This window comes from Hippopotamus amphibius, chromosome 13, assembly GCF_030028045.1.
Source record: "Hippopotamus amphibius kiboko isolate mHipAmp2 chromosome 13, mHipAmp2.hap2, whole genome shotgun sequence".
NCBI classification, from domain to species: Eukaryota; Metazoa; Chordata; class Mammalia; order Artiodactyla; family Hippopotamidae; genus Hippopotamus; species Hippopotamus amphibius.
Window position 1 is genome coordinate 92,863,748 of NC_080198.1, and position 138,312 is coordinate 93,002,059.

A 138,312-nucleotide genomic window follows, 5' to 3' on the forward strand; every position below is an offset into this window, starting at 1 on the left:
GAAGTCTTCTGTCACAACCTCAGAAAGTGCAAGTGAACTGTCCAAGAGTAGCAAGGGCCCTAGGTGCTTGGATCCCTTGCCTAGCACCCTGGAGGGGGACCAAGGACACACATTTCTAAGGAACTGAACCACCCTCTAACTTGCATTATGAGGGCCTCTTTGGAGAAAGGGGAGGTGAGTGAAAATGAAAATATTCTCTCTCGAGACAGAATTACCTCTGCATTTCTTCCTTTAGGGCAGTGACAACCCAAGGGGTTATGAAGGTTCTGCTTCCAAAAATGTCAGCTTCAAAACTTCCCTCTTCTCTTGATTCTACAACACTTGTAGGACCTCAGATCTGACTCAAGAATTCTTGATGGGAGAAGGCATTTCAAAAGTCCATTTTCCAGCTTCTTTGTGTAAACAATAATTCACCATTTCCGACACCTCCATGGATATGTTTTTCAAATTCTCAACCTTGTTCTTCAGAGGGCCAAAATCTCAAGGGATTACAATTGTAGGAGGATATGGCCTTAGAGTCTTCCTAATGTGGTCCTAGCATTCTTTCTTTCTATACCATCTGAGTGAAGATTGAAAGTAAGTTTCATGCAGCCTTTTAAAAAAATCATTTTAGGATTAACTATTGTATTGGTATTTTACAGTGATGCAAATGTGAAGTGTTTTTTCTCTTGGTGTTGAATATTTATACTCCTCATTTTTCACACCTGGTTCTCGGGCTGTCTTGACACAGGTGTGTCCTCCTGGTGGAAACAGCCCTGACTTTCCCTGTTGATGGAGGGTGAGTTGGTTCAGGTGAATTGATGGACTTGACCAATTAGGAAAACTCCTTCCTTGATGCTTTCCTCTGATGCAGGGACAATGTCTGTCCTGCTCTCTGGCCCTTAGACACATCATGTGGCAGGTACCTTCCTTCATCAGGGATCATAGGACCCTCCTCATCGTTGAGACTGGGTGTTTTCCCCTTTTACTTCCTTCTCTAAAAATGAATGGGTTCCCTCCGTAAACCCAGTCCTGTGGCTCTTCTGCACTAATGGCTTTGGAAGAAAAGAGCTATTTCTCAGGTTTCCATAAATTCTGTGTGTGATCCTCCATGCTCCAAGATGGGCTCCAGCATGAATTCAACCCTGGATAGTCAAAGTCTCCTTTTTAGTTTTTAGAAATGCTAATATTTTAGCATGGTTTTGTTCCACACTTTGTCCTGACTTTTCAATACCATCTAGATCTAAATATGCATTCCCGTGAATAAGGATGACATTTCATGATGATAGAGATATATTTTCTAAATATACGATATAGAGAACTGTCCATTCCTACTGCTGCTCCTAAGGAAGTTTGCTCTGACTCCATCAGATGAGCTGTCTGAGCACAGCAGGAGATCTAGGAGCAGTAACCACGGTGTATAGCCATGGATGGGATCCTGAACACAAATGCATGAGTGCTCTGTCCCATCCTTTTTAAAAAAAATTTTTTAATTTATATTTATTTGGTTGCATTGGGTCTTCATTACTGCGTGCAGGGGCTATTCTTCGTTGTGGCGTGCAGGCTTCTTATTGCGGAACACGGGCTCTAGGTGCGTGGGCTTCAGTAGTTGCAGCACTTGGGCTCAGTAGTTGTGGCTCACAGGCTCTAGAGCTCAGCCTCAGTAGTTGTGGCACACAGGCTTAGTTACTCCACGGCATGTGGGACCTTCCCGGACCTGGGCTCGAACCCATGTCCCCTGCATTGGCAGATGAATTCTTAACAACTGTACCACCAGGGAAGTCCCTCTCTCCCGTTCTTTACCCTGCACTCTGGTGGCCCCTGGAGAGAGGGTGTTTGAGTGAGTGATATGAAAACATTTTCTCCCTTTGTCTTCCACACTTCAGCTGTTGTTTTTCCTGATGCCTTTTCCAAGTTCCTTCATTTGATGGTCAACCACATACATCCTACTATTGACCCCATATACCTTTACACAGTACTATATTTATGCTGAATGTTTCCATCTATATTTTGTCTATATACTCTTTGGCTAATATCCATCCCTGTGTCTTTGAGGATACTGACTCTATATCAATGTTTTGATCTATTAACCTTTTTAATAGAATATAGGTTCAGTTCTTTAGAATATGGTGCCCTTTAGGTACTTTCTTGGATCTTTGAGTTCTTGTAGTGACTTTCTCCTGAGCACTTGTTTTCTGACTTATGTATGTTCACCTGGGTTGAATGCTATTTTGTACTGTACCTAGTTGTCCTCTGAAGCTGTGATGTCTCAAGTGCCACTCCTTGAGATTTCCCCAGAGGAAGCAAAAACCTAAATGCCAGCAGGTTGGAGTTAGATGCCCTCTAGCTTTTTTTTCTGAAAGCTTTTGGCACCAACAGCAATGAGAATGTCCCAGAGAGATGGGAGACAGTGCCCATCAAGGACAACACTACATCTTCTGTTGTGCGCAGCTAAGGCTCATCTGGGAGACATGGGCAGGATTTTGAAACCATCACAGTCCCACATTCTCACACTGCTGGGAATAGTTAACCTTTGTCCCCAAACCATAAGCCAGAGACATTTTTTGGGGTGGGAGAAGCAGCTGTTGGTCATACCTTCCGGGCATTTGCCCCTTTCTGGTTTATCTTGGTGATGCTTTTCTGAGTTCCTGAGTAATCGCTGTGATAAAAGGAAAATGAACAATGCTGAGATTTTTCATGAAGAGCACGCTGTCTGTCAATAGACAGGGTGAAGGGTTTGCCTCTCCTGGAAGCTCTGCTCATCAACAAGCCTGTGTTATGAAAGAACCTCACTGGCCCTCTGAAATACAAAGAATCCTGCATCTTAGTTCTTCTCACACTAAAGCTGCTGAGAAATAAACCAGTGAACTGAAAGTCTACTTGATCTTCTGGGATGAGACCACTGTGAACCTGGAGGGCTGTGTCAGGACTCCCCTTACACAAGGGGCCAGATTAATTCAGCCTAGAAGTTTCGCTGAATGGGAGTTCTAGTTAATGATTCCATGGGAACAGATTTGAGTTTGTAATGGACTCTTGGTGTGTACTCTGAAATTTTTCTCATGTCTTAGAAGGCAGAGTTATAAGCCTGCTTGAGAAATCTTCAGGGTTGGGTTTTGTGACATAGTCTGGGCATGTGATATCTCTGTTCAATGGACATCAGATTGGCTCCTAGTAAGATGCTTCAGTGAGGTTATATTGGCCTCTGCTGGCAGTATATCATTACTTGATACGAATGGGACATGCTTAGATTTTCACTCTAGCATCACGCTTTCTATTTAGCTTTTGTCACCATTTGTCTGCTGTTCCTGGATCCTACTGCAGGTGACTGGTCACCTTGATGTTGTGTCACATTCAGGATGGAAAGTTAGTCCTCTCTTGTGTAAGGAGAAGGCAGCCTTAGAGTCAAGATGAACTGAAAGTTGTAACACCCACACTTGCCCTCTGAAACTTGTCAGTGGAAGACAAAAGCTCCTGAGTCTGTGACCAAAGCTGAGGTGAAAGGCTGTTAGTCCTTCATTGGGAAGATGGGAGAGCAGAAGTCTGATTCCCAGCTTCTGTATTTCATCACAAACTCACATCCCTACGAGGGTCTCTGGAAACACTCATATCTGGGTGACTGACTTGTCAGCAAAATCTTCTTTTGCTGAAGAAAGATAGTCTGTCAATTATAGTGGCAAAAACCCAGGTTTAGAAAATAGTCACAGATTATGTGACATTGCCGTGGTATAATCAGACTACCCAGAGATTCACGTCCTTAGTATATGTGGGTGTATTTGGAGCAGTGAGGTAACAGCTGCTTTCCTAGAGAATCCCATGGTACAAAAGGTGGCCCCTCAATGTGCACACTGCACGCTTTCCAGCGCCTGCCATTGGATGTTGATTACGAAGCCCTTGGTTGAATCTCCCAAGGTATGATTATTTCCCAGCACATCACAAAGCATTAATCTGTCATGTGACTTAGTTTCTTTTTCTCTCAAGCCCTCTTAGATTGTTGAAGGAGGTCCTCACTGGGATCTCAACCACCACTCAAACTTAGCACCAGTGATAACATACTTTTTGTCTGGCTGTGTGGCATGCGGGATCTTAGTTCCCTGACCAGGCATCAAACCCGTGCCCCCTGCAGTGGAAGCGTGGACAGCAGAGAGATCTCCATACACTTTTTTCTTGCTGTTTGATGTAGCTGCTTTGCCTTTTCTACTATCTTCATTTGAGGTATTTTTGTGACTTTTCTCCTTTCTCATTATGACCCTGCACTAATAGGATATAAAAAATTTAGGTCTGATAATGTCCATGAGGCAGTGTTTGGTGTTAAGGTATTATAGTGCCATGAAGATGTTTCTTCTGAGAATTCTTCTTTGATCAGAGATATAAACACCACCGTCCTTCCCCTGAGCTTGCAAGAGTATGACGTAGGGGAGCTAAGAATGACTTGTCTCTTTATAAAAGGCTGTTTCTCTGAGGTAACCAAATTCCTCTCTTATAAAAGACACATCATTCTCTGATGTGGACATGAGGGTATGGTCCTTCCCTAAATCTGACAGATACATGAAGTCTTTTATCAGTTGAATTTCTGTTTTGGTCACTTTTATTTTTTTTAATTAATTAATTAATTTATGGCTGCTTTGGGTCTTTGCTGTGTGGGCTTTCTCTAGTTGCGGTGAGCGGGGGCTACTCTCCATTGTGGTGCTTGGGCTCCTCCTTGCGGTGGCTTCTCTTGTTGCGGAGCACAGGCTCTAGATGCGGGCTTCAGTAGTTGTGGCACACAGGCTCAATAGTTGTGGCACATGGGCTTAGTTGCTCTGTGGCATGTTGGATCTTCCCAGAGCAGGGATTGAACCCATGTCCCCTGTACTGGCAGGCGGATTCTCAACCACTGAGCCACCTAGGAAGTCCCTGGCCACTTTTATTAACCTGGCCTATGTTGCCTGATCTAGGAGAAGACTGGAGAGAAGTGGCCTGTGGAGCGGATCTAAGGGGAGTCCACACCCCACAGCTCATCTTGCAGTATCATGTTTGTTCCTCTGGGCTCAACCCAAGTGACTGTGCTTTCCCAGCTGTGCCTCATTAGCTGGGATCTGGTAATTATCCACGCCACATGACCAGGACTTAGGTCTGACCTTCAACATCCTGCCTTTTAAAATGTGGTGGTCCCACCTCCCTCTCTAATGTCCTCAATACTGAGGCCTGAGTGACCATTACTAGAATTAGCAGAGAAAAATGAGAGGGGTCTGCCTGGAGTGTTCTTCCTGCTGTATTTTCTAAGAGGTATCAATGTGCAGGGACATCTCAGCAAAGATGACTTTTGCATTTGTGGTCCTAAGCTGCATTTGAAGGGGGATGAGGTTCTTAGAAGTCAAAGACTGAAATGTCCAGATCAAGGGCCAGACAGTGGGTACATCTGTTGGTCCCTCCAGTGTATGCAATTCCCATTTGCCCTGAGTTCTATAGGCTTCAAACACCAGTCCCACAGATGGAGTAGAAAGGGGCTCAGAGCTAAGAGTGATAACATCAGGTCTGGTTGAGAGATGGTTCCAGGTAGTTTCAGACAGGGAGGGGAGGTTAAAGTTAGTCTTGTTCTTTCCTGTGATTCCAAGTTCATGTGATGTCTCCTTTCATCACTTTCCTTGAACTTTATTTCTGTTATGTTTCTTCCTCCTGACCCTCTTTCCGCATCATTCGTGTTGTTGAAAGAATAGGTAACAGTCCTCATTTTTGAAAAAGAAAGTCTGAATGTCTTGTTTGGATCTCTTAATTCTGAATAGACATAGACTTGGCCCAGATTCTTTATTTGGTTTTCCCAGGTAGCACACAGATCAGAAAAGTGAATGTGAGACAGGGTGAGGAGATCAGCCACTAATGCGAGCGGCATTGAGCTGTCACCTCCCCCTGTGTCATTCCCAATGGGGGCCCTCTGCAGAACAACATAAAACGCATCACAGGATGTCCTCCCTGGAAGGACAGGAGTCCAAGGAGTCCCTCACCAACTCCATCCACCCCATTGGTTGAGGTAATTCCCTCCCTGCACATCTGACAAGGACCTTGTGCCTACGCTGAGGTCTCTCGGAAGACTGTGGGGAAAGCTTTAGGACAGAACCATCACAGCAAGGTCTCCTGGCAGAATATGGGCAATAGGTGTGGTGCTGTCCTCCACAGGAATTCTAAAGACAAGGTCTAGGGGATGTGTCACGGACCACCCCAGTCTCTTTCACGACGCTCACCCATTCCTGCAGAATGCCAGGAGAAGATAGGAGTTCTGTCCCTCTGTGCAGAGCTCTCAGTGATGTGGGGGCTGTGGGTGTCTAGAGCAGGAAGGTAAAGGAGCAGAGGGCTCATTTTCAGCCCCCCAAGTCACCATGAACCCACATCCCCAGGAGTGCTCTCCTGAAACGCCTGTGCTGCGTGACTGAGGCTCTCACTTGACCCAAATGAGACTGTCAAATACCATGGGAAACACCCTGAAACACAGGAAAAATGGCTACATCATTTAAAGATGGAAAAAAAAAATTTAAAGAGTTCTGAGGCATTTCTCAAATACAGAATCCTGATCAGCACAATCGGGGAGCAGTGCAGTGTAGGGGAGCCTCTTCCTGTGAGCTGTTGGGATGACCACACTGTCTTTGCTTCTCCAGACACCGAGCATCCGGGGACCACATGGCCAGGAGGAGTGGGTCTATTGGAGCAGTAAGATGACACCACTTGTGCTGGAGGAACCCCTGGGCCAACCCAGGATTTTAACCCTTTACACTTCCTGGGATGTGCCATCAGGTGGAGGTCTCCCCCTACTGTAGAATGACAAGGATGTCTTTGTGTCTTCTATACCATCATCACCGATGGTATCTTTCAGGGAGTAAGAATTTCCGCTTCCATTCATTCTGTAGTTCAGCAAGTACCATCTCCACCTCAATTGCACACAGAAGGAGCAGTTTGCGCTAGTGCTCAATCATATCCTTGTTTAGATTTGGTGCTCTCTTCACCTTACCCTTCTTTGTGTTTTTCTATCCTTCCTGCTCTTTATTAAGGAAGGGACTTTGATGATGTTCCTTCTGTCCTGATAGGAAGCTTCACTGAATAGGAGCTGGAAATTTTAAGCCTTTAGATTTTCATTGTTTGCTGAAAGTTGTTTAGAATCCTCTCTTGGTCACATATTTTTTGACACCCCCCAACCAACAACCCACCAACTAACATTCATGAAAATATGTTAGTTAAGGAAGAAGAAACTGGCTTCAGGGGAGGGGCAGTATTGGTGAAGAGACCAGGTTTCCTCTTCCCTCAAGCACTATTTTCCTCTACTGAAGAGGGCATGGGGCTTACTTTCCTTCCCCCAAACTACAGGAGACTACTTTTGAGTGAAACCTTTAAAAATGGGGCGTGTCTGGAAGGTGGGATGGGCAGAGTTTATTGCCAGTTGGATTTCAACTTTGGATGCCTCTTTTGCTAATCTGCTCTGTGCTGTCTGATCCAGGAGAAGATGTTACAGGTCGTTATTTCAAGGAGAGACCACCGAGAAAAAGCTGGTATTCCTGAAGCTTATCTTACATGGGCACATGTGTTCCTCATGGTTAAAGATGATTTACCTGGTTTATTTCAATTAACTAGAGTCACATAACTACATGCTGACAATGAGCATAGGACCACACACACACAAAAACAAAAACAAAACCAAAAACTACATACTGACCATTGGGTGAGAAGGCAAGTGATGCTTGACCTTTGGGATCATGCCCTTTATAAGGACATGGCTTCCTCTACTCCATTATCCTTGCTGCTGACTAAGGCCGAGAGTGAATCCTCTAGGAATAGCAAAGCAAAGGCAGAGGAGGGTCCCCTGAATGTTCTTCCCGGTGCATTTTTCTAAGTGATTCCTGGGTTAGAATGTCCCAGCAAAGAGCTGCTTCCTTTTCATGGCCGTGACCTACACTTGATGGAAGATGTTTCAGGAGGTGGAGTAGGGTGCCTGTGATATGCAGATCAGGAAAACACACAATGTCCATGTTGGTCCCTCCAAACACCCACTGACATTATATTTCCTGAGATGCATGGTTTTCCGATACCAGCAGCAAAGTAATATTGAAGGTGACTCAGCATTAATTGAAAAATAGCCACATCTGGGAGAAAGGCTTTTGTCTGCCTACATAGGAAATAGAGTTGGTATTGCCTTGTTTTCTTGCTGACACTAAGTAATTGGGATCTGAACAACTTATGCTAGTTTGAAAGGAAGGAATGTAATTTGTCCTATGACATTGTTGCAGGAATTGATCCCACGAGAAACCAAGCACCACTCTCGGAGGGTTGGAGAACTCAGATTTATTGAGCTGGCAGACCCAGACAAGCTAACGCTCCAAAATTCTGGGCCCCGTTCCAGGTGAATGCTCTCCTTATATAGGTTAAGACACATAGCTACAGTTGGCATTAATTGATTGGCCACAGTTGGCATTAATTGACTGGCTACTCAGTTTCCATAGGTTATAGGTGATTACAGGGCGCGGGAGTTGCTAGGGGTTACATGCAAAGGGTTTTCAAACAAAGGCGAGCAGGGGCAGGAACAGAATATTCCATACTTATCTGATCATCTTTTAGGTTCCAGCTGATTTTTAAAGTATTTTGTCCTCACTCTAGTGCAGCAAGCAGAACAGGCATACGGCTATGAACTCCAAATTTTCCCTCATCAACATGCCACCTTCTCCCATGGCTCCCATTATGTCTAATGAGGATGTAGGATCTTCCCATTTGAAGCTTCTATGGTTCAGGCGGAAGGGAGACCATGATTCGGGGCCTGGCCTGAACCTGTGCTGACATGCTATGGGGAATTCTTATAGCTGTTATTGCTTTGACTTCTGTACCAAGGTCAGTCTGAGGAGGAGGGGTGAGGGAAACTTCCTTTTTCCTTAGGGCAAAAGGGTCATCCTTGAGCTCTGGTCTGCTTTTTCTCAAGTCTACCCATTTAAGATGTTTGGAAGTGTCATTCTGTTAAGGATGAACATAGCTAGATCAGAAGCTAAACTCAAGATTGGTACCAGATCCTATCAGATGGGACACTGGAGGAGAGAGGTTACCTAGGATGCTGGGACCATCTTTCCCGGGGAAGGTGTAAGTTGACTTGTGCAACCCTGTGTCTCAGGAAATGGACCCCTATCAAGCTACAGAGAGCCCCGGACATGTCTACTGGGTATCCCATGATGAATTCCATGTAGAGGCACCATTCCCTCTGGGTACGAGTATAATCAGATGTATCAAGGTCCTAGGCACCGGGAATTCCAGGACACATGGGGCAGATGTTGGCAGCCTTTTGGGCAAGGGAATCTTTCCTCCCATACTGAAATAGTGTGATGCTCCAGATGCCGGCCATCACTGAATGTTGTGCTGTCGCGGGCTCCATTTGGTGCGGCCGTGCTTGAGCACTTGCTCATCAAGGTTGAATTGAAGCGGTTTCTTCAGGTAAACCATCTGGGTGTGTGGGCTTGCTGCATACAGCTTTCAGCACTCTTCAGCTGTGAAGACTGTATAGCCCGGATGGGCACACTTTGGCTTTGCTGACAGGATTCGTTTGGGAGCGCAATAGTTAATTTGGCTGGGTCACTTTTAAGTTTCTACCTGCCTCAATCTTCTGTCCTGTGGACTAAGTCACCACATTTTTATACCCATATCCTGTGCCTTTTTTTTCCCCTTGGGTAGCGGAAAATGTGATTTTCGCCACTGTCATTGACTAACTAAAGATGGTCTTAGCAGGGAACATGACCATAATTAGATTTCCTCGTATGGCGTGGTTGATGGAATTTTGCAGACATAACTGGGATCTAAAATTGGTAATATTTGTCCAAAGGGAGATTATACTGAGTGAGCCTGACGTAATTAAGTTTTTTAAAGAAATCCTAGGTCTTCCCTGTGAGTAGAGGTTCCAGTATGAGCAGAGACTCTCCCCTTTGTGGCTTTGATCAATGTACCAGTCATGAGAAAATGATTCTGCCAATAACTGAGGGAACTGGAAGTGGATTTTTGCCTAGTCAAGCCTTCAGATGGGGATGCAGCCCAGCTATAACCTTTGTTTGCCACTTTGAAGACCCTGAGGAAATCCCTGTGAAGCTGTGCTCAGATGTCTGAGCTCCAGAAACAGTGATACAATGAACGAACATTGGTTTTAGCCACGAAGTAGGTGGTACGTTGCTATAGAGCGATAGAACCTCGCACCCTTCCCTAAAGCCTTGCTCCGTCCAACCTACTCCAGGGGCCCAGAGCTGTTGATGCGCGGAGTGAGCTGGGTGGTGCTGCCCTCATGTGTGGGACTATAACTGCACAAGGAGCCCTTCGTTGAGACTCAACCCCTCATATAATGACAAGTTAGTACTAGTGATTTTTCCTTGTCATGTTGATATAGCTGCTTCTCCTCATCTGTCTTCACTCTTTAATGTTGAAAGTACCTTGGAGACATCAACATCATTTCATTAGCGTCCTCCATGAATTAAATGGAATTTTTTTGCTTTTAGTTCCTGGTTGGTTGGTCTTAGAATTCCTTTGTCAAAGAGCTTATGATGACCACGCCACCTCCTATCTTGCATGAATGTAAGGTAGATGAAGAGAAAGGTAAATATCTCTCTGGTCTCCTTACAAATACCATCTTCTGCAATTCCTGCTCTAGATAGTGTAATAACCACACAGTGAAAAAAGGGCTATATGCTCCCCTGTACATCTGATGGCCTCTATGTGGTTTTTTTTTGTTCCCAGGGTGGACTTCTGCTCAGGCCTCCTTTTTAACTAATCTGCCCTGTACTGCCTGACCCAAGTGAAGGATCTGTAGGTGGTTGATGTGAGGAGGGGGGTGCAGAGAGGATCCTGTGTTCCCATGACTTATCTTGAAGGGGCCCATGGGTTCCCAGAATCAACCTGCAAAAGCTAACTTCCTGCTGTCTCTCAGGCAGCTGAGTCCATAGCTACCTTCAGTTTACTCTGATGTGATGACTTCTGGCCTTTATGACCTTGTTCCTTAATTCTGCATGTTCAGACAGAAGACTGATCAACTTTATATTCCGAAACACTACAGAAAGTTAATTTTGCCTTGGCTTAGATAAGCAAGATGACATCAACTCATGCTGGATAATCTCATGGGCTTACATGTGGAATTCCAGAACTTAGACCCTGTTCTCTTCTTTGGTATATGTCATCCGTTAGAGGTAATCCTCTATTTTGAAAAATAACTCATAGATGTGGTTCATTTCCATTACAACCCTTTCAGAACATTAATCTCCAATCGGACCCGAGTTTTTTCATGTTTCTCCCCCATCATCTAGAATAAGGAGGACATCATGCTGACTTCAATCATTCACGAAGCAAGAGTTTAGCACCAGTGATAAACCAGACATTTTCCTTCCATTTTGATGTGGCCGTTCCGTTATAGATATGACCTTGACGTTGTCCCCTCTGTCCCACAAGGATCCCCATAATAGAATATGGATAATTTTGTGTGCATGGTCTAGGTTGATAACCATGAAGAGCTGAATATTTCTTGTATTCTTTCCTGAATAAGATACCTTTGGATGATCACGCCCGCCCGCCCCCCCCAACATTGAGTGAAAGTAATGTAGATTAGGAGAGTAAATGGTATCTTTAGAAGACAGTATTGAAGAGGTTTATGTCTCCAGAGCAATCCTCCACCAAACTGGAAGTTAATTAGAGATAAATTCCTTCCCCCCCCAATCCTAGCAGACTAGCTTAGAATGAAACTTTTTAAATAGGCATGTTTCAATGGCAGGATGACGGTGGCGTGGTGGTTTATCCTCAGTGGATTTGCGCTGAGCCTCTCTTCTCTAAGCTTCCCTATGCCACCTAATTGAGAAGCCAGCTGTACATCCAGCTGTCCTAGACAGTGGACCACTGTAAAGCAGGACTATTTCTGTATCTTAGAGACTCATGTAGGTTCCTCATGAGTCACCTTGTGTGAAGTTTAAGTCCCTGTTGTCCTCAGTTAGCTGGGGCCATGTAAATAGTGTCTGGCCATGGGATTAAGCAAACTCTGATCTTCAAGATTCTTTTAAAAGGATGTTGTATTTCCTCCTTCTTCTGGTGGGTTTTCTAAGAGGTGTCCATTTAACTAAGACATCCCAGCAAAGATCTACTCTCCCATTCATAGCCCTGAGCTACATTTGAAGGTAGAAGATGATGCCAGAGGTTGAAGATGATGTCCATAATGCCCAGATCAGGGACCTATCACTGTGTGTGTTGGTCCCCACAGAACGCTTTTTCTCATGTGACCCAAGATGTATTGCCTTCAGTCACTGGTCACACACATGGAATAAATGGTGGCCCAGAATTGGTCTGAGAAGAGCCACATTCAGGAGAGAGAGAGCCCTTGGCTTTCTAAGAAAGGTAGGAGAGCTTTTTGTTTGTGTCTCTCAAAAATGTGTCTCCTTGCACCTAAAATATCATCTCACTGCTGTGCTGTGTTCAAAGAAGGGGTCTAGAGTGTGTCACCAGTCTCTGCCACACTTGCCACTCAAGAAGAATGCCGAACCTCAGTCCACATGAAGCAAGGCTATTCTGATTCCATAGCGCATGTCTCTGACATTCATATTCTTGTGATGGTGTCTTTTTCCCTCTCCTGAGAAGAGATTCTTTATAGACCTGCAATCTCATTTATGCCTTGTCCTATCATTACCTCTCAGTTATGTCTGCCAGAATCAAATACCTCAGAATTATGATTACTGGAGATGAATTTACTTTCACTGGATTCTGTAAGTGGTTTTGTTTGTCTTTATAAATTTTCTTTTCCATCGATGACATACATTGTGTTCTTATTTTATCTAAAATTCAATCTGGCTTGGATATAATTAGTTTCCTAAGAAACATTCCATGGCAAGCATCTGCAATATCTCTTTCCTGTATCACAATGAAGTGGATTCTGAGATTTTAGGTTTCCATTCCTGTGTGAATATTTTAATATGTCAATTACTGCATTTCTAATGATACACAATTTGTTATATTCCTAACACTTAGGGGACAGTATGATCTTACTGTTATGTAACCCTTAAGTTTGGTAAATGACACCTTTCAGAACTTGAGCTTCTTAAGAAGTGTCTACTTCTCATTTAAATATGATCAATTTGTTTTTTTGTTTGTTTTGGTTTTGTTTTTTGGTGGCAGGAAGTACTTAGACTCCAACCTCTGGCAAGTATATTTAATACCATGAACTCTAGTGAAGCCTGGCCTGAGAAGCACTGCCTTTTCTTTTGAAACTCCAGGACTGAATCAGAAACAAGAGTGAGGTGTGTTTGAAACCCTTGTCCTGCTGCCTTCACCACAGTGTCTTACCCCAGGTCACAGTGGTCTACACACTGTGCTGATGGACCAAGGTGAAGCCTGCCGAGATTATTTGGCTTTGACTTTCTCACAGGCATCTGTGAAGGTTTTGTTTGACTCTCATCCTGCCAGTCTCCCCTGTCACAACCTAGGAAATCTTCAACTTGTCTGCCTGATTCTCTTCTTCTTTATGTCTCAGAAGTAGGGTTCTTACCTTCCAGAGTACTTGAGATTGACCAGGCTAGGGTGTTACTTTCTGGATGCTGAGAAAGAGAGTTTAGTTCCAGTTTCTTCCCAGACAATCCGTGGGATGCTAATTACATTGGCGGTGTGTACTGGGAGCCTGGGCTGATCCAGCCTGGCCCCCAAGTTTGGTGCACCTGGACTGTTAGAGCTCTAGTATTCATTGCACTGCTGTGGGGTCCTCCTTCTAACGTTTATCATCTTGGTACTAAGTTCAGCATCTTAAAGTGGCGGAACCCTCAGGTAATGGATTCTTTCATTTGTGCATTTCCTTTCCATCAGTCATAGCGACTCTGACAGAGAATGCAGGTTCATAGGTGTTCGAATCACATATCAAGACCATAGAGGAAACCCCTTTAAACCCCAAAGCCTGAAAATCTGTGCATCTCTACCCTGTGTGTGGGGGTCCCTGTGAAGGGAGAGGGGTTTTTTTTTGTTTGTTTTTTCATTTCAGTCCACTTAGGTTTTATTTGGTGATGTTGCTTTGAGATAACCAGAGGGCCTCAGGATGGCTGTCTAAAGGGAAAGTAGAGAAGGTACAAAACTGGTTCTCAGAAATAACTTGCTGGAGAACTGAGAACGGGACCAGCATCTTCATCAATCCACTTGGCTATCAGAGCAATGAGCTGTTTGCATAAATTGACTTTTTTCTTCTACTTGGTGTAATTTTCATGTGATTGGTACATTTCTGTCTGATCTCATGGAGAACACAGGAAGGGAGTGATCTGCGCCCGGAGAATACTTTGTGGGAAGGGTTTAAATATACACTGAATTTTTTCACAGGAGACCTGGATATTCCATATTTACTTTTTCTTGGGTAAGCTTTAATAATCGAAGTCTTCAAAGGCATTTATGCTTCTACATTAGGAATTTAAATGAACATTGTTCATAATCGTTTCAATACCACAGGCAGAAATAAGGTGCTATTTTTATAACTATTGTCAGCTTCATGAGTGCTGCCAAGGAAAGAATAGTTATAAATCCTATTATTTGAAATACAAAGTAAGTCCCAGTGAGTTAGCACTGCACTGCCCTGAATATAAAACCTGAAGTAAGAGCTTTGAACAGTACTATATTTTCTAATGGCTGCTGTAACAAATGACCAAGTTTTAGTAAATCAAAACCAGTTTTATATATCAGTTTTACAGATCAAAAGTCTGAAATGGGTGTCACCTGGATAAAATTAGGTGCTTGCAGGGTTGCCTTTTTTGGTTGTGCACAGGGACCGTGGTGAGGTTTCTCCTGTGTTCTTGGGAGTTTCCACGGGATAGGATCTGGGGAATAATATGCTGTTTAGATCTTTGCTGCAAGTTCTGGAATTCTCCCTTGTCCATAGATATCTTGCCTCCCACCAAACTAACTTGCATGAAAATGTCATATTTAGAAGAAGGAAACTGGCTTTAGGGAAGAGGCAGGATTGTTGAGGACACCTGTTCTCTTCTTCCCTCAAGCACTCTTCTCCCCCAGTGAGGAAGGCATGGGGCTTACATCCCTTCCCCTAAATCTTTGAGTACCTTTGAATGAAACCTTTACAAATCGGGCAGGACTGGAAGATGGATGGCCACTGTGTGGTCTGTTGCCAGTTGAGTTTGTTACTTGGGAGCCTTTTCTGAGAACCTGCCCTGTGTTACCTGATCCAGGAGCAGACCTTGCAGGCTGCTGTCCTGAGGAGGGGCCACAGAGAAGGAGCTTATCTTACATAGGCACATGTGTTCCTTGCAGTCAACTTAAATAAGATGGCTTACCTGGTTTATTTCATTTAACTGTCACATAACTCCACACTGACTAGTGGGTGAGAAGGGAAGTGATGTCTGACCCCTGCATAATGCCCTTTTAAAGAAATGGCTTCCTCTCCTCTTTGCATTATCCTTGTTACTGACTGAGGCTAAGATTGAACCCCTTAGCAGCAGTGGAGCAAAGCAGGAGGGGTGTCCCTTGAGCATTCTCACTGGTTCACTTCCTTGAACGTTCTTGGTGGTACATTTTCTCAGAGGTGTCCTCTGGGCTAGAGCACCCCAGCAAGGACATGCTTCCTATTCATGGCCCTGAGCTACATCTGATGGAAGAGGATGGGGTCTGAAGGGTGTGGTAGGGTTGCTTGCCACATGCAGATCAGGGAAACATAGTTGTTGATGTTGGTTCCTCCAAATGTCCATTCGTTACTAAGATGCAGCTGGTGTCTGAAAACCATACAAGATGTTATTGAAGGCAGCTCAATGTTGAAAACAAAAACAAAAACAAAAAAAACAGCTACAGCTTGGGGAGAGGCCTTCCGCTGCCCACACAGGGAGTTGAGATTGTATTGCCTTGTTTTCTTGCTGGAACTAATGTGAGTTTGAACAATGAACTGTTTCTAAAGCAAAGGTTTTGGGTTTTTGTTTTTTTTTAACTTATATTCTTTTCCATTCTGGTTTATCACAGGATATTGAATATAGTTCCCTGTGCTCTACAGTAGGACCTTGTTGTTTATCCATTCTATGTGTAATAGTTTGTATCTCCTAACCCCAAACTCCCAGTCTTTCCCTCCCCCACATCCTCCCCCTCGGAAATATTTTTACCTGTCCTGACCTTCCACCTTCTCCTTCAGCTCCCGTTATTTTTTCAATTAATTAATTAATTGGCTGCATTGGGTCTTTGTTGCTGCACATGGGCTTTCTCTAGTTGAGGCGAGCAGCAGCTACTCTTCGTTGTGGTGTGCAGGCTTCTCATTACAGTGGCTTCTCTTGTAGGGCACGGGCTCTAGGCGTGGGCTTCAGTAGTTGTGGCATGTGGGCTCAATAGTTGTGGCTTGCAGGCTCTAGAGCACAGGCTCAGTAGTTGTGGCACACAGGCTTAGTTGCTCTGTGGCATGTGGGATCTTCCTGGACCAGGGCTTGAACCCGTGTCCCCTGCATTGGCAGGCGGATTCTTAACCACTGCACCACCAGGGAAGTCCTCCCATTATTTTTAATGAGGCCATCGTGTCCTCCTATTTGACACTGCATGGTTGAGTCAGAGGGGGACTGAGACTTCTTTTATGGGCATCTTGGCAGAGCCTAACCTGGGGCATGGCCTGATGTGACCCTGTGCTGATGCTCTCAAGGGGGCCTTTCCAAAGTGTTACTTTGACATCTGTACAGAGGTCTGTGTACCAAGGAAAGGGTAAGGTGGGAAATTCTTTTTTTTATACTGAAATAATTTCTCAAGCTCTGTTCTGTTTAGACTCAGAAGTACACATTAAAGGTTTTGGAAATGTCATTCTATCGATCAGTCCTTTGTCAGGATTTGCGCAGCTGAATCATAAGCGGTACTGAAGGTTGGTGGCACCTCCTGTCAGGTGGGACAATGGAAAGAGCTATTATCTAGGATGCTGGGGTCATCTTCCCTGGGAGGGTAGGGTTGCGCTAATTGATGTATCTCAGAAAATGGAGAACCAACAAGGTCCTGTGATCCCCCTGACACGCCGCTGGTCATCCTGAGGTAGAGAATCCCATGGTGAATTCCAAATAGAGGCATTGGGTCATCCAGGTGCCAGAGGTATGGACATATCAGGGTCGTAAGCATCAGAAATTCCAGGACTCACAGGGTATATACGTGCCGCTGTGTCAGGAAACCTCTTCTTTCTGCTCTGAAACAGTTCGGTTAGTACTTTCAATGATGGTTGCTCCATTTTGTGATACTGCTTTCTCCGTTTGATGCAACTGTGCTGGAACGAGCAGCCCATCAAGGTTGAGCGTTGGTAGCCAATCTGGGTGAAGACATCCTTCCATACTGTCAGTAAAGCCAAAGTGAGTGCAGAGGGGCTTCATGGTCTTTACAGCTGGGAAGACTGCTTGGGGTGTACAGTAGTTCAATCAGTGGGGTCGCTTCTAAGTTTCTCAGTCTACCTCAATCTCCTTTGTCATGTGGCCTCTGAAGTCACTACCTTCCTATACTTCACATCTTGCCTCAACTGGTCTCCCTTGGAGAGCAGAAACTGTGGTTTTCACTGCTGTCGGTGGCTTAAGTAAAATGGTTCTCGCAGGGAACACTTGCTGTTGTGGGCAGAATTCTCAGATGGCCCCGGCATCTCTGCCCCCTGGTGTTAGGACCACAATTAGATTACTTTGCATGGCAAGGGTGCTGGATTTTTCAGATGTAATTGGGGTCCCAAATCAGTTGACTTTAAGCTGTCAGAGGGTGATTATTCTGGGGGGGGGTCCTGATTTAGTTAGAAGTCCTTTTGTTTGTTGTTAATTTTTATTGGTGTATAATTACAGTGTTGTGTTCATTTCTGCTATACAGCAAAGTCAATCAGTTATACGTATACATATATCCCCTCTTTTTTTGATTTCCTTCCTTTTTAGGTCACCACAGAGCATTGAGTAGAGTTCCCTGTGCTATACAGCAGGTTCTCATTAGTTGTCTATTTTATACATATTAGTGTATCTATGTCAATCCCAATCTCCCAATTCATCCCACAGTTGGGTGGAGACTTCATTATCTACCAAGACTCTCCTCCTCTCTGGCAGTCTCTTTAGTACACAGATTCCTTTTTCCATTAGTAGTGATTAATCCGAGAATGTGGGTTCATAGGTGTGTAAATAGTAGTCAAGACTATGGAGGAAACCCTGAACCTAAAAGCCTGAAAGTCTGTACCTCCTCCACCCTATACTGGGGGGGCCCCTTAACTAGGGTGTTTGAGTGATTGAAATGAAAACCTTCTATTCCTTTGCCTTACCACACTCTAATTTTTCCACCAGTAACCACAGAGTGGACATGTAAGAAGCTATGAAAACAGTGTCCTTAATAATCCAGAGTACAGGCATTCTTCTCTTCTGATGCTCAAGGGGTGAGGTCCTCATTTCAGGCTCAGTGTTCCTCCCAGGTTGACTCAGAGTCAAGCGCCTCGAGGAGCCTGGCACACTGGGCTTCCCCCATCCCAGAGGATGTGTGTAGCCAGGTCTATGTTTCTCCCACGCATGCTACATTCAGGGCGTAATGTGATGTCCCAGACAGGGACACTTCCAGCTGTGATTCTGGTTCCTACGGTGATTCCTCTGCTTAAGGTGAGCACTGAGACTCAACGGACAATAGCCCTCTGGTAATGTCTGTGGTCCATGACTATCCAGCTGGGCTGAGGGCTTTATTGTCCAGGCCATGAATACTATAAATTGGATCTGATATACTAAGGAATTTCTAACAGAATCATATACATCATTGTAGATATAAAAGGTGCTTCAGTAATACAAGCCAAAATATACTGTTTTGGCAACTGTTGGTAACACAGGCTTCATTTCACGGGGCCAGGAGAAGGCTTGCCCCTGAGAGGTGGGTGGAGCATCCTGTGGGGTCCTGATACAATTGCTTCCCGGCTTCCGCAGAGCATCTCTGTCCTGAGAGGTGCTTCAAGTTTCACCTTCACTTGATCACTGCTTCAGGTTGTTCCACTGTGCAGGGTCATTCCCCAGCCTGGAGCCAGGAGAGTTCTCAGTCCAGTGGCAGAGGCCGAGTCCCTTGTAAACTGAAGTCCCCTCCTTACAGGCAGAGTCACCCTGTCCCCTGTCCCACCCTCAGCCTTTCCTTCCATCAGGACTTGGATGTGGCTATATATGGAGACCTGAAACCCAACCCTCCTTTTATCACTATGCAAGGAACAGCTGCCTTGTCAGGGTTAGCAGGGCTGGTGCACGACCCCACTCTTCACGTGACCCCTGCACATGCAGCAAAGGGAGCACTAGGAAGTGTGTTTCCTATTTCTACCCTGTAGACTCCAGAGAGGAGGAGACACTGCTCCCTGATGCCTGGGAGCTGATGTGTCGTCAGTGTCGGTTAGACCACCTGCAAAGGCGTTGGGGCTCTGTCTCTGCTGCTTAATTCCCCCCAGACTGATGAGCAGAATAGACTCCCCAGAGTCACAGCTCCCCTTGGTAGCAGCAGGTGTTCCTTGATGTGCCAGATTTCAATCTGCTCTGGTTGTTTCTCGGAACAGTCACTCGTAGGTGCTGCATCTTGAAAATCACCCAGAGGAAACAAAGGCTTGAATGCACGCAGTTCACAGGGGAAGCCCCTGCCTTTCTCTTTCGATGCCTTTGGGACCAACTGATTCATGTCCCAGAAAGTCTGTGCACGGTGCTGATCACTCAGCACCAGCACCTTCCCCCGTGGGCTGGGGCAGCTCATGTTCTCCATTCCAGGGGGCAGGATTCTGAGTCAACCCCCTCACCTTGGTGTCGGGATCCTGAGCTTGCCAGGCCAGCGGAGCAAAGTGTGAGCCAGCTCTGCCTTGTGTGATGCGCCAACAGCAGCTGGCCTTGCTTCCCAAGAGCTCAGCACCTTCAGGTGTGTGTTTGGTGATGCTCCTTTGGCCAGATGATCCAGAGGACCTTTAGGATGGCTGTCCTAGGGGAGGTTAGAGATGGTACAGAGCTGTGTGTCAGAAAGAACTTTTGGGAGAACGTGAGAATAACCAGCATCTTAGTCCCCTTGTTGTCAGGGAAAAGTGCCCTTTTGAAAATTCTTCAGGCTTTTCCCCTTCAAAGGAATAATTTGCATATGATTAGTATATTTCTTCAACCTATGACAGAATCCAAGAAGGTAGTTTAGCAGACCAAAAGAACACTTTGTGTGAAGGTTTCTAATATTTAGTTCCTTTCATAGGAAGCCTGGATAATATCTATTTTTTCATGGGTAAATTTTAGTGATTTAATTCTTTGAATTTAAACTTCAAGTGCTGTAGAAGCAAGAATGCCTTCAGTGACCACTAATAGCCTCTCAGTACTGTAGGTTGGGATGATAAGGTATGTTGCTCTTTTCATGACTTTTCTTCTTGATCAGTGCTGCCAGGGAAACAATATTTATGAATCCTATTTTTTGAAATGTAAAATAATCCTCAGTGAGTTAGTGTGGATTCCCCTGAACGTAGAATCCGAAATTAGATACTTGTAGGTACTGTATTTCCTATTGCCTCTGTAACAAATGACCAAGTGTCCACCTAAATCAAAATATTTTCATCTTTCAGTTTGGGAGATCAGAGTTTGAAATGGGTGTCACTCAGATAGTCAGGTTTTTCTGGGTTGTGTTCCTCTTTGGTTTTCTAGAAGATGTTTTGTTTCCTTTTCCATCTTCTGAGGCTCCCTGCTTTTCAAGCTTTGGGTCCTATCTTTGAAGAAAAAGAAGTCCTGACTCTGAAGATCAAAGTTAACCTTGCATCTTGAAACAGCTCTCACTTCTATTTCCAAGTCCCGCTTCTACTTTATCCTCTTAATCACCCTCTGATTATTGCAGTGCCCACGGGCTTACTCCATGATAATCTCCTTAATGTAAGGTCAGCTGATTAGCAGCCTTCATTACATCTGTGCCTTAATTCTCCCTTGTCATGTAGCATCTTCAAGAGTCCAAGGACTTGGAGGTGAACTTCAGCAGTCTACTTAACTGTCTATTTTGTTTGGTACTTGAAGTGATCCCAGGAAGCCCAGGGAAGGGAGGAGTGAGCCAGAGATGGGATGGTAGGGGCAGCCACTGGATTGGGTATTATTGAGCTGGTCACCCACAGTAGTGACTGGGTTCAATCCAGGGGACCCTCTGAGGGACCATTATAGTGCATCTCAGAATTGACTCAGCTGGGGGACAGGCGTCTGGTCATTTACGCACCCTCTGTCTGCCACTGTGTTTGTGGTTACCTCCTAAGGTATTTATCACCTGGGCAACCAAGATCTGATGGTATGAACACAAGGGCCTGAGAAGATGGGGTGTTGTGAGAGGCAGCCCATCTCTCCAGGAGCATGACCTCCTGGGTTTCCCTTTTAGCAGAAAGAGGACAGGCTCAGCGCCTACAGAAGCAAGGGTTTCCCTCTCCATCCTCCTAGGAGAAGGGAGAAGCTTCCATCACAGGAAGAGTTTTACAGAGTCCCCAGATCCCATCCAGACATACCCCCACCTCTGTCCTCTGCAAAGCCTGCCTGTATGCCTTTGGTTGCCAAAAATTAACCATAATTAACCTCATTGTATACAGAGGATAACCTCTGGTTTTAAAACTCATTCTCTTCTACTCTCCCCAAACTAATAAATGAGAATGGATTGTTTCAGGATGTAAAATTAGATGTAACTCATGTGGCATACTTTCTTTACTGCGACCTGGGTCCCTCAGGGCTTCCCCCAAGGCCCACACCTTGATCTCAGCTCTCTGGCACTTCCCACAGCCGTGAGATCATCTTCTAATGGGTTCATATCTTAATGTGGTGGCACCTTCAGGTGACAGCCTTCCTTAATCTGCAGGCTCCTTTTTCCACGGGTTTTGGTTACTCTGTCCAAAAATATATTTGGGGACAACAGATCATCCCAGAACGTGTATCAGATCTCTGTCCTATTGAAGGGTGGTCCACCGGAGCTGATGTAAATCTATCCGCTAAGCTGATGGATGCTTCTAGACCACAAGGTATGGAGTATTCCTGCTGGGACGTGCACACAGGACGTGCAGATTGAATACAGGAAGGCTGCAGCTAGAGTAACCGTAACTTGCTTTTGGCACCGCCAGCAACATGATGGACCCAGACGGGCTGAGGGCACAGTGCTCGTGATGGTCTGTAGCAGCGCTTTCTGCTCTAGCCAACCAGGGCCCAGTCTGGAAACGTGGAGCAGAATTCTGTACCTGTTCCAGTCACCACAAGGGCACCTTGCTTGAGCTTCAGTGCATCTTTTGAGGTAAAAATGTGAGTCGAGTGTATTTTCTGGCTTGGGCTTTGTGCTATGCTTGTCTTCCCAGACTTCACCCTTGTCTGGTTGTGCCTGGTGATATGTTTCTGGGGACTGTGTTTCTGAGGTCCTGGAGGATGTAGCCATGGGAGAAAATAACTCTCAGAATGTATGCCAGATAGACCTGCACTGCTGGTGCGTGATGACAAGGGTTGCATTTCTCTGGGCCTGCCCTGCTGACCCAGGGGCTACTCTGAAGCGGGGACCTCACAGGCCAGCTCTGAGCAGAAGCACTTCCAGCTTTCTTGACTTCCCTGGCAGTATTTGAGGAGACCCTAGTGGATTTGAGTCTACTTGCTCTTCAGTGGTGAGTCCAGGGTACTCTGTGTCCAGACTACACCCAGATAGGGTTTTTCTTCTTAGCCTGGAGTCTCTTTTGGGAGAGTGTGATTAGTATCAGCAGAATAAATGTATGGATTTGAAATTGGGTCCTCGTGTCTGATCAGATTTTCTCTTCCTTCCTGAGAGTGTAGACTTAATAGGATAATGTCTCATCTGGCTAGTGCTGTCAACTGGTTCCAAGTGATATTTTTTTTGCCACTTATTTTGCTGACCTTAACTTCTTACATCTCAAAATTAAATGTTCAAGGGTGGAGGCTGTGAAGTCTACGTTTACTCAGGCTATTTCATCTTCATTATTACTGGTTCTTGGATTATATTGTTGGTAACTAGTCACCATGATTTTTAATCCAATGCACTGTTAGAATGAAAACTGAATTCTTCCTTAGCATAGGCTGAAAGATGTCTTCAAATAAAAACACCTGCCTATATTGCTTTCTGAAATCTCCGGCAGTAGAGCACAGAAGCCCTGTGCCTCTGTGCGAAGCTGGCAATAGCATGCCGTGGGCAGCTGTCTTTAGCAAGAAAATAAGAGAGCAGGGGCTAATTTCCAGTCCCTGAAGTCATGAACCCATGTCCCTAGAAGTGGTCTCCTGAAATGTTTGTTCTCTTTCCTGACACACACAAATCTGTCAATTACCATGAGAAACACCTAGAAAATTTTTTTAAATGACTATCTCTTATTGATGAAAAATTACTAATAAGAGCACTTCTGAGGCATCTATCCAAAACATACAATCCTTTTTTTAATATATTTAACCCAAAACATAAACACTATTATTTCAGCATATAATCAATATTTTAAATAATGAGATCTGAATAGAGATAGTTTTGTTTCTTTCTTTCCAATCTGGAAGCTTTTTTCTTTTCCTTATTACACTGGCTAGAGACCCTAGAATGGACCTCCTTACTTTTTTTTCCTGATCTTAAGAGGAAAGTATTTATACTACTAAGTATAATGTTAGCTGTGTGTTTTTCATTGATGCCCTTTATCAGGTTGGAAAAGTTCTGTTCCCTTCTAAGTTTGCTGACAGTTTGAAAAATCAGGAATGGATGTTGAATTTTGTTGAATGTTTTTTCTGCATCTACTGAAATGATCTTGTAGTTCTTCTTCTTTAGTAGTATAATGAACTACACTGATTTTTTAATCACAACACACAATTCTGACCATCACAATCAAGGAGGAGTTCCGTGTGGGGAGCCTCTTCCTGTTAGACGATGCCAGCACAGTCTTTCCTGTTTTTTCCAAATGCTGAGTATCACAGGACCACGTGCCCAGGAGGAATGCTTCTGTTGGAACAATAAGATGGGATCCTGGACCATCTGTTTTACGTTAGGATTTTAACCCTTTACATTTCCTGGGATGTGCCATCAGATGGAGGTCTCCTCTCGTGATGAATATGACATGTCCTGTCTCTGGGTGTTTCCCAGATCAGTACCAACTCAAAGCAATACCTTTCAGGAGGTAAGACTGTCCTCTCTCCCACTCATCAGGTAGTTGTAGAAAGACCCTTCTCCACCTCAATTACTCCTTCAAGGAGCAGTTTGCACCAGTGCTCAACCATGTTATCCTTGTTTAGATTTAGCTGCCCTTCTTCACCTCTGCCAGTTCTTTATTTTTAGATCCGTATTGTTCTTTATTACAGAAGGGACCATAGGGATGTTCCTCCTGTCTCAATAGGGACCTCTACGGAATAGGATCTGGGGAATTTTATGCCTTTAAATCTTGGTGGTTTGCTGAAAGTTGTTGTGTGTCTAGAATTCTCCCTTGGCCATAGATATTTTTGATAATCCCTCTCCCACCACACCACCTAACTTTCATGAAAATATCATAGTTTAGGAAGAGAAAACTGGCTCTGGTGGAGACAAAGTGTTGGTGAAGAGACCTGCTTTCTTATTCCCATAAGCACTACTCTCTTCCACTGATGAGGGCTTGGGGGGGGGCAGTTATACCCCTTCTCTGAAATCTTAGACTATCAATGAGTTATTTGAAAATTGGGCATGTCTATCTAGAAGATGGGAATTGGTGTATCGTTTGTGGTCAGTTTCATTTGTGCTTCGGATGACTTTTTTTTGCTAATCTCTGCACTGCCTGATCCAGGAGAAGCTCTCAGAGGCAGCTATCCTGAGGAAGGGGCCACAGAGAAGGAGCTTGTATGCCTGTAACTTACACAGGCACACGTGTTCCTCGTGAGTCAACTTGAATAAAGATGATATACCTGTTTTATTTCTATTAGCTGTTATCATATAACTATGTACTGGCCACTGAATGTAAGCCAAAGAGATGACTGACCTTCAGAATCATGCCCTTGTGGAGGAGGTGACCTCCCCTCATCCTCCGCTATCCTTGTTATTGACCGAGGCTAAGACTGAACCCCTCTAGGGATGGAAGAGCTAAAGCTGAAGAGTGTCCCCTGAGCATTCTTGATGGTACGCTTTCTCAGAGGTGTCCACCAGGCTAGTCCATCCCAGCAAAGAGCTACTTCCTATACATGAACCTGAGTTACATTTGATGGGAGAAGGTGGTCCTGGCAGTGGGTAGGGTGCTTATATCCTACAGAGCAAAGAAACATACCATACTGTGTATGTTTTGTTTCCTCCAAAGCACCTACCCTTTATCACACATCCCCAAATGTCTGTTTCTCAGACATCATTTGCCAGCTGAATTGAAGGCATCACAGTGTAAGGAAGAGAGTCACATCCAGGGGAGAGATTTCGTCTTAGCTATACATGGAAAGGAGGTTGTGTTGCCTTGCTTGTTTGCTGAGAAAAATTGTATTTGAACAACTTCCAAGCTTTCCTTTCAAAATAGCATAATCTGTCCTCTGACATTTCACCTTCTTCAGCTTTTGTTATTTCAAATGAAGCCATTCCGTCTTCCCAATTTGAAACTCCCATGGTTGCCTCCAAAGGGAAACTGAGGTGTTTTTTCCATCACTTATTTGCAAATCTTGGCAGAGCCTAACCCCAGAGTGTGGCCTGACTAGACCCTGCACTGATGTTCAAAGGGGAAACCTTCCAAAGATATGTTGCTTTGACTTCTGTGCAGAAGTCTGTGAGTGGCGAAGGAGGTAGGCAGTGCCCACCACCCGAGCCCTTGCTGGATAAAACCTTGATCTTTTACCTTTGTCTACCCAATATTCTTGTTTCTACATCTTAAAGGGGAACGTCCTTCCCTGCATACTTGGGATGTCCAGGTGGGTTGTCATGCTATACAGCTTCCCTGGAAGAGATGAGTGATCCAGCTTACACACGGATACTTCTCAGTGAATGTTAATAAATGGGCAGTATTTTTGTGGGCCTGAGTCAATTAGATCTTCTCCCTCAGACATGCGTACCCATGGCTCTTGAGTCACAGTTGTTGAGACGTCTTTGCACGTGTTCCCTTTGTTGCGGGGGGAGGGGAGTGGGGGGGGGAGACGGCACCAGAAACTCCAAAACTCATGGGGCAAATGTTCGCAGCAGTTCTGTAAAACGGGACCACCTGCTCCACCACTGAAACAGCCTGCTTGGAGCTTCTAATGATGGCTGTTGCTGGATTTTGTGCCGCTGCTGTCTCCATTTGATGTAACTACGCTTGAACTATTTGCTCATTAAAGTTGACGTGAGGTAGTTTCTTCAGGTAACCCAGTCCGGGGGTGTGGGCTTGCTAGACATAGCTTTCAACCCTCTTCAGCTGTAAAGAATGTGCAGCTAAGGTGGACACGCTTTGTTGACGGGATTGTTTTGCAAGTACAATAATTCAGTCCACTGGGTCACTTCTAAGTTTCTGTCTGCCTTAATTTACTGTTTCAGGTGGACTTTTGAATTCACCATCTTCTTGTAGCCCACGTCTCACCCCACTTTTTTCTACATCTGACCCCTCTTTTTTCCTCTTGGGTAGCAGAAAGTGTGGTTTTTCGCCATCGCTGGCTGAGTAAAGATGGTCTTAGAATTCTGCATACCAACAGCGTGTGTCCCCTCTAAGATGGCCCCAGGATCTCAGCCCACTGGTGTTGTGACCATAATTAGGTGACCTTGTATGGCAAGGGTGAGTTTTTCAGATGTATTGAGGGTCTGATATCAGGTGACTTTAACTCAGTAGGGAGATGACCCTGGTTGGGCCAGACCTAGATAGTTACAAGTCTTTTGAAGAGACTTAGGTCTTTCCTGAGGGCAGAGACGCCACGATCTGCAGAAGCTCTCCCTCACGCTGGCTTTGATTAATGCACCAGTCACAAAGGATTGAGCTCCATCAACCACGAGTGAGCTCAGAAGAGGATTCTGCCTTAGTCAAATCCAGATGGGAATGTAGCCCAGCTATCACTTTTGGGTTTCTCTTATGAGACCTGGAGGAAATCCCACTTAAGTTGTGCCCAAACTTCTGATCTATAGACAGCATGAGAATAAGTGGGCATTGTTTTTAGCCACTAAGCAAGTAGTAATGCATGAAAGAGCTACAGAATTTTGTAACCTTTGCTAAAACTTACCCCAGCCTCACCCATGCACCACAACTACTGAGCCTGTGTGCCACAATTACTGAAGTCTGCGCACCTAAAGCCCGTGCTCCGCAACAAGAGAAGCCACTGCAATGAGAAGCCCTTGCACGGCAATGAAGACCCGATGCAGCCAAAAATAAACAAATTTATGAAAACAAACAAACAACAAAAAAACCCCACCAAGTTTCCACTTAAAACGAATTTTATCTTTCAGTTTTCTGGGGGACAAGTTGGAAATGGGCATCACAGGGTAAAATCAGGTTTGCAGGGTTGTGTTCCTTTCTTGTTTTCTAGAAGACGAGCTGTTTCCTTGCCCTGGCCGCCTCCTGGAGGCCTTTGGTATCCCTTGTCTTGGGCCCCTCTGTTAGATCTTCAGAGTCAGGGTTTCCTTTATCTTCATCTCTCGCCACATAACAAAACAAGGTCACAGTTTCTGAGGACTGAAATATGAAAATCTTCGGGAGTCCTTTAAAGTCTTTCTTTGGAAGTGATCCCAGGAAACCCAGGGGAGGGGTAGTGGGTCAGAAATGGGGTGGTGGGAACAGTCACTGGTGTGTATCGTATTCAGCTGGTGGCCTGGAGTGGTGTGACTGGGGCCGAATGCCCACAGCAGGATCTGAGAATCGTCCCCCCTCTGCATCAACTCTACCTGCCAAGTCCTTCGTGGTCACCTTAACAGCCTGATGTCAACTTCCCAGGGCACTGGAGATGTAGATCTCTACAAAAACAAGTGGACAGAGGTTGAGGGTGTGTGCACAGCAGCCCGATCTTTCCAGAAGCATACCCCACCTCCTGGATGTCCCTTTTAGCAGAAGAGCAGATTCAGTGAAACAAGGAGCCCACTATCCATCTTTCTGTGGAGAAGCCTTTTTCCCTGTCCCGGGAAGAGATTCTCCACATACCCTCCAGATCCCATTCAGTCTTACCCCACTGTGCCCCCTGCAGGGCATGCCTGAATTACATAACAGAGAGGGCCAGATTTAATAATTGACTTTTTTTTTTTTAATTTTGCTATTTCTATTTATTTAATTGGCTGTGCTGGGTCCTTTTTGCTGCACAGGGGCTTTCTCTAGTTGCGGTGAATGGGGGCTACTCTTTGTTGTGGTGCACAGGCTCCTCATTGTGGTGGCCTCTCTTGTTGTAGAGCATGGACTCTAGGCAAGTGGGCTTCAGTAGTTGTGGCACATGGGCTCAATAGTTGTGGCTCATGGGCTTAGTTGCTCCGCGGCATGTGGGATCTTCCTGGGGCAGAGATTGAACCTGTGTACCCTGCATTGGCAGGCGGATTCTTACCTACTGAGCCACCTAGGAAGTCCTGACTTTTATTATGTTCAAAGGATGATGTCTTTCTTAAAAAACTTTATTGGAGTATAGTTGATTTACAATGTTGTTAGTTTCAGGTGTACAGCAAAGTGATTCAGTTACATATAGACATGTGCATTCTCTTTCAGATTCTGTTGTCATATAGATGATCACAGAATGTGTGCTATACGGTAGGTCCTTGCCGGTTATGTCTTATATACAGTAGTCTGTGTAAGTTAACCCCATGCTCCTGATTTATCCCTCCCCACCACATTTCCCCTTTGGTAATCATAAGTTTGTTTTCGATACCTGGAGATTATCATACTAAGTGAAGGAAGTTAGAGAAATACAAATATCATATGATATCACTTATACGTGGAATATAATTTTTTTAAATGATACAAATGAACTTATTTACAAAATAGAAACAGACTTACAGATATCAAAAGGATGCTGTCTTTTTTTTTTATAATTTATTTATTGGCTGTGTTGGGTCTTGGTTGCTGTGCTCGGGCTTTCTCTAGTTGCGGCAAGTAGGGGCTACTCTTTGTTGCAGTGCTGGGGCTTCTCATTGTGGTGGCTTTTCTTGTTGCGGAGCATGGGCTTTAGGTGCATGGGCTTCAGTAGCGGTGGCACGTGGGCTCGATAGTTGTGGCTCACGGGCTTAGTTGCTCCTCGGCATGTGGGGTCTTCCTGGGCCAGGGCGTGAACCCGTGTTCCCTGCATTGGCAGGTGGATTCTCAACCACTGCACCACCAGGGAAGCCCCAAAAGGATGCTGTCTTTTAAAAATTTATTCTCTATCAACCACAAAAAACACACAAGAATGTAACGTTTAAGGATGAAAAATTTGATCCTCCTATATATCAAATCTCTCTTACATGCCATGAATTGGTCTCAGATATTACAGGGGAAAGCACTTCCCCCTCTGCCCTGATCACCTGGTCGCCTGGCTGTCTTGACACAGGCATGTCCCCTTAATGGAACCAGCCCTGACTTTTTTGTTGGGGTGAGTTGTTTGAAGGCCAGTTGAAGGACTTAAACCCTTAGAAAAACTCCAGCCTGCTGCTTTGCTGTGATGCAGGCACAAGGTCTGTAGCTGCCTGCTCTCCAGGCAAATTATGTGGCAGGTGCCTGCCTTTGCCAGGGGCCAGAGAACCCTCCTCATCTTCCGTGATTGGGTGTTTTCCCCTTGGACCACCTTCTCTAAAAATGAGTGACTTCCATCTGTAAACCCATTCCTGTGGTTCTTCAGCATTGATGGTTTTAGGGGGGACAGGGAGTGATTTCTCAAGGTTTCATGACCTTCTCTGCCATCCTACCTGCTACATCAGGAATCAAACCCTGAATATTCCAGGTCGTCTTTTTAGATCTCAGAAATGCCAATGTTTAAGTGTAGTTTGATTCCACCTGCAGTCCTGACTTCTCAATAGAATCTGGATCTAAACCTGCATTCTCACTAATAAGGACAACATCGTATACTGATGGAAATAGTTCTCTATATTTTATTTTTAGAAAATCTGTTACCTTTTGTACTCCTAATGAGGTCTGCTATAACTCAGTCAGATCAGCTCTCTGAGCCCAACAGGGGTCATAGTGACTTAACCACAGTCCTTGGCCACAGATGGGACCCTGAACCCAAAGGCACGAATGTCTTCTATTCCCCTCTCTCTTGCATAGGGGGTCCCCGAGGAAGGGGGTGTTTGAGTGAGTGAGATGAAAGCATTCCATCCCTTTGTCTTCCACACTTTAGCCTTTGTCTTTTCCTGATGCTTTTTGAGAGTTCTTCATCTGATCTTCATCGGTGTTCATTCTACTGTACTACTGATCCCCCATAGTTTTACACAATGCTCTAGTCATGCTGAATGTTTCCTTTTATATTTCATGTCTGTATTATTTGGGCTAATATCCACCTCTGTGTTTCTCAGAGTATTGACTATCTTAACTTCTTGATCTATTAATCTCCTTATAGAGTATCGGTTCTTTTCTTTAGAATATGATGCCCTTTAGGTAGTTTCTTGGAACTTTATGTTCTTGTGACTCTACTTCCTCTGGGGAAATTTCAAGGAGCAGAACTTGAGGCCTCCCAGCTTTGGAGGACATCCAGGTTCAGTACAGAAGGTCTTCAACCCAGGTGGACATCATGTCAGTCAGTTAGAAAATCAAAATAGTTTAAATCTAGCATGTGGGTGAGTATATACGCTCAGGAAGAAAAGACCTGAGCGCTATAAGGTAGGGGTGGGTGCTCTTTTCTTCTGAAAGCCTTTGGCACCAATAGTAACGAGAATGTCCCAGGCAGATGGGACATCATGTGCTTATGGTGGAAAACATTGCACCTTCTGTTGTGTGCAGCTAAGGCTTGTCGGGAAGACATGGGCAGGACGCTGAAACCATCACAGTCCCACATCTCAGGCGGCTGAGAATAATTATATTGGTCCCCAAACCATGATCCAGGGATACTTTCTGGGTAAAAGAAGCAGTTGTTGGCCGTACCTTCTAGGCATTAGCCCCTTTCTGGTTTATTCTTGGTGATGATTTTCTGGGGAGAATGGCCCAGAGGACCCGAGGGAATGGCTGTTGTAAGAGGAAAATGAACAATGCGAGGACTGTTTATAAAGAGCATGCTGTCACCATCAGGAGGTAGGGGGATGGGTTGCCTCTCCTGGGCGGTCTGTACTTCAGAAGGCCAGTGAGGTTCCTGCTTCACACAGGGTTGTCGGTCAGCAAAAAATCATACCTAGGCCATGTGTCTGGCAGGTCAGCGGATCGGTCCCTTCAACTCTGATTGGATGGGACAGTACCAGGGACACCCCTTGTTCTAGCCTATGACCCTCCCTCCAACCTCTTTTCCAGCCACAAACTTGAAAACCATCCTCTCTGCTGTCTTCTGCCTTAGGACCAGCCAACACCAATTTTTGAGATTTGTTCCTCATTGCCAATCAACCATGAGCTCCCAGATTCGGCAGAATTATTCCACGGAGATGGAGGCTGGTGTCCACCCCCTGGTCCTACCTCTGCAAGCTTGCTGCACCTGCTCCTCTCTGGGCTTCTATTCTGACTGCAATGATGAGGCACTAGAGGAATTGGGCCACTTCTTCCAGGAGGTAGCCGAGAAGTGCAAGGGAGCCAAGTGGTCTCATCAAGATGCAAAACTAGCTCTTAAAGTGGCAAAACCCAGTTTAGAAAAACTTAACAGATTGTGATACTTAAACGTGGCAAACATCAGACACACAGGAGCCCGTGTGGGCCATCCCCCCAAAACACACAGTCCTCGTCTTCCCAGTAGGAAAAGTCTTTGGTGTGGGAGCTGCTCCCTGTTAATTCCTGAGAGAACTGGGCTGGTCCTTCCTGTGTTTCTCCAGCCACCGAGCATCCGGGGTTTTGTGTGCTCTGTAGCTGTGGGTCTGTCTGGAGCAGTGAGATGATAGCTGCGTTCCTGGTTAATCCCACGGGGTCATGGGGGGACCTAGGATGTAAACTCTCCATTTCTGGGCACGAGTCATTGGCTGTGGTCACCAGGTGGTTAGGTGAGTCACCGAAAGTGTGATTATCTCCCACTCAGCTCTTTACAAAGCAGTAACTTCTCATGTGACTTCAAAGGTTTCTCTTCATTTCCTACTGCCACCTTGGATGGGATCTCAGGCACTTCTGCAAAGTATTCTTAGAATTCTTTCTTGGTCAGAGATGGTTTATGAGCACCGCTGCCTCTCCTCCAACATGCATGTAATAAAGATGAACTGAGTGCGAACTGTCTCTTTGGCTAAATGCAGTTTTGATGAGGTGATTTGATTCCTTCTTTAAAAGCACGGCAGTCTCACACTGAAGTGGGATGTCCCTCCCGCTTAATCTGAAGACTGGTATGTGGTGTCCTTTCCCAGTTGGATTTCTGCTTTGGCCGCCCTTAGGTAATTAATCTGCCTTGTACTACCTGGTCCTGGAGAGGACTGTAGAGGCTAGAGGAGGGGACCTCAGAGAGGAGCATATATCCCTGGAGCTTGTCGTGCCCAATGACATTAGTACCTCGTGGGTCAAGAAGAATAACAGCTGATTCCCCTCCTGTCTCATTGGCTGAGGTTAGGTAGTTATTTCTGGCCATGGAGTACGAGCTAGGTTTGACTTTCTGGACATAGCCCTGTAAAGGAAGGGTCTCCTCTCCCTCTTTCAATGTCTTTCTTCCATTGAGGCCAAGAGGAACCGCTGTGGGAATGGGAGAGGAAGAAGAGGAGTGTGCCTCTCTTGATGCATTTCCTAAGAGGTGTCTGGTGGGCTGGGTCATTCCAGCAAAGGGCTATTTTATTTTCATGTGCTCCAGCTCCTGTTGAGGGGAAAAGATGGTCCTAGAAGTCAAAGAGGATGTTTAAATTTTTATTTTATATTGGAATATAGTTGATTTATAATGTTGTTAGTTTCAGATGTACAGCAAAGTGATTCAGTTATATGTATGTATTCTTTTCCAGATTCTTCTCCCTTATAGATTCTTACAAGATATTGAGTGTAGTTCCCTGTTCTATATAGTAGGTCCTTGTTGGTTATCTATTTTATTTTATTTACTTATTTTTAAAAAATATTTATTCATTTATTGGCTGTGTTGGATCTTTGTTGCTGCGAGTAGGCTTTCTGTAGTTGTAGTGCATGGGCTTCTCATTGTGGTGGCTTCTCGTTGTGGAGCACCTTGTCGTGTAGGTGCACGGGCTTCAGTAGTTGTGGCATACACGCTCAATAGTTGTGGCTCACAGGCTAAGTTGCTCCGCGGGATGTAGGATCTTCCCAGCCCAGAGGTTGAACCCATCTCCCCCGCATTGGCAGGCGGATTCTTAACCACTGCACCACCAGGAAAGTCCTCTATTTTATATATAGTAGTGTGTATATGTTAACCCCAATCTTCCGATTTATCCCTCCCCCGCTTTCCCCTTTGGTAACCATAATTTGTCTTCTATGTTTGTGAGTCTATTTCAGTTTTGTAAATAAATGCATTTGTACCATTTTTTTAGATTCCCCACACATAAGCGATATATAATATTAAGACAGTTGTTTTAAAATCTTTGGTAGGCCTGCCATCAGATCTTTCTCCAGGGTAGTTTCTGTTGGCTTAATTTTCCTGCCTTTGGGCCATATTTGTCTTTTTTTTTCTTGGCATGCTTTATGATTCTTGGTTGTTAAACTAAGCATTTCAAACTAATAATGTGACTCTGTAAATCAGATTATCCCTCTTCCACAGAGTTTGCTGTTTTTGTTATTCTTGTGTGTTCATTTTTCAAAAATCATTATAGACTGTCTCTGTGCCAAGGAGCCACTTGAGGTTTAAATTAAGGTCTTTTCTGAGCCTGTGGCCTTCCCTAGGCATGCATGGTCACTTTCTAATTTTCCTCAAATCTGTAATTGTTTCTGAATGTCCTCGTCTTTGATGTCTGGTTCCCAAAACAGAAAAAGGAAAAATGAAGGTTCTCTGCATGCAGGGCTATCAATTGCCACAAGAGGGCGAAGATGTACTCCAAAGTCTATACTGGGTCCAACATTGAGTCTGGTTTCTGGTTAGAGCCGTAGGAAGGGAAGCTGTGGGATTACCCATTAGTTAGTGAATAGCCTTGGATACCATTCCTGCTGTAAGTCAAGCCACCTTGTCCTCTCATAGCTAATACCTAAACCATTATATTTTATATAACATTAATTCATGCAGCCGTAATTAAGGCAAGTTTGTTAGACATGAGTTGATGTAATTATTTGTATATATTAGGATTTATGATCAAAAATAGAGCCACTGCACATACCATAGGAATACTATAGGAACTAAAATTTACATGAGTATAGGAGGAACTAGAAGAATGAATGTCTGGAAGGCTGTAGCTGGAGGATCAGGGGGAAAATTCACTAAAGACGTTAGCCAGAAGTGGTGGTAAGAGTGGAGACATTGGAACTAAGAATTCTTGAAGTGCTGCTACATCTGGCCGCCATCATGACAGACAGAAGCTTACGAAGAGATCTTAGAAGCTGGAGCTGATGGAGAAGCTTGCAAAATAGCGGGATGTGGTACCACACCTCTTACATTCCGTATCTTGGGTGGGTTCTCTTTGTTGGCAAACTTCAACTCCAAACCATGTGTAGCCATCACCTCTTGCTGTGTAACAAACTATCATAGTAGAAGCAGCTTGAAACAGCACACTATCTCACAGTTTCTGTGAATTAGGAATACAAGTCCTCTGCTTTGGAATTTCACAAAGTTGCAATTGAGGGACTGGCAGGGGCTGCATTCCTATCTCAAGTTTTGGCTGGGGAAGGATCCATTTCTAAGTTCATGTGCTTGTTGGTGAAGTTCAGTTCCCTGTGGTCTGTTGGACTGAGGGCCTCAGTTTCTTGCTCACTGTTGGCCAGAAGTTCCCTAGTTGTTTGTCCTTTGGGCTTCTCTGTAGAGTAGCTCACAACCTAGCTGCTTGCTTCATCAAAGCCTTTTTGATGGGAGAGGTTGTTCTAGCAAAAAGGTTGTTACCACCCTAAGTAAAACCTCTCACCTTTGCTGTGTTCTATTAGAAGCAAGTGACAGGTCCCACTCACATTCACGGGGATTGGAGTTTACAAGGGTGTAAATACCAGAAGGAAGAGATGCTTGGGGGTGATCTTAGAGTCTGCCTGCCATATACGGAGATTTGAGGAAATGTCATTCCAAGAATATCTTTGCTGCCCACATGGCTTCTATGCTGCAGTGCAGAGTTGACAGCTTACATCCAGCAAGTAAGGTCCAGCACGATGTCTCGTGGAATGTCGGGCAATCAAGGTTTCTGCAGGATTATGTTGTGATCAAGGTCAGAAGTGTTAACAGAAATCTGGGCAAGATATGTTTGTTTTTTAGCTTTTCTACTGATAAGGATTGGGAAAAAAAATCACGTTTACAGTGTTAAGAGTCAAATATCAAATGCCAGAAGCTGTTAAGACTACACCTTTTTTAGACTTATGGTAATCCACCACCATTCACTGTAATTATGCAGTTGTTTTCAAGGGACATGTAAGTGAACTGAAAGGGGTATATGATGGGGACTATAACCTCTGAATCATTTAATAGTTGGTGGGCACTAATCTTTGCACATACTCTTGGGATGCAATATTGTTTCTGAATCATCATCTTGGCTTGGGGGATGGAGGAAGTGTCAAAGGCTTCCACTTGGCCTTTACTGCAATGATGGCTCTTATTCTATAACAAAGAGTTATACAACCTAATTAGGAATATCCATCTTAATTATCCATTTGAGACTGTACAAATAATGGCATGGTGGCTTTGCAATCCAGTTGAAATCACCATGAGAAAGACCATTGCCCTGACTCATTTTTTGCTGGTCTCCAGAAACCTATTCTAACCTGAGAACCATAATGGTACTTAGGATCCCTGGATATCATTGCCAATTCAGAACCTTTACCCAATAGTCCTCAAAGGTCTGCATACTCCCTTTCTTTAGTGTTGGGTTATTCTGGAAAAGAGCCTAACAAAGGAGGATGCTACCACTCAATATTTGAAACAAAATGCTGAATTTATTGCTTGCTAAACAAGGGAGAGCTAGATTTCTAAGGCATAGTGTCTCCATAAATAAGCAGAAACAGAAACTTACATAGATGTTGAAAAGAGTTGAATTATTGACAGACTTTCAGAAGGAGGTTCAGAGACTTACTTTTGGGGGACTTTTTTTCAGGTAGCTGGCTGGTGGGTGTGTAGTTCTTGATGCAAAACTGTCATTGATCAATTTTTGGATTAGATTTAAAAATGTTCTGGTAGTTACTGTTGCTATGACCAATAAAAAAATAAATCCTTTCCTAGGAAGATAGGAAATATTTCATTAGGTCTGTTTGGGGAAGGATTTGGAGACTTCATTGGATATATTTGCTGTGGCTTTGCAGAGCCCTGTTTTCTACAGGACTGACCCTCTTTAGCTGGAGATTGGATGAGGAATCATAATTATCCATGCAGTGGCTGACATTAGGCTTCCTCTCACCAGCTCTTGAGTTAACATATTTATACAAGTCAAATGTCACCTGAGTCAGATGCCTGTCTATTTCACACTTGGATTTACTATGGAATAGAAGCTATTGCTTCAGATTTGTGTGGGTCAAGGATCTCTCATTTTTTCCCCCATTATGGTGATTTACATCTGTGTTGCTTTTAATGGTTACATGCCGTTACCCGCTTCTACCAATGTCTGCGTGCTGTCATCTTCATAGATGCTCAGGAACCCAATTCCATTGTGCCATGTCCTTCGGAGGACAGTCCCCACGAGCTGCTCAGTGGTGTCACTTTCCCCATCACGGTGTATTTCTTATTTAGTGAGGGGAGTGTTCTCTAGTCCCTTCTGGAAACATATCTGCTAGACCTTCTCCTTTCATATGAAAAGCCTATTCAAAAATTTATACACAGTCAAGGTGTTTGATCCCTTCCTCCATCTTCCACCACAGCAGTTTTGGCATCTCAAGCTTACGTGACCTCAGGCAACTATGATGGACACAGAGATGCACTGGCCTAAATCCAACCTCAGGGAAAGATTTGTCCCAAATGCTAGGAGCACTGCCCGCAGGTATCCTTTACCTGTCAGCCCTTCAGGGCTCTCCTTAACTGTGGATGATGTTGGCGCCGTTTCCACCATCCCTTCAGTCTTGCCCTGGGATGCAATGTTACGTTTCATATGCTAAGATCTGAAGGATGCTGGTGTGGTGGTGGTCCTTGTCATGTTCTCATATAACTTATTCTGGCTCCTGCAAAAAACAAAAACAAAAGCAAAACAAAGCTTGGATCTAGAGGATGGCAGTAAACCACCACAAGCACAATCAAATAAATCTCAACAGCAACCACCATTGCAGATGTGTCCTCTTTACTAGAGGAGATTAGCATGGCCTCTGATTTGGCAAATTCATATTTTTCCCCATCAGAAAAATATAGTTTTATTCCCACACAATGGACAACATTAGGGGTCTGGCAAACTCTGTGTAAAGGTCCAGATAGTGCACGTTAGGTTTTTCTAGCCATACAGTCTGTCACAACTACTTAACGACATTGTAGTGCAAAAGCAGGCACAGATAATAACATTTTTAAAAATGAGTATGGCCAAGTCTCTAAAACTTTATAAAAACACACACCAAGCCAGATGTGGCCTGTGGGCTCTAATTTACCAACACTTGGACAACAGTGTATGTTTCCAGTTTCATCTCAAGGGCGTGTAAACTCTCCAGTCCCCTGTCATAATCTGAAGAGATCTTGAGTGTCCAGATGTCCTTCAGGGCATCACACTGCCCTCCTATGAGCTAGAAGTGGCCAGCGCCTTGGTGGCCTCGATGGTACACTTCTATCTCAGAAGATAGAAGATAATATCTGCAAAGATTCTCCACATCTATCAGAGACCCCTAAAAAAGGGGGTGTAGTGGTAGTCAGGGACATGCCAGAATCTTTGAATTGTGCCAATTTGTGTCCTCTGAGAAGCAGATACCAAAATGGGTTTATACATGCAAGACACGTATTGGGAGAAATGGCTGTGAGAGATGGAGGAGGAGGAAGCGAGGAGCATCTTCAGTCCTCAATACAGGTGTGGTACCAATTAAAAGAGAGAGGGGAGGAGGGAGGATGGGGTGGGAAGAGCCTAAGACTGTAGGCGAGGCCCGTGAGGGAATCTCCAAGCAGGTGTGTTCCAACAGGGGACTCTCCTATTGGGCAGGAATGGGGTGGCACTTATATCTCACTGAGCTCTGTTGCTGGCTGCAAGCAGCTGGTGGAAAGCATGGCCTCAGCTGAACTTGGTACTTGGGGGCCCATATAGACAGTGTGTGGGGCTTTTGGTCATGTTTCCTGCAGTGGGTCCTCTTCCATGGCCACCACGCCATCTCAAATAAGAAATTGTTGCAGCTTTCTCATCCCATCACAAAGAAGGAAGTATAAAGACTCATTGATCTCTTTGGGCTCTGGAGAGAGCTTATTACACACCCGGGAGTACTGTCCCAATACAGATATTGGGCGACATGAGAGGTTGCCGGTTTTGAGTGGAGCCCAGAGCAGGAATGAGCTCTGTAGCAGATCCAGGCGAGGGTCCAAGCAGCTCTACCTCTTGGGCTATATACGTTGGTTTGCTTAGTTATTCACTTTGTGAAGAAGTGGTCTGAAGTTAGAATATATACGGACTCCTGAGCCATGGCATATGGCTTGGTCATCCATCGGGGCAGAGGCTTAAAAAGAGTAAGATTGGAAGACCAGGGACAAGCGTGTCTGGGTTTGGGTGTGTGGGTGGACATAAAGGAGTTTTAACTCCATCTTAAATCTCCAGAAAATATCCATCATTTAACAGTGAATCAGGAAAAATGATTCAGGTCCCCTGTAGTATTGGCCACTCTGGGGCAGGCAAGATGAGCACGTAAACAAAGTGGCCTCAGTGACAGAGGTAGAACCTATGGATAGATTCAACAGCATGGGCTTCCACTTCCCAAGGCTGGTCACTGCCAGTGACTGTCCAACCTGCCAACAATGGAGACTGACACTGATACCCCCCCCCACCCCCAATACGGCACTGCTTCTCAAGGAAACCAACCATCTAGGTGATGGTAAACTTGTTACATTGGGCCCTCCCAATCCTAGAAGATCTGGTGCTATGTACTCACAAATGATACCTATTCCAGGTGTGGCTTTGCTTTCCATTTTTTTTTTTTAACTGTGAGAACCCCAGGGAGCATCTCTAGCTTGTGGTATGCTGCTCTGGGGGCTTACCGCATGCTGGATCCATTGGGACCAGATTCCACAAAGCCTCATGCATGGCATGGGACCAACCTACAGTAAGTGAGATGCAGGAGAGGAATCACCATCATGGGATCTACTGACCAAATCAGTAGCTTTGGTTTCGCACCGCTTTTCTAAACTGTCAGTTTAGATCCCTGAGCTTTTAGAGTCTGGGTTTTTGCAAATCCTTGTGACAAAAGAGAAAAGTTCTTAGATAATCTGGCCATATTCTGAGGCCTCCCTGGACCCTTGTTAGGACACGGTGGGGAGCACCTTCTCTTCTTGCCTCCTTAGCATGCATCGTCCTCTTTTGGGTACCAGCATCCTGCTTTTTCTCATTCCATGTGGTAAGTTGAGCTGAATCTGTTCAAGTCAACAATCTAGTCCTGATCAATCAACTCATGGTAGCCCGTGGTCATACCAATGGGCTCAGTTACATGTTCGTGGGAAGGACGTGGTTATAAGAGGGTTTGTAAAGCCTTCTCTTTATTTCATGGGGAAACATCTCTGGGAAAAAAAAGGTAGTGATCTGGTCATATCTTTGTAACCCTCCTAATGACAGACCTCCTGGCAAAACACTGATTTTTTTTTTTTTCCTAGGAGATTCCTTATCCATGGAATATTTTTATCTGGACACCCAATCTAGCTAGAATTGCTTATTCTAAAACTGGCAATCTGTGAGTCCTTGGGGCATAAACATGTCATGGAGGCTGTGTAAATACTGGAATATAAAATAGACACTTCACGATCCCCCTTTCTGTGTAAGCTGTGTGAGTGCGGGCATCCTTTAGAGATGTTGCCTGCTGAATCTTGGTCAGAGAGGAAGGGACATGGGTGGGACACCGATGCTCCTGAATCTCTCCCTGCTTTGCTCGTGCCCCATGGTTATGCTTAGCCTTGAAATTGTTAACGCAGCTTGATCTTGGATAAGAGCTTGTGAGGCTGTTTTGATCGTCCCATCCTAGGAGGCACGAATTACTGCAAGCAACAAAACTCCGTTCCTGCTAGACTTCTGGGAAGAGTGACACCCAATCGGCTGGGAGCCAAGGGAGAATAAGATGTAAGCCTGATGATGTGGAAAGTCCCCCCCTCCCCGCCCCGAATGCCATGATTCTGGTTGACAATGCAGCCTCAGGAAGAGGAAACATAATACGGGGCCGGTACAAATTACTTCTGACACGTTTGAGATCTTAGATCCAACTGCATTTGAGACTTCATCTTGGACCCTCCAGTGACGTGAAGGACTTAATGATCCTCCTCTGTTTAAGCCAGTTTAGCTTAGATTTTTCCTTCCCAGTCATCTGGAAGAACCTGAAAGAACGCACTCACTTTTCCAGCTTTGTTGTTGGAAAACAGATTTTTCCCACACAAGTGCTCCACGTTCGTATGGATTATAAAATAGACATAAAAACCTACACCCTATTGATGCCAAAAGTTCGGCCTCTGTGCACCAGTGCCGAATTGAATCTCAAAGACAGAGTTTTGGGTGAAGTAGAAAAGGATAGCTTTATTACTTTACCAGGCAGAGGGGCCCATAAAGGGCTCATGCCCTCAAACTGTGTGTCCCAACCAGCGGGAACTGGGTGGGGAGTTTTATAGCAGTGGCTCAAGGGTGGGGCTGCTCATAAGAACCAGGCCCCCGCAGTCGTGTAATCTGGCCTCGGGTGGTGTCCTGAACTTCTCTGAAGAGAGCTTCCTCCAGCAGTTAGCATTTCCCATTTGTTGGGGGTTTTAGTTCCTCAGAAGAGCTCAAAGATACTGTTCTGTGTATCCGCTAACCTATGAATAAGAAACGGGGGACATAGAAAGGCTTCCGTTCCCAGGAGCTCCACAGGGTCCTGCTCGGTTTCATTATTATATTAAGTGAAACCACACTCTCAAACTCTTTGTTAAACCAACTTATCTCACAATATAATGAAATCGGCTTCTGGCAGAAATATTTAATAGTACCGGAGCTGTGCCTTCAGTTTTTGTAAGATAAACAGATATAAGATGCCCTATGATTTGGTGCAGGAGGGAAGCATGTCGCACTGTCTTCTACATAGCCTTACCAAAGATAGGACCTGATCTGGATCAAGGCTCTAGATTTAAGTACCGTTTACAGGAAGATAGAGATACATTGGTGCAAATGCTTTTGGTGCCTTTCCCAGATCCTATAAACCTGCTGGGAGCCTTGACTGATAAAAGTTCACTGCAGTCCCTCCCTCTGGAGAATTGCCTTTGGGCAAAAGCGAGTCCTTGCCTTAAAAGGTTACCATGCCCACCCATGCTGGGAACCTGTAGCAGGTGATATTTATTTATTTACTTATTCATTCATTGACTGCATTGGGCCTTAGCTGCTGTGCACAGGCTTTCTCTAGTTGCAGTGAGCGGGAGCTACTCTTCATTGTGGTGCATGGGCTTCTCACTGCAGTGGCTTCTCTTGTTGCCGAGCACGGGCTCTAGGCAGGCGGGCTTCAGTAGTTGTGGCACACGGACTCAGTAGTTGTGGTTCTCGGGCTCTAGAGTGCAGGCTCAGTAGTTGTGGCGCACAGGCTTAGTTGCTCCGAAGGGTGTGGGATCTTCCTGGCCCAGGGCTCGAACCCGTTTTCCCTGCATTGGCAGGTGGATTCTTAACCACTGCGCCACCAGGGAAGTCCCAGTGATTTTTTTTTTTTTAACTGAAATATAGCTGATTTACAATACTGCATTATCTTTAGGTGTACAGCAAAGTGATTCAGTTTTGTTTATTATAGCCCATTACAGGTTAATGTAAGATGTTGAATATAATTTCCTATGCTATACGGTACATCCTTGTTGCTTATCTATTTTATGTATAGTAGTTTGTATCTGTTAATCCCATACTCCTAATTTGTCCCTCCCTCCCTCTCCTGTTTGGTAACCATAAGTTTGTTTTCTGTGTCTATGAATCTGTTTCTGTTTTGTATCTAGATTTATTTGTTTTTAGATTCCACGTATAAGTGATATCACACAGTATTTGTCTTTCTCTGTCTGACTTACTTCACTAAGTACAATAATCTCTAGGTCCATCCGTGATGCTGCAAATGGCATATTCCATCCTTTTTTATGGCTGTAATATTCCGTTGTGTATGTACGTGTGTGTATACCACATCTCAAGCCAGTTGTCTCTTGATGGGCACTAGGGTTGCTTCTGTGTCTCGGCTATTGTAAATAATGCTGCTATAAACATTGGGGTCATGTATCTCTTTGAATTAGTGTTTTTGTTTTTTCTGGATGGATATCCAGGAATGGAATTGTTGAATCATATGGTAGCTCTCTTTTTAGTTTTTTTGAGGAACCTCCATTCTGTTTTCCACAGTGGCTGTACCAATTTACATTTCCCACCAACACTGTACAAGGGTTCCCTTTTCTCCACATTCTCTCCAACATTTGTTATTTGTAGACTTTTTGGAGATAGTCATCCTGACCACTGTGAGGTGGTACCTCATTGTAGTTCTGCTTTGCATTTCTCTAATAATTAGCAATGTTGAGCATCTTTTCTTGTGCCTGTTGGACATCTGTATGTCTTCATTGGAAAAATATCTATTTAGGTCTCCTGCTCACTTTTCGATTTGGTTGGTTGTTTTTTTGATATTAAGTTATATAAGCCGTTTGTATATTTTGGATATTAACCTCTTGTTGGTTACATTATTTTCTCCCTTTCCATAGGTTGTCTTTTTATTTTGTTGCTGGTTTCCTTTGCTGGACAAAAGCTTTTAAATTTGATGCAGCTCTCTGGGGAAAAAGAGTTGTGATTTGTAGTGTTTGCCAGTTTGTATGGTAGAAACATTCCCACACTGGCTGATGTAAAGCTCCCAGTGTGGCAGCACTGAGTGTTGAGTTAGAGAGGGATGCACACAGTTGGCCACGAGCAACCACAGCCAGCTACATCCCAGCCTTTGTTAGAATAATGTTATTTAAAACTTTCTCCCCCACACCAGCATCCCAGAGTATATTTTGCTTGGGGTCTTATAATCATATTTTGGGTGTTTGCTACGTGCTCCTTTAGCAAATCAGGCAAGTAGTATCCTACCATCGTTTTTTCCCTATGATTCTATGGCCTATACCTCTCCCTCCAACCAATTCTACCAGGTCCTTTGATGTTTTTGTCACACAATTGTGTGTATTAATTCTGCCTCTAACCATTCCAGGCCTTGGGGAGCATCTATTTCCACCACACTTTCCCAGGAGGGGTGGTATATGTGCCTAAAGCCTCCTTCTCAACCCCTCCTGTACTCCTTTCAGGAATGGTGCACTCGAGTGTGTTACCAGCTTAACTAAATTCCTTTCCTCCTTCAATGTGTGTGAGCCTAGCACTGCCTGCTGAATCCAAGTGCCTTTGTTCCTTTTGGTACCTCTTAGATTTCTTATTTCATTATATTGGGCCCCAAAAGAAAAAAATCAGGTGTAGGTGAGAGAAAAACACAATGCCCAAGGCATCCACTGTTTAAACCAATTGTAAATTCCAGGGAAAGTATATTTATCCAGCTTAATATCTTTTCTCTGATTTACCCACATAATTATTTTTTTTCTTAGTTAAATTTATTAAGTGTGCCTTGATATGGATGTAAATACACATACATGCAGACACAGAGTCCCAAGTCAGTGTTTATAGCACACAAATTTTCCTCATCTTGAGTACGGTGAAGAACGGCTACGTTTCTATGTGGATAAGAGGGCACCAAAACACACATGGAAAGAGTGTGATGGCTATGAACATTATTCCCTCTTACTTGGAATTATTTCTTTAGAAAACTCCAGAAAACAAATTTAACTGATAATTCCAGTACTGTAGTAGTCCGAGTTGCCAAAGTCAAGTAGGAATTTTAGAAAATAAATGGAATTTAAAGAACAGTGTAATCTCTGATGTTAAGAATTTGTCAGAAGTATAATACACTCTCCTGGTTAAGTCTTAAGGTAAACAGAACAATTCTTAGAGCTGTATAATTTGCGATATAGGATGAGTTTCCAAGAGGTTTTCATTTCATGAAGATAGTAGTTTTAATTACACTCAGTTTAAACACCTGTTTACATACATATACTCTTAAAGGTTAATGTAAGTAATAATAGTTACCTGACCTGTGAGGCAACTGTTAAGAATGAATGTGGCATTATTTTTCTTTGTTAAAAAACAAAACAACACAACAACAAAAGAAAACGGAAGTCTTGCATGAAATACAATCTAAAACTGTTTCCATTTCCACTTCACACAGGGATAGAATCAAGGAGAAAACATTTAACTATGTTTTAAACCCAAATTCAGAGAGCAATTTGAATGATCAAATGCTTTAATTGGCTTCTATGTTATTATGTGAAGTTGAATTAAAATGTTGTTATTTTATTGTATGCTAACTCACATATACGGAATCTAAAAATGGTACTGATGAACTCAGTGACAAGAACAAGGACGCAGATACAGAGAATGGACTGGAGAACTCGAGGTATGGGAGGGGGCGGGGGGTGAAGGGGAAGCTGAGACGAAGTGAGAGAGTAGCACAGACATATATATACTACCAACTGTAAAATAGATAGTCAGTGGGAAGTTGTTGTATAACAAAGGGAGTCCAACTCGAGGATGGAAGATGCCTTAGAGGACTGGGGCGGGGAGGGTGGGGGGGACTCGAGGGGGGGGGAGTCAAGGAAGGGAGGGAATACGGGGATATGTGTATAAAAACAGATGATTGAACCTGGTGTACCCCCCCAAAAAAAAAAATAAAAAAAAATAAAGCCCGTGAGCCACTACTATTGAGTCCATGTGCCGCAGCTACTAAAGCCCACGTGCCTAGAGCCTGTGCTCTACAAGAGAAGCCACCACATTGAGAAGCCAGTGCACTGCAATGAAGAGTAGCCCCCACTCTCCGCAACTAGAAAAAGCCTGTGTGCAGCAACAAAGACTCAACACAGCCAATAAAATAAATAGATAAATACATTTATTAAAAAAAAAGAAGAAAAAAAAACAGATGATTGAACTTGGTGTACCCCCCCCAAAAAAAAAAAAAGATAAAAAAAAAAAAAGTCGTTATTTTGATGGCTTTCACCTAGAAATCTTAAAGCCTGCTAAATCATGGGTAGGAGAGTTCCTTACAAGCCTTTCAGGGCCATGGATGCTGGGTCTAGTGGTCACTTCCATGTCTGTGTGCTTTATCCAGTAGCTGAGCAGGGTGCTAAGGGGTGTAAGCTAAGCCTCTCCCTTTTCTCTTGCAGAAACTTGAGAAAGAGAGTTAGGGAGTTTCAAAGCAATACAATTAACTTGCACCAAGAGGGGAAAAAAGAGATATTTGAAATAATATTATTACCTAGTGGAACACAAGTCATGTAAATCTTATACTTAAAATGACCTTGAGAGGGGGTTTAATGCTGGCTGGGATGGGACAGACAGGTGAGGGAAGGGAACATCTTACAGATATAAATTATTTTATATTGTCAATATTCCAATAAAGATAGCAAAATACTTGTTAAATATGAATGTGGTAGTCCATTATATTAATTTCTTCTACTTTCCTGTGTTTTGAAACAATAATTTAAAAAAATGTTGGGTTTGTAAGCACCATGCTTTTCCCACAGGTGGATGGACCCCTACGCTTCTGGAAGGCTTTTTTAGAAGCTGAAAAGAGAAACGGTTATCACAGCCCCTCAGGTACCCAGAGTACCTCTGTTCCCCAAGCACCTTCCGCACAGAGTTGCAAATGTGGCCCCCTCCTGGCCTTCAGTGCTAATGTAGTGAAGCCTTCCGCATCTAGAGGCAGATGGAATTCCTTTCTAAAAGTCTTGGACTCTAATTAAGGCAGAGCAAGCACCCATGTTGGAGAAGAACCATCTCCAGTGCCTCGTGGGTGAAGAAAACCACACTTTCTGGGACTTCCCTGGTGGCGCAGTGGTTAAGAACCTGCCTGCCAATGCAGGGACACGGGTTTGGGTTCGGTCTGGGAAGATCCCACATGCCGAGGAGCAACTAAGCCCGTGAGCCACAACTATTGAGCCCGTATGCTGCAACTACTGAAGCCCACGCACCTAGAGCCCGTGCTCTGCAACAAGAGAAGCCACCTTAATGTGAGGAGCCCACACACCACAATGAAGAGGAGCCCCCGTGCACCCCAACTAGAGAAAGCCCATGTGCAGCAACGAGGACCCAACACTGCCATAAATAAATAAATAAATAAATTTATTTTTAAAAATTGAAAAAAAAAAAGAACCACACATTCTGATCGCTAATCTGGGCTCCTGACATATCACCTCTGCCTGGGCTGTTGCAGTTCCTGGTATAGCAGGGCTATTTCTGCCCTTTGACCTAGTCTTTGACTAGGAACTCTCCAGAAGCCACGGCAGTGTCCTTTCCTTGAGGCCTTGCCAGGCCTGTCACTCCTACCACACAGAGGACCCCGGATCTGACTGTTGTGGCAACCAAGTGCCTGGCTGTTCCCTTGTGCCTCGCCATGGCCCCCCCCCCCCCCGCCCCGCCCTGCTCCTCACCAGTCAAAGTACACATAGAAAGTACCGTGGACTGGATTCCCTCCCCTCGACTCTAATAATCTTAGCTGAACTGGAGATTTTACTCCATTTGTATTTGTTGTGAGTAATGATACATTTATACTTATCTCAATTATTTTTAGTTTTCCCTCCTCTTGCCATCGTCTTGAATTTTTTTCCCTTCAGTCTATTGTTTTCTCTCTGCCAGAAGCATGAGAGTCTGTTTCAATTTGGGTGGGGAGGGGGCGGGGGGGGGGGGGGGCGCGGGCAGGTTAGCCTAGAAATGCTTTTTAACTGAATACGCCTAAAATCAGCCATTATCCTTATCTTCCTCTGGGACATAGAAGGTATGGAGAGCATTTTTAACTCCAGTCACTCCCTCCTGATTTATGTGATAGTGTGTCCTATTTTAGTTATCTCACTTTCTTAAACACCACAGATGAAATTTTATTACTATTTTACATAGTCAGTGTTTAGATTTATCAGTACCGTTGCCATTTTCCTTGTTTGTATTGTAACTGATTCTTTTGTCACTTTCCTTCTGAGTTGCATCCTTCAGAATTTGTGTCAGTGAGGTTAGGTCTGTGGTAAATTTTTATCTGAACATGTCTTTTCAGATGTTCTAGTAAGCGTTTATTTTAAATTGACAGTTATTTTCCCTCATCACTTTACAGGTATAATTCACTGTTTTCTAGCTTTCAATATTGCTGCTTAAAAATAGCAATTTGTATTTCTTCAGGAAGTAATAATGGTTTACTCTCCGGCTGCTTCTTAAGATCATTCCTTTGTCTTCAGTTTCATTAGAATGTATCTAGGTGATAAATTTCTATTTCTTTATCTGTTTGGGATTGGTTGAGCTTCCCAAACCTATGGATAAGTGTTTTTCTTTTTTTTTTCCCCTTTTTTATAAATTTATTTATTTATTGGCTGTGTTGGGTCTTTGTTGCTGCATGAGGGCTTTCTCTAGTTGTGAGTGGGGGCTACTCTTCATTGCAGTGTGCAGGCTTCTCATTGCGGTGGCTTCTCTTGTTGCAGAACAAGAGCTCTAGGCATGTGGGCTTCAGTAGTTGAGACATGTGGGCTCAATAGTTGTGGCTCGTGGGCTCTGGAGCGCAGGCTCAGTAGTTGGGGCACAGGGGCTTAGTTGCTCCGAAGGGTGTGGGATCTTCCTGGCCCAGGGCTCGAACCCATGTTCCCTACATTGGCAGGTGGATTCTTAACCACTGCACCACCAGGGAAGTCTCTGGTGTTTTTCGTTAGCTGTGAAAATTCTTGGTCATAATCTCTTCGGTATCAAGTAGTATTTCCTTTGTCCTGTGTTTTAAATTGTCTCTTCAGAGTTATAGAAAGATACATTTTAAAACTTTCTTACTTAGTCATCCAAGTCTCCTGATGGCTCTGTCATATTTCCACTTCTCTGTGTCTTTATACTGCGATCTCTTCAGCTTCATCTTCTAGCTCACTGTTTCTCTCAGCCTTATCTAATCTAACACCACCCCTGAGATCCAACTTCTGTAATTCTGTGAACTAGAAACATTTTAGCCACTTCAGATCCCCTCTACCTCACCTGTATTTTGTTCCAGCTGTTGCTGTGGAGAGTTTCCTTAGAATTCACACAGGTGCAAACCCATTGTACCTGGCCCCCATCCTCAGTGCTTTCCTGTTATGACAAAGAGTGAGAGGCTCCGGGCTCATGCCCTGAGAGCAACTGAGCAGGGTGCATGGCCCCATGGGACACGAGGTGACTGGAACCTGCCACGTCCGCCAGAGGGTCTTGATGAACTCTACTAAATGTGCAGACTCACACACTTTTATTGACTCAGAAAGACACGGGACAGAAACTACAGCTTGCCAGGATGGCAGCACAGGTGTTCCTTTTCCAATGCAGTTCCTTCTAATATTCTGCAGGGTGGTCCATGTAGCCGCCAGGACAACTCAGGTTCAAGTTGCCGTGATCTACATTGAACAAGAACAGGAACTGATCCCACTCAAAAGCTTCATTCTACACAGGAGCCCAGATCTTTTGTAATCAAACCACTGATTTGACTTCCAGGTTCTCATGTGCTGGTTACAAGAGTCCCTGCGTGCAGGGAAACCCAAAATATGGTATCCCCATCAAGAATTGATAGCTCCTCAAAGTCCAGATTTGGTCCAGCAATCAGGGTCATTTTTACCATAAGCAATGTTGCCTACTAATATCATTGATATACCACCTTATCATGTTATCGGAGTTAGAAATTTAACCAAAATCTCATGAAGGGTAACAGTCTTGTGAATCCCAATCACATGGTCAGAATTGCCCGTGATGGGCACTGGCAGACTCACTGAGTCATAAGTTTGGGCGGGCCTAGTAGAAACCAGCAACAAAGAAAATGATACGTGGGATTGGGATGAGCAGGTCCAGAGAGCATGAATGAGCTCTCTCAGCTCACATCTTTGACCTGATTTGGGGGAGTGCTCCCAGGCTTGCTAATACAGGAAGAAAAGCTCAGGTTTGATTACCCTGGCATGGAATGTGGGTGCAAGTGGAAAATAAACTGCTGGGCACCCCAGTTTCACTCAGAGGTGGCCCTTGAAAGTGGACAGAGTAGGCTGTGCTGCTGGTCAATGACTTGATGTAGAGAGAAGTGGCCTGAAGTAAGGCTATTATACATGGACTCATGAGCAGTGGGGAATGACTGGCCTGGGTTGATCAGGGACCTGCAAGGCCCACGATTGGAAGTGACTCACTTCTGTGAGTTCTACAGAGGCTATAAACCCTAGAAGAAGCACCTCATGCAGCCAACTCCAAGATGACCGTGAATGATGGCTGGACAGAGGCAGCAAATTGATGACCTTAGCAGCTCGTACTCATGGAAAGAGCATTTTCTATGGTGGGGCACCGAAGCACTCTGAGGAGAAGCAGGCTGATCGAGGCTTGATATGAAATGGTTGTTCCTAGTAAGAGGGGCCTTCAGTGAAAGGAGAATTCCTAGAACCACACATTCTAGCATCAAGTCCACCAAAAGTCCAGACAGGACCGGTGCAATGGTTAATATTTGTGTCAGTGTGACTGGGCTAAGCAATGCCCACATATATGGTGAAATGTTGTTTCTGGGTGTGTCTCTGAGGGTGTTTCTTGATGAGATTAGCATTTGGATCAGTAGACTGAGTTTAAAAAATCACCCTCCCCAGTGCAGGTGGATATCATCCAATCCATTGAGGGCCTAAACTGAACAAAAAGGTAAAGGAAGGGCAATTTTGCTTTTTGCTTGTACTGGCATTCATCTATTCCTGCCCTTGGACATCGGTACACCTGGTTCTGAGGCCTCTGGACTGACTGGCACTTACACTATCAGCTCCCCTGTTCTCAGGCCTTCAGACTCAGACCGAATTACACCACTGGCTTTCTTTGTTCTGCAGCTTGCAGGTGGCAGGCTGTGGGACTTCTTGGCCTCCATAATCATGAGCTAATTCCTATAATAAATCTCCTGCACGTATCCATATATACTGTATTGGTTCTTTCTCTGGGAACCCTGACCAATACGACCAGTCATTCCTCTGAGGTCATCAGTCCAGACAGCAGCCCAGATCCATCACTCTGATGTTAAGAGAGAACACAGAGGCTACCATGAAGAGTACAGAGAATGTATATCTCCTACCTCCATCACCAGGACTTCATGGAAGTTATATTCTACCCTTTGTCGACTGAAAAAAGAAATATACAACCTAGAACTTCCCTGGTGGTGCAATTGTTAAGAATCTACCTGCCAATGCAGGGGACACAGGTTCGATCCCTGGTCTGGGAAGATCTCACATGCCACAGACAACTAAGCCTGGGCGCCACAAGTACTGAGACTGTGCTTTTTAGCCCTCAAGCCACAACTACTGAAGCCCATGTGCACGTGCCTGGAGTGTGTGATCTGCAGCAAGAGAAGCCACTGCAACGAGAAGCCCATGCACTGCAATGAAGAGGAGACCCCATTTGCCACAACTAGAGAAAGCCCACACACAGCAACGAAGACCCCATGCAACCAATAAATAAATAAATAAATAAATAAATAAATAAAATTTTTTAAAAATGTACAACCTAAAAGTTGGGAATTATGTTTTATTTGGTGAACTTGCTGAGGACTTAAGCCCAGAAGGCAGCCTCTCAGATGTCTTTTAGGGACTGCTCCAATGAGGGAAGGGAGAAGCCAGGATATATAGAAGTTTTTGCTATAAAAAACAGCTAGTCAGAACATCAAAAGATTACTGTTAAAGGAAAACAGTTATCAAGTTATTGAATTTGGCACTGTTTTATGTTTGGGAAGATGCAAGAGTCTGGGCTCAATGAAATCATTCCTTTGATATGCACCTTAACTATCTAGGGCCAGTATCCTGCTTTTCTTTATCCTGAATCCCTTCAAGGTGCACAGTCAGGGCAGCTGCAATGGCTGTAACAGCCTTTGTTTACTGATACTGCGGTGACATGCTTTGTCCACATTTAATTCTCTTTTGAAGAGTTTCAGGAAGAGGACAAACTGTAAGATTTCACTTGGGTTATCAAAGCAGAAACTGGTTTAGTTAAGGAGACAATTTAAAGTAAGAGAAGGTGAGTATGCTAGATGTCTTTTTAAATCCAAATTTCTCCCTTAACTACCCAGTGGAGAGGGAACACTTGAGAGGATCGGTAACTTGGAAACTGCTACCATCACCATTGAGGTCTCCTTGAGAACGAATGTGTAGTTGATCTGTAAGTTTGTGAATAGCTCTTGGCAGGTATTGATTTTGTTTTGGTTGGCTTAGTTTGGTTTTCTTCTGAGATTAGTCACTGAGGTCTGTGGAAATGGCTATTGTCAGCAGAACAATGAGCTGGGGTCAAGGGGGCAAGGTTTTTTTCTTTGAACCAAATCCATTGTAAAGCCTCCAGAGAAAAGAGAACTCCGTAAAAGCAACTAGAGGGCATAACTTAGATTCTAAGAAAGGGCATTAGAAGTTATACAACTTGAAAAATATTGACAATCCTCAGGAACTTGTGGGACAATATCAAAAGAGCAGTTACATACAGGTAATTGTAATCCTAGAAGCAGAGAAGAGAGAGAAGTGGATGAATAGTTGAAGGAATGATGGCCAGACTTTTCCAATTTGGGGACAGACATAAATGTCAGATCTCAGAAGCTCAGCAAATCCTAAAGAGAGTCAACACAAGAAAACCTGGGCTAGGTACTTCTTAGATTACTGATCTCCGAAGGTAAAAAGAATTTTGTAAGCATACAGAGAAAAATGTATACTACACGTAGGGAACAGTGATTCAAATGATCAATGACTTATCAGAAACTCTAGAAACCAAAAGACAAGAGAACAACATCTGAAAGTACTGAAAGCAACAGCTATCGACCCAGAATTCCATAGAGAGCAAAAGTGTCCCTCAAGGATGAAAATGAAATCAAAGTCATTTAAATGAAAGAAAATTCAGAGAATTTGTCACGAGCACGTCCACACTCCCACCCTACAGGAAATGCTAAAGTGAATTCTTTGGGCCGAAGAGAAAAAACACAAAGGAGAACTTGACTCTTCAGGAAGGAATCAAGCACATCATTGCAAATGGTCCATGTTTAGTGTCAGGCTGCACCCTGCTGGCCTTCAAGCCCTGTGCTTGCCCGGCTTCAAGACCGAAGAAAGAGCCCGGACTCAGCAACAGAGACATTGTCAACTACAAATTGGCACCTGCCATGGGCACGTGCCATCTGCCTCTGCGAGGATTAAATCACACTGCTGCTGCAGCTTCTGACCTTCCACATCCCTTGAAGGGAATTCAGAATTCAGGGTGGAGATCAGGAATGAGGCACTCTGTGTTTTGGAAAAGCAGACCGAACAGGTCTACAGATAGTTAGATGTTTGCAGGAGCTGATTCTGCGAGCCAATCCTTGCATCTCCTCATATCCAGAAAAGCACTAAATCCCTTCGTGGTGATGTCTGCTCCTCGTGACGAGCAGAAACCCTGAACAAAAATATGTCTGATACATGTACTCCTCCTTCACCAAGATGACATATATACTGACCCCCCCCCCCCCCCCCACCTCTTTGGAACAGTTTCTCAGAGCTATCTGGGATGCTGTCTTCCGGGCTGCCGTCCTCATTTTGTCCCAAATAAAACGTAACTTGCGGCTCTCATGTTGTGCTTTTTTTTTTTTTTAAGGTCAACAACATCAGTAGTTTAGTGGATAGGAGAGCTTACATGTCTGAAGAAAGGTCTTGGAGCGACACACCACAATGTATGGCAGAAGGTGGGCAGGATATGGTAGAAGTCTTCACTGAGGACCGGGGTGGGGGGCGGGGGAGGGAATTACCGGTTATAGGGGAACTGACATCAGGTGGGCTCATTAGTTACCAAGGAAACCAGCAGATGGGCATGCGCCTCCCCGCCCCTTTGATAAGAACTGTCACTAGCTGGGGCCTGGGGTAAGGACTTAGGAAGATCAGTCGTGACTAGCGTGTAGGGGAAGCAGGCACTGGTCGGGCAGGGGATGTACAGAGAGCAAGAGAACAGCCATCTTGAGTGGCCTGAGCCTACATTTAGATAAATATTTAAGGTTATTTTTCCTCTTAATTTTTGCTTTAAACAGTTCTATGCATTTTAAGCGATTTCACTTTCTCACAAGGCTGCCTGTTTCTGTGATACATACGATTAGTATAGAAAAAAAGGATGGTGGGGAATGAATGGACCTATATTTACAAGATTTTTACATATTTTGTGAAGTGGTACGATAGCAACTCTGAGTGTGAAAAGTCAAGGATGGATATCATAACTCCCAGATGAACAATTTAAAATGAAAAAAAAAAAAAAACACACCAATAGATAGTCCATTTCATAAAGGGAGCCATCAGACTTTCAAAAATAACTCTTGAAATTAGCTACTATGACAGGACTGGACTTCTCCCTGGCTTTGCTGGGTTTCTTCTGTTTATGTCCACCCACTGTCATCAGACTGCCTTCAGAACAGGTGTTTTGAGATACTTTGACCACACAGAACACACAGGTTTTTTTTTTTTGTTTGTTTTCCCCTACCTCTACTATCTTTAATATTCCTTCAGTTTGTGAGCAGATAGGGTAGGTGGCCTCCCAGAGGAAAAGAACCGGTTATAGCTTTTTGACATGAGAAGCCATTTTTGGCTTAAGCCATTTTGTGACCTAAGCCGGGCCACAATGCCTGTCCTTGAACAGGTCTCAGTAATAAAGATCTTAAGGGAACAAAAGAACAAATAACTGTTAACAGGCAAGAGAAGTAACAATAGCAAAGATAATGAATCAGTTGTAAAGACCCCCACTTCCGCTTTGCTGGTTAAAATTAGTCTGAAGCACTTTCTTGAGTTGTTTTCCAGAAATTAACCTACCCCACCCCCATCCCACCCCCCAACCACCAGACCAACTGGAACCTCAGAGGTGATGATGTTGACCTTTTCTGACCTTCGTGACTTCAACTAAAGCTTGGACTCTGTCGATGTTTGCCCCAATGTTATGCTGAATTCTTCTCTGCTCAAGCCCTTTCATGAACACACATGTGCCCTTAGCTTAAAACTTTCCCAGTTTTGCTGTTGGGGAGACACTGCTTTGGGAAAGATTCCCGGTGTTCTCCTTACTTGCTGGGGTATTCCTCCCCCCCAATATTTGGCTTGGTTGTGTCTTTTGGCTCAACCCCCACCAAGAGGCGAACCCACTTTTCAGGTAACAAATTTATATAAGTGAACATGAAACTGTGAGCCAGAAGACCTGGGTTCTGATCCTCTGCCAGCAGCTTTTGGATCGTGACTTTCCCATTGAACTTGTCCTGGGTGAGTTTCCTCGTCACTTCTGTGAAGCTAATCCACGTTTCCGTCAGCTCTCAGGATTGCTGTCAGAATATAGTGGCACTACTTACAATTGTTGATAGTTTACAAAGTACCTCTAAGAAGCTCTGAGGGGTCTGAGAGAATTTAGAACTGATTAGATTCCTTTTTTCTATATGCTGTATCCAGAGCCTAGGATTTTCTTTTGACTAATTGAGCACTGCCATCTTGTGTGTAATTGCAGGAAATAGCAGGGATTGTATTCCCAAAAAGAAGGTCCTTTAAAAACATTGTCAAAACCATTGTCTTTTCGTTCTTATCTCCTTAACCTCATTTTCCAAAGGAAGAGACTCGGGTTATCAAAGAGGAAGTCAAAAATAGCCTTTCACAGGCCACTAAGACTGACTTGAAAGCGTGGCACTAAACTTTAAAGGTCAAATAGCATTTGAATAGTCCTCCCTTTCACGGAGGGATGACCTGATGGAGCAGGGGTGGAAGGAGGGAGACCAATGGAGTCCTGGAAGGCAAGGTGGTAGTTCGGAGCTCAGTCTCAGTGACTGGGCTGGGGCATTCCTGAGCTTGGCCACTTCCCAGCTGGGCGCTGATGTTGGGTCCCCTCCTGTATAAAAGTGGGATAATAATGGTACCAGCCTCTAATCCTCCCAGAAACCCATGTACTGTTTGTAGTGCAACAGCTGTCACAGTAAGTATGTGATGAGTACTGGCTGTTATCATGATTTTGCCCTTTAGACTAGGGAGAAGTAAAGGAAGTTAACTAAATTCACCAGCACCTTTGGAATCAACTCCATGTTTGCCCCATTCTCCTAAAGAGATTTGTGGCAAAGAAGTGAAGGAAGTGACAGGATTCCTCCAGAAAAGGCAGGGTGTAAACAGAGAGCACAATACCAATAGCTACCCGTTACTGAGAATTTACTACGCACTCGTAAATTCTGCATAGCGTTGATCCATGTGTGTTACACGTATTCACTCATTTAGTCTTTTTTAAAATTAATTAATTTACTGGCTGCGTTGGGTCTTCGATACTGCACAGGGACTTTCTCTAGTTGCAGTGAGCGGGGGCTGCTCTTCGTTGCGGTGCACAGGCTTCTCAGTGTGGTTACTTCTCTTGTTGTGGAGCACAGGCTCTAGGCGCATGGGCTTCAGTAGTTGTGGTACGTGGGCTCAATAGTCGTGGCTCAGGGGCTCTAGAGCACAGGCTCAGTAGTTGTGGCGCATAGGCTTAGTTGCTCCATGGCGAACCCTTGTCTCCTGCATTGGCAGGTGGATTCTTAACCACCGCGCCATCAGGGAAGTCCCTCATTTAATCTTTTAAATTTTTTTCCCAGCTTTATTGAGGTATGATTAACAAATAAATATTATATGTACTTAGGTTGCATAATGTAATATTTTTAAGGTGTACCGCATGTTTAATATATATACATTGGGAAATGATTACTGCAATCAAGTTTACATCCATCATCTCATATACCTCTTTTTCTGTGTGGTGAGGACTCTTGAGATTTACTTTCGTAGCAAATCTTAAGTATACGGTATTTTTATACAGTATTCTGTCTTATTTCAGTTATAATAATATTCTCCAGGTTTACCCATGTTATTGTAAACAGAAGGATATCCTTCTTATGGCTGAATAGTATTCTATTATATATGTGTATGTATATATACATGTGTGTGTGTGTGTGTATCACACACTCACATACTGCATTTTCTTTATCCATTCATGTGTCGAAGGACACTTGGGTGGTTTCTATATCTTGGCTGTTGACCAAAAACTTATTCACAACCTAAAAGTTGAGAGTTATGTTTTATTTGGCAGGAATTTTTAGGATTTCCAGCCCAGGAGGCAGCATCTCAAGTAACCCTGAGAGAACTGCCCTGAGGAGGGGAGGTAGGGGAGCCAGGTTATATACAAGTTTGGCAACAAAGGGCAGGTAGTCTGAATGTCAAAAGATTATTGTAAATTAAAGACAACCAGATATCCCAAGTTAAGGAATTTAGCACTTTTCTATGTATGGGAAGATGCAAGATTCTGGGCTCACTGAAACCATTCCTTTGATATGCACCTCAGCTACTGGGGCCAGTATCCTGTTTTCACGTCCTGAGTTTCCTCAGGGCTCACCATGGGGAGTGGCTGCAGTCTGCTGGCTGCTAGATGGTAGGTATTCTTTGTTTTCTTCCTGAGTTCCCTCAGGGCTCACCAGCCCACCATCCACTGTGGCCGCAATCACTGATGATCTGACATCCTTTGTTTACTGATATGGCAGGCAATATTCCATTTATCAGCCATCTGTATATTTTCTTTGAAAAAGAGAAAAATGCGTTCAGGTCTTCTGCCCATTTTTAACTGGATTTAGTTTTTTTTGTTGTTGTTGAGCCATATAAGTTTCTTATATATTTTGGATATTAGCCCCTTAGATATTTGGCTGTGTTCAGTAGGAAAAGCATGGAGTAACCTTTAGTGATGTACCTACTAGAGTTCCCAGATAAAATATAGGATATTCAATTAAATTTGAATTTCAGATAAAATGCTACTTTTTCATTGCACGTTCCAGATAGTGTATAGAATATACGTATACTAAAAAAACTAACTGGGCATCTGTATTTTTACTTAGTAAATCTAGAAATCCTAAGGAGTTCATTCCAGGAGCACAGTTTTGATGCAAAGAAGCCAAAGACCTCAAATCACTGTGTATTGATAGATTTCCTCCAAATCTGCATAGAGTTTAACATGGAGAGAACTCCAGTAGTCATAGTAATGGCTTCCCCTCCGCAGGAGGTGTGTTTAGTTTCCAGTAGTTCATATGGCACTTGAAATCTGGGGCAAGGTCCCATGGATTTATAGCCTAGTCTTGTCATTCTTTAGCCGCACAACCTTGAATATCTGTGGCCTCTGTGCTCATTTTCTCATATATAAAACGGGAATGCTAATAGTTCCCACCTCATGGAATTTCTATAAAGATCAAATGAAAATCTCTAGTGAATGCACAAAAGATAGAGAGAAAGGAATGGAAGCATGGGGGGAGGGGGAAGATCACCAGATCACAAAGGAAGGCAAAGAGAGGAAGAAAGGAACAAAGGAACTACAAACAAAGTGATTAGAAAAGAGTTAACAAAACAGCAGTAGTAAGTCCTGATTTCAGACGCAGGCAGCAGTAAGTGGCAGCTTGCAGAAGGCAGCAGCCGGCAGTAGCTGGAAGCAAGATCTTAATTCTTAGTTCCCAGACCGGGAGTCCTAACCATTGGACCGCAGGGGCCAGTGGCCAGGGCCTGGGTCCCTAGTTCTTGCCTGCCTTCTCAAGCGTGCATTCAGGCGAGGAGGCAGAAGGTAAAGAGAAAAGTGAACAGGTTTATTGGAAAAGCAAAGTACACGCGGAAAGCCGCACGGGCAAGCTGAGGGTGAGAGCCCCCAGAGTCGCGCCTTTGGGGAGTTTAAATTCTTTATAAAGGGAGGGTCCTCTGGGTCTTTGTCTTCTTCTTGGCCAATCATATCGTTTTGACCCCAGGGTTAATTTGCCTCTGGACCCTCCCCTGGGTGCGCACGCACCCCTCAATTAAGGTGGATCATATCGCAAAGGCCTCTGGGAGGGAGATAGCAAGACTTATTATGGTCTGGCATCCCCTGCCTTTTTGACCCCATGAAGGATTTTATGCATGCGTAGTGCCTCCCTTGTCCCAAAGATGGGGAGGGTATGACCTCTTGATCTCTTCACAGGATTTAGGCCCTCTCTGTCCCTGCCATAAAAGTGTCCAAATGTCCAGTTATTTACCCTATTTCTGTTGCTGTTGTCTTATATCGAGGTGCAGATCTCAAAATATAGGTAGGAGTCTGGGCGTAAATATGTAATCCAGAGTCCAGTTGTCTCTTGCCTTAGGAAATGTAAACAGGGGGCTGGTAATGGATGTCCAGCTGGAGCTCATCTTCTTCTCACCCCAGGGGTGTGAACAGGCCAGCTGTAAATGCCTAGCCTGAGGCCCATCTCTCTCCTACCTCAGTCCTTATATAGCAATAGTTACTGGAAATGTAAATTGAAAGACACAGAGTGGCTGAATGAACAAAAAGCAAGATCCAAATATACGCTGTCTACAAGAGGCTCACTTTAAGGACACACATTGGCTGACAGTGAAGGGATAGAGAAAGGTATTTTCATACAAATAGTAACCAAAAGAGAGCAGGGGTGGCTATTGTAGATAAGAGATAAAGAAGGTCATTATATAATGATAAAGGGGTCGGTTCACCAAGCGGATGTAACAATTGTGAATATTTATGTATTATGCAGTGGACTTTCTGAGGACTTAAGCAAGGGAGGTGGCCTCTCAGATAGCTCTGAAGGACTACTCCTTAAAGGTAAGCGAGAGGCCAGGTAAGGGATATATGGAAGTTTTTGCTATAAAAATAGGTAGTCTGGGACTTCCTAGGTGGCGCAGTGGTTAAGAATCCACCTGCCAGTGCAGGGGATAGGGGTTCAATCCCTGCTCCAGGAAGATCCCACATGCCGCGGAGCAACTAAGCCCGTTTGCCACAACTATTGAGCCTGCTTCTAGAGTCCGTGAACCACAACTATTGAGCCCATGTGCTGCAACTGCTGAAGCCCGCATGCCTAGAGCCCATGCTTCGCAACAAGAGAAGCCACCTCGAGCCCACGCACCACAATGAAGAGTATCCCCTGCTCGCCGCAACTTGAGAAAGCCCGTGAGCTGCAATGAAGACCCAATGCAGCCAGTAAGTAAGTAAATAAATAAATGTATAAAAAAACAAAATAGGTAGTCTGAACATCAAAGCCAGATGTTAAAGAAAGCCAGATCTCTCGTGAAGTTAGCACTTTTCTATGTATGGGAAGATGCAAGAGTCTGGGCTCCTTGAAATCATTCCTTGATGCGTGTTTAGCTATCTAGGGCCAGTATCCTGGGCTCTCCCATCCTGAGTCCCCATTGGGGGCAGGAGGGTGGGTGGCGGCTGCAGTGGGGGATAGCTTGGTGGCAGGCAGCCCGTTTGTCTCCATCCTGAGTTCCCTCTGGCTCACCCTAGGGGCCGGAGGTTGTGGCTGCTTGCTGTAGCATTCTCTGTTTGCTGACGTGGGCAGGTAGCATTTTCACCCACAGGGTCAACAGGTAAATTCACATTAGATCTGCTCCTGGAACATGGTAAACGCGCAGTAAGTGGTTGCTGTTACATTATCAGATCAGCAGTAGAATCGCTAGGAATACAGTTCATGACACTCCGGGGTTCCCCTGTGGATCAGACCAGCCACCCTCCGGAAGGCCCCGCCTGGCATCACACCTCGCCGGAGTCTTCCTCTCCATGGCCTGCTTCCCAAACCCCTTTTTCAGTTTCTTTTGGGAGTACGTCTTCAATAAATGACTGACACACAAATCCTCATCGCAGGGTCTGATTCTGGGGAATCGGAAGTGTCTTAGTGGGTCGGCTATGTTAAAATACCATAGACTGGGTGACTTATAAACAACAGACATTTATTTTTCACAGCTCTGCAGGCAGGAAGTCTGAGATCAGGGTGCCACCGTGGTCAGGTGATGTCCCTCTTCTTGGTTGCAGACTTCTTTTTGTGTCTTCACTTAGAAGAAGGGGGCTAGGGAGTTCTGTGGGGTCTCTTTCTTATGGAAATAATCCCAATAATGAGGGCTCTGCCACCATGACCTGAGCACCACCCCAAAGCCCCACCTCTTCATATCATCACCTGGGGGATTAGTATGTCAACACATGACTTTGGAGGGAGGAGACACAAATATTCAGACCACAGCATGAACCAAGGCACTTCCTATGCTCCTTCTCTACGTGGTTTCCCATGTCGAAGCCAACACCCACCCACCCCCTTTCTTCTTCTCCTCCTTCTACTCCTCCTCTTCCTCCTCCTCCTCGTCTTTCTCCTCCTCCACGGCAAGGGGTAGGAGCTGGAAAGGCAATAGAGCCCTGCCTTTCTGTGCAGTTCCCATTCCTGAAGTGGTCAAGTCCACACCTCACATTCCCTGTGCGTATGCATGGCAGTTTCATAAAAAGAAATCTTAGTTTTCAAGGACTGACTCTTTCCGAGAGGATCCCTTGCTGGCCATAAGATCTACGGGTGACTTCATAAACCTTTCTTGCAGACACTTATAGAATTCTTACAAGTGGAAGTTTCTTAAAGGTGTCATGCTTTGGGAATCAAGAAACCTAAGGTCTAGACCTGATTTATCGAGGGCTCATGGTATGACTTTGAGGCCCACAGAGGTGTAAGTGACTTGACCAATTTTTATATCTGCAAAGTTAGGGCTTTGGGGCTCATATACTCCTTTGAGAATCCAAGGAAAGTTATGAAACCTCTTCCCAGAAGAGAAGCCCATCGCGCACAAATGTAATTTTGTATTAAATTCCAAGGGTTTCTAGATCCCACTGAAATCCACCACTAGATCCCTTACAAGATGATTTCTAATAATCTTTTTTTTTTTTTTTTAATGTATTTGGCTGTGCCAGGTCTTAGTTGCAGCATGTGGGATCTAGTTCCCTGATCAGGGATCGGATCCAGGACTCCCTACATTGGGAGCATGGAATCTTAACCACAGGACCACCAGGGAAGTCCCTCTAATGATCTTATCAGCTCTCATACACTATATTTCTTGGTTTTCTCAACTTTGTAACAAAACCACTTAATCAAGGACAGATAGCAAATATTTGAGTAAGTATAAATTCTTTTGAGGCAAGAGTGGTTGAAACTGGTTTTAATTTGATTTTTTTTAATGGAGTAAAGACATGACTTACTGCCAAGAAGAAAGTGTGCATTTAAAAGTGAAACCCTCCCAGTTTCCAAGGAGAAAACATCTGGAAACCGTGTACATCTTTGGACCTCTGGGCCTCGGTAGGGAATCTGTACTCTTTTGAGTGGAATGGATTTGGGAGCCTCATAACTGCATATTCCAATTCCCAACTCCACAACTGGTCAGATTTGTGTCTGGCCACAGACAAAACAAATAGCTCAGATTTACATTCTTCCTTCTCTTTCAGAAGGCCTTCCAACACCCCTGGGCTGGGAGGTGGGGCTGCTTCTGAATTACCTGGGACCATGGGCTATATCATCAGACTCACTCTCGCATCTGAGCTCCTTGAGGGCTGAGAAGGTGTCTCTATTTTTGCATCTCCAGTCCCTAACAATTTTCGAATTGAGTTGAATAGAAATGTTAGTTATTTTCTTCCTCAGCCTGTGACAGGGAGCATTAGAACCCAGCAACAACCACATTCATTTCCTTGGATCCTTTGTTTGCTACGTATCAGTTATTTTTCCAATACACATAATTTAGAGCTATTATGCCTGTCTGCTTCTATCCTGTTAGGCTCGACAGGTGACATATGGGGAGAGACAGGGCTTGTGAATATGGAGGAACAGAATTAACTCTACAGACATTCCCTTTCCTTCCAACAAAAGCAGCTCTTTTCTCATTGCTCATGACCTTGGAATGATGGCTTGTGAGCAGGGAATCAACATCTTTTATTACACCATATTTACCACGCCCAGCCAAAGAGTCTAAAGCTTTCTGCAAACACGCGCATCTAGGGGAATGTTCACAACAGGCTCCTGCCAGCCTCTCTGCCTTGCAGCCCCTCTCTAACCCTCAGCAAACGGAGGGTCAAACCACAGTTTCTAGGTGAGAACAACGTATCGAATTACTGACTTGGAACTAGAATGCCCAGGGAAGAAGGCTTGCGAGCTCAGTTTGTTTCATGAATCAAACCTCTGAAATCCGCTTGGCTTTTGTAAAGAGGAAAGCAGCAAGTTTGGAAATGAGTTTGAATGTCTGTCTATCTCCTTTATAAATGAATAAACCAGGACTCGGGCAGGTTAAATAACCTTCCCAGGGTCACCCACCTAATACGTGTTAATATTTATTTCCCGTAAGGGCTGTTGGGAGGAGAAAAATACACAAGGCGTATACAACGTCTAACAGAGTGCTGGCTCGCAGAAGCACCTAGCACCTTTTTGAACACCTAGGAACTGGAAAGATCAGTCCTACAATGTCCCTGATAGTTCCCTCTTCCCCTAAGACGGATGTCCGGCCACTCTTACCCCCATTTCTCACATTATCACACCTAGAAGGGAGTTTCTGCTCTATTTCCCCGAAGTGTATGAGGGACACCTCCAGCTCTTCCACTTGACTTTCATCCTTGCCCAGAGGAGGAAGAGAGGCAGCCCTGTCGTGTTTAGGGTAAGAACTAAGCGTGCTTGGTCAGCATCTTAACATGCTTGCTTTCCTGACTCACCTTGCCCACGGGACGCATGCCTTCTGCTTCCTCTTGCTGGGCCCTTATAAGGACAGAGTGATGCATATAAGGACAAGAAGACCGTATGCATTCAGGAGGGTCGGGGGCTGGGGCTCAGGTCCCTGTATCAGGTTAAACATCAGGAGGCCCGTTGTGACCACACATATGAACTACGGTCTCCCATCTAGTGATGTCAGTGGTGAAGCTGGTGTGTTTCACACCATCTGGCTGACTTTTGTGTTGTCTTTCAGTTTGTTTCAAATTTGGGAGTGGATAAAAGAGTTTTAGGAAGGCCAATTAATAACACTAAAATCTTGACTCAAAATCCCCTCAAAGCCAGGGACTTTGAGAAGCAAATCCTGGTGGCTGGGAATGTAATGAGTAAGACGCTTTGGGCTTAGCCAGGGTGTAAGACCTTAGATTTTAATACAATAGCAGCTGGTGGGACAGAGAGTTTATTTCTCCACTGCTCACAAGTGAGCAGCTGTTTTTATTGGATCAACTCATTGCCCAGGGTTTTGATCCGGGACTGGCATTTGAGTCAATAGTGAGCTTCCCTGTGTGTGGTCGCAACTCATTCCTGGAGGCAATAAGCATGCCCTGCGTGACTCCACTGTGAGCAGCAGACTCTTGGGAGCTTCCGTTTGGTGTTCTCTGGAATTTGCCCCACATGCCTGATCCTTTTGCTGATTTTGTTTTGTATCTCTTTGCTGCAATACATCTTTTTTTAAAATTAACTTATTTTTATTTATTGGCTGCATTGGGTCTTCGTTGCTGCACACAAGCTTTCTCTAGTTGCAGTGAGCGGGGGCTACTCTTCACTGCAGTGTGCTGGCTCCTCATTGCGGTGGCTTCTCTTGTTGTGCAGCACGGGCTCTAGGCATGTGGGCTCCAGTAGTTGTGGCACATGGGCTCAACAGTTGTGGCGCATGGGCTTAGCTGCTCCTCTGCATGTGGGATCTTCCTGGAGCAGGGAGCGAACCCATATGCTCTGCATTGGTAGGTGGATTCTTAACCACTGTGCCACCAGGGAAGTCCTTCAATACATCTTGACCATGTTACAACTATTTGTCAAACTGCATGTATATATATCTACATATATAGATATAGAAATAGAGATATATAATTTTATAGATAGAGAATTATATATATATATGTATGTATATTTAGAGAGAGAGAGGTACAACTGTATGTCAGTGAACCTGTGGTCTTGGACAAACCTGACATGGGTGGAGACTTGAAGGAGAACTTGGAAGGGAAAAGGAAAAGCAGGAAAAAAACTGATTTGGAGAAGCTAGGGAAAAGGAGGGTTTTAAGAAAATTGAAATGATTAATTTTCAAATGCTGCTCAGCAACACTAAACTTAAAATGCAGCTCTTACTGTCGTTTATCCAGAGCTGAATCAGACAACCTGGCCAGAAGGCGGGGTGGTGAACATCCCCAAACCGAGGCACGGGAGTACATACTGTCTGTTTATTTAAAGTCCAGATTTGGGGCTTCCTAGTGGCGCAGTGGTTAAGAATCCGCCTGCCAATGCAGGGGACACGGGTTCCATCTCCACTCCAAGAAGATCCCATGTGCCACGGAGCAACGAAGCCCGTGCGCCACAACTATTGAGCCTGTGTTCTAGAGCCACTGAGCCCATGTGCTGCAACTACTGAAACCCACGCACCTAGAGCCCGTGCTCCACAACAAGAGGAGCCTGCGCACCGCAATGAAGAGTAGCGCCCGCTCACCACAACTAGAGAAACCCCACGCAGAGCAACGAAGACCCAACAGAGCCAACAAATAAATAAATAAATAAAAAAGATGTATTGATAGAAGATTCAATAAAATTTCATGTTAATTAAAAAAAAATAAAGTCCAGATTTGTAGACTGAAAGTTTCAAGGATACCAGAGAAACTGCACACATGCTGTGCACAGATGCACTGTCAACTGAATTGTGTTCCCAGCCCCTTGCTGGGTTAGGGTGGGCCCTAAATCCGTCACAAGGGATGTCCTTAGGAGAAGAAGGAAATTTGGACACAGAGACACAGACACAGTGGCTGTGCGAAGACTGAAGCATAGATTGTAGCCATGAATCTACAAGCCAAGGAACCCCAGGGTTTCCTGGCCACCACCAGAAGCTGGAAGAGACAGGAAGGATTCTTCTCTGGGGCTCTTCCAAAACAGACTGGTTTTGGATTTTTAGCTTCCAGCACTGTGAGAGAATGTATTTCTGTTGTTCTAAGCCATTCAGTTTGTGGCACTATGTTATGGCAGCCCTGGGAAACTAACATATACACAAGTACACACTCACATGGAATCACCGTATGAAGTACCTGATAGGAATTTTATCTTTAAGGTTTTAAGTGCCTGATTATTTTTATTTTGGTTTGCCATCTATGAAAGAGCTGTAAGTCAAAAAGACGCAGAAACACTCAAAGAGGGGTTGCAGTTCAAGCAAATGAAACATTAGGCAAAGAACTTGACCATTGAGTGAATGAGATATAGATTGATCTCTCACTATAGCCCAAGGAGGCTCCAGGTCAGCTTGGGGGAAACCGGCCTGCCCCAGTTTTAGCCAGTCCCCATACAAAAGCCAAATAGGGGTTCAGATACACATGTGCAAATGTTTAAAAGTTATTTACTTAATAATTTGTTAGCTCGATGGATGTGTTCTATCCTCCTACTTTGACAAGTATACCTTCATAACAAGAAAATTTAAAAATATGTGAAAAGTTCTGGCTTTATATGACTGCCAGCAAAATAACAAAGAGAGCCAAGTTTAATTATGCTCGTACGTCTATATTTCTGCTGATAAGCTGGCCGTGTTTAGATGTGTGATAAACATAAACATGACATACGTGATTAAGTAGTGTTCCATACTATTTGTCTTGCCTTCAACTCAATTAAATTGCTAGTTATGCTTTCATAATCATGATTCTCACATACTTCGTATTCTGTTGACTGAAATGACCTACTCATATTAAAACAAATGTAAAAAAAAAGAATTTTCCCAATTTTCAAATAAAGTTTAAAAATATTAATCATCGGAAATAGAAATGACAGCAAAAATATACAAATTGGACCTAATCAAACTTACAACTTTTGTACAGCAAAGGAAAATGTAAACAAAATGAAAAGGCAACCTACGGAAAAGGAGAAAATATTTGCAAACGATGCGACCAACAGGGCTTAATTTCCAAAATATAAAAACAGTTCATACAACTCAATAACAGAAAAACAAACAATCCAATCAAAAAAAGGGCACAAGACCTAGGTAGACATTTCTCCAGAGAAGGCATACGGATGGCCAGCAGGCACATGGTAACCTGCTCATCATTGCTAATAATTAGAGAAACGCAAATCACAACCACAATAAGGTACCACCTCACACTGGTCAGGATGGCCATCACTTAAAAGTCTACAACTAATAAATGCTGGAGAGGGTGTGGAGAAAAGGGAACACTCTTACACTGCTGATGGGAATGAAAATTTGTGCAACCACTTTGGAGAACAGTATGGAGGCTCTCTAAAAAACTAAAACTAGAGCTACCATATGATCCAGTAATCCCACTCCTGGGCATATATCTGGAGAAAACTATAATTTGAAAAGATACATGCACCTCAGTGTTCATTGCAGCACTATTTGCAATAGCCAGGACATGGAAGCAACCTAAGTGTCCATCGACAGAGGACTGGATAAAGAAGATGTGGTACATACATCACAGTAGAATATTACTCAGCCATAAAAAAGAATGAAATAATGCCATTTGCAGCAAATGGATGGACCTGGAGATTATCATACTAAGTGAAGTAAATCAAGAGAAAGACAAATACCATATGATATCACTTACATGTGGAATGTAAAATATGGCACAAACGAACTTATCTACAAAACAGAAACAGACTCACAGACATAGAGAACAGACTTGTGGTTGCTGGGGTGGGGGGAGGGAAGCGAAGGATTGGGAGTTTGGGATTAGCAGATGTAAGCTATTATATAGGATGGATAAACAAGGTCCTACTGTAGAGCACAGGGAGCTATATTCAATATCCTGTGATAAACCATCATGGAAATGTGTATGTATAACTGAGCACTTTGCGGTACAGCAGAAATTAACACAAACTTGTAAATCAACTGTACTTCAATAAAATTTTAAAAAATAAAAATATTATAAAAGTAAATGGAATAGAAAAATATTTATAAATATAAAATTGTAAGTTATTTAAATGCAGAAAAATATTTAATTTAAAATTATAATTGATACACAATTTTTTTTTTAAGAAAATAAAACTACCCGCCAATCTAATATTCAACACCCATTTAGTCACCAAAGCATAGCATATGTACTGTGCTTCACACATGTCTCGTTTAGATCCATATATACAAAAGTACAGGAGCAAAATGGATTGTTTAATGTTGGGAAATATTTCTCAGGCACTGTGTGTAACTCTAAATGCCATGGTAATTTGTGAATACCTCTGGGACCACATGCCTAATGAGAGGCAGTAAAATGGATGTTCTACAATCCTATAAACTGGCTGGTTGTTATGAAAGAAGTTACAACATTTCTGCTTTCTGAGCAGAAGGGTTAGCTAAGTCATCTAAGCACATCCACAGCGCAGAGCATCCACATCCTCTCCAGCAGTCTCTGAAGCGGCGCAGCCCACAGACCTGGCATTCAGACCTGCCAGCCTCCATTCTTGGAACATAAGCAGGAGATGAGGAGACTTCCCGGCCGCCTGAGCGGTGCTGCTCAGAATGGATGTCGAGAGTTAACGGGTTACCTTGTGCCAGCTCAGGTCCCAAGTGACTGAGGTTCCCACATGTTCTCTGAGTCAATTCACGCACATTGTGTGTTTGGTATTTGAGGCTCCCCAAAGTCCAGGTCCTAGGGAAGGGGCCCTCATGTGTGGTTCTGAAGGTGGTCCTGGTGGGGTTGGAAGGATTTGCGGGCCCGCAGGAGAGGAACCAGGTGGGTGGGTGCTGGCTTGCCATTGCCCAGATGTCCTGGCCTGGGGTAGGAAGGAAGGGATGGAGAAAAGGTCTTCACTGTTGTTCACTTCAGGCTCCAGGTGTGAGTGAGAGGTCGTTTCATCTGAATGCATGCCTCTCCAGAACCACAGGCAGCCTGGTCAACACATCTTACCCGGGTTTGAGACCTCTTGTGTGAGGGTTCCAGGGTGATTCTGTATCCCGAGACCAGCTGGTAATTTAGTCCACACCAGGAGCCATGCCGGGACAGTAAAAAATAATTCCTTGTCCTTACAAGAAGACTTTTTTGGCCTTACTGTTTCTTTAAAGCAAAACTCAGTGCTTCAGGGCTTCCCTGATGGCGCAGTGGTAAAGAATCCGCCTGCCAATGCAGGGGACACGGGTTTGAGCCCAGAGCTGGGAAGATCCCACATGCCGCGGAGCAACTAAGCCCACATAACTACTGAGCCCGAGTGCCACAAATACTGAAGCCTGCATGCCTGGAGCGGGCTGTAACAAGAGAAGCCACCACAATGGGAAGCCTGAGCGCCGCAACGAAGAGTAGTCCCTGCTCACCACAGCTAGAGAAAGCCCGTGCACAGCATCGAAGGCCCGATGCAGCCAATTAATTAATTCATTAATTAACAAAACAAAACAAAACTCAGTGCTTCAGTGCCTGACAAGGACCCCCTCAACTCCAGGCTGCTTGAGTAAGAATTGATATTTCACCGACATTTTTGTGGTAAAGAGGGAAAAAGTTTACAGTCTAAGTAACATGACAAACTTCATGCAAACACGCTTTTAAGTCTTTCTATTCTTTCTCCCCAAATTCACTTCCAAATCAGCCATCCTACCCCTTCCTTCACAGGAAGCCCTCCTCCCCTCCCCTCCTCCAATCCTCTTCCCTTCTCCTGGTCTCACCATAACCCCTTCAATGTAAAGCAGTTCGTATCCTCTTAGCTCAGGTTTGCATCTCCCCAGCCATCACCCTGCCTGGCACACACAGGAATGTCCCTGAGGTTCACTGTCTTTAGAAGATAGGGATTGGGGTAAATAAAGAAGGGGCTCTCGGACAGGCTCCCAGGACGTGCATGTTCTAGTTGAGGTGAATTCTCAATCCTTCCACCTTTCACCTAATACAGACTATGAAGCACAAAGCCGGAGCAGGAGATAACGGGGCTCCAGGTTGGGAGTAGGCTCTCACCCAGAGAAGAATGAAGTTAAAATAGTGGCATCCGTATTCCCAGCCCATTTTTTCAAACTCATCTTTCTCCTCATGCTCACATGTGTTCTGGAGTCCGTGGCTCACAGGGGTACCTGAGAAATGATGCTTGGATCACCCTAAGAGGTTAGACCACACTAACTGATCTCTATCACCCAACAACTTTCTCCAAGAGCTTACTACTTGGTTTGGTTTTCGAGCTAATTCTCCCCCAGTCTGCATTTCTTTATAGAGAAGAACAGGCGAGGAAAAGTGTTTTGAGGGCTAGAGGTGAGGAAAGGAGGTTTATCCATGGAATGTTAGCATCTCTCCAGCCACACTGCAGTGGAAGCTCCATCTAGAGCTGGATGACTCTGGAGAAGGTTCTAATTCCTTCCTGGCAGCTGAGATGGCCTCCAGTGTGAAATATGCTTCAATATCAATGTTTTTATTGCATCAGGTATTTTTATCTCAAATGATCGGACATTAAGATCTGGAAATAAACGTGCTTTAAGACAATGTTGATTCACAGAAAATCATTATCAAAAAAATAAATCCACCCGCTAGCAGCCGAGTAGAATACTGTCTGTTTTTCAAACATGTAATCCCTTTTCCAGCACTGGGCATTTTTCATTTTCATGCTGTTTCTGCTGTCTAGAATGTTCCTCACAAACTCTACCCTTTGTTACAATTCATTTCAGCCCTTTGAAATATCTTCTCAGCCCTTCCTTCTCATTCCTGGGGAAAACTGTTTCCACATTCCTCCACTCATCCGGAGATAAGAAGAGAGTAGTTTCTCTCTCTTTTTTTTGGTCATGCCACACACCTTGTGGGAACTTAATTCCTTCAGCAGGGATAGAACTCGGGCCCAGAGTAGTGAAAACATGAAGTCCCAACCACTGGACCTGCAGGGAATTCCCGAGGGTGGGTTCTCTCTCTGCGCGTCCTTCGGTCAGTCCCGTTTCTGCAGCTGACCTACATGTTGGCGACCCGCTCTCGAATTGCCTTCCATTGAAGCTTGCACAAGGTGTGCACATCAGTATCTGCCCCTAAGGACTCTCAAAAATTGGTAAAAAAATAACATGATGGCAAAGGAGTCCCCTTTGGGGAAACACTGGATAAATACTGTTTGTTGAATGAATAAGTGAATTGCCAACTCTCTGCCATTGCGATTTTGCAGCAGCCGCTGTCCCTCCTGCAGAGCCCTCCGCCCACTAACCCGCCTGCCTCAACCAGGTGCTAAGTGCTCAGGCCGTGGCTCAGACCTCAGTCCTCAGTCCTCGTGTGGCCAGAGACTCCCAGTATAAGTCCGGGCCAGGATAGTGAAGAAAAGTGAAAGAGTATCAACAATGTGGAGAAAAGGAAACTCTCCTGCACTGTTGGTGGGAATGTAAGTTGGTACAGCCACTATGGAAAACAGCTTGGAGTTTCCTTAAAAAACTGAAAATAGAACTACCATATGATCCAGTAATCCCTCTACTGGGCATATACCCAGAGAAAACCATAATCCAAAAAGAAACATGTATCGTAATGTTCATTGTAGCACTATTTACAATAGCCAGGACATGGAAGCAACCTAAATGCCCATCAACAGATGAATGGATAAAGAAGATGTGGCATATATATACAATGGAATATTACTCAGCCATAAAAAGGAATGAAATGGAGCTATATGTAATGAGGTGGATAGACCTAGAGACTATCATACAGAGTGAAGTAAGCCAGAAAGTGAAAAACAAATATTGTATGCTAACTCATATATACAGAATCTAAAAAAAAAAAAAATAGTACTGATGAACCCAGTGACAAGACAAGAATAAGGATGCAGATGCAGAGAATGAACTAGAGGACACGAGGTTGAGGGGGCGGGGGGTGAAGGGGAAGCTGGGACGAAGTGAGAGAGTAGCATGGACATATATATACTACCAACTGTAAAATAGATAGCCAGTGGGAAGTTGCTGTATAACAAAGGGAGATCAACTCGATGATGGGTTATGCTTTAGTGGGCTGGGAAGGGGAGGGTGGGGGGGAGTCAAGGGAGGGAGGGAATATGGGGATACATGTATAAATACAGCTGATTGACTTTGGTGTACCTCAAAAACTGGTACAAGAGTGTAAAGCAATTATATTCCAATAAAGAGCTTACAAGAAAACCAAATTTTAACTTAACGTGTTGGAAATGTCTAATGAGCTGTTGGAGGGATTAACAAAAAGAGTGGTTTTATTTAGCGTTGCTCTTCATGCTCTGAGAATAATACCTACAAAATCCTTGAGTGCCTCCAAATGCACTTTCCCCTGTCAATTTATTTTTTATTTATTTGTTTTTTAAATATTTTATTTATTCATTTGTTTGCACCGAGTCTTAGTGGCGGCATGCATATGGGATCTAGTTCCCAGACCAGAGATCGAACCCAGGTCCCCTGCATTGGCAGCTCAGAGTCTTAACCACTGCACCACCAGGGAAGTCCCTCTCCTATAAATGTAAACAAGAACAAAAACAGGATACTGAGAGAATTGACAAACGGACCCCAAATCACACAGTGGAACCATATTTGGAAAATACAAGCTAATGGAGATATAAAGTGTAAAAATAGGCTAAAAGAGGAATTAAACTGTGTCAAGGATCTTGGGGACAAGCATATCCAGTTCCTCATATTACAGATGAAATATTAAAGAGTGAGGATGAGGAAAGGACTTGTAAAAGTTAAACAGCTCTTAGTATGAGAGCTGGGAAGAAACCCATCACAGTGGGTAGACCAAAAGGAGGACATAATTGCCTTAGATTCCATTCCCCATGGGCACAAACACAGTCTCACTAATAAGCCCAAGTAATGACAGTGCCTCATCCAGTTAACACAGCACAGAGGTTTGAAATGAAAACCTTCAAGTGGCTCTTTAGCCGCCTGGCCTTGCATCCATGGTTAGCTCGCCTGGACCACGTTAATTAGAACTCTGTAGAGAGTGGTATTACAGAGCTGATGTCTGGAGCAAGGTTTACTCCCATGGTGAAATTTTTCCTTCTTGTCAAAAGGGAAAACCCATGGGGGGGGACTCGAGGGGGGCGGAGTCAAGGAAGGGAGGGAATACGGGGATATGTGTATAAAGACAGATGACTGAACTTGGTGTACCCCCAAAAAATTAATAAATAAATAAAATAAAACCCCAAAAAAAAACAAAAAAAAAAAGGGAAAACCCAGAAGGCAGTTCCTTCTCTGGAACCAGAGGAGGTGGAGGAAGAAGACGCGGGACCCTTGGAGAGAGGTGACGGTACCAGAAAGGAGCCAGGGGGCCATCCTTTATACTGCAGCTAAACCTGACTCAGGTCACGCAGTTCATAAGCCACTAATCTTTCTGAAACACATCACATTGCTATTTTACAGCTAACAAAACAGTAGCTCATAGAGTTTTGCCAAGTGCCTGGGAAATGATGGAGGGAGTGGCCAGAAGATCACTCTCCCCTGTGTATTGATCTATTGGTGGGATCAGGGCCCTGCCTGGGTTTCCTGGCTCCTGCTGCAGTGCTCTTTCTTCTAGGAGGTTATGTGGCAGTGAAAAAAAAATGTGATTCGTGAGCAATACACCAAAGGATACTTTCGGGGAAAAGGATAAAGAGGAGATGACCCTCTCTATAAATTTATTCATTGGGTGGCAACAACCAATAAGATGCAAAGGAAGCGGCCTTAGGAGTCTGGCCCTTGAGGTTCCTGTTTTGGGAATGGTGCTCTCACTCTAGGTATCTGTGTACCTCGCTTGCTTGCTTTTTTTTCAGATCTCTGTTCAAATGTAACCTCTGTGGAGGGGCTTTCCCTGAACACCATATATAGAATAATTCACACTCTTCTCCCTGATCCTGCTGCAAACATTACCCTGTTCTAATTTCGGGTGGAGAGCTGCTAGGAAGAAGGACAGATGAAGTAAACGAATCAATGCATGTGTTGTCCATATCTGCCCACAGGATGAGGGCACCATGCGGGTGTGAACTTCTGTTTCCTTCACCCCTGCATCCTCAGCTTAGCAATGCTTGGGGCTTCGTAGGCGCTCAATAAGCAGTCTTGAATAAATGAAAGAATGGATGAAAATTGAAATCGGTTCATGGGATTTAGAGACTTTAGAGACTTTAGCAGGGCTGGGGGTGTGCATCAGGATGGATTCTGGCAGGAAACAGATGGCATATTTAAGAGTATGACGGAGGAGGCTTGAATAAGGAGCTGGAAGGTGGTGACTACCAGAACTCAGTGGGAGGTACTGTTGCAGGCGGGGCCTCCAACAGACTTGAACTTTAAGACCTCAGTCCCTTCTAAGGCCTTGGAGAGTGAGGCTGGCAATGTATTCCACATGGTCATATGCTTTTGTAAACTTTTCAAAAGTGAGATATTTAAATCACAGTTGGCTAAGACCTCTGCCTCTTTCTACTAGGACTTTGGCTTCATCACATTTCCCTTCCTGTTGGGTGGAGTATTTTAAATCTAGCTAAGGAGATGTTGAATCTAGTGTACGTTTAATTTGTGAATTGCATACATATATCTCACCAAACCCAGTCACTTCCACGAACGGTGTTTATAAGCATTGACATATAGAAATGGCCTCCAGGAGAACTCCTGGCACTTGCGGTGATAACTCACCCAGGTGTTGTGACACAAAGTCGCAAGACCATGGGCTATATTGCCATCAGAATGTGTCCTGTGGATGGACCCTTGCCACCAGAAGCAGGTGGGCGGTGAAAGGGACAGAGGAAATTGGAAATGTACAAAGCCAGACGCTAGTCTGTGAAGATTCTTCCAGCCAACAGACGTGTAAAATTATAAGCAAGGGTTCAGTTTGCATTGACCCTCTGGTCTAAACGGAAATATTCTCCTATCAGAAATAAATTCTATTTTGCTCTAGTCCCATTAAACAAAAAAAGAGTTTGCATGTTAATAATGCATTGATGACAATATTCAAACAGCTTTAAAATAAGATCAAAGTATTTTTCTGTTTTTTTTTTTCTATTGAAAATATTATGCAGTTACTGAAACTTCATGATAATAAAGAGAAGGCAGATGAAAACTTACAGAAAAGGTATTGTGGAGGTATGTGTATGTCGACTGAAAAAAATACACAGCCTAAAAGTTGAGAATTATGTTTTATTTGGTGGGAAATATTGAGGACTTCCACCAGGAATACAGTCTGTCAGATAGCTCTGAGGGACTGCTCTGAAGAGGTAAGAGAGGAGCCAGGATATATAGGAGTTTTGCAACAAAAAACAGGTAATCGGAACATCAGATTACTGTTAATTTGAGAAAAACCAGATATCACAAGTTAATGAATCTATCACTTTTGTGTGTATGGGAAGATGCAAGAGTCTGGGCTTGCGGAAGTCATTCCTTTGACATGCACCTCAGCTTTCTGGGGCCAGTATCCTGCTTTTCTCCATCCTGAATCGCCTCAGGGTGCACAGTAGGGGGTGGTGGCTGCAGGCTTGTTGGCTGCAACATCCCTTGTTTACTGATAAGGCAGGCAATATTTTTAATCCATATATAGACTTTTTGAAATCTGTTATTTTTAAGATTTTTTTTTTAGGATTTGAATATTGTAATTTCTCATTCTAAAAAGATAATCATTTTATACCTAATTTCATATTCTTTTCTTAAGGAGCGTCTAAAATTTGCATAAATTTCTTCCCTACAAAACTAGTTCTGCCCTTGGCTGTGGCTTGGGGTAAAGTACTATAGGCACTTCGAAAGGGGAACTTGGCAGTGAGGGAGCTAGAGGCATATATACACTGACCTCTTTATTCTGCAACCCAAATGCAAGCCAGAGGGTAAGGAAGCCCAGTTATTTCCATCCATAGAGCTCAGCCCCTCTGGACACAGAGCAGGCTGGTGGAGGGGCAAACGGAACATTTCCAGAACAATGGGAAACCTCGCATTGTGTATGAGCGCTATTCTAGCGCAAGACCCTTCCTGGCAGTCTTCCTCTGCGCCCACCTTCCACTCACTCCTCCCCATTGGAAAAGGAATGACTTAGGCAGTGCGTGGGTTTGGGAGAAGGAATCCAGCGAGGGGGAAGGGGTCGGCATCTCTGGGTTCTCCTTCACTGGTACCTGCCTGCCTACAGAGGGGCGTGTCCTGTGTGCTCTCAGGCTAAGACGCCCGCAGTTACCAGCTCTGCCAGTGGATGGCAGGGGTCTGCCTAATCCGAGGGCGACACAGCAGAAAGCTCACCTGAGAAGCTGGTTTAGCCGTACAGAAATAAGGTCCCTTCCAGTTCTACCTGACGATGATAAGACTAGTCATAATAAATAGCATTATTATGACCATCTAGTCCAGCCCCCACATTTTATAGGTGAAAAATGTATTTTGCTCTTAAAATAAATGACCTGTTTAAATATTTACTCTGGCTAAGCTTTTCAGTATTTTTAGCTTTCCTTCAAATCTCAGTTTTAATTGTATTTGAACACACAGATAACTTCCAGTTTTAGGGAACTCTGGTGTGAATTTCCAGCAAATATAACTGCCTACAATGGTCTTCTTTCATTTTATTTGAGAAACCTCTGAGTTCTAAATAATTTCTGGGGAGTTCCTTGGTGGTCCCGTAGATAGGACTCCAAGCTTTCATCTCGAGGGCTGGGGTTCAGTTCCTGGTTGGGGAATTAACATCCCATAAGTCGCATGGCACGGGCAAAAAAAAAATCATAATTTCCTCTTATGGATTTCTTAGTGAAGTGTCTACCAAAATGAATAAAGACTGGAAAGGATCATTCCCTTTTCCTTCTAAATATAATATGCATCCCTTTCAAAGACAGATTTGTATGCTATCGTGATGGGAAGAAATGGAGGAACTTGCCAGGTTTATGATTTCTAAAACAAAGGGTAAAAGCTAAATTAGTTTTTCAAAGGGTCGAATTGCTTCTGTTCCTCCAAAAATTTGGAGACAAATTAAGAACAACAATAATAGTGACAGGGAGGACAGGTCCTGGCTGGAGTGTGCGTGGGGGATGGTGACTCTAGCGCCTTCTGTTTGGCCTTGGAGCACCTGCCAGACTCCCCAGGGATTTTTAAAACCATCAGATGATCCAGGAGCAGCCCACCCACACAATGCTGGTTCTAGGAGTTCATTATAAAGTACAAGGGCTGTAGTTTTATCAGCAGTTTTAATATAATCGGGTATGGATAATTTTTGACTCACCCTCGTAATTATTCAAACCCCCTAGGTGAGACACATCCGTGCTTCAGATTACCTTATTAGGAGCCTTCAGGACCAAAATCCTTAGAGTTGACAATGGAGGGGGGTGATCTGGAGGGATGAAGCACAGATATCTTCCTTGTCTGAGTTGCTGAGATGCCAGGGAGCTGACTACTCCACAGTCAGGGTCACTATTTGTCCCTTAATGTTTGAGACAAAATCCAGGAATTTATGGTTGGATCTATCGTGCCCAAAATGATAAATTGCAACGTTAAGCATACAACTGCTTTCTATAGAAGTTCATAGAATAAAGAATGTTTGGGGACTTCCCTGATGGTGCAGTGGTTGAGAATCTGCCTGCCAGTGCTGGGGACACAGGTTTGATTCCTGGTCCGGGAAGATCCCATGTGCCGCAGAGTGACTAAGCCTGTGCGTCACAACTACTGAGCCTGTGCTCTAGAGCCCCTGAGCCACAACTATCGAGCCCACGTGCCACAACTACTGAAGCCCACACGTCTAGAGCCTTTGCCCTGCAACAAAAGAAGCCACCGCAGTGAGAAGCCCGAGCACCCCAACGAAGAGCAGTCCCCGCTCGCCACAACTAGAGAAAGCCCGTGCATAGCAACGGAGACCCAACACAACCAATTAATTAAAAAAGAAAAAGAATGACTATCAAGGCTCTAAACTGCTGGAATGGACAGCTGGTGCTTGCTCTGTTTTTATACAAGAGAAATTCAGGCTTTCAAAGCATGGTTCCTGGAAGAGCAGCACGGGCATCGCTAGACATGCTGAATAAGATTCTGTATTTGAGAGAGATCCTTTTTGATTTGTATGCGCAGTAAACCACACTATAGAGATCCAGTCACAAGCTTACTGTGCCCCAGGCCCTGAGAAGGCTTGTCCTCAGTCCCTAACTAACCTGTAAACCAGCCATGAAATGATAGCACAGCGAGCAGGCAGTCAGCTTTCAGGAGACCCGTCCTGAACAAGCTCTTAACCGACTGGACCACAACAGCACCGTGGTTCACTTCTTTGCAACCTGTGACTCAGGACCCAGCTTGTCCAGCCTAAGGACACTCTCCTTTAATTTCCCACTGTCTTCCTTCCTGCGGGCCCCTCCCTCCCCTTCACCCCTGGTTCGTATTACCATTAATTATAACCCTGCATATGCTGCCTTCTCGGATAACATAGAGAATGTCTCTTCCCTGCTGGACCGAGGGCACTTTTCCCCCTTTCATTTTCTAAGAGCAGTGGCAATGCCATGGCAACGCCTAATCCCTAACCTCGCGATGGGGGTGCGGTTGATGAGAGAACCAGAGCAGGAGTTGTTGAAAAAGGAAACAAAGAGTGAGCCGGGTGAAGGGAGAAACGAAGGAACAGTGTTCTAGACCAGTGCGTCTCAGACTGTCATATGCATAAGTCATGGAGGGACTTGCAGACTCTGATTCAGGAGGTCAGGGATGGTACCAGAAATTCCGTAGCACTTACAAGATACCAGGTGATGTGGATGCTACTCGTTCAAGGACCAGAGTTTGAGGAGTAAGTTACAGGCAATGAGAGGGCAAGAATTTTGCTGTGATAGTCACTGTGATATCAAGATCACGTGTGTCTTCCCCAGAAAAGACTTCCCCTTTAGCACATTAATACATAAATACTTATTGAATTAAATACTCATATATGAGACACCACGCTCAGTGCTTGAATTCTCATAACCTGCAAGATATAAAACCTGTTAGGTTAGGCTGTAAAATTGGGGCTAATACTATATGCATTGAGGCACAGAGAGGTTGAGTTACTTGCTCAAAATCACACAGTTATCGTGGTAAATTGTTGCTTACCAAATATTCCATGCATTTCCCGGTACTTCCTAATCTCCTTTGGGGTTAGGTGAAGATGTTGAATTAATTCCACCCAATGGACCCGTGGGGACATGGCATGTGTCACCTCCTCGCTGAGGCAATTAAGAGCCAGCTCTCTCTTCTCCTCCAGCCCTCTCTTCTCTATTTTGTACTGCCATCTGAAACATATGGTCCCCAAGGTAAGGTGAGCAGGAATGCTGCCTAGCCTGCAATGGACTTCACATGAGGATACGTACATCTTTGCAGAATTTAAACCACTACAAATTAGAGATTGTTATCAGATTATTCCAACTAGTATAGGCTTGGTGTTCCTAGTAGCCAACTCTTTTGTATAACAGGCTTTTTGCCTGGGACCCTAGGTCACCTAAAGGTGAGCATATCCCAAATACAGTTTAGATTAGGCAAGCCACAATACTGCCAGTGAGTTGAGCCTGGATAATATCAGGCACTGGGACTGTGAAAAATGAATGACCACTACCGTGAGAAACGTCTGAAGACATGAACACTTTAACAACAGCAGCACAGTGACTGTCCCCTACAATTTGGTGAAGTTGCATTCCCTGAAAAGCACTGTTTTCTTTCTAGCTGTTCTTTACCCATATAAAGGCATGTCTTCAAGCACGGTCGGAATGAAGAAAACCTTGCTTTTTTAGGTTTTATGGGCTCCCTTCATGAACTGAATGAAATCTTTTTAGAACAATTTAATGCACACCTTCTCAAGTGATTGACTTTACATCCTCTATTCAATCATTTGGTAAGTGGGGGATGTAGTTTGTGTACACAGTGGCACATGGATTTATGTGTCCCATATAATAACATAAGATGCGTCATTCTACTTGCATGTAAACAACCAAAGGACATGACTACTGTTTACATTTCTCTAGGAATATGGAATTAAACAGAAAGGAGTGGCATAATCGACTTAATAAGACATGGAAAACCTGAAAAAGGATATAATCATTACAGAAATCAAGTCAGTATTGAGACTTTTCAAACCTCCTCTCCCATCCATGTTTTCCTTCTTTGCTAAAGATGCCTGTCCAAGATGTATTTACTGGTAGGATGGCTTAACATGTCAAGGACCAACTGATCTCTCTTCTCTGAAACAATGTGCATCAAATGGAGAAATAAAGTGATGCAACCCATTCTATAACAGTAAAAATGGTATAATGACAGTAATGAAAGAGGAAATTGCCGACCAATATCACTTACATAAAGATTCTAAAATTAAATCTGTAAACTCAGCAGTATATTCATGTAAACAGATCATGAGAAAGTACGATTTATCCCAGGGATAGGAGGAGTATTTACCATGAGAAAAATTTATTCAAGTAATATACGACATTAGACTTTTAAAGAAAAAATTAACTCCAGCATGTTATACAAATTTAGCTTTGGAAAACAAATCTAAGTGACATGGCTAGAAGGGAATTGCCTTAAGCTGATAAAAATATAGCTTCCAAACACCTAAGGCAAAAATGATGCTTTAAATGGAATATTGAAACTCTAAGCAACTTTTGTCTCTTCCGACATTTCTTTCTTTTAAGCTCTAATCTATCGTTTACATAGAAAATACAAGGATCCCAATTTTAATTTTTAGTTACTTATTATGTTGGTTAGGACTTTTCTTAGACTGTTATTTTTTTTTTGGAAAGTCAATTTTTTTAATTAGTTACCTATTTTATACATATTAGCATATATATGTCAACCCCAGTCTCCCAGTTCATCCCACCACCGCCTCCCTTCAGACTGTTGAATAGATGAGAGGAGCTTTCCTATTAGAGCTACTTGCATGGCTGATATATAGGAACCTGATTGATTTTTAAAATACTGAATTTGCTCTTGGCAATTTTGCTTAACTCAGAATTCGCCTTCTTTCTTCCTCCTTCATGGCTTTAATTGATGATGCAAACTATAGTTCTTATTGTTACTGTGACTGAGAACTTTTCTCCAAAAGAAAGAGCATAAATTATAAAACATTATTGCCCAGCACAACTTTATTTCTATTACATTTTCAAAGCAGTTATCAGACTACATGGTAGTCATGTTACCACCGATGGCAATTTTTCCTCAAATGCATCTATAAGTTCCAGGCTTTTCCAATCAAAATCTTGACAAGGATTGGTGGGCTGATTTTAAAATGCATATGAAACAGCAAGGAGCCAAGAATAGGCTTAGAATATCTTCTAGGAAGAGTCTTCTCATTTTGTATATACCTCTGTCATTGGTAACCCATCTCATTAGAATTAACTTTGAAGATCACAAGAAACAGTGTCATACAGCAGCACAGAGACCCCACCACAGAACCACACAGACCTGCAGCCTGCATGTATGGAGGTAGTGTTACACACAGGGAGACAGACATAGCCTCCCTGATAACACGTGTTACAAAAACTGAGTTAGAAATTCACCTGCAACTGGCTTTTCTGATGATATGAATCTAATATGACTTAGGTATTGTTTCTAAAAAAAATTGGACCCGGATCCTTTTGAATTTCGTTTCTAATATAAATTTATTTATTTTATTTATTTTAGTGGCTGCGTTGGGTCTTCGTTGCTGCACGCGGGCGAGCGGGGACTGCTCTTTGTTGCCGTGTGCGGGCTTCTCATTGCGGTGGCTTCTCTTGTTGTGGAGCATGGTCTCTAGGCTGACAGTCTTCAGTAATTGCGGCACATAGGCTCAATAGTTGTGGCTCGCGGGCTCTAGAGCACAGGCTCAGTAGTTGTGGTGCATGGGCTTGGTTGCTCCTCGGCATGTGGGATCTTTCTGGCCCAGGGATCGAACCCGTGTCCCCCGCATTGGCAGGCAGATTCTTAACCACTGCACCACCAGGGACCCAGATCCTTTTGAAAAAGATTTTTACAAAGCCTGTAACTGATAGCTTGAATTTTATTATGTCCACTATTGTATGGAAGTTTATTTTTAATATTAAATGTATTATTTTTTTGACCTTAAGGTAGGGAAGGATTTCTAAAACAAAGCACAAGAAGCACCAAACCTAAAGGAAACCATTTTTTTCTTTATGGATTTTTAGGAGTGTCTATATTTTCTTTTAAAAGTTTAAAATAAATAGTTCAATGGTAAGGAATACCAGCAGTTCATACATGGAAAATGAAAATGTCCAATAAATATTTGCAAAAGTATACCATCTCACTAGGAATCAGGGAGATGCAAGCAAAAGCAATGCACTGCTACAAGTTTAGATATTGCCCAATAGTATGTGGAGGTTCCTGTTTCTCCATACCTTCACCCACTCTTAGCAGAATGTTACCATTTCACAACTATCAGATTGGCAGGTTGCTTTCCACATAAGCAGCTGCCTTTCACATGCCTCCAGCACTCACCCTACAATCCAGCATGTCAGAAATCATCACTGGTCGGTAGGCTGTTCTTTCCTTCTGTGCATGTTGTCCCTTTGGAAGGTTGTGTGGCCACTTCTGGGCAGTGGGTTGTGAGCAGAAGTGCTGTGTGCTGCTTCCTACCCGGGGAAGACCCTCTCCTCCTGTTCCTTCCCTGTCATGGTGATGGAGAGGCCCAAGTGGTTCAGATGGTGCAGCTACGAGAGGACCCTCCAGCAGACTGGGTCCCTGAGAGACTGTGGATACAGTGTGAATGAGAAATAAACATTTGTTTGGATGACCAGCTAAGGTCGCAAAATAAATAACAACCTCAAGAAGTCACAGGTGAAACCATTTCTTTAAGGTATAGATAGGTCTAGAAATCAAACTGCTTGCTGGGCATTAATACAGAACCTGACACAGAACTGCCATTCCTGAAAGTAAGTGAAACCTACCCTAGCCTACCCTACCCCAAGTTTTAGAGACACATAAATGAAATCCGAGCCTTCTGATCAAGACCAGACAAGTAGGCTAATATTTACAATACAGTATGCTTTCCCTTGTCCTGTCCTATCCAATAGAATAAACACGAGGCATGTATGGGTAATGAACACTCGAAATGTGGCTAGGGTGATCAAAGAACTGAAGTTTTAATTAAAAAAAATTGTTTTTTTTTTTGTTGCAGGATCTTAGTTCTCTGACCAGGGATTGAACCCATGCCCCTTGCAGTGGAAGCACCAAATCCTAACCACCGGACCCCCAGAGAATTCCCTGAATTTCTAACTTAATTAAAAAAAAAGCTGAGGCAGTGTAAGTTCTTTTCACTGAACACAAGCTAAGTGTTTCGGCAGGACTACTTCTCATTTTAACTGAAAATTTAGCATCAGAATTGAAACATGCTTTAAGTTTAAAATATATACCAGATTTCTAAAGACTTTTCAAGAGTATATATATGTGTGTGTATATATGTTATATATAATACATATACTATATATATATAATGTGTATACACACACACTTTGTGTTCTTATAGAGAAAATATCAATAGACTTTATGTTGAGATTGAAAAACGCTTAAATCATTTTTTAGATGTACTGGGCCAAATACAGCATTTGATCTCATCTGCTCTTTTTACTCTTTTAAATGTGGCTACTAAGAAGTCAAGATTACATATATGGATATCATTTCTGTCGGACAGCACTGCTCTAGACCAATTCCAAATACGACATCTCATCCCAAACATGGATCGTCTGATACGTGCTGGGAACTTGGGAAGGCAACGGATGCTGAGTGTCACCTGTGGCAACAAAAGGCTCCATACATTGCAAAGCAAAGAGCTTTACAGATGCAAGGCGTACCACAGTGCTTCCTGCCAAAACACAGTGCTACCCATTTATCTTACTGAGCTTCACGTAAGCCTGGTGAATCAGGTGCTATTAACCTTTCCAAGCTTTTCTTCACAACCAAAGGTAGGTTAGTGACTGCCATTTCCCAACGCTCTGGCCTTGAAGTCAGTATCTGCCCATCCCCCATTCTAGTCACACCATAGCCAGCCCCGAAGTCCAGGCCTATAAAAATCCTCCTTCAGGCTTCCACTGCCTTATCTCTACTCCCTGAATAACCAAAAGTGACAAGTTACTAGATCTACAGGATTAGAGGATGACATCTCAACTGAGATATTAAATAAGCCAAATTGGTGAACTTCAGCAACGCCTATCTCCTCTTTATCTTTTCCTTAGGGTTTGCCAACATCCAACTTAAGTCTAATTCTCTTCTTCTTCGGACTCCTTGGGAATGAGACGAGGGAATGAAGCCCCCTCTACAAACTTCCTCGCACTCTTTCCTCCACAGTATGTACAGAATCAGATGTAAACAAGTCTTGTATTTGGAGAGGTGGCATCAGGCATACGGTGACACTCACATGACCCAGGGGGCTCAATGACTGCTAAGGAACTCTCCCACCCACGCCCCCCTCCTAGTTGAGAGGCTACACATGGAGGGCAGGTCCCACACACATTCCCTGATGAGGACACTGACCATGGTTATGAAAATTGCCACTGCTGCCCAAACCAGCGTCTCTCGTGAATGTAAGCCAAAGCAAAACAAAAAAGGTACTTGGCCTCATTTCAGGGTATGCTTAGTTAACCAGCAGTGCATTGAATTCAACATATATCTTTATGGAATTCCAAGCACCTGTCTTGTATAGAGTGCTGCTTTATGTGGTTCGGAAACATATCACACAAGACAGGTTGTGTAATTAACAGCCAACTTGCTTACCATTTGAAATGAAAGGTCAGAGAAAATTTTATAGTTGCTTTATTTAACAAAATTTACGCCAACTTCTCTATATACATACGTGTTTCAAAATCAGAGCAGCGGACACACAAACTGTTAACGCAGGACTTAAAATAATGCTTAGAACATGTTATGCAACGTTTTGTTTTCTGCTCATACGGACACCAACAGATTTAAAAATTATTCCAGAGGCTGAGCAGCATCATGTCTTCATTTTCTGCGGTGGCTTAAGAAAGAGGGAGGGAGCTTCGGAGGGTTAATACACTGCACTCAGTTTAGTTCAACCAATAGCACTTGGCCCATAAGAGGGGCTCATAAAGTGTTTTGGACTGGGGATACAAATTTGAATAAAATAGCATCTATTTGAGTGTCCTTTTTAAAAGTTTTCACTGTCATATCATAAATATAACAAGGTCATCTCATTTCTGATCCCCCAAAGTAAGAAAATCTACTTGAAAAAGTTAAAAATGATTTTAGTAGTAAGTACTGTGAATAACATTTAGTGAGTAGAGGTCCTTCAAAATCAAGGTAAGATAGACAAATACTCAACACAGTTCTGCCCCTACTTTCTCCAATTTTGTTCATTTCCTGACATTAAGCTACATGTTAACAGGCTATTTTCTAAAGTTTTTTATATAGGGAAGACAACCATTTTTTGCTTTTTTACTTTTTTTATGACTTTCAGGAGCCCTCTTAATTCCTTAAAAAGTACTGTAGTTGTGAAAACCTCAAAAAGCCTAGCTACATATTCTACTCACAAAATTTTGCTCTGTACAAGGACATATGCTGAGTTTTAGGTAATACTTGAAAACCAGTTGATGCTGCAAAGTGTAAATATTTCATGTTGACACTTAACACTGACCTGATTCATGGTTACCTTTCCTGAAAGGTCATGTCTAGCCTTTCACGAAAGATGCTACTAAGTGGTGAGGTATAGAAGGAGAATAAAAATAAATCACAGGCTTTTCTTCTCCTCTCAACATCTTAAGAGCCTTCTTTCCTGCTGGAGGGTGGGGGGGTGGAGTAAGAGACCTATGCATAGGTAAAACTTAAGAACGCTCTCCTTTATGTAGTGAAGTGGTACACACAATCCATTTTCCGAAAAGCACCAACTAGAAATGCACAGGGACTCAACAATGTACTGCAACAGTCCACAGGGATTTCTACTCCCATTTGTTCATATAAATCAGACCCATGACTTACTGTGCTTTCATTTTCTAAAAATGAGATTGGAGCATTATAAAAATGTACTTCCAAAATAAATTATTTCTAGAATATAAAATGTTTTATATTTTTCCAGCCCATGTAATTTCTTTATAAAATAGGAAATCAGAAAATTAGCTACTGCAGTTTTCATATGGTAAAAAATGTATGTGTACACACATATATACACACGTAAAACAAACCCAAGTTTTAAGTTTCAATTAAAAACTAACCCAATTAATCAACTTAATGATTATGTATTAAACTATACACAAGCCATGTTGATTATCTGCAGTGAGAACCAACTACAAAGAATTACAATCCGATGTATCAAAGGATAACCTAAGACTTTCTCGTGGAAAGAAAAATCAGGAAGTCTCCAACTGACTACCCAACACAATAGAAATCGCACTCATGCCTTTTTCAGCTCTAACAGCCCCCAGTTGCATCCACAGCCCTCAATTCTCCCAGGAATGAGCCTTTCAAGAGGAGGAAAACACACGAGTTGGGGCTGCCTGGTGGCTGTGCCACTTGTGCTCTGCATCACGGTGGGTTCCCGGCTGGGTGGGCAAGGGAGGGCTACGATCCAGCCTGAGCTGCATTTGCCAAGCCACCCACCCGCCCAAGCAGCCACCAGGTGCAGAGGGCGGGCTGTTCTCCAGTGCACACGATGGTGCTGTGGCGACCGGCACCAGTCCTGACTCCTGCTGGTGGAGGGGTGGCTGGAGTGTTCTCCGAGCTGCTTCCTTCCCAGGGAAGGTGAACAGCAGGGAAAGCCTGACTGTGGCCGGAACAAATTAGAAGCAGGTTGTCACCACCGATGAACCAGGGACGGTGTTCCTATGACCTTAACAAAGGTGGTGGGAGCTTTCCATTTTGTTGATTCTTGCCTGTTTTTAGTACTTTCATCAGGGAGAATCTTAAGGAGCTTCAAACAAAGGAAAGGGACAGGTGAGCAGGGAAGCCGTCTTATTCCACAGGAGGACCTGTTCAGAAAACAGGCCAAGGGAGAGCAGGATGTGACGGGGGCGGGGCGGGGGAGGGGGGGAGGCAGGAAGAGAGGGGCAGTGTCTGTGATCCACCGGTGACGGAGGAAGAAAGAGAAGTGTGCAGGCTCCACTCGTGGTCTGTGAAGAGCTCCCAAATGAAAACCGACGATAACCTCAAAGCCACAACTTTCTTCCCAATCCTATCCTATCTCCCCAAACTTTATCTATGTTGAGAGAAGCCTGTCCTCTCACATTTTAAGTTGATTACTTACTTGACCTTCGTGAGAGTGGTGAGGACAAACAGGAGACAATTTTAGATGTTCTCCCTCTGTGACCATTTCTTCCCCCCCACCCCTCAAAAGGCCCATTCCCTCCCCAACCGTCAAAATCAAGGTATTTAAAAAGAAAGCAAAAGCCTGAAAAAGTTTCTTTCTTCCTGTAACACCTGCTGTTGTAGTAAATTGAGGCCAACCTTTGGAATTATTCTTTAAAAGAGTCAACAAAAGCACAACTCTCTGTGCTATAGAGAACACTGGGAACACTGCAGAGTGGGTGAAGGGATTTAAAAGAATGGCCACTTTTCTATAACCAAATTTAAGATAACGAACAAAGTAGAAAATATAATTTCCATTATATACCAAATATTCAGGAGATGAGTTAATGCAAAAGAAAAAAAAAAGTGGATGTGTATACCAAGACCTGGGTTTAAGTCTCCAGTAGCGTTTTGTTATATAAAGAGCATGTGTAAAACACTCTAAACTTGCCCCTTGAATGGGTTAGAAATGATTTTTATCTGCACAGAAAAAGGCTGCTGACCAAAGAGACGTCTCAGACCCCACTGAAAATCTGTTCAAGGTTTCCCTTCTCCCCGGACACAAGCATGTACGTGAATCTGTGCGCACTCCTTCGGGGGCCACAGACACCTCCTGAGGCCCAGCCACCAGGCTCAGACGCCGGGCTCTCCACATTCCCAGGAAGACCTGAAGACTGAACCACCCTCCCAGCCCCGCAGTCTGCATTATCCCACTGAGTCGAGGAGGGACACAAAACCAAACAAACCAAACCAGAATCAACTAAAGGTAAGAAAAACAATTTGCTTCCAAGACCAATTTTTCACTTATTTGCCCTTGGAAGAAAGAACGTCCCAATCTCTAGTTGCTTCTATTAAATGCCGTTGGCCATGACTCATCCACTCTTCCTGGTCTTCATAGAGCCGCCCACAAAACCAGCACTTAAATATACACTGTGATGAGTCATCGGGCAAGGAATCCACCACCTGGTAGTTGTTTTTATGAACTTTTTTAAGCTTCATTTTCAACATCATTTGCCTTTTTATCTGATTGGCTTCCTCCGCATTCTGGTAGGTCAGCCGGACGTGATGCCGCCTGATGCCTAACTGACACCTAGTCCTCTCCGACAGGACCACTTTGAGGACGTTGCCTTTGTACTTGTTTATCACCTTCATCACATTGGACACTTCTGGCGAGTCGACGTCCGGGTGGTTTAACACGATGACGGGCTGGTTCCGACGGGGGCATTTGATCAACTGGTCTGGTTTGGCCGCTATCAGTCGAAGTTGTCTTGCAACCTGAAAAATGGAAGGATCCTTGAAATAGCGGCTGGGATCAGCCTGAATTTTGCTTTTCTTCTTGGATGAGTTGACTTGTTTGGTTTTACTTTTACTGACAGGGAGACTTCTGGAAAACAGTTTCCCTTGCCTACTCATTTCACTGCTTCCTTGCTGTCCATGCAGGGGTCCAGCTTTTTTAGGCACGCTGCTGCAATTAGCACTCTCTTTTCTTGATTTAGGCCGAAGAGATAGATCATGATTTTGGGACATGTCTATTGGCCCACTTTCACCTGTTGAAGACTGTAAGTCTGAGTCTGTCTGTTTCACGGGGCGGAATGGAATGGGTTTTATTAACTGTGTCTCACTGCAGGGGATGGTGACAGGTGCTTCGCATGTAGCCTCTATAATGTGGGAGTCCTCAGAGGAATTAAGAACCCTCAACACAGCCCCCTTGGGGATCAATACTGGAGTGGCCACATGTGGCTTCCTGGGTACTCTGCTTTCGGTTTTCCCACTGCTGCCTTCCACAAGCTGCGGATACATCTGTGGGTGAGCAGGGTGTCCATTAATACCACCGTCATCCTGAGGTTTCGGCAGCGCAGCTGTGGAACAGCCAGTGCTGGTAAGTGACATGTTAATTTCCTGCATCCCTTCAGGGGCAGCTTTCGAGGTAACCTTGGATGCCTTCCCCACAGAATGGCGATGTGCACTATTAGCAGCCAAAGAGGAAGGCCTGCCACAGGACTCGATCAACTGGGCTATCTTTCTGCGCAAGAGTTCAATTGACTTTATTTTGGATGTTGAACTATTCCACTTAACGCCCTCAGGGACGTTTTCAGATCCAGAGCTCAGAGAAAATACTGATGAGATGACTGGGCCTTCGAAGGAGTCATTAGTCTTTTCAGAATTCTTTAATTCCAAAGGTTTATCCCCAGACTGTTGAGATCTGATTCTACCTTCTCCTGTTATGTTTATGTGTAAATACTCGCTTTTATGCTGAGACGAGATCTGGCCCGTATGTGAAACTGCCTTGTGCTCCTGTGTCTGGTTATCTTTCAGCTTCCTGTGAGGGGGAACCATTTTTACAGGAATACTGATCTCATTTCTAGATTCCATGTCATTTTTACCCAGGGGCAGTGAGTCCTTTTCTCCAGAGAAGGAAATGGCTGCAGGCGATGCAGCAAAAGGAAATAACTGCTGTGAGTCACCGCGTAAGCTTCTCCCGTCTTCAGGAAAAGAAACGGCAGCTTTATATGGAAAAGAGTTTGACACAGTTCCAAGACCACTTAAAATACAGTTTTTCACTAGAGATGATGGAGAATGGCCTTTTAAGGCGATGGAAGGAAGAGCAGTTCTATGTGGATATGTGTAACTTTTTTTCTGCAAACCCTCAACTCTACTGGGGTTGACAAAGGATTCTCCACCACTGTGCACACCAGAATTCGACGTGAAAAAATCGTAAGACCTTACCCATTTCACATTTTTCAGTTGTTTCTGAACTGATGATTGAAGATTATCAATGCCTGCAAGTTTTCCAACATTCCCTTCAATTGTTAAGGACCTTGTTTGTTCTGCAGAAGCCATTTTTTCTTGTTCACTTAAACCTTTCTCTTTAGTCACACGTTCAGAATTACCTACATTACCCCCACCGGTGTCAAGGCAATTGTTTTCTTCCAGAGGAAACAGTTTCAGCACAAGCTGCTGTGTTCCATTGACAACCTTCACATCTATCAACTGGGCTAAACAGTTTGCAGGGACGACTAGTTCTGCAGGTGCCACAACCGTTAATGGCATTCCCGGCTGAACAGGCTCTTTTGCAGGGGATAACACTTCCACCTCCACACTTCTGTTCTCAAACAGGCTGACTTCATTGGGCTCTGACAGCGTCACTTTATTTGGAACGCACACAACATCTTTTTGGTACTCTTTTGATTCAGGTAACAACATGATGTTGTGCATTCTGTCTTTATTTGAATGGAGGGAGAACCTTGAAAGCTGATCTGACAACTTATTTTGAAACGCAGTCCTTGGACTGGAAGCTCTTAAAAGCTCTGGGTTTTGCTTGGATGCACTGATTCTTTTTGGCTCCAGCTTGGCAACAGTTTTGGGCGGCCGTTTTCCACCAGCCTTCTCGTGGACTCTCTTCCTGTGTTTGACAATGTAGTCATTTCTAATAGCACCATAGTCACAATACTCACATTGATAAGGGAAAATGCCCGTGTGTTTCACCAAGTGCCTCTGAAACTCCCCTTTAGTGTAGGAAATGTAGCTGCAGTGAGAACAAATGAATTTAATTTCTTCATGTTGAAGTGTGTGCTTTTTGTACTGCAGGGGGTCCTTCGTGGAAAACCGACATTTATCACAATAGTATTTGCCTGGCTTAAAGTTCCTTACCTTAAATTTGTTATTGACAGAACTTGAGATGGTTTCGGTTTTATTTCCTATGTGAGTAGCACTGTGATTACTGTTCACAAAGTGGAAGTGTGGAGGGGCCACACCAAGGCTGCATTTGAAGCAAACATATTTGTCCTCCTTTTGGCTTTGCCCAGTACCCTTTTTCAGATCCTGAAGCGGGAGCTTGTGCACGCTTTTACACTTCACACACGTTGCGATGGTCATCGCGGCAGCCTCTGCCTCGGAGCCTTGGTACAAAAGAGTCTGAGCTTCCTGTCTATCTGGTCGAGTCCCTCGATGAGCATTAGGCTGTTTGGGTGACATGGTCAAGGAACTGTGTCCATCATCCGCTTGTGTAGTCCATAACTGCTGTCCACTCTCCTTCATCTTCTTCATTTGCATTTCTAAAGAGAGGCCACTGAAATCCAGAAAGACTTCATATGATAAAGTTCTTAGGAAGCGTCCTTCAGTATACTTTGTAGCTGGCTTCCTGGGAGCATACTTAACTATCTTTTTTCATAAACCACCGCAGTAGGTCATGATCCCAAACTATGACTGTTTCTGATTCTGATATTCCAGGCAACACTAAAGGGAAGAAGAGAAGTCATAAAGCATGATTAATACGCGGACTTAAGGTTTAGCTGAAGTATTTCCACGCTGACCCTGTATCTCAATGACCTTGGGGATTTTATGCTAAACCTTGACTTACTATCTTGACACACCTCGGCAGTAATAGACGGTACAACACAACTGGCAAATAACAAGCCTGAACTGAAAACATTTTCAAACCCTGCCCCCTAAAAGTCCTCATTTTAGGCCAACCATAAACCCAGATATACCAGGAGCAGGGTAATCACGGCAGGCATTCAGAATAGCCTTTGCTGAGTGAGTTATTTTTAAGTATCACTGAGAGCATTCTAGCAATTTCACAGGTTTAATTTCAGCCTCACTAAGACCTTGTATAGCAGGCAGTCACTTTCGTTTCTCAACACACGAGTTAACCAGTGGTAGAGCCAGGGCTCTGGCTCAGGTGTCCGTTTGTTCCTATGCTACAGCGGATCATCAGAGTGGATCCCGACTCTCTCTCATGCGCCCCATTTGCTTTCCCAAGTGGTAAGAAGCCAATGTTATTGTGACGATACTAGGTAAACAAGTCCTTCCTTCAGCATCTTACTGAGCAACTGTCAGGTGCCAGGCACCGTTCTGCACGCTACAGGGCAGTGTCCCTCCCCTCACGAGGGTACAGAGAGGGAGACAAACTATACTAGGCGGACGGTAGCAAGTGACTGGGGAAAACAAACCGTAAAACCTGGCATGGGGGACAGGGCGTAACTATGTGATGAGGCTGTAGGGCTGGGGCTGGACGCATGGAGAGTCAGGAAAGGCCTCCAGAGACGCTGACATTTGAGCAGAGACCCCTCGGGGCAGCCTGGGTGGAGGGTGTTTCAAGCAGAGGGAGGGCGAAGGTCTCTGGGAAGTGGGCCCGGAGCACCTGGGCAACAGCACGGAGGCTGAGGTTGGGGGGTAATGAGCAAGAAGTCGGGGTGGGGACTGGTCCAGGGAAGACCTGTGGTACACCGTCATAAGGATGTGGCTTCTCCCCACCCGAGAAAGAGACCAGGGGAGAGACTGGAGTGGCGACAGGACACAACCTGATCTGATCTATATTCCAGCCACGGCCTCCGGCTGCTACAGGGACCAGAGTCTCTAAGGGCGAAACCATGGCAGCCAGGACACAGGGGAGAGAGGAAAGCGGCCTGGACTGCAGCTTCTGTTTTCTAGAGCCAGTACAATATGCGTAATGCAGTGGTTTTTACACAAAAATAGTTAATTATCTTTACACATTCTTTTTTCAGAATACACGAACTAGGAGCTAAACAAAAACCATTCTAGTGTGGGACCTGCTAAAAGCCTTTCCTTTATGACCTTAAAAAGACCACTTTTTAAACTTTTGAGCCTCCGTGTTTTCAACTGGCGATCAGAATTATGGGTCCTTATCCAGCTTCTTCCACAGTCCTGCCATGATGATTAAAACACTAAAGCATACGGGACAACACTTTTGAAATTTTAAAGCGCTTCCCTGAGTGTCAAGAGGCACAGAGAGGCGGCAGTGTTTGTTCAACGACGGGCAGCGACATGAATGGGAATTAGCAGCTTCCTCCCGGCGCTCTGCTAACAGGCTGAGGGCTACAAAAAATAAGCCTGAAAGGCCAAACTGGGGGAGCAGAAGGTCTCGCTGTAGGGTCAAGAGAAACAATTACTGCATATTCAGAGCTAGCATAAAACGTGCTGTCAGAAGCATTTGTGGAAAGCACTGTAAGAACATACCATATTGGTAACAAGCTTTATTTTCTTTTGCAGGAGTATCTTTCCCTATTTTGCTTCTGAAAAAGACAGCTGCCTCCTTTCAAAAGCAATTCCCAGCACGCAATCAAGCATCTAGGGATGCCACACTTATTACATATGTGTGTATGTAATATGCACCAAGTGGGCAGAGGCCTATGGGGTTGCAAGGTGCAATCTAACCCCTCAGTGTTCAAACATACACTATGCAAGGGGACTGTGCACAGCACAGGACATGTAGATGCCACAAACTGCAAACTGCCAGGCATGGGCGAAGACAAGGACGGTCACTTTCCTCTGCACTCCCGGCGCATATACAGCAGGCAGCACTTTCAGAGGAGTCACTTGGAGAAGCTGATGCACTTTATTTTCCGGATTTGTAAACTGGCTTTAGTGACGGGAGACGGAAGTGATACCCAGAACTTCTGCCACTAATCAAGTGACCTCCAGCCAGCCACCCACTTGTATCTGCTTACTCATCTATGCTCACCTAGACAAATGCTGAGCCCTGAAGTCGCAGACTTTTTATCATCTAAGAATGATGCTATTGTTAACCCATTCAAGTTGCCATTTCCATCCTGCTAAAACAGAGGAATCAGAACCTAAGAAAACCACTGGCCTGAGGAATGCAGAGCCTGAGAATCACAGCTAAAACAGACCTTCCTGGGCTTCATCCCAAAGCTCCTGAACCTAAACCTCAGCGGGAGAGGGAAGGGGGTTTGTAAAAGCACTCCATATAATTCTGATGAAAAGCCGGTATCAGAAATCACTGCTTGAAACTTCCAGCAACATTTCAATCCTTTAAAACATCTGTACCAGTTGGTCACGCAGCTGACGCTCTAATATTGCCCATGAGCCAAACTCCTTCCCTCTTCGGGCAGCTGATTTTATTTTCACATAGTTCTCATTGTCCAGAATTTACCCTTAAGTAAAACTGAAACCAACCTCCTTGTAGCTTCTTTATATCCTGACCTTGGAGCTACAAACAACTTAATCCCTGATAAACTAGTTGTTAATTTGCTCCTTTCCTGTCTCATCCAGTCTCAGTTCTGCTCATAAGATGTGCATATCAGCCAACATGTACATCTCCGATCTACCACCCTCATAATCCTTACAGAGAGAGGGAGGAAGAAGAAGAAGAGTAAAAGAAGGAAGAGAAGAAGAGGTAAGAAGGGAAAGAGGGAGGGAGATAAAAAAAGAGAAGGGGAGGAAAGAAAAGTAACTTACTTGCCTGGTACAACCTGCTTGCCAACTCTTTTTTAAAAAAATCACAAAAGTTTTGCCATGTTCTCTCCAAATCCTTTTAAAACTCGGAGGTGTCATTCCTTCTGGAACTGAAGACTTGAAATCTCAGACTGGATGATAAGATCACGTACCTCAGCAAGAGGAGAGCATCCTGCTGGAGGAAAGTCTCTAGAGAATTAACCAAGCCTGCTGGGTGCCTCAGCAATGCGGAAGCCTCCTGGAGGTGCTTCTGCAAAACCACCTCTGCTGTTATTTTGAGTTAGGAATCCACAGAAGCAACTGCCAGTATGAAGCATGATTAGCAAGTACAGTTTAACGGGGAGGCAAGACACTAGGCTATGACCTAAGTATGCCACCTGTTTGAAGGTACCCTCCTGGCTTCTAAACCATTCTCAAAATAACGCATGTGTCTACCTCGGTACTTCCCTCATCCAGGTGACAAAGATGTCAGGCTTCTTCAAACCAAGCAAAGGTCTCTCTGGCCATTGCAACGTGTGGAGCTAGTTGTGAGTAAAAAAGATCTCAGATGTTAGCACCCCAAGACAGAGGTACACGGATGCAGTAGCACAGAACTCAGATGGCTTTGATGTTGGCATTTACACTTGGACATTCCTGAGGCTACACCAAGCACACCTGAATCTCAGGCTCCCAAGACCTTGTTTTCTCCATATGCCTTTCCCTATCTGGTTCACATTCACCCACCTGTAAAGCTGGGTCCTCTTGGCAGATTACTGCCTTGTGGACTGACGACCAAGGATTACATGAAACACAGTGGACAAAGGGCCATGTGTGCACCAGACGCTAGGGCACTAAGCAATTGTGACTAACACCAGTATTGGCGATTGCCTACCTTCTACACTCAAAACACCTGTTACAAAACCTCTGCATCTGACCTCCTAGGACTAGAGACATACATTTTTTTAAGTTCATTTAGGAAGGTTCTCAAACACACAGAAAATACTTGGTAGTATTAACTTTGGACACAATAATAAAATAGCTACTTAATGTTAAGTTGTCTGCTTTTAAACAGCAAAAAGTGAGCTTTTGCAGAATTATCTCCAGCATCAGACAAAGGTGACTTCCACACACAAAGAGGGGCACAACGTGTAACAAATGTGCTTCCTTTAGACTGAGTCTTGTCTTTTCCTGGGAAAAATCCTAAGGGTAGCATCCGCTACGGGTGGGTTTTTCTTTTGACTCTGAGCTCACTTGACCTGGTTTCTTAAAAATTTTTCATGGGGACAGATGGAGAAAAACGTTGAGTTTGTTAGAAACCAGGTCAGTGACACTGAGGGCTATAAAAATCATGAAGGTTGTGTAAGTTTTTATTAAAAAGGAAGTATCTGACTTCTAAATACTAGAAACGTCAAATGCTCAATAGAATTAAAAGAGCAATAAGCAGTAAAACAGTGTTTAAAGCTACAGATCCCAGGGTCGGATTACACAGTTTCAAATTCTAGTCCCATTGCTTTCTAGATGTTTGACCTGGAACAAACTGTCTGAATCCTCACCTGTAAAATAGACAATAACAGAACCTACCTCACAGGGTTGTCATGAGGATTAAATGTGACAGTGTGACTATAAATGCTTAGATAAGTTACCCATAAAACTATTAAAATATTATTTTCCCTTTTTTTATGAAGAAAATAGAAGAAAGGATGCCTATCACAAACAGTGAAAGGGGCTAAAATACAGCCTTCTTTGCTGTCTGGCAATCACTCTTTCTGGAATACAGAGTGAATCTCATTTTATACTTTTAATTACAGTTGTCTGGCTGTACAGTCTAAAAGATAAGTTACCTCTAGGGCCAAACCATCCACCTTGCCTTAGTGGCAAAGGGACCAACAGGTGATCTTAATCACCACGGAAAAGATGCTCATTACAACTTGGGTTTACATATAATCTACTGATAGTTGCTGAACGACCTGTTCCTCTCCAAGCTCAGCTGAATTGTGAATTATGCCTGTAGCAAATGAGTGTATTCCCGCACCAGACGGTAATGAGAAAAGTTTTAAATAAGTGGTGAGGCAATTAAGTCATGTGCATGCCACGTGGATCATAACAAACATCTTTTGTTCATGAGAGATGCCCACCAAACTCAGCAAAGTTTAGCTGACTGCTTCCTTTTTGAACAGAGAAGCAAATTTAGGAAGCTATTCCAGAAATCCATTCACGGTGGCTGCTACCATAGGCACGGCTGGGGCAGGACTGCAGCTGCTCTGCCGGTGAGCAGCAGAGGGAATGGAGTTGGCAGGTCTGTAGTTCATACTCTGATTCTGCCTCTTATTCGCTGGGTCCTTAGGCAAGTGATTTCTCTCCACTTATTGTCAGGCAAGGAAACAGGCTTTACTATCATCAAACGTAAAGGGTAATCAGGAGACGCAAACTGGAATCATGCACATTAAGTACTCAGTCTGCTGGCACATGTACTCCAAAATTTTCTCTGTTCCTTTTGTCTATTTAGCAGTAGACAGCAAAGGCTACTCTAACTAACATTTCCCAACAACCAAAATTTGACAACATCCTACCCCTACGTGACCATTAGCATGTAAACGAGTGATACCTGATCAGGGAAATAATCCAGCGTTAGGTATGTAAACTGCCAACATTTCCCCAGTAAATTGGTATTTAAGGAGAAACCACTGCCTCACTCAGCAAGAACTTTTCCAGACAATTACAAAGAATCAGAATTTAACTGAATAGTAAATAGATTCAAACAATGGAAAACATCAATGAAGTACTTTTTGCTAATCTACCCTGCACTTGAAATGACCTAACTGAAAACTGATGGCCATCTTAATGGCAAAAGACGTTTCCAAATGCTGCTGACAAATGCACACCTTTGGGATCTGAGTTCCGTCTGAAACCAAGTGTATTACTTGGAATGAGGCAAGAAGGCTGGACAAGAGCCCCATGTTCTGATTCCTCAGCTTTCCAGGTGGAAAGAGCAATAGAGGGAGAAGAGCAATCACCGTGGGGTCTCAGAGCTGTGTCATTCTGGACTTGTCAACCTCTCGAAGCCTGAGTTTCCTCACTTGTAAGACGGCAATAATGCTGGATTTATGTGTCTGATGTGAGGAAATGGTATATACAGCTGACAGGTAGCCTTATGCTTGGCAAAATACACGTTTCCACAGGAAACAAGTCAACGTAATTCTGTTTAAGATTCCTTACAGTGTAGAAGAGCCCAGTAATCACAGAACACCAGAATCTTAGTTTAACAAACGAGCCTAAGGAGATAAAGGTCTCTGGCTGGAAGCGAGGAGCTTCTCCGCCACCCTCCAGTCTACAAAGGGAGTTACCTTGGGATGGACTTGATGTTGCTGAGCACGTGAGCTGAGACTACACCGGTGAACAAAGGAAGTTATTATCATAGTTTTTTTTTTTAAACAGTTTGAGACAACACTTCTAAAGAAAGAATATGACTAGTGCTAGAGTTTTTAAAGTCTAAAACTTACAGTTCTATACATGGAAGAAAATTTGAGGCAAATATGCTCTTGTTAGCATTTTTACAAAAGGTAAAAACAAGGTAGTACTACTAGAAATATTACAAAATTATTTGTTATTAAACACACCTAAGTGACTTCAGGTCTCTTAACGGGATAAAGATGAAGGACAAATATATCTTTGTACGTCCCCTCCTTTTTTGCCTTAAAATCAAAATTCTGTAGAAGAAACGGAGCAAGATTAATAAAAAGTATAATTAAACAAAGAATTCTCTCCCACTAACCCACGGACTCTTAACCTTGGCTGCAACAGGGTAATCAATGCGTCATAGTATGTTCAGGACGTTAAACTTATTTAAAGAGGTCCCTATGTTTAGTCAGCCTCCTGCACATAGAATTTACCTGGGGAGCTTTAAAATCGATGATGCCTGGGCCCCACTGTGTGGGGGGAAGGCTTTGAAGCTTCCCCGGCGGTTCTAACATGCAGCCAGGGTTGAGAACCACCACCAGACATCACAGGTGCAGAGGAGCGTACGAGGGAACGGCAAGAGCCATCATCAACACCCCCGTGCAACCTTTTATACACCAGTGCATCCAACCCACCCTTGAGTGCCTGGATGGGAGGCAAGGCCACCGCCTTTAATGGTGTGAGCGGGCAGGGAGGCTCTGGCTCCCACCCTTGCTTATTAGCCATTTGCCCTTGGACACAGCATCACTGATGCTGTCTGTGGAGTGTGCAAGGACAGTAACCACTTCGCACATGCTCAGAACTTAAAAGTACCAGGCAGTGGGAGCGCAGGGAGCAAACAGCCTGGGCTGTTCACCCGCCACCCATTGCAGGCTGCTGTCCTTAAAGCATGTGAGCAGGAGATGGAGGGAGGGGAACGCGTGGCTGCAGCAAAGCAGTAACTGCTACACCAGGATCTGGAGGCTCTCAGCGGCTGGCTGTGTCACCAATCCTGGGGCGCCGAGGCCCAAGTCAGGTGGAAGGGGTGTGTGAGGAGGCAGATTCATACATTACCTTCATCACTCCTCAAAGTACACCTCCAATTACCTGCTTCTTGTAAGATCTGGAGAAACTGTGGCTTTTCTAAGATCATGGAGTTGGCCAGCTGGAATCTAACCTAAATTCTGTGTTTTCTGTGACCCTGCTGTGAGGCTGAGAACTGTAGGCATAGCTGGGCGCTGTTCTTACTTCCCGCCTGGAGTCATGGAGCTGCTGACTGAGTCAAAAGCATGGTGAGTCCCATGGGCTCTTCCTTCTTTCTCAGGCACCGAGTTCCATCCCGTCTCAACCTCAGGCCCTGGCACAGGCTTCTATGCTCAGAACCCTGAAAGGCAGCGAGGCAGCGCACAGAGGGCCCTGCAATAGAAGCCAGACACTTGGGTTTAAGTCCTGGGCCCATGCAGCCTTGGTGTCTTCATGCACTTTTCTAGAAAATAAGGGGAATGAGCCCCCAAAGTGCTTCTCAAGCATGGGAGCTTAAAAGAAAAGGGGAAAAAGGCCTCCCAGGACTCAGATGAATGAATCAGACTGTGCTTTTCCTGGGGTGCGTTCAGGCACGTGCCTTAAATTCTTCCCAGGTGACTCTGATGCCTCCCCACTCCCCACCCTGTGATGAGAATGTCTCCATCTGACGGGCTCTAGCCACGTACACTTCCAGGATGCATCCTGCAGACTGCAGCTGGCCGAGTCTGCATATGTGAACAAAGAAAATGCAGTCTATGCCAGGCAGCTTGAGAACAATCAAGATGGAGAAAATCTCACTGGTGAGGTCCCTGTTTATCACAGTCAGCAGCACAGGGCTTGGTCACAGAAGGTGCTCAATGCGCACTGGCTGAATGGAGTCAATGAATGAAAGAAACATCAGCCTTCCTGGCGACAACTGTGTCCTTTGTTCTTCTTCATCCTAAACTAGCCCAGATCCCCTCACTTTAAAGCAAACAGACCAGTAGACCGATGTGTGTTTTAATCGCTATTACTTGATTTTTAAAAATCTACATTAGTTTGCCATAACACATTAGGAAGGAGACCCAATAAATAAAATAATGCCCTCCTTTGTTTTCAAAATGCAACCTTTCGATGAATGTTTACCAGCACAGCAAAACTGGATACATACAAAAGTGTTCTTTTTCAAGGCTGTGTTAGATCCAAGATTAAAAACTAAAAGCAATTTTAAAAATGCATCCCAGATAAAGATAACACGAATACAATTAAAAAAACCCAAACATTTGTATTCTACTTCAATTGACTATATCGGGATATTGGTTTTTAAATTGCCAATTGCTGGGCCAGTATCTCCTGCTGTGTACACACATCAGGGGTTGGAATGAACTTTGCATACCTGACTCAGAGAGAGATAAAGAAATGCATTCCTATTCTCTCTCTGATCTTTCATAGGAAGTACTGCCTGTTCCTGGAGACCATGGTTTTGTCTCACTCTCCGTGACTTCAATTCTAAGCTTAAGGAATAACTTTTAAGGGTTCTAACACAACAGTTTACCTGTGTAGACATTTGTTTTTAATCACGACACGGTGCTTAGTATTCCACTTTTTGTTTTTCATGTTAGGTTGATAAACTGTTTATTATCTCAGTTTCTAAAATCAAGGATATTTTCACAGGATACACTGAATAACCAACATATATACAGAGGAACTTAAGCGTTTTCTTGCATTCTCTCCTTTGGCTTCCCCTTTCCGATTCAGGCATTTTCATTCTTCTGCACCCTGCGTGTTTTCCTGGCCTCAAGCTGCCCAAGGACCCCAAGGCAACAAGATAAAAGGGCAGCTGGGATGGGGGAGGTCCCACAAAGAGTGACGTCCGCATTTAGAACAGAGTCAAACCCTGATCACCTACCCTCCCCTGACCCCCTCAACAGAAAAAGATGGACAAGCCCGTCCCCGGGCACGTGCCCCCAAACTCCCGAAGAAAGACAATGCCAGTCTGGTTTTCAAGTTTATTGTTGGCACACTCACACCGACGGTACATGTTATCCAAGGCGAGTCCCCGTCTCACAGCGCGGCTGCCGGGAAGGGCAGGCGCGGGTACCGGGGGATGACAGCCTCGCCTCCCGGGGGGTCGTCCGGGCCCCTTCCGGGGATCGCAGGAGTTTCTTCTAACCGGTGGAAACCGGACCACGTCAACGCTGACCTCCGAGGCCCGCAGGAGGCTTTAAAAATGGCCTCCTGACGACACTTCCTGCTCGGAGCCGACCGGTAGGAACTCTCCCAGGAGATGCATCATTTAAAACGCTGGGGGCGGGCGGAGGAGGCCGGCTCCGCGGCTCCACGCCGGCCGCCCCGCAGCCCGGACGCCGCCGCCGAGGGTCGCGAGCCGGCGCGTCCGGGGGGGAGCCTGCGGGGTCGCGGCCGCGACACAAAGGCGGTCGAGCCGGGGGCCGCCGGCCGCGCACCCCCCGCCACCCCCGGCCGCCCAGGGTCCGCGCTCTCCGCCCGCCTCCGGCCCGGCGTCCCCTCCGCCCGCCCCCGGCCCCGGCCTGGCGCCCGCCCCCTCCCGCCAGCCCCGACCCGGCGGCCCCTCTCCTCCCCATCCCTGCCCCTCCTGGCCGCCGCCCCCTCCTCCGCACCCAGCCCGGAGCCCGCGGCCGCGTCCCGTCTGCCCCGAGGCCTCCTGCCACGACACCGGCCGGCGGCTGGGGCACGCGGGGCCGAGCCCCCGCACCGCCCGGCCCCCGCTGCCCGCCCGGCGCGGCCTCGTCCGGCCCCCGCCCCGCACGGCCCCGCCCGCCCACCCCGCGCACACGGACCCAGCGCCCTCGGCCTCCCGCTCAGCCACTCACCGGGCCGGCTGGTCCAGGTCCCGGGAAACGGTGTCTACACCGCAGGCCACTGCCGCCGCCGCCGCGCCCGCGGTAGGTCCCTACTCGGGGGGCGGAGCCCGGCGACGCCGCGCGTGCGCAGTGCGGCGCGGAGGCTCGGCTGGAGCGCGGCGGGCGCCCCGGGTCCCTAAGGCTGCGCCCGCCCCCGCCGGCTTCTAGCGCCGCGCTGAGCCCGAGACGCAGCCGAGCCCCGGTGCTGCTGCGCTCAGCGCTCGCCCCAACGCGTCCACGTGCACTGCGCGCGATGTCCAAGCTTGGCCTGGATGCCCGCAATCTCCGGGAGCCTCCCTGCCAAAGGAGAACCGATTCCGCTTCCATTGTTGCCGCGGACCCCTGCTGTGCGCGCGCGCTGGGTGCCAGCGGAGGGCGAAGGCGCCCTGCCCTCGTGAAGCGCGAAGTCCAGGAGCAAAGGAGCTCAGATGTCCAGCGTTCTGGTTCTGAAAGCAGCAGTGAACGAAATGGCCTTGAAGACTCAGATTCGAATCCCGACTCTCCTGACTCCTTTTACCTAGCTGTGGGACCTTGGGCGAGGACGTCCGCTGACCTCTCGGAGTCTCAGTATTTTCATTTTTAAAGGTGGGGAAGATCAGACCTGGAGCCGAGCCTCATTTATCACGTAGGTTGTTTCGAGGGTCAGACGAGACAGTGATTGTGGGAGAGCCTGGAGATGGAATCAGCTTATTTAATGCCACCGTTTTCTCCCGTTTCTTGGACTCCAGTATTTTGGGGGGGGGGGGGAACCACTCCCCCGCACACTTCTGACCTTCCGGAAGGAAGGTACAGCTAGAATAGACCCCTCTCTAAGGAAAGAAGGGGACCCCATCATCAGTGACCCGGATGCCGCTCCCCACAAAATACAATTTCTTCCTTTTAAGAACAGACTGTGGCAGGGCAGCAGCGTCACCGGGAAGCGAAGTTTCTTCAGGAAAAACAGCCGAAAGTTTATCTCAAGGCTCCGGAAGGAGCAAGGCTGGTTTCCCACCCCTTCCTGTTGGAGGCCAGAGATCAGGGTGCATGGACATCGGCCAGATGCAGGAAGGAGATGCGGGGCTGGTACAGTTTTTCAACACGGAGAAGTGGAGTTCAGGATGACGGTGCCAGCCACAGGACCAGCAGTGGGCAAAAATGCCCACCACTGAAATAGCAAGCGCTGGTCAGAGAGAATGCCAAACCAGGGATGGAACAGCGACAGCAGGTCTAACCCCTGTTCTGTGCTGCTGTAGTCACTGCTGATAAGGGCGCCTCCCCGTCCTCTATCTCCTAGGGCTCAGAGAAGCTGGTGGACCTCTTCTCGGGAAGACGCATTTATGTCCAGTTCACATCAGAGAGAATGGGGCAGAGAGTTCAAAGTCACCCTCAAGAGTGCGGTGGGTTTGGGAAAGGCATTGAGAATCTAAATTGGCCACGCCTGGAAGTCTCTGGTGGCAAAATCAGCCAATATCAGGAAAAACTGTTAATTTTAAGCATGAGAATTTTTTTTTTCCTGAAATTGAGCCCAAATCATTGCCTGTCTGTGTAACATACACTCATGCGTTACATTTCTGCCCTCTTGAGTCACATAGAACTGACGAAAGAGTACCTCTGGGTTTCCTGGAAATTTCTTTGGAGTTAGAGCTGCCTGTACATCTTGAGCACACACAAGCCGTGAGCCTGCTCCCTAAACTGGCTGAACCTCAGTTTCTCCTGTAAGAGAAGAATAGGACCTACCTCACAAGCAATTGTCAACATTAAACAGTAGAAAGCAGGTCAAGGCTTAGCACAGTTCCTGACGGATTTATGTTTCTCAGGAGCCCAATCGTGAGATAAAATGCTTTGTGGAGGGTTTGGAAATGGGGTGTTTACAGCCTGGAAAAGGGCTGAACAGGGATAGACACCACTCCTGTAGAAACCCTTAAAGTTGCAGTGTTGTACCCTAAAAGTCTTTGGGTACAGGAGACTTCACCCAGATACGTTATTTCTGGATGGTCAGCCAGTGCACATTTCCTATATTTACGGCTGCCCTTCCTGTCTTCTTCCCCATCCTCCAGCTTAGTTTGCCTAAATCCTTTTTCAGTGTTCCATATATCCCCTCTGTTATAGGTTGAGTTATATCCCCTCAAAAGATATTAAATCCCAGTGAATGGAATTGGGAATTCACACCTGTGGATCCTAACTTATTTGGAAATAGGGTCTTTGAAGAGCTAGTTAAGGTGACATCATTAGGTGGGCTCTAATCCAATATGATTGGGGTCCTTAAAAGAAGAGAAGAAGAGATGCAGAGGAGAAGGCCATGTGAAAACACAGACACACAGGGAGAAAAGGGCCAGATGAAGACAAGCCAAGATTGGAGTTATGCTGCCACAAACCAAGGAATGCCTAGGGCTATTAGAAGCTGAAAAAAAAAAAAAAAAAAAAGGCAAGAAAGGCTCCTCCCCTATAGATTTTGGAAGGACCATGGCACCGCAGGCTGCTAGCCTCCAGAACTGTAATGCAATAAATTTGTTTGTTAGGCAGCCCTAAGAAACTAATACAAGCTCCCAGATATGATTGCCTAGCATATAAGAGAGAGGAGGGAAGACGTGAATAACACCAGGCATTGAGTATAAGGGTGGCGAGCTTACTTATTCATTGAACAGACATTTGTTGATTGCCTGTTTACTGCAGGTGCAGGCTGGGTCTGAGGTTAGAGTGAGGAAGAAGATAAGGCTCTACTTTCAAGGAGCATTCATTTTGTTGGGGGCTGTAGATCTCAAACAGTTAATGGAATATATAATTAATATTAGGGAGTGCTAGAGGCCAGAGGGAAAATAAAACTGGGTAGGGTGATGTGGAAGGGAGTGCAAAGCAAGAGAAAGGATGATCTGAAAGACTCATGAAGGGGACTCTGAAACTGAGCTCTAAGCCCCGAGTAGGACCCAGCACAGGAGGTTGGAAAAGAACTTTACACATCGGGAGGAGTATGGGCAGACTCTGAGATGGGCTCGGGCAGGGGGGTGTTTGAGGAAGAAGGAAGGGCGGTGAAGATTTAGATCATCCTAGGCGCTTACAAACCCTGCGATCTTAGGGAGCCATTTACTCAGATTCTGCCGGTGAGGACCCTGTGTCTCTGAGGAAGGTACCCGACCCCACTGTGCCTTGGAAAAGGGCCAGGTCTCTAACAGCCAGGTCAGGAACTTCGTGCTAGTGTTTGGGGAGGAGGGGTGAGGACAAAGACATGTAAATCCCAGGTACTTAAAGGCCATGCATCAACAGGAGACCCAAGGAAGCGACTTTTTTTGTTTCTGAACATTTTGAAATATTTCAAAAATGTCTAGTTTTTTGAGCCTTGGTTTGCTCATCTGTTAAAGTGGGACAAGGTCCCCAACCACTAATACTCAAGTTCAGTTATCCTCCCAGTCCTGGGCCGCCGGGAGTGGAGGCTGCAGAGTCGAATACCGGTCCCATTACTCATCTGTACCGGCTGTGTGGCCTTGGGCAACTTACTGCCGGTCTCTGAGACGCTTTTCTCAACTGTAAGAAGGGAGGAACCGGGGCAACCTTTGATGCAGGTTGTCAGGGCGGAGAAGGGTGCCAGGGGTTAGGCTCAGATCCCAGCCGCCTCGTGCCTCCCTGCGGCGCTGCCTCCTTCCCCGGCGCGGCGGGCTCCCACGCCCTTCGCCGCCGCCTGCGGAGCAGCAGGACACCGCCGCCGGTCCGGCCGCGAGCCGCGAGCAGCGCACCAGGCATGCGCGGCCAGTAGAGCCTGGGGAGGCCGCCTGGACGTCGCCCCCGCCCCGCCCCGCCCCGCCCCGCCCGTGAGCGCCCGGCGCTGCAGTACTGTGGGCGGCCTGTGGCGTCGCTGCTCTGCGGCTCCGCGTGTGTAGAGCTCTACCCTGCGCCGGCTCACGGGCGGCCCGGCGATCTGCAGGCCGTCGGGGCTGCAGCCCGGGCGCCCCTCCTAGCCCGTGGCCCGCCCTTCCCCCCAACCCCGCTCCTGCGAGAATCGCGCTGTGCTGCTTGGCTTTTGTTTCTTTAGGGTCGCGGGAGCCGGAGCGGGAGCATCGGCGTCGCGGGCTGGCCTCGCGGCGCTGGCGACATCACCGAGGACTCGATGTTAGCGCTAGGCGCCGGCCTTAGTGAAGGCCTCCCTTGCGCCCTCCAGGCCGACGTTTGCAACAATTGCAGCATCTGCATTTAAACACATGCAAATATCTCCCTGGAAGAGCCTGAAGGCTCTGGGTTAAAGGCATTCCCGATAAGCCCTCCAACCCCCCCCCCCCCCCCCCATTTTGTTAGACTTACAAATAAGTGTGCGCCGCCGTCTCTGGGCCATGAGTCCCACCAGGACACGCGTCCCGGGTGTTTTGCTGGTTGTTGAGGCGCCGGGATAAAGCACAGTACCAGGCACAAAACAGGCCCCGCTTCCTACACCGAGCTGGTCCGAATTGCCAGCGTCCTCGGCCTAGATCGGCCCTAGGCAAAGCAAGGTGCAGAGGCGGGCCGGTCCCCCGAGGAGGGGATGGCTACAGAAGGGGGTGGGGGGTATTAGAAACGTTCGGAGCAATGGGACCCGGCTGCAGCATCCGAGCGCGTGATCCGCGGAAGAGGGTAAAAGAATTCTGGTGGGCTGTACTCAGACTCAGCGCATGGTCGCTCGTGGCTCGGGCTGTGTTCTAGCCAGGCGCAGTAGACGCCCAGAGTTTCAAAAAGGATAGGGGTGGAGGATGAGCCGGTCCTTCACCGTGGATAGCCTGATGCGGGAGCCTCCTGTCTCCCCTCCTGCTTCTGCTCATCACACTGCAGCATCCAGAGTGCCGCTTCCACAAAGCAGATGGGGTCGAGTCACTCCCCAGCTACAGAGTCCTTACGCGACCCTCCAGTCGTGCACAGCCTCCAACAGCATCTCTTACCCGCTCCTCAGCCTCTGCTTTCTGCCACACTGGCTCCCTCCCTCTGCACAGCTGATGCACCCGCCTCTCCTGTTCCAAGACCCTTGCCCTGTTCCCTCTGCCTGGGACGTCTCTCATCTCTCTGCTTTCAACTCAAAAACCACCGTATTTGTAACCATTTCATCTCACAGGACTGTCACTGCCCCTCACTCTATCACATCTCTGTGTTTTATGTTCTTCAGAATGAACTGAAATTATTTTTTATTCGTTTACTTGAGTCTTTTCATTCTCCTCCACTATAAAATAAGTTATTGTCTGTCCCATTCACCCTTGTATTCCCAGTGCCCAAGGCAGAGACCCTGACATTGAACCCATGATAGTTGAGTTGTTATTTATTAATTCAAGAGACAAAATTGTGGTCTGAGAGACCAGAGTATGAAAGCAGACTTAGAATCCTCATGTCCGATTATTGACACTTAACTACAAATCCACTCTTTCATCTCTAAATTTTCTCATCTGCGAAAATTACAGGGATAATAATAGCATCGGCTTCACATGAGAATGAGATGAGTTAACTTTTGCAAAAGACTTTTGACGGTGCTCATATTGAGAGGCATAGATGATTTGGCTATTGCATCAATTAGGATAAGCTAGGCTACACTCTAGTAATAACCCCCACATCTCAGTGGCTTAAAATGATGAAGGTTTATTTTTCAGTTATACTATATGTCCATCTTCAATTAGCTGAGAACTTGGCTCCTTGACATCTTTAGTCCAGAAACCAAGCTGACAAAGCAGCTGCCAGCTGATGTGTTGTCAGTTATCAAAACAGGAGAAGGAGAGTTTGGCTTACCTGAGCACTGACTCTTAAAACTTCCAACCAGAGGTGGCAAATGACGTTCACTCACATTTAATTGGCCAAAGCAAGATGCGTGACCACACCTAACTGCAAGAGACAGAGGAGGGCTATTCTACCATGCCTCTCGAAGAACTGGAAATATTTTCTAAACAATAATAGCTATTATTATTGTTATTGTTATTCGTTCCTGAAGTCTGTCTACTAGAACACATGCGGTCCATAGACATCGTGAATACCAAAACTCTGGGAAGGCTCAGCTTATGTCGATATGGCTTTTTTTTCTTGTTCTTTTATACAGCCCCAAACTCTTGCTATCTGTGTAAGAAATGTGTTGGTGACAGGTCTCTTGAGATCTACTTGTTCACAAAATCTGGATGGTACTGGATGGTACTAGATGGTAAGACCCATGAGAACAAACATCATTTTCATTTTGCTCACTTTTGTATACGGAGAATACAAGTATGGCGATTATAGTCCCCAGAATTTATCTTTCCCTTTATCCAGGAACCCATAGAGAAGAATTTGGACCATTCATTTACTTAGCAAACAAGTTAAACTGGATGGAAACATTACTTTAAGGACTGGAACTAGAAATCTTCTTAAAATAAAATTCCAGACCTTGACTTTGGGACCTCACTTTCCATACCTAAAGCTGAGAGTTGATTTCTTATGCAGAATGATGTCCCTCCCAGGAATTCAAGGTTCTGAAGACTTGAGAGATAAGATCAGAGAAGTGAGAAGGGGTGAAGACTGGAGAATTCACCCTAAAGTGTCTTGTGACCTGTGATCAGTTTGCAGGAGTTGGATGGTCAGATTTAAGATTACTGATTGTAATCAGTAAACAGTTTTTCACTGTTGCATGAAAACATCCTTTGTTGCCCTGACTCTTTAGGAAAAGTCTGATACACACAACTCAGCATTCATGGTTATGTTGGAAGTTGCCAGGTTTCTCCCAATGTCCACTTTCCTCTTCTTCCTTACAAGAAGCCGACTTTTAGCTGGGTGTGTGGCCCTGTGGCCTTTTACAAGCTCCTTTCCTTAGGAGCACTCTGTGAAGCATTCACAGGCAGCCCACTGGCACTTGCCATCAGTTTAAGATCACAGTGGTTGCAGAGTCTTCTGGTTGTCCCCGCCTCCCCCCCCTTTTTTTCCTTATTAATAAGCCTCTTTCAGTTTCTTTCCGCTCAAAAGAACGATTAAATTTCCAGGTCTTGCTTGTAGGCAGGTGTGATCATGTCACTAGGTTCTAGTCAATGAAAAGTAGAGTATACATAACATCCAGCAGTGTTCTTTTTAAAAAATTTTTTAATTTCTTTTTTAGTTTTGGCTGCATTGGGTCTTCGTTGCTGTGTGTGAGCTTTTCCTCTAGTTGTGGCGAGCAGGGGCTACTCTTCGTTGCAGTATGTGGGCTTCTCAGTGCAGTTGCAGAGCATGGGCTCTAGGTGCACGGGCTTCAGTAGTTGTGGTGCATGGACTTAGTTGCTGAGTGGCATGTGGGATATTCCTGAAACTGGGATGGCACCCATGTCCCCTGCATTGGCAGGCGGATTCTTAACCACTGCACCACCAGGGAAGTCCCCAGAAGTGTTCTTAAAGGAAGGGACATACAATTCTTTGCCCCCTTTTACATTCTGTTGGTTTGAATAAAAGAATGAAGAGGCAATGGCTGGAGCTTTAACAGCCATTATAGACCATGAAAATAAATATAATTTGCTGAGGATGGTAGAGCAACGCTGTAGAAGGAGCCCAGGTTCCTGACATTCATGGAGCTACCATACTCCCATTCACTAATTACCCTGATTTAATTTACTTAAGAGGGAAATACATCACTATTTTGGATTTCCTGTCACTCGCTGCAAAACCTAATATGAACTCATCCAGTGTTGTTGGGCAAAGTAGAGGGTGAGAATGGGCAAATCGTGAGCCTACATAATATGAAGAATGAGCAATATGTGTTGGGTGATCTACAAATGCAAATAATTCAGCAGAAGCAAGATCTCAGAGGGAAAAGTCTGCAGAAGAAACAGAAGTGATTTTTGTCTTCCCACTCCTAACCCTTCAAAAATTCCCGGATGTAAATCAAGCACCATTGCATCTCCTACCATTGGATTGCTTTCACCATTTTAATTGGAATCTTAGAGTAAAAGGTGATATATCTTCTCTTCTTGATGCCTTTGAGACAGACAACTTCGAGAGCTCTACAAGCATGTCATGGTTCCTGACGGTCAGGTGAGCATAGTCAGAATCAGGCTGTCATCTGGCAGGTCATTCACTCAACTAGGTATCGCTCCCCAGTGTGGGAGTTCAGTAGGAAGTTTTGAACCATTTCTTCATAATTGCATGTTATTTAGTGAATACCCCAAATAAGTAATAGACCAAACGAGAAGGCCAGGACAATGCTGATGTTGAAATGCAAGAGAATGGGAGTAACAAATTATAAATTTTCAGCATATTCAAGCCTCAGGATGAGCTTTTCTAGTGACCTGAGTTGCAGGTCTCTGATCCAAATTCATAGGTATTATATCAAGATTCCTCGAGTAATTAAAAATAATATAAAGAGAGAAAATTATATCCAATAGTATAACTTTTTCCAATTTGGCTTTACATTAATTGGAAATAAAGACGACCCACACCCTGAATGTGTTATTGGCAGAGAAGTACTTGCAAATACCAGTTGGAAATTCTTATCATTTATAAATAAAAATGTGAAAATTATAGATAAGAAGCCAGTTAATTTTAAGTGAAAATTGCAAGAATTCCAAATATCCATTCATGAAAACTGTATTTTCAGTACAGCGGACTGTGCTTTGTATTTTGATCTATATTTTATACAAACTTTATTCTCAAACCAAAACATGATATCTGTTTTTTAAAGCACAGTGAATTTACTTTTCTTTGGGAGGGGTGCATGTTCAAATCCTTAATGCTTAAAATTTTGATAATTTTTTGGTTTCATAGAAATCTTGTTGTGTAATAAATGTAGATAATATTAGGTGTTTTTTTTTAAATTGGAGTATAGTTGATTTACAATATTATGTTAGTTTTAGATGTACAACATAGCAAGTCAAAATTTTTGTAGATTACTACATTTATAGCTTTGATAAAATATTGGCTCTATTCTCTGTGCTGTACAATATATCCTTGCAGCTTATTTATTTTATTTTACTTTTTATAAATTTATTTTATTAATTTTTAGCTGCATTGGGTCTTGGTTGCTGCACGTGAGCTTTCTCTAGTTGCAGTGAGTAGGGGCTACTCTTTGTTGTGGTGTGTGGGCTTCTCAGGGCGGTGGCTTCTTTTGTTGCAGAGCACGGGCTCTAGGCACTTGGGTTTCAGTAGTTGCAGTACATGGGCTCAGTAGTTGTGGGACGTGGGCTTAGCTGTTCCGTGACATGTGGGATCTTCGTGGACTAGGGATCAAACCCATGTCCCCTGCATTGGCAGGCAGATTCTTAACCACTGAGCCACCAGGAGAGCCTTTATTTCTTTTATCCATAGTAGTTTGTACCTCTTAATCCCCAGCCCCTATCTTGCCTCTCTTCTTCCCTCTCCCCATTGGTAACCATTAGTTTGTTCTCCATGTCTGTGAGTCTGCCTCTTTTTTGTTATATTCACTCATTTGTTTTATGTTTTAGATTCTACATATAAGTGATAACATACAGTGTTTGTCTTTGTATTTTTTTAAAGTCATGCGTGCCTATGGCTAAAAAATCCATTGGAATGGAAAGACAAAAATACAGCAGTCTACACTATTCCATCCCTTCTCAACTGTTCATTTATTTGATAAATATTGACTGCGGATGGCTACATGCCAGGCAGATATCATTCTAGGGGCTTTTTTATCAACTCCGCTTTTAATTCTTTAGGCTATCTCATAAGATTAGTTCCATATGGCCAAATTACAAGAGTATAATGTTCTTTTTTGATTTACCAATTTTAGAAATTCTCTATTCTGTCATGATAGAAGAGGAATTACTTCTTGTACAGGAATCATCACTTCTCCTCTATGGAATTACTGTATACAGTCATTTCTCTCTTTGTTTTTCTCTTTTGGCCATCCTTGCAATTTGCAATAATGTGCTTACACTTTAATTTTTTTCCACTATAGAGGTAGAATTTTTTGTTCTTAGTTTTATAAAATGAAGATCACTACCACCCTGCCCCCGCACCAGTGCCTTTCCTCAGTCCTCCTTTCCACCTCCCCCACTGGCCTCTACATCCTCTACTTTCAAGGCTAGACATTTACATTCTGTTCTGCATCCATAGCTAAGTCATTGTCCCTTTATTTTATGTGGATTATATAAGCAGAAAGTCAGAGTAGTTGCATGATTGTGATTACGTGATTGTGAGTTTCTGATTTTCATGGAATTTCTACTTGCAGGTTTTCTTTCATTACTGAAAAGAAATGAAATATTTAAAGTATATTTAAATGTACTTTAAAACTTTTCCAAACACTGAATCCAGTAGGATGTTCTGAAAATTTCCCTTCCACTTTCCCAACTCCCAAATCTCCTTCCAGAGGTGCTCTGACCTCCAGTTCTAATCTGCACTGGTATCTGTACCTGATACCTACTCCCCACTGGTCACCCTCTGGTTTTAATTCACTTCTTTCCTTTTTTCCATGTTAAAACCCTGGATACTGGAATCCCTTAGTTTTCTGTTTTTTACTTGTTTGTTTGCTTACTTTTTTTCTTGCCAGAGATTATCTCAAATAACCTACTAAAAAGAGTTTTAGAGGTAAGTTTTCAGAAGCCTTGAATGTCTAAAGCTATCTTTTTCATCCCTTACATGAAGCCAATGGGTTATTCTAGGTTGAAAATAAAATTTCATCAAAGCTTTGGATGCTCAGCTCTATTGTTTTCTTGTCGTCAGTGTGGATGAGATCTCTGATACCTACTTCTTTTCCTTTATAGATAAACCGTTCCGTGTCCTTCTCTCTGGAACCTTTAGATTTTTCTCTTTATCATTTGTGATGATATCTATCTATCTAATTGTTCTGTGCGATTAACATAGCTGTTCAATCTAGAGACTTCTGTCCTTCACTTCTAAGATTTGCTTTTTAAAATAATTCTTCTTTTCCTTACAGTACCTACACTGTCATCATCCTCATTATTATATTATTATTCAGATAATGAAATTTCTGGATTGATCTTCTGTGCCTCATAATCTCTTTTCATATATTTTCTACCTTTTCTCTTTCTATTTACTTTCTGGAGGATTTCTTAGATTTTTATCTTCCACATCATTCTATCTATCTGTCTGTCTGTCTTCTGTCTGTCTGTCTGTCTATCTATCTATCTATCTATCTATCTATTGAATGTTATGAATGCAGTATATTCCCTAATCTCTCTGAGGATTATACTACTTAGAAATTTTTTTTAAGAGTTTCTTTTGTTGGGGATCATTTCATTCTCTTGTTTTCAATGAGAGGTTTTCCTCAAATGTCTAGTGATCTTTGATTGTCTTCCATTTATTATAATGAGGTGTGAAGATTAGGGAATGTGGCAGGGCCCAATGACTTTGGATTGATTGGGTAGGAGCTGTTTTTTATGCTGGGGTATTCCTGAAAGCCAGAATGTGGATTCCTTTCTTCTTGGGGCTTTCAACCTCCTTTTAGATTATGGGATATTTCAAGATATTGTCAGTGTATTCAACAAGCATCCACGTGCTTTTCACCCAGCTTTAGACACTCCTAATATCTGTACTATATGTAGTTCAGATATTCTCTTCCTACAAGACAAAATGTAAACATTGCAGATACTTCCAAAGCCACCTCTGTCCTTCCCCTATACACATTGTCCCCATCCTTCCTTCAAGAAAATATCATCCTGAGTTTTGGGTTTCTTACAAAAGGAACTGGTCTATATGATGTGTCTGCTGGAGGAAGGAGGGTCTAGAGCTTTCTCTTCCACCATTTTGCTCATGTCACCCTCATCCTGAATTCTGTGTTCATCATTGTGATGGATGTTTATGTACCTTTACTACATACATATTATTCCTAAATAATGCAGAGTATTGTTTTACATGTGTTTAACTTTATACCCACATGTGTATATGTATATATGTTACATACATGTATCTGTGTGTACATATATTCATAATGTAGATATCCTGCTACCTGTCTTAGGTTCAGTATCATATTTTTGTTATCTGTTTTGATGCGCATAATTCCAGTTTATCCATTTCAATGCTGTATGGGATTCCATTCTGACTATGCACCATGAATCTGGCTTTCTAATTCAGTGCTGTAATAAATACTCTTTTACAGATCTTTAGAAGATATGTTGGAATGGAGAGAAAATAGAGGCAGGGACAGCAATTAGAAGAGCTAATGAGGACCTAAGCTTGACAGTAATGGCAGAGATGAAACAGATTCTAGAAAATTTTTGAGGCTATATATTAGCAGGACCTGGGGATTGGCTGGAAATGGGGGTGGGAATGGGGTATGAGGCAGAGGAAAGAACCCAGGATGACTCCCAAGTTTCTGCCTTGCACAAATGTATAGATTTTTGAACCATTTGCTGAGATAGCACATACCAAAGTGGCAAAAGGGTATTGATGGGTGGAAAAAAAGAGCAAATTCCATTTTGGAAATAATTTGTGTGCCCATGAGATATTTAGTTGGGAGTCTCCAGCAGTTAGAGAACTCAAAATCCTTTCCAGGGCAATGATTTCATGATACTACCTGTTTTGGATGCTTTAGAAGCACACTAGACATTTAAAAAGAGGATTATATTTGGTATGATAGACTGAATAATGGCCCTCCAAAGGGATCCTGTTCTAATTCCTGGAACTTTGTGTAGCAGAAGGGACTTTGCAGATGTGACCAAGTTAAGGATTTTGAGATGGGGATATTATCCTTCATGACCCAGGTAGGGGTGGGGTAATCACCAGGGTTTCTATGAGAGGAGTGCAGGAGGAGTCAGAATCAGAGAGAAGGCAGTGTGATGAAGGAAACGGAAAATGGCTATGTGATGTTGGGCCCCGAGTCAAGGAATACCAGCAGCCTTTGGAAACTAGGAGGCACAAGATTTTATCTTGGAGTCTTCAGAAGGAAACAGCCCTGCTAATACCTTGACTTTAGCTCACTTTGGACTTCTGGTCTCCAGACCATAGGATGATAAATGTGTTTTGTTTTAAGTAGCCAAGCATGTGGTAATTTGCTACAGCAGCCATAGGAAATGAATGCTATTGGGTTTTCAATGAGATTTAACTGAAGGCAGGGCTGGCTTCAGGGGTGTGTGACCTGAGCAGTCAAAGGAGGCCCTGCACTTAGGAGGACCTATGTTTGGCTTAATGCTCTGCTGTCACTGTCTTACAATGATTCATATTTTGAACAAGTGGTCCCACATTTTCACTTTGCATGGGATTCTGGAACTTATGGGACCAATCCTAATGTAAGATATAATAAGTTTCAGGCATATCTTTTTCTTATATTTTCAGTCATTAAGAACTTTTCTATCAATAGAGAAATTTTTGAAAGAAGTCTAGGGGATCGCACAACTGAATAAATTACTTTGCTTTGCTGCTGGTATTGAACATGGCCTCTGCCTTTATAAGGGGAAAATGATGGAAGTTGAAAAGCGGCTGTCTTCAGAGCAAGAGTGCTGTATAGCATAAGTCCAGTGACACTATTCATATGAAATTAGGTGTACAAAGCAGAGCTGGGACTAAATCCTAGCTCTATCGTGTATCTGCTTTAGGACGTAAAGCACAGTGGCCTCTCTGGCTTTTTGTTTTCATGTCTCTAAAATGAGAAATAATAGTAGCTACTGTGGGATGCCTTTGATTCAGTTGAGAAGGATGGTTTCACTTCTAGTGAACAGAAGACTCCAATTCAAGTTGGTTTAATCACTAAGGAAATGTGTGATCTCATTTATCATGGAGTCCAGTGGAAGGGGAACTGCAGGATTGGTTGATCAGATTTTAGACCACGATCAAGGGCACAGTTCTCGCCATCTTGCTGCCATTTTTGGTGTGGCAGTGTCATCCTCAGGCTACTAGCAGCCCCCCAGCCACCTCCTCGAGATATTACAAAGTTCGAAGGGAAAGGAGCCCATGTGTATAGCTCTTGGTAGTGAGAAAAAACTTCCTAGAAGCTTCTTGGAATATTTCTCCTCATGTCTTGGAACGAACTGGAATCCCTAATTGTAGTTAGATCAGGACCAGAGCTGGCTTCATGTGCTGGTGACCTGTGCAGTCACATAGGATCCCATGTTCACAAGAGTCTTACATTTGATTTAATGCTCTGCTGTCACCATTTCAAAATTTTCCATAACTTTGGAATAATGAGACCTCATGTTTATTTTGCATTGGACTCTGCAAATTCTGTAGCTGGTCTTCATTAGGACCCACCTTTTGAATCTGAGGATGGAACCATCCCTTGAAGGATGTGACTGTAGTCAAAATTCAGCCTCTGTACCCTGGTATCGAATTGAATCTCAGAGACAGAGTTTTGGGTGAAGTAGAAAAGAATAGGTTTGTTGCTTTGCCAGGCAAAGGAGGACAGAGTGGGCTAATGCCCTTAAAACTGTGTGTCTCAACCTGGAGGGGGTAGTGAGTTTTATAGTAAACACAGAGAGACTGGGGCCTTCCAGAAGCAGCTGCCAGGGCTCTTGGGTCACATAGGAATGGCTTCATCTTCAGATTGTGACCACTCAAATATATGCCAAATACAGTGGTTTCAGGGTCAGTAACATTTCCATTAAACGTTTTACCCATGAGTCTGCTGGGGGTGGGGGGTGGGGTGTCTACCTAGAGGGTGACTATTTCTTTTTTATTTCTTTTAAAAAAATTTATTTATTATTTATTGGCTGTATTGGGTCTTTGTTTCTGCACACGGGCTTTCTCGGGTTGCTGAGAGTGGAGGCTACTCTTCATTGCAGTGTGCAGGCTTCTTTTTTTTTTCTTTTAGACCAGTTGTTAAAGTTGGTCTATTTATTATTTATTTGTTTGTTTGTTTGTTTGTTTATTGCCTGTGTTGGATCTTTGTTGCTGCATGCAGGCTTTTTCTAGTTGCAGCGAGTGGGGGCTTCATTGTGGTGTGTGGGCTTCTCAGTGTGGTGGCTTCTCTTGTTGCAGAGCATGGGCTCTAGGAGAGTGGGTTCAGTAGTTGTGGCTTGCGGGCTCTAGAGCGCAGGCTCAGTAGTTGTGGCACACAGACTCAGCTGCTCTGTGGCATGTGGGATCTTCCCAGACCAGCACTTGAACCCGTGTCCCCTGCATTGGCAGGTAGATTCTTAACCACTGTGCCACCAGGGAAGCCTGGGTGACAGTACTTCTAAGGACAGAGATTTCCTAGTTGTTCACACTTGGCCATAAGCATGTGAGGAGCCATAATCATAAGAGCTGAGTCAGTAATTATAAAATCTGCCTCACAGGTACTGCCATAGGTTATCTGTGGACAGTAAATAAGATGACATTGCATCTATTTATTGATTAAATAAGATGATAAAATCATTGATACATAATGGATGCTCACTATGTGTTACTTTAGTTTATTGTTAAAAATGAATCCTATTTATTTTTCTAAGTACCAACTTCAATTTTAGCTATTATTTTAAATGTGGTTGTTTTAAGGACTTTAGGTAATGTTTTTAAACTTCAGTTTCAAACTGAAGTTGAGTTTCTCCAAATTCGTAATAATTACTGTTTAAAAATGCTAGGGAATTCCCTGGTGGTCTAGTGGTTAGGACTTGGCACTTTCATTCACAGCCTGGGTTCGATCCCTGGTCAGGGAAATGAGATCCCACAAGCCACGTGGCCAAAAGCCAATCCAAACCAAACCAAACCAAACCAAAACAAAACCTAAAGAGCTATCATTTTAGGTTTCAGATTTTTTTTTTTTAAAGAGAAGATAAGATGGGGAATATATATTGTGTGTGTGTGTAGATTTGAAAAGAGACCCAGGAAGTGAAAAATGGTGATTGCTTGTAAATATGAGACATTGTGGAGAGGTGTTGCTATTAATAAGTTGAGGAAGTAGATAACACCACTTTAGAGGATTGCATTATGAGGTTTGGTATTGAAGAATGACATTTTTTTTTCTTTTTTGTAGCCAATCAAGATAGTGTTCCCATTTTTCCATGTTACCTTCTAGCCTTGTCACCACGCATATTTAGTTTTACACATTTGCTGTTATAGTAATAGAATTTTCTAGTTTACTCTTTCTCTTGCACAATGCCAGAGTATTTTTTATGTTGTAGTCTCCTCCTCCCTTATCTGCCTCAAAACCATCTCTCCTTTCTCATACACGTTTCTCTCCCACCTCTAACAGATTTTAATAACCTCTAGTGCATTCTTATATAACCATAATATAAAAAGATAGTCAGATACATGCTGTGGAATGTAGTTGTTTTCATAGACATAGAATAATTCTATTCGTGTTTCTCTGCAGGGTGCTTTCATCACTTACAACCCATAATGAATATCCTAATAGGAAAACTGATGTAGTGCTAGAGCATTCTTTTAAATAGTTGCATAATACTCCACAGGCTAGATACAATCCCGTTGCTTTCACCATCCTTTTATGAATGAATTTTAATTTCGTTTTGCTTTGCTACTTGGCAGACAGTGTTTCAGTAAATGCCCTTTATACTTCCTACTTCAGTAAATATAATTTTATAAAATTTAATTCTATAGGATACATTTCCAGAACTAGAATTGGCGAGTAGAAGGATACATATATTTTTAATTTACACAGAGTTTGCCAAATTGATTTTCAAAAAGGGGCAGTAATTCCAGTTGTCATTGTTATTACCAATTTATAGAATTTCTGGCTTGCCCTCCTCTCCCTGCCTCAACTAGCACTGAGTGTAACATTCTTCTGAACTTTTTGCCACTTGTTGGCAAAATGTTAACTCATTAATTTCATTGGAATGTCCCTGCTAATTGTGAAGTTGAACTTCTTTTTAATTTATTTATTTATGTATTTATTGGCTGCATTGGGTCTTCATTACTGCACACGGGCTTTCTCTTATTGCGTCGACCGGGGGCTACTCTTCATTGTGGTGTGCTGGATCCTTATTGCAGTGGCTTCTTTTGCTGTGGAGCACTGGCTCTAAGCGCACGGGCTTAGTTGCTCCATGGCATGTGGGATCTTCTCAGACCAGGGCTCTAACCCGTGTTCCCTGCATTGGCAGGTGGATTCTTAACCACTGTGCCACCTAGGAAGTCCCTGAACTTCTTTTTAATGTATCTATAAGCATCGGAATTTCCCCTTTTATAAAGTTTTTATCCTTTGACTGTTTTTTAGTTGGGCTATTTGTCCTTATATTGTCAATTTATGGGAGCTATTTATATAGTATATGCAGGAATTATGTATCTGATACACGTGCTTTAAAGATTTTTCACAGTCTATTCTTTGTTTTCTGACTTTGCTTATTTTTTTATTATATTTAAAATATTTTCATAGTTAAATGTTTCTTCATTTCTTTTTTGTTTTTTTAGTTTCCTGTCTTGCATAAGAAGCCCACCGCTCAACACACACCACTGCCACAAATGCCAAGGGCAGGCAAATATTTTCATAGGTTTTCCTCTAAATAGTTACTGTTTTACATTTTTAACTTTAAGTACTTCAATCCTCATGGAAATTATTTTTTTATGTAGGTGAAAGGAAGGATCTACCTTTCCCTCCCTGTTTAACTGGCAATTGTCCTAGCAATCTTTATTTAAACAATCCACCCTTTTCCCATTGACTTGTAATACCATCCTTATCACATCATAAGTTTCCTGTTTGTGAACTAACATGTTTTAGTTGAAGTGGTTTTATGTTTTTAGAAAATCTAGTAAAGCAAGATTGCCTCCTCACTCCCTCCCCACTATTTTTTTTTCCACTAGAGTTTTCTTAGCTATTGTTTGACATTTATCCTCTGTATGAAATGTAGTTGTTTTCTTGGTTTTTGTTTGTTTGTTTTTCCTTCCTTTTTTGCTGGTCCCCAGGGGTATAGAATTGGACCAATCTGATCAAGCATCCTCTTTAATGACTGGCGCACCATCCACATAGTGGCTTGCTCTTCCCAGCACTGCCAGGAAGGAGCCTTCAGGACGTGCTGGATTCAGGGTTGAGGCAAAGGAACTGCTGAGGCAGGAGGGAGGGCTTGGGGGTGAAATCCAGCTGTGTTCTGATCTCTAATTGGTGCATTTCATGACGGAATCCCCTCTGAAGGGCGCCTTCCAATTCACACAAAAAGTCCCTGTCAGCAACAGTGGCCACAGCTGCCAGAGAACAGAGCTCACTCTTCAATTTAAGCTACAAGGCCCAGTGTGTTGACCTCAGCTCTTTTACTTCTCAGCAAACTGCTTGGTTTTAGCAGCTGGATTGGCTCTGGACTCACACTCCCTTAACTGAATCCAAGTTCCATCTTTCAGAATGTCTTCCCAAGCTCCTCTCTTACTGGCTCTCCTCACCTTCAAAATAGACACCACGTCTCCCCTCCACAGCTGCATCCTGGCCCAAGAGAGCAACATCACATGCTTGGGTTATTTCAATGACCTCGTAACTGCTTTCCTTACGTCTGCCCTCATCCCTCTTCACTCTATTCTCAGCTCAGCAGCCAGAGTGATCCTTTAAAAACTGAAGTTGTGGGACTTCCTAGGTGGCACAGTGGTTAAGAATCTGCCTGCCAATTCAGGCGACACAGGTTCGATTCCTGCTCCAGGAAGATCCCACATGTTGTGGAGCATCTAAGCCCGTGCGCCACAACTATTGAGCCTGTGTGCCACAACTACTAAAGCCCACGCGCCTAGAGCCCGTGCTCCTTAACAAAAGAAGCCACTACCATGAGGAGCCCCGGCACCACAATGAAGAGTAGCCCCCACTCACCACAACTAGAGAGAACCAGGGTGCAGCAATGAAGACTCAATGCTGCCAATAAATAAATAAATTAATTAATAAAAATTAAAAAAACTGAAGTTGTGTTGTGTTCGAATCTCTCCAGGGACCACCCATTCCACTTAAAGTCAAAGCTTTTTAACCATTCACAATGGCTCCAAGTTCTACACAATCCAGCTCTTCTGCCTTCTCTGACTTTACCCCTGCTATTCCCCCTCTCAGCCAGTCATTCATTCATTCATCAGATATCTATTGAGTACCTACTATGTGCCAGGCACTGTTGTCAACACATGGGACAATTTGGTGAAATGTGTGTGTGAGAGAGAGAGAGAGAGAAAGAGAGACGGACAGACAGACACCTTGGCTGTTCCATGAACTTCCTAGGCACATGCCTCCTTCAGGCCTTAACACCAGCTGTTCCCTCTGCCTGGACTGCCCGTGCTGCCCAATCCACGTGTCTTATGTCTTCATCTTCTTCATGTTTCTATTTAATGTCACCTTCCAGGAGTGCCTTCCCTGATGGCTCGACTTAAAATTGCCAGTAGTCCAGTGCTGTGGGACTCTCCCAATCCCCTAATTCATTTCTCCATGATTTCCTCTGACAGATGTTATAGTTTATAATTTCTAGACTTTATCATTGATGTCTATTGTCATTCTCCCACCCTGGAAGGTCAGCTGGAGCTGAGAATAGTTTTGTCCCTGCTGTCACTTTAGTGTCTGGAACAGGGGCTGGCAATGCATGAAACTTGATATTTTCTGAATTAAGGAAAGGATGAGTGAGGGAGCTTGGAAGATAGTTGGCCTTTCTGTGCTTCATTTTTATCTTCTAAAAATTACTGACAGATTTGCTGAAAAGACTTAATAAAACAATACATTTAAAGTGCTTAAAAGAGAATTTGACACATATTAGGATTCTTTTTTAAAAAATTAATTAATTAGCTAATTAATTTTTAGCTGTGTTAAGTCTTCGTTGCTGCACACGGGCTTTCTCTAGCTCTGGCGAGCAGGGCCTACTCTTCACTGTGGTGCACGGGTTTCTGGTTGCAGTGGCTTCTCTTGTTGCAGAGCACGGGCTCTAGGCATGCGAGCTTCAGTAGTTGTGGCTTGTGGGCTCTAGAGTCTCAGGCTCAGTAGTTTTGGCACTCGTGCTGAGTTGCTCCACCGCATGTGGGATGTTCCTGGAGCAGGGCTTGAACCTGTGCTCCCTGCGTTAGCAGGCGGATTCTTAACCACTGCACCACCAAGGAAGTTCTCATATGAGGATTCTTAAAATACAGTTTGTTATTGTTTTCTCTTCCCAGGCTCATTCCCTTGTATCCATATCATATATGTAATGTGTCCACATACAACCCATGATTTATACCTTTTACTTTTTACATGTACCCATGAACAATATATGGTATAGTTTTATGTACTCTCAAAATTTACTGAGATAATATTATATATTTGTTTTGAGACCTATTTAGATTGAAAGATAGCATCTAGCTCTTTCCTCTTTGTTGCTGTATAGTTTTCTGCCAAGGGAACATAATGTTTTGCTAATAGAGACAATACTAAAGAAAGCATCTTTGTGCATGTCTTTTTGTGCATATCTCATTACAAATGTGCAAGAATTTCTCAAGGAGATATCCAACACATGGAATTGCTGCTTTGCTGGTTTTTCTCCAACCCATTCTCCATCCTTATCTGACTGCTCTGTCCTGGGATGCTGATACCTGTGGACTGCACTACCTACTGGCTTCAAGCCAGGTTTGGCCAAAGGGAGGCCCTGGCAGGAGATTAGAGGAATCTGGATATTTTCTCCTTCGTTACAACACCATATGTCTGGCAGTAGCCCCTTCCTTCCATGACTGCAGTTCCATCTGGATGGCTCCCCCTCCCCTGTTCTAGCTCTGAGGGCTCCAGCACCTCTGTTTCCTCTCCTTATCCAATCAGCCCAAAGCAAGGTAACAGGTTCCCACTATTTCTGGTTTCTGGCTATCTCACCATTTATTATGTCTTTCACCCTGCCTATTAAGTATTCTCTTCATGAAGAGTTCTTCCTTTGAACATTTGAGATAAGTTCTGTTTCCTAAAAGGACCAGATTGGCACATTAGCTTCATAGGATGTGCTCATTTAAAAAAAAATAATGTTTGCTTTAAAAAGTTCCATAGTTTTGGAAATTCAAATAGTACTAAAAATTTGTGCTGGAAAATAAGATTCATCTTCCTTCTTCCTTATCTCCTTTCTCTAATTTGGCTCTCCAGAGACAACCAACTCAACTGTTCTCTAATAATTAATAATGTGGAGCACTTTTCATATATTTATTGGCCATTTATATATCTTTCTTATTTTGTAAAGGGTTTATTCAAGTCTTTATAATTGATTTGTACAAGTTCTTTATATTTTTTAGATATAAAATATATATCAAATACATGTACAATATTTTCTCCCAACCTGAGATTTGCCTTTTCTTTTCTTTTTTTTATTCTGATAATTTTAATAACTCAAGGCAGAAATACATTGGCTTTCATTATGTGACAGTTTCAAGCCTAAGTGTCTCTTTTTAAATTAAAATTTTTAAAAAATTTTTATTGAAATATAGTTGATTTACAATGTGTTAGTTTCAGGGATACAGCAAAGTGATTCAGTTACACATAAATATATATATATAAATGTGCATATTCTTTTTTTACATTCTCCTCCATTATAGGTTTTTACAAGATATTGAGTCGAGTTCCCTTTGCTATACAGTAGGTCTTTATTGGTTATCTATTTTATATACAATAGTGTGTATATCTTAATACCAAACTCCTAATTTATCCCTCCCCACCTCCTCTTTGGTAATAATGTTTGTTTTCTATGTCTGTGAGTATTTCTGTTTTGTAAATAAGTATATTTGTATCATTTTTTTAGATTCCACATAAAAGCAATATCATATGATATTTTTCTTTCACTGCCTGGCTTGCTTCACTTAGTGTGATAATCTCTAGGTCCATCCATGTTCCTGCAAATGGGATTATTTCATTCTTTTTTATGACTAATATTCCATTGTATATATGTACCACATCTTTATCCATTCCTCTGTCAATGGACACTTAGGTTGCTTCCATGTCTTGGCTATTGAAATAGTGTTGCAATGAACATTGGGGTGCATATGTCTTTTCGAATTGTTTTTCTCCAGATATATACCAGGAGTGGGATTGCAGGATCATACAGTAGCTCTATTTTTAGTTTTTTAAGGAAATCCAGGCTCTTATTTTCTTTCTTTTTTTAAAAATTTTATTTATTTATTTATTTATTTAATTTTATTTCTTGGCTGTGTTGGATCTTCATTGCTGTGTGCCAGCTTTCTGTAGTTGTGGAGAGCAGGGGCTACTCTTCATTGTGGTGTGCAGGCTTCTTATTGCGGTGGCTTCTCTTGTTGTGGAGCACAGGCTCTAGGTGTGCAGGCTCAGTATTTGTGGCTTGCAGGCGCTAGAGCACAGGCTCAGTAATCGTGGCGTATGGGCTTAGTTACTCCACAGCATGTGGGTTCTTCCTGGCCCAGGGATCAAACCTATGTCCCCTGTATTGGTAGGCAGATTCTTAACCACTGTACCACCAGGGAAGCCCCAGACTCTTATTTTCTTAATAGCCTTTTTTGAAGAGCAGAAAGTTTAATTTTGATGAAATCCAACTTATTTTTAAAAAATGGAATCCAGTTTATCAAGTTTTTTCCTTTATGGCTATTTGCTTTTGGTGTCATAACAAAGAATCATTGCCTACCGAAGGTCAAAAGCATATTCTTGTTTTCTTCTAGCAGTTTTATAGTTTTAGCTTTTGCATTTATATCTATGATCCATTTCTATGTTTTTGTTTTGTTTATATAGTTTGAGATTATTTATTTATTTATTTTAATGGATATCTAGTATTTTCAGCACCATTTGAGGAAAGAACTTTCCTTTTTCCATTGAATAACTTTGGTGCTTTTGCCAAAAATCAGTTGACCATACATGTGAAACTATTTGTGGACTTTGGACTTGGTTTAATTGATTGATTTATTTACCATCATGTTAATACCACACTGGTCTAGTTACTGTAGCTTTAATATAATGTCTTGAAATCAAGTAGAGTAAGTCCTTCAGCTTTATTCTTCTTTTTCAAGATTATTTTAGCTAGACTTAATTCTTTGCAATTTCATATGAATTTAAGAATCACCTATCAATTTCTATAAAAGTCTGCTCAGATTTTTAGATAAAAATGGGGAGAAGTGACATGCTAAGAGTATAGTCTTCTGGTTCATGAATAAGTCACCTCTCTCCATTTATTTAGGTCTTCTTTAATTTCTCTCAGCAATTGTTTTAGCTTTTAGTGGAGAGATGCTGTATATTTTTTATTTAGTTTATTCCTAAATATATTAATGCTATTTAAAATAGAATTAAACATTGTTTTCTGATCAATAATTTCTAAGTTATAGAAATACAATTACTTTTTGTATATTGACCTTCTATCCTTTGGCATTGCTAAATTTATTTTTCTAATAGTTTGTTTTATAGATCTTTTAGAGTTTTTTTTTTCTTTTTTAACATACAGAAGCATGTCATCTTTGGATAAAGACAGTTTTACCTCCTCCTTTCTTATCTTTATGCCTTATGTTTACTATTTTTTCTTGTCTTATTGCACTAGCTAGAACCTCTAGTACATTGATGAATAGAAGTAGTGCAAGCATATATGTTTGCCTATTTCTGATTTTAGTGTGAACATATCAATATTTGAGATAACACAAAGATCAGATTATCAAAGCAAACACACCAAATCAGGAATGTTAGACAGCATTAAGGTTTACTAATAATTTAAAGGCTAGAAGTAGTCAAATTACATGAATGAGGCAAGAACAGATTCAGAAACATTGACAGAATTCTCTAGGTCTTGCCACATCAGATTTTCTCTTGTGCTTTTTAAAGTAATGAGGGCAGTTCACCTGACTTACATATAAGTGAGCCATTTAAGTCACGAAACATTTGCAAATATTTTCTCCCATTATTTGGGTAGTTTTTCATTCTGTTCATGGTTTCTTTTGCTTATGCAAAAGCTTTTAAGTTTAATTAGGCTCCATTTATTTATTTTGGTTTTTATTTTCATTACTCTAGGAGGTGGATCCAAAAAGATATTGCTGTGAGAAACATCTCTGTTTTATACTCAGATAGTTATGTGACATTTTCCAGAGAGCAATGCTCCATAAATCCATAGGCTCTAGGCTGTTTACTACAACCTAATAGTAAACTACTATCCATCCTTCAAAATGCATTCTATAGGTAAGGATTCTCCTGTTAGCACATACCATTAGATTCCTTGTCAGGAGGTTTGTTTTTTTATGTTTACAAGTAAATTGAATTAGGTGACCTGTCTTCTGGCTTTTCCAGGGGCTTTTCCTAGGTAACAGGGAAGAATGGATTAAAGATACCACTTAATTATTTCCTTTTCAGTGCTTGATATTTCATGATTAAGTATCATGTTAGCTGAAGGATTTTTTTTGGGGGGGTAGATCCCTTTAATCAAACTGAGTAAATTTTCTATTTCTAGCTTGTTAGTAGTTTAATTATGAATTATTTTCAAATGCTTTTCCTGCAGTTTTTCATATGATCAAATAGTTTTCTCATTAAATTTGTTAATGTAGCAAATTACATTGATTTTCAAATGTTAACTCAACATTTCATTCCTAGGGTAAATCCTATTTGATCATGAAATACTCACCATTTTATACACACACACACACACACACACATACCCATATACACACATAGTTTGTCAATTGCTTTTTTCATTTACTTAAAATTGTAATAAATACATATAACATAAAATTTACCATATTAACCACTTTTAAGTATACAGCACAGTGATGTTAACTATTTGCACAATTTTGTGCAACAGATTTCTATAATTTTTTCGTCTTGCAAAACTGAAACTCTGTAGTCACTGAACAACAGCTCCCCATTTCCTCCTTCCTCACATCTCCTGGTAACCACATTCTGCTTTCTGTTTCTACAAGTTTGACTACTTTAGATACCTTATACAAGTGGAATCATGCATTATTTGTGTTTTTAAGACTGGCTTATTTCACTTAGCGTAAGTTCTCAAGGTTCATCCATGTCATATAGTATGATAGAATTTCATTCCTTTTTAAAGCTGAATAATATTCCATTGTATGGATATACCACATTTTCTTTCTTTATTCATTCATTGATGGACATTTAGGTTGCTTCCACCTCTTGACTATTGTAAATAATGTTTCAATGAATATGGATGTGCAAATATCTCTCTAAGATCCTGTTTTCAATTATTTTCTGTCTATACTAGGAAATGGGATTGCTGGATCATATGGCAATTCTATTTTTAATTTTTGGTGCAACTTCCATACTATTTTCCATATCTGCCAAACCCTTTTACATTCCCACAAACAGTGCACAGGGTTCCAATTTCTTCGCATCCTTGCCAGCACTTGTAATTTCTATTTTTTAGATAATGAGCATACTAGTGTGTGTGAGATTTTGATTTGCATCTCCTTGATGATTAGTGATGTTGATGATTAGTGATGTTTTCATATGCTTATTGACAATTTGTATATATACATTGTAGATATGTCTTTCACGTCCTATACCCATTTTTAAATCAAGCTACTTTGTTGTTATTATTATTGTGTTGTAGGAGTTTTGTGTATAATCTGGATATTTACTCCTCATCAGATACACATGGTTTGCAAATATTTTTTTCCCATTCTGCAATTTGCCTTTTCACTTTGTTTATTCTTTCCTTTGCTGCACAGTTTTAAAGTTTGATATAGTCACATCTGTCTATTTTTGCTTTTCTTGCTGCTTATGGTGTCATATCCAAGAAATCATTGCCAAATCCAATGTCCTAAAGCTTTTCTGCTATATTTTCTTCCAGTTCTATAACCTATTTTGAGTTAATTTTTGTATATGGTCTAAGGTGAGGGTCTAACTTCTTTCTTTTGCATGTGAATATTCAGTTTTTCAAACACCATTTGTTGAAATAACTGTCCTTTCCCTAGTGTATAGTCTTGGTTCTCTTGTCGAAGATCGTTTGGTTATTTATGCAAGGCTTTATTGGTGGGCTCTCAATTCTGTTCCATTGGTCTATATATCTGTCTTTATGCCAGTACCACACTGTCTTAATTACTATTGCTTTGTAGTATATTTTGAAATCAGGAAGTGTGGGGCCTCCAACTTTGTTCTTCTTCTTCAAGATTGATTTTACTATTTTGGATCCCTTGAGATTTCTTTCTTCTTCTTTTTTTTGGCTATGCTGTGCAGCATGTGGGATCTTAGTTCCCTCACCAGGGATCGAACCCCCACCCCCCCTGCATTGGCAGCATGGAGTATTAACCACTGGACTGCCAGGGAAGTCCCTCCTTGAGATTTCTTATGAATTTTAGGATTTTTTTATACCTCTGCAAAAAATGCCATTCAAATTTTGATAGGGATTGCATTGAATCTGCAGATCATTGTGGGTAGTATGGACATCTTAACAATATTAAGTCATCCAATCCATAAACACAAGATGTTTTCCATTTATTTATATCTTTGATTTCTTTTAGCAATATTTTGTAGTTTTCAGTGTACAAGTCTTTCACATCTTTGGTTAAGTTTTTTCCTAAGTATTTTGTTCTTTTTGATACTATTGTAAATGAGATTATTTTCCTCATTTCCTTTTCAAATTTTTTATTGTTAGTGTATAGAAACACAACTAATTTTTGTATGTTGATTTTGTATCTTGAAACTTTGCTGAAATCATTTATTAGTTGTAATGCGTGTGTTTGTGTATGTTTATGTGTGTCTGTAATCTTTAGGGTTATTTACATATAAGAGCAGGTCATCTGAGAGCAGAGATAATATGCTTCTTCCTTTCTAGTTTCAATGATACTCTGATTAGGACTTCCAGTATTATGTTGAATGTTAGTGGCAAGAGTGTGCATACTTGCCTTGTTCCTGATCTTAGAGGAAAACCTTTCAGTCTTTCACAATTGAGTATGATGTTAGCATGGGCTTTTATATATGGCTTTTAATACATTGAGCCAGTTTCCTTCTATTCCTAATATGTTGAGTGTTTTTATAGTAACAGGGTGTTGAATTTTATCAAAAGCTGTTTCTGCATCAACTTAGATGATTTTGTGGGTTTTGTCCTTCATTCTGTTAATGTGGTCTATTACATTTAATGATTTTCATTTGTTGAATAATCTTTGCATTCCAAGAGTAAATCCCACTTGCTTAATAGCCTATAGTCCTTCTAAAGTGATGTTGAGTTCAATTTGCTAGTATTTTGTTAAAGATTATTGCATCAATATTCATTAGGGATATTGGTCTATAGTGTTTTTGTTGCTGTTTGTTTGTTTTTGTTTTTATTTTCCCCTTGTGGATTTGGGTTTTATAACAGAACAATGCAGGCCTCATAGATGAGCTTGGAAGTGTGCTTGCCTCTTCAGTTCTTTGGAAGAGTTTGAGGAGGATTGGAATTAATTCTTCTTTAAATGTTTGGTAGAATTGTCCAGTGAATACATCTGGTCCTGGGCTTTTCTTTGTTGAGAGGTTTTTGATTACTGCTCAGTTTTCTTAGTAGTTGTAAATTTGTTCAGATTTTTTGTTTCTTTATGATTAAGTCTTGGTGGGTTGCATGTTTCTATGAATTTATCCTATTGTTCTAGGTTATCTAATTTCTTGGTGTATGATTGTTCATGGTAGTCTCCTACCATGAAATAATCCTATTATTTCTGTGGCATTGGTTGTAATATCTCCTCTTTAATTTCTAATTTTAGTTTTTTGACACTTCTCTCTTTTTTTTTCTTAGTTAGATTTGCTAAGTTTGTCAATTTTTTCATTGATTCTTTTTTCTTTTGTATCTCTATTCTCTATTTTTTTTATCTCTCCTCTAATCTTTATTATTAGCTTTTTTTTTATTTCTAACTGTTTTGGCTGGTTAAAAAAAAGACTTTAATTTTTAAGAATAGTTTTAAGTTTGCAGTTAAAATTAAGAGGAAGATAAATTTCCATATACCCCTGCTCCCACACATGCATAGCCTCCCTTGTTATCAGCATCACTCACTAGAATGGTACATTTTTACCAATGGTGAATGTACATCAACACACCACAATCACCCAAAGTCCACAGTTTACCTTAGTGTTCACTCTTGATGTTATACATTCTAAGGGTTTAGAGAAATACATAATTATATATATCTGCCATTATATCATATAGAATATTTTCATTGCCCTAAAAATCTTCTGTTCTCTGCCTATTCATATCCCTCCCCACTTCCTCCCACTCCCAACCACTGATTTTTTTCATTGTCTCTACAGTTTTGCCTTTTTTTGAATGACATACAGTTGGAATCATATGATATGTAGCCTTTTCCAAATTGACTCCTTTCATTTAGTTAATTCCTTTAAGATTCCTCCATGTCTTTTCATGGCTTGATGGCTCATTTCTTTTTAGTGCTGAATAATATTCCATAGTCTGGATGCACCATAGTTCATTTATCCATTTATCTACTGATGAACATCTTGGCTGATTACAAGTTTTGTTTGCAGGTTTTGTGTGGAGATAAGTTTTCAACTCTTTTGAACAAATACCAAGGAACGTGATTATTGGATCATATGGTAAGAATAGGTTTAGTTTGTAAGAAACTGCCAATCTATCTTCCAAAGCGACTGTATCATTTTGCATTCCCATCAGCAATGTTTGAGTTCCTATTGCTATATATTTTCACCAGCACTTGGTGTTATCAGTGTTCCAGATTTTGGCTGTTCTAACAGGTGTATAGTGGTATCTCATATTTTTTTTAATTTTCATTTCTCTGATGATATATGATGTGGAGCATCTTTTTGTATGCTTATTTGTCATCCAAATATCTTCTTTGGTGAGGTGTTAAGATCTTTGGTTCATTTTTTAACAGGTTGTTTCCTTACTGTTGAATTTTTAGAGTCATTTGTATATTTTGGATAATTCTTTATCAGATGTGTCTTTTACAAATATTTTCTCCCAGGCTGTGGCTTATCTTCTAATTCTCTTGATATCTTCTTCTTCCGCTGATTTTTGGCTCTCTTTCTAGTTCCTTGAGGTGTAAAGTTAGATTATTGATTTGGTATCTTTCTTGTTTTATAATGTAATTGTTTATTGCTCTAAACTTCCTTCTTAGTACTGCTTCTGCTCCATCACATATATTTTGGTATGCAGTGTTTTTGTTTTCATTTGTCTCCAGATATCTTCTAAATTTCCTTGTGATTTCTACTTTGACTATTGTTTGTTTAAGGGTGAGATGTTTAATTTCCAGGTATTTGTGGATTTTTCTGTTTTCCCTCTGTTATTCATTTCTAGTTTCAACCACTGTGGTTGGAAAAGATATTTTGTATGATTTTAATCTTCTTAAATTTGTTTTGTGGACTAACATATGGTTTATCTTAGAGAATGTTTTACGTGCCTTGAGAAGAATATGTAGTCTGTTGATGTTGGATGGAGTGTTCTATATATGTCTTTTGGGTTCAGTTGATCTATAGTGTTGTTTAATTCCATTTTCTTATTGATTTTCTGTCTGGTTGTTCTATACATAACTAAAAATTGAGTATTGACATCTATTATTATTATTGCTCTCTGTTTCTCCCATCAATTCTGTCAATGTTTGCTTCATAAATTTGGGAGATCTATTACATGTATACATATTTATAATTGCTATGTCTTCCTGGTGAATTGACTCTTTTATCATTATATAATGACCTTCTTTGTCTCTTGTCATAGTTTTTATCAAACTCTATTTTGTCTGGTTTAAGAATAGCCACCCTGATCTCTTTAAATTCCCATTTACATGAAATATCTTTTCCCATCCTTTTACTTTTAGCCTATGTGTGTCCTTGGATCTAATGTGAGTCTCTTAGGGGCTTCCCTGGCAGCACAGTGGTTAAGAATCTTCCTGCCAATGCAGGGGCCATGGGTTTGATCCCTGGGCCAGGAAGATCCCACATGCTGAGGAGCAACCAAGCCCATGCACCACAACTACTGAGCCTGTGCTTTAGAGTCTGCGAGCCACAACTATTGAGCCCACGTGCTGCAACTACTGAAGCCCATGTGCCTGGAACCCATGCTCTGCAACAAGAAAAGCTACCGCACTGAGAAGCCCACTCACCACAATGAAGAGTAGCCCCTGTTTGCCACAACTAGAGAAAGCCTGCATGCAGCAATGAAGACCTAATGCAGCCAATAAATAAATAAATAAATTTATAAAAAACAAAACAAAATGAGTCTCTTCTAGAAAGCATAGAGTTGGATCTTGTTTCTTAATTCATTCAGCCAATCTATGTACTAATTGCTTTTTAAAATTAAACTTTTTGTTTTAAAATAGCTTTTGGCTTACAGAAAAGATGCAAAGATAGTACAGACATTCCTCTGTACTCCACTTTTAATTACTCATGTTGCTAAACTTATATTAGTAAGATTTACATTTTTCAAATATATTTGTACAATTAATGAACCAATATTGATATATATTATTATTAAAGTTCATATCCATTTAAATGTCTTTAGTTTTTACCTTTTGTGTTTTTTCTGTCCCAGTATCCCATCCAGGATTCCTCATCCCTCATGTGTTCTTAAACTCTTATAGGTTGTGACAGTTTCTCCGACTTTCCTTGTTTTTGATGACCTTGGCCGTTTTGAGTACTGGTCAGGTATTTTGCGGGATGTTACTCACTTTGGATTTGTCTGATATTTTTCCTATGATTAGACTGTGGTTATGGGTTTTTGGAAAGAATATCATAGAGGTTAAGTGCCATTCTCATCACATTATATCAAGGGTGCATGCATGATAACAGGACTTATCATGGAAGATGTTAGGCTTGCTTACCTGGCTAAGGTAGTGTTTGTCAGATTTCCCCATTGTAAAGTTATTCCTTTTTTCCCCTCTTTCCATAAAGTACTCTTTGGAAGGAAGTTACCATGTGCAGTTCAAACTTAAGCAGTGGAGAGTTGTGGTTCACCTCCTTGAGGGTGGAGTACCTACATAAATTATTTGGAATTCTTCTGTATGTGAAATTTGTTTATTGTCTATCATTTACTTATATCAATGTGCATTCATAGATATTTATTTTATACTTTTGATTATAATCCCATACTATGTTATTTATTTTATTGCTCAAATTGTTACATTCAGTTGGCTTCTGTATCCCTTTGACATATCTTCATCATTGTATAGTTGTTCTTGTGCACTTTCTTCCTTTCTGGCACTGCAAGATGCTACAGGCTCATTCTATATGTTCCCCAGCCTCAGCCCCAGAATCTGCCATTTCTCCAGGGAGCCCTGGTTCTGTTTATTGGAGAACAGGATTAAAAATCAAGATCTGGACACTGGGTGTCCTAATTTGTATTGAAGTGTCATTGCACTGGCTGTGCTAATTTGTATTGGGGTCTCATTGCTTCTAGGCTTTCTGAATAAGCAGAGCTTGGAACTACATGTGCATACGCTAATATGTGTATATACATATGTCTAATTACTTCTGTATTTATTCACATGTATCTATAGAAAGCAAAATATGAATTCATACTGATATCTCCAACTCTAATGAAGGGTTACATGGCTTATTCTGGCCCTGTCCTTTTGCTTATCTGTACTTTCCCACTTTAATAATAAGAATTCTGGCTCTCACCACCTACCATCCATATACTTATTTGTTCAATCCCAGTATGTATGTATACATGTAAATACATAAATAATTTTCCAGTTGTAGTACAGTGCTTATGTACAATTCTTCTTGTCTTTAGTCTTAGAGTCTCATGCAGTTCTACAGTTATTTAGGTCAACAACTTTTCTCCCCACTGATTTGCTAGTATTTTGCTAAGGAGTTTTGTATCTATACTTGTGAGGCATATTAATATGTAATTTATTTATATTATCTTAGTCAGGCTTATTTGCTTATTTGTTCATTTATTTATTTATGATTGGGTTTATGCCTTATAGAAATAGTTGGGAAGTATTCCCTCTTTCTCTATTTTCTGAAAAAGTTCATAAGTTTGATATTATTACTTAAAAAAAAAATTTGATAACATCTACCATAGTCCAGAATTCTTTTGTGTGGGAAAGTTTCTAATTTCCTTTAAAGATGAAGTGCTGTTCAGATTTTAAATTTCTTTTTGTGTTAGACTTATATCTGTGGAGTTAATTTTTCAATTTCACTGGAATAAAGGTGCTTCTGCAAGTTTTTAAAATATCCTTTCAATGTCTGTAGGATCTGTTGTGTTGTCTCTTCTTTTATTCCTTGTTAATAATTTATGTTTGGTTTTACCTTTTTAAAAATTATTTTAGCCAGCTATTTATTAATTTTCTTACACTTTAAAGAAAGGTAGGTTTTGACCTTGTTTGTTTTCTTTTTGTGTTTTTGTTTCCTTGACTTCTGCTCTTATATTTATTATTTCCTTTCCCTACTTACTTTGGGGTTAATTTATGCTTTCTTTATAGCTTAAAGTGAAAATTAGATACTTTATTATCTACCTTTATCTTCTAATATCAGCATTTAAGTATTTTAAGCTGCAAATGCTTATATTAAATCATTATATTTAAAGAGTGGTTATATTCCTCAAATTTTGATATGTTCCTTTCATTACCATTCATTTTGAAATATTTCCAGATATTTGTTGTGCTTTCTTCTTTGACCATGGGTAATTTAGAAATGTGTTGCTTAATTTCCAAATATTTGAACATTTTTCTATATATCTTAGTGTTATTTATTTCTTTTGAAAAAATTTATTTATTTATTTATTTATTTATTGGCTGCATTGGCTCTTTGTTGTGGTGCACGGGCTTCTCATTGCAGTGGCTTCTCTTGTTGAGGAGCATAGGCTCTAGCCATGCAGGCTTCAGTAGTTGTGGCATATGGGCTCAGTAGTTGTGGCTTGCCACTCTATAGCACACACTCAGTAATTGTGGTGCACAGGCTTAGTTGCTCTGCAGCATGTGGGATCTTCCTGGACCAGGGATAGAACCCATGTCCCCTGCATTGGCAGGTAGATTCTTAACCACTACAACACCAGAGGAGTTCTAGTGTTATTTATTTCTAATTTAATTCTTTTTCTATTCTTTCTTATTTTTTCTCCTTAGTTCTTTAAAGTTTGTTAAACTTGTTTTAGGTCCCAGAAGATGACCTTCGTTGGTGAGAAAGCTCTCTGTGAACTAGGAAAAAAATGTGCATTATATATATGTTTTGCTAACTACTCTGTCAATGACAATTAGGTCTAGTTGGTTGTTAATGTTGTTAAAATTTTCTATAGTTTCATTTTTGCTTACTTACTTTATCATTTTCTGAGAAATGTTTATTAAAATTTCCAGCTATCACTGTGCTTTTGTCTATTTTTTCCTTTTAGTACTCTCTTCTGCATATTTTTTATTTAAATAGCATTCGATTCACATTTCATGGACTCAGTGTCTTATTTCTCTGTTCATATCAACTGTATTTCCCTTTATTTTTCTTCAGCATCACACATAGTTTTCCCTGTAATTTTTTTCTGGTTTGTAGGTTTTGTTTAATGTCTTTCATATGTTCTCCAAGGTCTTGACTTAAGAGTGAGGTACAAAAATGCTAGTTGGAACTTGTATGTTTATGGGTGGGGCCTCACTGTAGCATAGAGTGGGGATCAGGCTCTTTTGTTGGGGACACGCACATGCCAGTGTTTGTGGTAAAATTTCTCTCTTCTCTTGGTTTAGGATTATGATTCTGCTTCTCCTGGGAACCAAGTATTTAAAAAGGGTTGGAGTTCTAAAAATTTGGAATGAAACTTTCAGTTAAACCCTATTTTTCAGCACAGCACATGCTTACCATTTTTAGCAGTATCTTGCATGTATTTTCTGTATTCTAAATATTTTCTGAACATTCTTTTTAGGTGTAGTCTCTGGATGGCCACCAGGGTGAGTGAGAAATAGTAGCCTGACTGAGGAAGCCTCTGGTTTCTAGGGGAGGAATATTGATTAAAACTTGTAATGACCATCAATGAATCTCCTTTTCACCCCAGTCCCTTTACCAGCATGTAAGGGTAACTAGTGACTCCAATTTCTGAGCCTTTCCAGATTTTTGTCACGCAAATGTGGACTAAGAATGCTGCCTACCATATCAATAAACAAAGGATGCCTCAGTTATCAGTGATTGCAGCCACCCCCAACCGTGAGCCCTGAGGGAGTTCAGGATGGAAACTAGGAATGTCTGCCATCTAGCAGTCAACTGCTGCAGCACCCCAACCCCCTCACACCTCCCTCCCCACAGTGCACCCTGAGGAGACTCAAGATGAGAAAACACAGGATACTGGCCTCAGATAGCTGAGGTGCATATCAAAGGAATGATTTCAGTAAGACCAGAATCTTGCATCTTCCCATGCATAAAAAAGTGCTAAATTCCTTAACTTGAGATGTCTGGTTTTCTTTTACTAACAGTAATCCTTTGTTCCAACTACCTGGTGTTGCAAAAACTCCTATATATCCTGGCTCCCCCATCCTCCTCAGAACAGTTTTCTCAGCATTATCTGAGAGGCTGTCTCCTGGGCTTGAGGTCCTAAGAATGCCTGCTGAATAAAACATCACTCTCAACTTTTAGGTTGTGCATTTTTTTTTCAGTCAACAGAAACCAGCTCGTTTCTTGTTGAATTTCCTCCTAGCAAGCTTACATTGTAGTTTTTTTTTTTTTAATTTTGTTAACTCAGTTACTATTTGTCTATTTAATTTCTCTCATCTGAAATTTTGTTGACATCCTTCTTCTGTCATTTTTTTTCTATTCTTTTTATCCTATGTGCTTGCCTTTTCAATTCCTTTATTGTCATTATAGTGGAGTTTCCAGAGGGATCAATGATAAGTTCATATTTAGCCATGTTTTAATTGAAAGTCTTATTTATGTTTGTTTTTGGTTGGTCCCAGCCTATCTGTACTGATGCTATTTTCTAGAAATGGCAGAGGACACTCCTGTGGGCTGCTTGTGGCAAGCCTCACAGACATTTCCCTAGCTGAAGCCAGGCTGAGGCTGGACCAGCCCTTGTGGTTCTTATGATTGCAAGACACACCTCAGCAACTACTATCAGGGAACTTAGGAAAAACAAGGTTTATTACTTACGTGTTCTGGAGGGTACAAGCCATGCCCTGAACCACTTAACAAGGTCCTGGGGGCAGAGGAGGGTGGGAGAGAGAGAGAGAATAAATGTGTGGGCCTGGTGCTCTGTCTTTATTGGGTTGATGGTGGGGTGCCCGAGCTTTTGAGGGTTCACTCTTTATTGGTGAAATTAAAACATAAGGGCAGGAATTACAGCACAGAAAGGGATGGGACTTCCCTGGTGGCGCAGTGGCTAAGAATCTGCCTGCCAGTGCAGGGGACACAGGTTCGATTCCTGGTCTGGAAAGAACCTCCACATGCTGCAGAGCAACTAAGCCCGTGTGCCGCAACTATGGAGGCTGTGCTCTAGAGCCCATGTACTACAGCTGCTGAAGCCCAAGTGCCTACAATCCGTGCTCCGCAACAAGAGAAGCCACCACAATGAGAAGCCTGCTCACCGCAACAAAGAGTAGCCCCTGCTCTCTGCAACTAGAGGAAGCCAGCGTGCAGCAACGAAGACCCAAAGCAGTCAATACATACATAAATAAATAAATTTATTAAAAACAAACAAACAAAAAGCAGGAAGGGAAAAACAAGCAGTAAGTCAGTCAGTTACCTAGGTCCACCAGAGCTTTCCAAAAAGGGGTAGGGCAGCCTGGTTCTTTATCTAGTTGTGTAGATGGCAATGTCTTTAAAATGGATGACTTAGCAATCAAATGCTTAATGTCAGGCACTTACAGTACAATCAAAAATGCTAGTTGTCAGGTCCCTACACTACAGGGTTCCAACTAATAGCAGAAATTTCCCCAGAGCCACTTCATAAGTCATCTGTCCTTTCCTCAGGGAAGCTGCCTCTATTTCTATTGTGTTCATTTACCCATTCAACAGGTAGTCACTGCTTCATGAGTACAAGAATGGCCTAGAAGAGTGTCCTAAAGAGTGCTCAAAAACAGACTGACAAAGTTTTTGTAATTCTAAAGCTTGCAGTCCAGGGCCATCCTTTAGCTCTCTTCTTGGACGTCTCCCCTGGGCAGTTTTCCCTGACTACACCCTCCCGCATACATCCAGGCCTACTAATGCAATGGTGTGACAAGGGAGAGAATTACCGAATCTACTATTCTGCACTGCGTGATTTTAATTATATGTGTATCTTGGCTGCCAGGCTCTAAGCCCTCTAGCACAGGGCCTTTATCTCCCAAATCTAGCGTGTGCTTGTGTGCCAAAAATTGTTCTAGAAACTTCATCACAAATTAACTCTAACGATGATTTCGAAAGGGCTCTAGTGATAATAGAGCATGAATCAAACAAAATTAAATTAGATTTTGAATTTATTTTAATACTCAGTTACAGATATATTATGACATTTAATTACATATTTGCTTTCATCTAAGTTAGAGCTGTAATGGGTGAAAAAAAAAGGAAATGTGCTTAGCTAGAACAAATATTACTCAGGATAAAAAAGTAGATACAGAAATATAATGCTAATCATATATTACATAGACTATCTTATAAAAAATGCACATACACACACACACACAACAATGAACTAAATTTGACAGTGGGGTAAAATTTGATTCCTCTATAGTAATTTGAACAGATTTAATTGATTTCAGCTATGAAAATGGTTACTCACACACACATACTCCCCAAGAGGGGCAGTTTTCCAAGCAACTTTGGGAAAATTTAAAACTTTCTCGTTCAAAACTTTTTAAAGCCAATTCAATGAGCTTCATCAAAATATCTAATATTGGCCCTACTCACAAGCACTTAGTGATAAGAGTTAAGGAAATACAACAAAGTAATGGGAAGCCAACTGAAGATTGTCTGATTCACTGTATACTTATTTGTTGTCTGTTTCCCCCACTTAACTCACTGCTATTATTCCAACATCTACAAGAATGCCTAGTAACGAATACATATGCAGTACACAAACTAGTGCTTATAACAAGATATTATCAAATATGAGGAAGATATCAACTGATGCAGAATGGAAATTAGTCAAATGAAATATCTTGAATGAATAGACGCTATAATCAGGTAAAGTTAAAATTCCACTACTGTACTGAGGCGAGGCAAGAGACGCTTTACAACTGAAAACGAAATAATGGTTGAAAAGGGATTACAACTCTTTGGAATTTGGGCATGCCAAGCCCAAATCATTGAACTTTTTCTTTCTTTTTTTTTTTTTTCAGGTCTGAATAATTTATTTAAAAGATCTATGAGGATGAAACCATTTTCTTCTGTAATTTCACCCTTTAAGGGCACACCTGACAGAACTCACCATGAAAAGATTGAGAATGAATTTACAAAACAGAGGTGATATTTTAACTTTTGAGCATGACATAGAAGTTTGTAGAATCCGCCTTTCAAGTTACATATTGAGGGAGAATCTGCCCTGCAAACTTCCGTGATGCCACTTAGATGACTGATTCTGAGTTGGACAGAAAGTTCCACTTCTGAGCAGGTGGCAGAGGAGGGGCACCAGGATTATGATGACACTGGGACACACAGGCGCTGGAGGGAGGAGCCAGGAAAGGATTCCGGAGCAGGCAGTACTGGAGAATGGATGGTGAGGAAGCAGCCTGCGTTTAGAGGAAGGGCAGTGGGGCGGGTGGGGGCGGGGGGTTGCAGGTGCCCCGTGCATTCCAGGCTGAGGGACAATCTTGAGCAAAGGCACAGAGAAAGGAGAGCTCAGGGAATAGTGTTCAGAAAACTACAGGAGTCCAGAGTGACACATGCCAAATCATTGAACTTTCAATTACAGATCCAGTGACCATCTAGACACTAAATAGGAAAATTGTGTATGAAGACCTTGGTTCCAGCCACAAGTACGTCGCTCTAAGATATTGGCCAAGGAGACAGAGTTCCCTCAATTATAAAATGGGTTAAGAATACCTGCCTTGCCTTCTTTACAGAACTGTTGTAAAAATCGAGTACAATAGACATGTATACATTCTTTACAAGCAAAACATCCTTATTACAGCCAACACTGAAAATCAGAATGTCACTGTGGCAGGCATAGAGGTGTGCCCCTTGAATGTCTCTTGAAAGAAGAACATGGTGATCAGAAAGTTTTTTGCCGGCCTCCAGCTGGAGCAGCTTCTGGGTCTCCCAGAGCATGTGAAGGTCATGTTTTCCTGGGCAGCCTGTGGCAATGACTTAGCATGGTGGTGACCAAGACCTGGCCATTTCTGTATAACATGGGGCTCTCTTCTCTGTGGGCAGTCTTCACTCTGGATCTCACCAC

At 43.1% G+C, this 138,312-nt stretch overlaps 1 protein-coding gene across 8 annotated transcripts; it reads right to left on the bottom strand.

Annotated features, from left to right (window-relative positions):
• Positions 1-27,244: 27,244 nt before the first annotated feature.
• On the bottom strand, positions 27,245-100,499 carry ZNF518B (zinc finger protein 518B). Of its 8 annotated transcripts, XR_009048805.1 has the most exons (4): positions 100,403-100,497; positions 81,123-81,373; positions 36,903-37,069; positions 27,245-27,756 (listed from the first exon to the last, which is right to left on the bottom strand). XR_009048805.1 is itself a non-coding variant. In XM_057706140.1 (3 exons), exon 3 carries the CDS (start codon positions 89,967-89,969, stop codon positions 86,721-86,723), a length of 3,249 nt encoding a protein of 1,082 aa, XP_057562123.1. In that variant the 5' UTR covers positions 89,970-90,152; positions 97,797-97,964; positions 100,403-100,458; the 3' UTR covers positions 83,425-86,720. The 8 variants fall into 8 exon arrangements, 4 of the variants coding, with proteins under 4 accessions (XP_057562123.1, XP_057562121.1, XP_057562124.1 ...); XR_009048806.1 differs by lacking the exon at positions 81,123-81,373 and having other exon boundaries at positions 100,403-100,435; XR_009048808.1 differs by lacking the exons at positions 27,245-27,756; positions 36,903-37,069 and adding an exon at positions 56,157-56,645.
• Between the last annotated feature and the right edge of the window lie 37,813 nt (positions 100,500-138,312).

Bases quoted from the DNA above. Each gene is read 5' to 3' on its own strand.
- ZNF518B (XM_057706139.1), bottom strand. From the start codon at position 89,969: ATGCAAATGAAGAAGATGAAGGAGAGTGGACAGCAGTTATGGACTACA.